Source organism: Apus apus, chromosome 17 (genome assembly GCF_020740795.1).
Source record: "Apus apus isolate bApuApu2 chromosome 17, bApuApu2.pri.cur, whole genome shotgun sequence".
Classification (NCBI taxonomy): Eukaryota; Metazoa; Chordata; class Aves; order Apodiformes; family Apodidae; genus Apus; species Apus apus.
This window is the reverse complement of record NC_067298.1, coordinates 6,777,563-6,908,720: the sequence shown is the minus strand read 5'-3', so window position 1 is coordinate 6,908,720 and position 131,158 is coordinate 6,777,563. Positions and strand designations below refer to the sequence as shown.

At 40.1% G+C, this 131,158-nt stretch overlaps 5 protein-coding genes across 26 annotated transcripts; 2 read left to right on the top strand and 3 right to left on the bottom strand.

Annotated features, from left to right (window-relative positions):
* Positions 1-9,782: 9,782 nt before the first annotated feature.
* Positions 9,783-18,644, bottom strand: UTP18 (UTP18 small subunit processome component). 2 transcript variants are annotated; one of them, XM_051634948.1, is made up of 14 exons: positions 18,328-18,644; positions 18,117-18,244; positions 17,925-18,020; positions 17,222-17,301; positions 16,894-16,979; positions 16,225-16,350; positions 15,201-15,375; positions 14,753-14,853; positions 13,846-13,936; positions 13,468-13,591; positions 12,428-12,602; positions 11,665-11,807; positions 10,586-10,643; positions 9,783-9,940 (listed from the first exon to the last, which is right to left on the bottom strand). In XM_051634948.1, exons 1-13 carry the CDS (start codon positions 18,631-18,633, stop codon positions 10,619-10,621), a joined length of 1,656 nt encoding a protein of 551 aa, XP_051490908.1. In that variant the 5' UTR covers positions 18,634-18,644; the 3' UTR covers positions 9,783-9,940; positions 10,586-10,618. The 2 variants fall into 2 exon arrangements, with proteins under 2 accessions (XP_051490908.1, XP_051490910.1); XM_051634950.1 differs by lacking the exons at positions 9,783-9,940; positions 10,586-10,643; positions 11,665-11,807; positions 12,428-12,602 and adding an exon at positions 12,610-13,128.
* A 527-nt stretch (positions 18,645-19,171) lies between these two features.
* MBTD1 (mbt domain containing 1) lies at positions 19,172-51,841 on the top strand. Of its 12 annotated transcripts, XM_051634942.1 has the most exons (19): positions 19,172-19,364; positions 21,098-21,144; positions 21,468-21,656; positions 25,769-25,904; positions 26,189-26,390; positions 27,508-27,647; positions 28,480-28,594; positions 28,686-28,771; positions 34,191-34,308; positions 34,855-34,989; positions 35,468-35,556; positions 36,854-37,088; positions 38,360-38,415; positions 38,691-38,795; positions 39,605-39,752; positions 42,306-42,388; positions 42,695-42,929; positions 43,553-43,630; positions 47,859-51,841. In XM_051634942.1, the coding sequence occupies exons 5-19, from the start codon at positions 26,237-26,239 to the stop codon at positions 47,975-47,977; spliced, it is 1,896 nt and encodes a 631-aa protein (XP_051490902.1). In that variant the 5' UTR covers positions 19,172-19,364; positions 21,098-21,144; positions 21,468-21,656; positions 25,769-25,904; positions 26,189-26,236; the 3' UTR covers positions 47,978-51,841. The 12 variants fall into 12 exon arrangements, with proteins under 12 accessions (XP_051490902.1, XP_051490903.1, XP_051490900.1 ...); XM_051634943.1 differs by lacking the exon at positions 25,769-25,904; XM_051634940.1 differs by having other exon boundaries at positions 25,769-26,390.
* A 518-nt stretch (positions 51,842-52,359) lies between these two features.
* On the bottom strand, positions 52,360-55,054 carry LOC127391807 (nucleoside diphosphate kinase). The gene is made up of 5 exons (XM_051634959.1): positions 54,818-55,054; positions 54,297-54,429; positions 53,627-53,728; positions 53,012-53,124; positions 52,360-52,609 (listed from the first exon to the last, which is right to left on the bottom strand). The coding sequence occupies exons 2-5, from the start codon at positions 54,423-54,425 to the stop codon at positions 52,492-52,494; spliced, it is 462 nt and encodes a 153-aa protein (XP_051490919.1). The 5' UTR covers positions 54,426-54,429; positions 54,818-55,054; the 3' UTR covers positions 52,360-52,491.
* A 1,808-nt stretch (positions 55,055-56,862) lies between these two features.
* On the bottom strand, positions 56,863-63,488 carry LOC127391805 (nucleoside diphosphate kinase A-like). Of its 4 annotated transcripts, none has more exons than XM_051634953.1 (5): positions 60,407-63,484; positions 59,141-59,273; positions 58,513-58,614; positions 57,682-57,794; positions 56,863-57,347 (listed from the first exon to the last, which is right to left on the bottom strand). In XM_051634953.1, exons 1-5 carry the CDS (start codon positions 60,769-60,771, stop codon positions 57,230-57,232), a joined length of 831 nt encoding a protein of 276 aa, XP_051490913.1. In that variant the 5' UTR covers positions 60,772-63,484; the 3' UTR covers positions 56,863-57,229. The 4 variants fall into 4 exon arrangements, with proteins under 4 accessions (XP_051490913.1, XP_051490915.1, XP_051490916.1 ...); XM_051634955.1 differs by lacking the exon at positions 60,407-63,484 and adding an exon at positions 60,337-60,399; XM_051634956.1 differs by lacking the exon at positions 60,407-63,484 and adding an exon at positions 60,002-60,124.
* A 267-nt stretch (positions 63,489-63,755) lies between these two features.
* On the top strand, positions 63,756-125,206 carry SPAG9 (sperm associated antigen 9). 7 transcript variants are annotated; one of them, XM_051634625.1, is made up of 30 exons: positions 63,756-64,204; positions 70,607-70,727; positions 81,541-81,611; positions 90,055-90,149; positions 94,861-95,017; positions 97,195-97,405; positions 97,926-98,025; positions 99,094-99,215; positions 102,301-102,358; positions 102,930-103,082; positions 103,170-103,221; positions 103,511-103,641; positions 104,858-104,914; positions 105,758-105,931; positions 106,618-106,747; positions 107,014-107,106; positions 107,397-107,564; positions 108,342-108,513; positions 109,576-109,803; positions 110,624-110,819; positions 110,930-111,052; positions 111,529-111,609; positions 112,117-112,184; positions 113,388-113,536; positions 114,650-114,821; positions 115,791-115,904; positions 117,628-117,666; positions 118,533-118,709; positions 119,708-119,845; positions 121,535-125,206. In XM_051634625.1, exons 1-30 carry the CDS (start codon positions 63,899-63,901, stop codon positions 121,648-121,650), a joined length of 3,972 nt encoding a protein of 1,323 aa, XP_051490585.1. In that variant the 5' UTR covers positions 63,756-63,898; the 3' UTR covers positions 121,651-125,206. The 7 variants fall into 7 exon arrangements, with proteins under 7 accessions (XP_051490585.1, XP_051490586.1, XP_051490588.1 ...); XM_051634626.1 differs by having other exon boundaries at positions 63,757-64,204; positions 94,864-95,017; XM_051634629.1 differs by lacking the exon at positions 63,756-64,204 and adding an exon at positions 77,642-77,720 and having other exon boundaries at positions 70,619-70,727.
* Positions 125,207-131,158: the final 5,952 nt, after the last annotated feature.

The following is a 131,158-nucleotide window of genomic DNA, read 5'->3' as shown; positions in this document are numbered from 1 at the left end:
CCAATGGCTTATTTTGCAGACGCAAATGAGTCAGCATCAAGTGGTGATTATCTTCTGTCTAGCACCTAGAAACTGCCTTTGAGAACTAAAAATGTTTGGAGCCCATACCTTACCTCTTGAGCCAGTGTTGGGCTACCTGCCCTTCCTCAGCAGGTCTAGTTCAGCAAGAAACTCACACTTCACAAGTCTGGAAAAGTTGCAGACCAGTACTTGGAGAAACATTCCAGCTTTATGGTGCTTCTCTCTCCCAAATAGAGATACATATAAATTAATTAGGTACCACTGAAGTGCTGCTAGCTGAATATTCAAATAAAACATCTGCTTTTCACTGCCCGTTTGTGCTGAGGAGCACGTTGTGGTGTCAGGTTATTGTAATGTCAGGTTATTGCAGTTTGTATGCTAGCCATGTACAAAAACAATTACTTTCAAATGAAGCTGACATCATTTGCCCTCCTGTACTGGAGCTGTTCATCAGATGTCTTACCTCTGCCACGTATCACTTGATTCTCTCTGAATTAATCTGCTGGGTCATGAAACCTGCTCATTTTAATTTTTTAGAAGATTGATACTTCTTTTTAACCCTCTGCAATACTCTTCAAATGACTTTAGAGTCTTACTCTCAGCCAACCAGCAGAATGGATTAAATTATCACCTCAGAATAAAAAACAAAGTTGGAGAAACTAAATATAATTTTGCAAAAATATAACCTTGCACAAGTTTTTGAAGAAGAAAACATCCTCTTTCTTTGTGCTTGCCTACAGCAAAGGGACTCTTGTTTATGGCTGGACTTGCAGTTGCCATCTTAATACACAGTAAAAATATACAAGGGAAATTAATCAGGCCTTACTTAGAAGCTGAAAATGGATTTATGTACATGTACACATAAACAAGATATGTCCCAGGTAAAACAGAAGACAGAAAATAAAAGAGAAAAAGAACAAATCTAACCATGGAACCAGTGCCTTGAATACCTTCCTTTTCCCAGCTGCACTGGTGGTGCATGCTGAGGTCTCCCACCTGTTCCACAAAGGGTACACCACTCCTGCTCTCCCTTATCTATGTCACCATTACAAAATGAAATTTTGCTTGAATACTGGAGAAGTCTGAGGGCAGCACTAGTACATACATGCATGCCTGGGACTACATTTAGGACTTTAAAAATTCCAAGGTTTTTCCCATCACTAGAACTGCTGCAAAGGAACGTTAGTCTTCTGTCTAGAGGAAGAGTCTGCTCAGTCTTTTTTCCCCCCTTTTCATCAGCAATGATTTCCCCTTTTCAGCAGCAATGAGGTTATTAAAGATTTACTTCTTCAAGCTCCAGTCCCAGGTTACAATTAACAGCTTGAGCCAGGGGAGCTTTTCAAAAGCTATAAATTTCACACAGAGTGCAGCAACTTACTCTTTGCCTTTATCCCACTTAGGCTAGTTATATTAAAAAGAAGGTAGTGAGGTTGGAAAGCAAAAAAGCAAGGGGGGGAAAATAGAATTTAACACAATGAAAAGGATTTAGCCCTGAAAATGAGTTTTCTCCAACAGTTATCAGAATCAGGAAGGGCAGAGCCAGCACCTCATAGTAGAGCTGCTAGACCAGGGAAGTCCAACAGCCGTACAGGGAGCTGCAGACCAGAACAGCTCACACAGTCAACCAAACACAGCTGTGGGGAGAGTATGTCAGAGGAGAGCCCCAGATAGGACTGAAAAGGTGAGGCTATGTGCTCTCATGGTGGTCAAGAAAACTGTACCATAGGAGAAATTCTGGCACATGGCCCAATAACTACTTCACCCCGCTCCCCTGTCTTTAATCTGCTATTTCATTTAGTCACAGAAAGATTTACCAGAATGAGAACCTTCTGCCTGAGGACACATGGGGAGGGGGGTAAAATATTACAACATATCAGAGCTGTGTGCTTTTACATACCACTAGACTAGGAGAACATATAAGAGATTTAAAGTTTGTTTTGAACTTTAAAGAACATCCTGTTCCCTTGGGTAACAGAGTTCAGCCAAGAGAAGGCTTATCCACACCAACTCCTCTGCATATGGTTCTTCTGAGTAGGAGCATCAGGAGGATCTTTTATAAAAGCTTGTTGTCCTTCCCCCTCTCCGAAATATTCCAACACATTTACCCACAAAAACACGAAGCTTTTTGCAGAGCTAGTACAAGTTTTTTTTTTCCTGACAAAATAAGAGACCTTTTTTCATGCTTAAAAATCACCCATTGCTCTTTTAGTTTTAGAGGCAACTTATCAAGAAAAATACTGCCAAACAGAGTACCAAGAAGTGTACCCAAGCATTAGTGACAAATCTGTCCAGCCTTTGTGAGGGACATAACCCCCCCACAGCCTGCTCTACCCTTAAACTAGCAAGGGGAGGTGGTAAGCAACATTGGGCAACCTTGTCAGCATAATTAACAGAAACGTATCTAACATAGTTAAAATTTACTACACATCAAGACCTGGCAGTAATTTCACGCACACCAAGAGCAGCTGAATGGATTTATACACAGAAAGCAGAATATGATAACTTAGAGCAGGAACACATCCCTTGTGCTCCCTTCCCACCACACATGTTCATGCAGCACTTCTGTTTCCTTATCCTTCCTAGCCTTAAAACTCATATTGCTAAGCACACTGCAGACAAAAAGGGCTAAGAACAGGCTGCAGGTCCCTCAGGATAACTGGCCACATGTAGAGTCACCAGGTTTAACACATGAAACATGATAAAATACCCTGGCACAGATAGACTCAAAGTAGAACTAATTAAGTCAGTAATTTCAGGGACTCTCAACTTAAAAAACTGAGGACTGGTGAATTTCCTAGTCACAGCAATACATGAACACTCTTTTGTTTATTTTTGTTAGTGTAGATTAAATATAAACAGATGTTACGTGAGAATATACTGTGGAAAGCAGATCCCAGAATAGCTGAAGTGACAAAGGAGCACAGCTGCTGCTCCTTGCTCTATAAACTGGCAACCTACAGTACCCTGGTGAACCAAAACCACCAAGGAGGAGCTGAAAATTATGGGGGAAAAAAACCCTAGGAAACAGGGAAGCAGTCTCCTGTCCTGGCAGGAACTCCTTTGGCCTGCATTCCCACAGCTTTCCTGTTACAAATCTATGAATACAAAGAGATTTTTCAGAAGAGGGATCCTGCCTCAGTCCCTCCCACAGCAGATAGTTTCTGCAACAATACTAATAACACTATAGGCCAGATAAGTCACCACGTTTAGATTAACCCATTTGTGCCTAGAGATTTCAAAAAAAAGCTCTTTAAATTCCCTTGGGGAACACCCTTCTCCAGAACTCAGTTATTATCAAAGTAACAAAACTAAAACTGCAAGAGAAACAACTGGTCAGAGCCACTGCCTGCACCCCCAGCCACTTACCAGCATCACACAAGCAAACCAACAAGCAAAGCTTTGATCTCTAGGACAAGGACTCAGGGAAGGATTCTATCATAAAGAAACTCTTACCTGCATTCCACGAATTCAGCTACGCCTTGATCCGACGTGACTTGGTCCATGCAGAGAAGTTGTAGCCTGTTCTGGGCCTGCTCAAGTAGAGCCCCACACTGCACAGCTGCCCCACCACACCCCAGCACAGGCCCATCCAATTAGCCTGATGACCTGCCTCGTTAATCAGTTCAGCCAGGCCTTGCACCTGGCACAAACCCATCTGTGCTGCCATTTGTATAATACCCTGGGTGGTCACATTTCTTAGTACATGTAAAAGACAGTTTTCAGCCAGTAGAGTGAAAGACCTGGCACTGTAACTAAAAAACCGACTAAATTGAAGAAACATGTACCTGCTCCTTCAGCGTTCTGTGGGAACGAGGCCCAGCCTTGTGATTTTCATAGAATCATTTTACTTGAGAAAGTTTCTTTCTTTGAAGGGGCTTGCTGAATCTATGCTTCATTTGCAAGGCTTGGAGGTGAGTCACTGATATGAAGTAGGTCTCCAGTACTAAAGCCCATGACAATTCCACTCAGTGAGGGGAGGAAGAGCAGGAATGAAGCCCAGGCCCTCTGTAACAGCCCGTGATGCGGCTTCTCCTGCCGCCTGCAGCCGGGTGCAGGTGTTCAGCATCTCAACAATCAAGGGTTTCTGCACCCTGAGACCATGAACCCATAAACCCCATCAATGATGCTTACAAATGCTATGATACCACCCTGTGCAGGGACTAGCATTTGGTATTTATGAATTCTTAAGTAACTTTGCCTTATAAAGTTAATGAAGTATACATTAGTAGCTGGAGTGTATAAATTCCTTCACTTTTATCACCACAACATATATATGTCTATAAAATCATTACCATAAAAACGTACTAAATTCAATCTTTGCAAGTTTTCTTCCCTAAACCTTCTTACTATGCTCTGAAGATCTGGGATCTCTGGAAGAGGCACAGTCACGTACATAGTAAAATGTATCTGTGTGATACCACCATGTGCTTCACAGAAACTTGTGTTCTGGCTGTGTCCTTGAGAGCAAAGGATCATTTGCTATCAAAATGCAGGAAAACTATGAGGGGAGAAAACTAATGAAGCAATGACATACTCATCAGGAACATAATCTAACTGTGAAGCAGCCCCATTAAAAATACTGGCTAACTTTTCACAGACTTAAAACTGTTAAGTGTTAACAGCAATTACGTGCCTCATATTTTTCAATTAATAGTGCTGACTGAGCTGGTGACTTACTGTAATCTTTTTTTCTAGGGTCTTCTCCAAGCCTGCCTGAAAGCAAGGAAGAGGTTCCTGGAGGACAGATTGGGGAAAAGGCAGGAAAGCTCAGGAGAGAAAGAGTACCTTGGGAATTTTGGGTCTCCCTAAATCAGCAGATGAGACCAGCCATAGACCTCACTGCTTTTACTGAAGTAATAAGCTGGACCTATAAAAAAAAACCACACTAGACCTGTGCATCACTCATTAGCCAGACTGCTAAAATACTGATTACCAGAGATACCTGCTGCCTGAAACTCTTGCAACCTGTAAGAAGGGGAAAAAGTAAGATTCCCTTCCTCCCGAGCATCTTCTGCACATTTTAACACGAGTGGCTGAGCATTAACCTTCTCCCTGTCCCACCAGCACTCCTGGAGCCTCCTTGCATAGAAAAGCATTCAAGTAACATCCCTTTGTATCCAACCAGGATAACAGAAGCTCTTTCACAGCAAGAATGACGGCTACTTGTCCTTCCTGAGCCATGTGAGGGGCACTTGGCTGGGCTGCTGGGGCAGGGATTCCCCTTCTCCCAGAGCCCTCCAGCAGAAATGTGTTTATTACTCCTTAACAGTTAGGAAAATCTTTCAGAGCTGGGAAAACAGAATACCAGAGACCTGACCTGTTCATTAATTTATCCTATGTGCTTCACCTTCATTTGTTCTTGGCAATGTTTCCCGTAAGCACACACAGGTTTCTGAGCTGAAAACAGCCTGAAAATGTTGGATTTACTCTACGCAACTAAAATACCAAATCAGCTACGCCAGCTTCAGAGACCCATATCCTTTCAGAGCTCAACACCCACTTGTTTATTATTCTATTTAGAAAATCTTACATGGTACTCTGATTTTTCTCCCTCTGGGAAGAATCAGCATATGGCAAACAAAGGAGTAAAGCATTAAATGCATTCAAGTGAAGTTCTGTTCCACTGTTTTAGTTGCTCTGAGGTGAAGACATGATTTGCTGGAGGATATATTCAAAACAAATCAGGGAGTTACTGTGGCTGTTTATTTTAAAGGTATGCCCAAAAATCAGTTTCCAGAGGTATCTTTCAGCTTCTTTCAGGATATAGGTAGGACTATATCGAATGTACTGCATCATTCAGTGTGCTGTAATGAGACATTTGTTTATTAAGACACCCTGAGTTCAGATAAGCAACAAAGCATCAATTATTTCACCAAGAGATACAATGCTGAGTGCATGCCACTGAAGTTTCTCAATTTGTCATTTGAGTCTTGTGTAGTGCAGTCTGTAGAAACCATCACAGATTAGAACTCCAGAGACAGTTTCTTCTAAACTTTGCTAACTGCTGGGTCATCTTTCTATTATGTCACATCCCCAAAATATCAGACCTACCCCTACTGTCACTGGAAATCACTTTATTGACAAGAAATCAAAGAGATAATATAAAAGGCAGTCTCCTCCAGGCTTTGTGTAAAAATTTACTTCTCAGGGATCTAGGGGTGGGGTTTAAATAAAGCCTTTAAGAGAGACTGAAGGGTGTCTCTCATACAGAGTGAAAACAGATGGTAACCAAAAGAGTTCAGGACATTAGACCAAGTTCAGAGTGCAGAAGCAGCTCTGGCATTATTAGCCATGCAGACAGCAGGGTATTTAAGTTTATTATAAAGGTGGTTCTTTTCACATTACTCCAACTACAGCCAACTTTATGGCATCTGGTTTGTTCCACAAGCCCCTCTCCCATTCCACACCACTCAACTACATCTTCATCTGTATCCAAAAGAGCCACAGGAACCTATGAATTTTTGTGCAAGATTACAATTTCTTTAATAATCTGCAAGATAAGTATCTTTGCAGAAACCTGCCAAAGATGGCAGGTTAGTTGGAAATACTGCAACGAATGTCAGTTCCCACAAAACTGGTATTCTTCAAAAAATCTAAATAGCGTATTCATCAGCAGAGTCACTTGTAAGTATCCAGAAAAGAACAGATTGGAGAATGAATGAAACACTAAGTATCATTCAGGAACTGCGAGCCAGTAAAAAAAAGAAATAGCAGGAGTGCTGGCAAGAACAGAACAAGGCATAGTTTTCAATGAGACAAGCTAATTTAGTGTTTGAAAAAAAGCAACAGTAAAATCAAGAAACTAAGCTGAAGTTCCCAGTTTTGTCTCAGCATGTAATTCATTTCACCTCTGTATCTTTCCCCCATCCATGAGATAAGCCTATTATTACTTACTATGCATGATTCCTTGCCTTTAATAAAGCCCTTCTGGATTGTCGAATTGAAGGGGTGGAGTAACAGATTATTACAATCAGAGAATACATTTTTCCACCTTTTAGTCCTGCAGGGCTTTAGGACTGTTTGGAGTTACCAAGTGAAGACTATCCAGTGGACACTGTACCTATAAGTACAAATTGCTATTATGTTAAGCACAATAGGGTAAGATACCTTCCAAAAAGCTCTGTATCCTCCTCCTAGATCTTACAAACTGCAGCCAAAAAAAGTGATTTAGAGGATGACTAGAGGCCTTAAAATACTTTGAAAAACATGCTAAGGAGAAAAAAACAACTTCTTTTCAAGGCACACAGTGACTGCCACATCCACTAGATGGGTTTCACCACTACATCTAAAGAGGAGAATATCATGTGCTGTCTGGAGCATTTGGAAAATGTAACTTTCCAAATAATTTTAAGGGCAGCAATCCTAGATATTGAATGAAACACTGGAGAAAAGAATTATTCACTCCTTTAAGAATTTCCCAAACCACCTGGAACTACGAACACAGCTCTCAAACAGGAGGGTCAAACAGCAGATTCCAGACAGACTTAGCAGCAAACCAAATAATCTTTTAACTATCCAGTGTTACTCTAACATCTAGTTCTGTGTTGCTTTTTTTTTCTTGGAGGTTTTTCTTTCTAAGCACTACTCAGACTAATTCTCTTTAGCTTGCAAAATCTGACAAGATCACAGCCTGAAGGGGAAAGGCTGCAGTGATAAATATTTAATGGGCTACATCAATAAAATTTATTTTGCCAAGGAGAATGGAAGGAGAGGAAAAGCAGAGAAATAATTCATTAAAAGAACTGCAGCTTAGCAATGCCAAAAAAAAAAGAAAAAAGCCATGCTAGGGAAAAAGGAATTAAACACAAAGGTTTTAAATAGGTCAGAAGCTTAAGTACTTGACACATTGCAAACTAACAAAGAGCTAGGTTTTTCCAGAATGAAAGTACAGTTACATCTATACTTAACAGCAACTCATTACATGGAAAATAAATATCCCTGGCCACACTAGTAACAGTTTCAACTTCTTGCAACACCATCCAACCTTTAAGACCTGCTTAGGACATGAAAGTGTTACTGCTCAAAACCCATTAAGAAATTCAACAAGCACCTTGAAGTTTCCTTCAATTCTCAAAGCAAAAGTCTTCCCTATTTTATATTTGATGGGGCAGTAAGTTACATTTTCCAGAAGAGAAAAAATCAACAGCAAGGATTAAAGAATTTAGTATCAATCTTGAACAATCTTGTACTGCAGTGCTCCCCATAACTGAGCATAGAGCTTAATATTTGCAACTTGTATCACAGAATTTGCAAAAGGAAATGTTTCATCTCTCCTTCCCTCCAACACTGCAAATCACTTACAGTGATACAAGAGTATCCAGCACCTCAGTACATCTTACACCACCTTTTCCCATTTATTGTCTTCGAATCTGGACCTCTTGCAACCAGAAGTCAGCAGGATGGGCAAGGAAGAACATCAGAAGCAGTTGTGTTTATACAAACTAAACAAGTGCAGGAACCCACTAATCCTAGATCTGCTAATGATTTCCTATATGGCTTTGAATCTCTGGGTATGGGATTATTTATTTTTTTTTAATGGATAAAGTGGAGACTGAAATACTATGAAAAGAGGGGAACAGTCTCAGGACAAGCAGATGAAATGGTATTAAAATATTTCACAGCTACTTCAGTGGGATCTGGTAAAAGACAATATATTTAAAACCCTACCTTTCTAGAAGTCTTTTCTTTAAAGTTATTTAATAGCTTTGTGGGTGAAGTACTTAAACCTCCTTAATGGTGAAATATAGATATGATGAAAGAAGATTAATTTTGTCAATAACCAAAAAAAGTGATTAAGTGCTGCCCTCTAGTGAAGTCAAACTAGTTTCAGCAGCCAGATTTCAAATCAAGTTCTCATCTTGCAATGAATCACTGGCAAAGACATTTTAAAAACCCATCACCTCAAAAAAACAAAACAAAAATCCTATTTTTTTAAACAGTATGACAAGAATTTAGCAGCAGGCTAGTATATTTAAAATTTTTGTCAGGGTTCTAGAATTAGCTCTTTGTGATAATCAAGAGTATCTTTTTTGTAATGCCACTTTCACTGAAGGCTTAATGACTTCACTACTGGTTACTGGAGCACCTTGACTTTTGCTGTTACTTTTCAAAAGGCTCTCTCGTGAAGTGGACAGATATATTAGTCACAATTCTTTTAAATTATTTTTTGGCTGATCCATAGGCACCTTTTTTTCATGTGTTTAAAAAGAAAGAGGTGCCCACTTCAGGAGCAGAGCAATTAGAGATGCAGTATTTGGCCTCAGATGAAGAATCAGCAACAAGAGCTGTAAAGGTAGTCCTTGCTGGATGATCCTAATGGTACCAGAATTTCACAAATTATACTTTGCTTTCCAAAAAGACAGGGGTGGGGTCTTAAGAATTCAAACCACATTACATGCTGTTGTTTTGTGACCCATAGGAGGCAGAAGGCACAATTATGGGTGGTGTTTCTCCCTTTTTGGGTCAGACTGTCTTAAGCTACAGCTGGCCCATTACATTGGCCTGAACTACAACTGCTGCATCAAGAGGATTTCAGGTCAATTTGCTCCTCCAGTCACTGAAACACTGTTTCCCACCCAGCCTCAGATGAATGGCTGATGGAAAAGCTCGAGCTAAACACAAGGAGCAGACATTACAGTTTACAAAACCTCATGTTTTCTGTTTCAGCACCAGGATACTTCATACACTCATTTAAGTATTTCTTGAATGCCAGCCATTGAGATCAACTTAAGTCAATTGCTTATACAAAACACTGGACAAAGTTAAAACAACTTCCCTGGAAACTTACCAGGTTCATTTATTAAGGAACAACATTCAAAACCACAAATGTTATATTAATATTTTTCAACTTCCATATAAAATAAAAAAACCCAAACTTGTTTGATTTTGTCAGCGTACTTGCATCTGCAGGTTACAACACCTGGGGAAAGATCAGTACAGAGAATTTTGTTAGTATCTTCCAAACATTTAGCCAACACAAAATTTCATGAGCTTAACATGCAGAAGATGTATCTGCTTCCAGTCTGAACAAGTTTAGCTTCCAATCATTAACACATTCTGGGTCAAAAGTAACTACTGTATTACTGTCAAGGCCAAAGACCTCTCTATTTTCCCAAAAATAGGTTAAGCTGTACAATAAAATCACATCTGCACACAAGCTACACCATTACTTCAGTAATTTATGCCATCTAAATTTGATATTATGCACACTTGTGTGGGCTCACTTATATAACTTCATAACAGGATAAAGTATCTGGCAGCCTACAGCTGTTTCTAACACTGCCTCTGAGTTTGATTTAAATATATTCAGTATTTTAGACAACAGGACTGAGCAATTTAGTTCAACTACCAACTCCCTGTAAGAGCATTATTTTAAGAAAAGCTGAGACTGACAAGGTAAGCCTGACTTATGTGCATCATGTGGGGCCTTCTACATGAGCCATCCAGACAGAGGAGTTTCAGATCACACAGTATTAAGAACTGTTGCCTTCTATAAAGAGGTGAAGGTAGCAAAATGAAATTAAGGCTCCTCAGACAATGTTAACAGTTTTAGTGCTACTTTTACCTGTTACTGGTCCATTTTCCTCTGTATCTTCCTTTAAAAATCTGAATAATGTTTCAACCTGAAGGAAAAAAAAATTGAGACAGATCTAAAAATTTTCAGTAAACTGTTAAGTGAACAACACAAAGAAGCAACAACTATTCAGTATTGTAACACTGAGTATTCCTGGCTAATCTGAAACACAGATGTAGCAAAAGATAGCAAACACCCACATATTAGATTTAGCTGAGGTGGCATTATAATATGCAATTCAAGTTCTAACAAAGGACAAATTATAGAAGTTATCCAGAGTTTTACAGACTTGCTTGGGAGTCTTTTTGTAAACTGTTTGTCAGAGTTTGTAGATCTCACCTTTAAAGTATCACATAAAGTTACTTAGTTTTAAAAAGAGAAATATTCCTGCTCTGAGTTATTACCCTTCCCCTTACCTGTGACCACACCAGCACAAAAAAACCCCACCATAACAACTCTACCTTCTTACAAAAAGGCTGAAGTTAAGCTTATGGTAATCAGGCATCAATCACCGAGTTCAAGTTCCACATTAAAACTAGGATTTTAGAACCTAATTGTCAGCTGGCAAGGGAATACAATTCTTCTTGTGTCCTCCCAATAAACCATGAAATCTTGCTACATGCACTAGCCAGCAAAAGCCTTCAAAGATCCCTGAGCCTGAGCACTGATCACAGGATGACAGAATGTTTGTGGCTGGAAGGGACTCCTGGAGGTCCAATCTACCCTGCTCAAAGCAGGGCCACCCAGAGACAGCTGCCCTGGACCAGGCTTTTGAATATCTCCAAGGATGAAGTCTCCACAACCTGAGCAACCTGTGTCAGTGTTCTGTCACCCTCCCTAAACAGATGCCTTTACAAGGAGAACAAACCCATACCAGATATACAGGTTAACACTGAAGCACAGATCTTTCAATCCGCTGAACTCCTTTTTTAATGAGGTTATCTACTCTATTACATCATCACATGGAATTTGGATCATGAAGTCAAACTCTACCATTTACCAGTCATCTGCCCCATCTTATGCAATATAAACGTGTTACCTGGAATTAATGAACCTAACTTAGTACCTACCTAAATAACAAAGCTTTGCCCTTGTTATTTCCTACAGAGAAAAAACCACTTCTGGGAGAAAAGTCCATAGATTGAGCAAGATAAATCTGTTTTCTTCTGAAGACTGGGAAGTTGGAGAATACAGTATATGAAGGGATGTGCACCTGTTGAGAAACAGCTTGTTAGTTATATCAATTAGGAAAAAGCCACTAGATTCAAATTAAAGTACAAATTTAAAATGGAAAATCAACGTTAAGTTCTAATGTTCAGGTATATTCCTAGACCACTCTATATATGAGTCCTACTGGAGAAAAGGTGCAGGGAACACACTACAAAGACAGTTATTGCAACTTACTTCTAAGTAACTAAACAGTAAAAATAGGTTTCCAAACCCTCAGATTGATCCCGTAGTTCCACTGCTGGCCAGAATTCTGGTAAGACTGGCAACATTTTGAAGGAATTAGGGAAAAAACCACACAGTAAAACCACTACAGTTAACAGCTGGTGAAAATTCACAATTGCTGCTGAGTTGTATCTACTGATATAACTGAAGTGAATTTCTAAATAGGTAAAATAAAAGGTAAACTAGACCGGAAGATGTTACTTTCAGAACTACTTCCCTGAAGAAAAAAATTATTTCCTTATAAATGTAGAGTATCTTGTACACATCCTGACTTGCTCGGTCTCACAAATTTTGCAATATACATATCTGCTCAGTATGAGTTTTAAGATGTCAGCAGGAACAGAGAAACAAAAAAGCCTGTACCAAAGAAAGTGAATTTACCAATTTGACAGCTTCATCCATTTCACGGGAAGCCACTGCCAAAATCTCCGTGGTGGGATTGAAGGTCACACATGTAGCAGAGGTAACTAGGTTCATTATGGCCTTAACTGGTTTAGGATGGTTTTCTTTGAGACAGACATCAGTAGTATATAAATTCACAACTCCAGAACTTGAACTGAAAAAAGAAAGTAAGAATGACTACACCAAGTAGTAACATCTACAGTACATATGACCTTGTTATCTATAGCCACCATTCCACTAAAAATGTCATTTCCAGTTATTTACTGAAGCTTGTTACAGATCTTTGTTTGGAGATTGATTTTGTTTTAGAGTTTTAAACAGTATTAGGAGGGGTTTGTTTGGGAATTTTTATTTATACAAAAAGAGACACACTTCACTGTGGAGAGCCTTGACAAACCCATCTCTAATGTAAAAGGAATTCAAAGCAATGAGAGCTTGGTATCAAAAGATTCTGAAATAGTTTCAAGCTTTGATTCTTAATACCATGTAGAGTAAATCCACTTTCAAATCCTCTTCTACAGCGAGCTAAGAAAATGCATACTGTACTAGCCTCATTTAAAAGAACCAAAACACTAGCTCAACTTGCATCTCAGCAAGAAGACTTGGAGAAACCTTTCAAGCTTGTGGCTTTGACTTGAGGCATCTTTTCAAATGCTAGCATGCTATCTTCAGGAGCCAAACTAGGAATATAGGAAAGAATGAGAAAGAAGAAAGACTATGAATTGACACTTGTACTACAGAATTTGTAATTTCAGTCAGTATGATTTCAAAATTAACTGCTAAACCCTTGTATGGCAAATGTAATATATCAGGAGCAACACTGATACTAACCACTTTATGCTATTTTAGATACATGTGGATGAAATTAAATTATTGTCATAAAACAGACAATATTAACCTATTCACCTCTATTAAAACCCAACTTATTCCATGTTCCTACTCTCTCACCAGCCACCAGTAAGTTTACTGAAGAGCTTCAAAATGTGACAGGAAGAAGCTGTCAAATCCAAGTCACTTACCCACATGCCACATATTGGTTATTTCTTGAAACAGCAATGCACTTTCCTTCCAAAGAACCTTCATCTTCAAATTTGTGTAGACACTTCCTGCTTCTCACATCCCAGATGAAAACTTCACCTTCCTCTGGTTACAGAATAAAGTAGATTATAGAAACCATTTATACAGAACACACTGTTCTATTTTGTTAAAATAAACTTCATTAGATGACAATTATTACCTCATCCACAACTAACTCCATTCTTTAATGATTGATCACTCAGCTGTATTTTTAGGCCATATACTGGCAAACAGACTTTTAATTATCTTTGTAAGACAATTACTTATAAAAATGTATGCAATGTAAATGGAATTATGATTAGTGCTGTTAGAATACTTACTTGAATAGCTATATATTTTACTGCTGTCTGGAGTGAAAGCAGATGCAGTGCATCTTCCATTTACCTTCATAGTGCTAATCAGTTCCTTGGTCTATAGGATAAAGAACAACAATGGTGACAATGATTCTGCCAAAAATCTGTAGGAAAGTTGTTTCCATACTCCTGTCCCACAAAAACCTTAAGTTGCTACACTGGCATCACAGGGTGTCAGGACATCAACATTTTCAGTGCCTACAGAGCAGAGCACAAGCCAATGCTCAGGAGTTCATGACCAATTTATTATTGCACAGCTACAGCTAAGCTCAATAAACACTCATTTGGTCCCTTGCTGAAGGGCTCCCATTATATAAAGGAACTGAACTTTCTTTTTAGAAAGTTTTTTTTTCCTACTAAATGTTTAAAATAAATGCAGCTGCCATCATATGGCATTTTAAAATTTTCACTGAAAAAATTCTGTATGCTTTATGAATCACAGCAGATGGCATGATTCATGGGCACAGCACACCAGCAAGCTATTCCCAAAAAAGCAGTCCTAGATCTCCTCCACCCTCAGATGCCCATTTCCATGCTGAGGCCACTCCTGAAGCCATTCCTTTTGCCAGCATGTGTTCACATTACCAGCCAAAGTCCGTGATCTATTATTTTTTCCAGTGACAGCTGTAAAACCCCTGAAACTGCCCTTAGCTCCACCAGTCCCAAGAAGAGCTGCAGAGCCAGATACCCCAAAATAATTCTCTAAAGCTACAGGGAAATTGATTCAGCAGCTCATTTCTGAAGGCTGGAACAGCATGTGTCATACTTTTGTTTCAGCTGAAAGCTAGATTCCTTTTCAGGCTAAATATAAGCAGATTCTAAAGGGAAAAGGAACCAAGACACTCAAGCTACATGAACCATGAAGGAAAACTACCTTCATTGACAGCAAGTGAAGGTAACCTGAAGTTCCAGTTAGAAGCATAAATGATCCATCTGGAGAGAGTTCGAAGCTTCTGAGAAATCTTTCCTCTACACCTTTAAAAAGAGATTCAGAAGTCCAAATTAGCATAACCTATTTTTTTTCCTCAGCATTCAGAGGTCTGATGAATAACACATGACTCCACTTAATTTTTCATTTCTGCAATACACTGTCACTATAAAGCTACAACTCAACCTTCTTCATGTGTGACAAAACTAACTTTTAGCAACCCAAACTAAAGCTAAAGTTTACTCAACTAAAAATCCCTGAAGACAAGTTTAAAAAGGCAAGTTAAACAAAGATTCACAATTCACTGCATTTCCTTTTAAAGCACATCCCTATGGCACCTGTATTTGGGACAGCTTCAACGATGCCCAGACACTTACAGCACTATAAAACATACCTCTTACTTTCTGTACAGGAATAATCCTTCCACTCATCATGTCATACACAAAGAACATCCTATGGTGAGTACCAGTGGCTATAACTTGTTCTCCATCAACACTGAAACAAGCCTTATAAATTGGAAAACTCTCTAAATAGATGCTCTGTATTCTTGGATTTCTTATACCATCAACCTTCAAAAAGAAAAAACATTATCATGTTAAGGAACATATTAAATACTTTTACATAGAAAATCATTAGCAACTAGGCAGCACAGGAGACTTAAACAGCAAAAGGTTCACCAGTTTGAAGCATTAATCTCTTCCTCTGGGTCCTGGCTCCTCAGCCTATGTCATCAGGCACTCCCAGCCTTCCTGGATATACTTCACCTCTTACCCTTCCTTGTCTTGCTCCCTGCTTTGTTCAGATATTCACTTCTATTGTGCTTTTCTAAACGGAAACATGTCCTGCAGCCCTGTGGAAGTGCCAAATTTGACTTGTGTCTTTGACCATTTCACTGATACTGGGATACATTGTCAAAGTTCCTAACCAGAGTTACGATCTTAAGTTTTCAGCGGAGCAGGGCAGGAGTGTCCCAGGATGAGCAGCTTCCAGCTGCAGTACAATCTCTCCACCTCCAAAATTATTTGACTGCAATATTACAATTTTCAATGCCAGTGGACTGCTCTCCACACTACAGGCCTTACAAACAACTTCAGGAAATAAAACAATAATCTTAATACTCCTCTAAACTGCAAACCTTAAAAGCAAACACTTAAATACAAACCTTCAACTAAAAAGTCTGATACAACTAAGTTTCCCTGTATTTTGTAAGTGGTTGGTATGAAGCCTCAGATGGAAATTTCTGCCAAGATGCCTTCAATCAAGCAAATTCCATTGTAACCACAGACATTACAACCCCCTGTGGGCACCCCAGCACTGGGAGAGAGAAGAAGTCTGTCATTCTAAGCTATCTCAGGTATGTTTATAAAAAAGATTACATATTAGTGACCATTTACACAGTATAGACTGAAAGTCTTCACCTGAAAGAGTGACACAGATCGATCCTGCCCAGCAGTCATGACCACTTGAGCAGAGGGATGAAACTGCACAGTTGCCAGTTTGCCTTCAGCAAAACGTTCCTGATTAGCAGGCAAGCAGGTTGACATCTAGAGCAAAGAGAGAGCATTTAAAACAAAACAGAACTTCTGTATTCTTGCTTATGCTGATGAACAGACAATTTACTTGCTCTTCACTCTGCAAGAGCAAGATCTCAAACCTTAAGATGAACTTTCAGACAGCATGACAAGCAAAACGTACAGTGAGTTTGGCAAGTGGCTCCAATGCAGCAGAGCAGACATACAATGAGCTAAGTAGCCTTTCTACTGACTTTGAAATTAACAGTCTAGGTAAGACTAGTGGCATTCTGACTCAACTGAAATAGCTGTAGAGGAGACAGTGTAAGAAAGTCTCATTTAATACATACAAGATGGTACATTAGACTACGTAAAATAACTCTTATGTTAGACCATATATCTACATTTATTGTTTCATCCTTTCATGATGTGATCTATCCAACTGCTGGCTCTCTAGTTTCCCGTTACAGGAAAAAAAAGAAATGCATGAGATCATTAATTATACTGCCCAAAAAGCAACAAAGCCTTCAAAGTGTGCATATGGGTCAAACTGAGGTGGAAAGAGCTTGCCTTTACCTTCAGAATTCCTCTTGGCAGGGACTCTGAGGTGGATATGTAATTGCCAGTCCTGCAGAGCAGATCATCATCTTCATCAGTGTCACCTAATTAAGACAAAGCACATTAAGAAGACTAATTCCCTAAACACTCCCACAATTAAAGCCTACAAATTCCTCACAGAAGCAAGCTAAATCAAAGCACCCTGAAGCATGGAAGGCACAAAGCTGACATATCCAGTATATTATCACACTACTGAAACTGAGAAAACATAAAAAAATATTCTTTTCTATGAAGATGAATAGGGAACCACAGAAAAGCTTATCTGAATAGTAAAGGATCTACTTACTATCACTTGCAGTCTTTTTGGATTTCTTCTGGTTTTCTAAATCAGCCCAGGCAGGAACTCCTCCCATAGCTCGCTGAAACCTAGGAAGAGCAGGGTGAAGAGTGAGGAGGAAGAAAGCTTCCTTGAGACAGTAACTTTCTTCCACACTTTAAGTACTTACAAGACATAGAATCTAGCAAGGCTACTTGCCCTCAGAACACTAGGCAAGCTTTTAAAGTTTTCCCTCAGCTGTGTTTTGCTGACTTTTTAAATGTGAAACTAACCCAAAACTGATACTAAACAGGAAAGCACAGTTCTTTGGAGCCACCCAAGCCAATACTAAGACAACCCAAATACATCTAAAGCTCTTCTTTGCTATCTGACCGTGTTCACATTTCAGTGCATTCTTAAAACACTGCATCTTCCATCATCCTATTTACAAAGCCAGGTAGCACTATAAAAACGTTTGATATAACTCCCTAGCAGACAAATTAACCTATGCACCTCTACTGAAAGAATTATTAAACATCTCAGCCTATACAGTGTTCATACACTTTTTATTTACTATTCTTAGCATTATTTTGGGTTTTAAACTACTGAAAATACTGAAAAAGCACTAGCTTTAAACAGGCCAGGTGAATGGTGCAAGTAAAGTGACTTTGAATGTCACGTAAATTTATCTTATCTGATTAAAGTCAGCAACAAAAAGATGAATGAAACTCACTGTTCCTCAAGTCTTCTCTTTAGTTTTTTCTTAGTAAGTGTCTTCTCAGCATCACTTTTCATGAAATCTTTCCTGTACCTATGGGTCATATCAACACTAGAGGGAAAAAGCAGACAGAAAGCGATGACCATTCACGCTGAAGACACACTCCTAAGCCTGACACGTAACTCCTACCAGCAAACTTGAACTTACTCTTCCTCAGCTTCATCATCTTCATCCACCCAGGCCGGCTTTTTCGACACGAACTTCCCTTTCGCCTCATTTTCTACTTCCAAACCGCTGGAGTCTTTCTGGAGAACGTCCCTCTCTGCAGCGTTAAGCTGAAAAAAAACCCCGAACAGACCAGTTTTCAGCCACGGATGGGCGCAGGGAGCGCGACCGACACGGCGGGGCCGGGCCCTACCCGCGGGGGGCTGGCCAGGCACTGCAGCAGCTCGTCCTCCTCCACGTCGAGGCTCTCCCCGAACACCAGCTCCTCCAGCTCCCGCTCGGCGCCCGAGGCGCGGCTGATCGCCTCCAAGTGCCGGGCGCGCCGGGCCGCCTCCTCCGCCGCCTGCTTCCGGGCCGCCCGCTTAGCCGCCGCTGCCTCCGCCGCTTGCACGGGCGGCTGCGGCTGCTTCACAGCCTTCCCGTGCCCGCTCGGTGCCCTCATGCTTCTCCTCCTCCTCCCGGCCGCCCCGGGGCCCGGCCGCGCCGCCCCCGCCCGCATCGCGCCCCCGCGGCCGGAACCGGAACGTGTGCCCGCGTGACACCGCCTTATATGGCTTCCGTCGCCCCGCCCCCCAGCTGTGATAGGCTGACACCGCTGCCTCTCCTCTACCCACGTGATCCAGCCGCGCGCCTCGACCTCAAGGCGCTGTCACGTGGCCTCCTTTCTTTGCCTTCCCCCCCACCCCGCGCTGCACGTGACGCTGCCCGCGGCCGGGCCGCTCCATTGCGCGCCCACGGGGGGGGGGAGAAGGGGGGGCGGTACCGCCTCCTCTGACAACAACCGCCCCTCATCCGCAGCCCCGCGGCCGTCCCGCGCCTGCCGCCATCCATCGGGAGGCAAAACGAGCCACGGCGGAGCTGCTTTATCCCCCCCAGCTTCTGCCCTGCCCCCGAACTCCCCCTCCCCGTTTCCGAATGGTTTCCCCCAGGGGGGGTACGGCGAGCGAGGAAGCCCCAAAGAGCTGGGAGCCCAATGAGGGCGCGCGGGGGGCCGGGCGCCGCGCCTGCGCACGGGCGCTATGCTAATGTTGTTGATGTTCCGGCGCAGGGAGTTGGGCTCCTTTCTCCGGCTGAGGGAGAGGCTGAACTTTCCAGGCCGCCTCCTGCCCCGCCGGGCCCGGCCCCTCGCAGGGGGAGGTGGCAGGCGGAGGGGGCCGAGCCGAGGGGAGGGGGCAGAGGCAGCGGGCGTCTCCTGCCCATGAGGGCCTGATGGAAAACACAAAGGACCTGGTGAGTAGCGCAGCCCGGGGGAGGCGGCAGCGGCTGCGGGGGCTGCCTCGCTGAGGGGGGCGAGCGGGACCCCCGGCGCCTGAGGGGAGCGGCGAGGGGGCTGCCTTCGGGGGAGGGAGGCAGGCGGTGGGGTTGGGGGGCTGAGGGGCTGAGCGACCCCCGCTTGGTGCCGGGGGCGGCGGCAGCAGCAGCTGTGGGAGGGGAGCAGCCCCGGCCCCCTCCGGCTTTTGTGGGGGCGGAGAGGGGGGGGTGGGGGCGGCTCGGTGGGGGGAAAGGGGGACACCCCGAGCCGGGGGGCTCCGCCGGGCCGGCCCCCCGCCGGCTGAGGAGCGGGGCTGGCTGCTTTCTGCGGGCGGCTGCGGCGGAAAGTTTATTGCGGGCGGCTCTGTGGAGCTGAGCGGTCCCGCGGAACGGGGGGAGCCTGAGGCGGAAGGGACCCCCCTGGGGCTTTTGGGGGGGTGGGTTCCGGGGGGGGTCCCGGGGCTGGGGGCAGCGCTGCCCGGGCTGTCAGCGCGGGGCTGCGGCACGTGGAGGCGGCGGCGGCCGCTCCCCCTTTGTTGTGATCCCCGGAGCGCTCCCCTCGGCCTCCGCGGGGGGCTGGGGTTTTTTGTTTGGCTTCGTGGGTTTGTTGTGTTTGGTGTTTTTTTTTTTTTCCTCCTTCCTTCCTGGCTTTTCTCCTCCTTCCTGCCGGCAGTCAGGATCAGGAGTAAAAAGTTCCAGATTATCTCGTTCTGAGCGATACAGGCGTACCCGGCTGCGCTTCTCTCAGTGGTTCACTGAAGTGCAGGTTTTTTTCAGCAACTTCCTCTTGTAGTTAAAGCCTTTAAGGTTTGGTTTTCCAGTCGTGCCCATTTTAAGTGCTGTAGATTATTCCTGAACGTTAGCACTTCAAAAGTTCAGGATTCTTTGCATCCAGTTCCTCCCCTCTGTATAGTTTTTATGACTGTTTATATTGTGACTTTGTTCTTAACGTGAGGAGCAGTAAACCAGTGAAACCAGTTTCACTTTCAGGCTGTTGCTGGAAATGTTTTAAAGTGTAGCAATTTCTCTCCAGTGTGGCTTAAAAAAAACCCAAAAAAACCAACAACATAAAAATCCTACTGCAAAGCATATGTTGACTATGGTAGAAACGACTGCGTGTGTGAAGTAGTCATTCATTTGAAAATAAGGATTTCAATGTGGGTGGCAGCCCTTGTGATGTTTCAAGTCTAAAACCAGTTAAAACTGCAAGCTGCAGGGTAGTCTTCTCTTTTTTTAAATTAAGATTATTCTGAAGGTTTGAAAACCTTGCAGTTATTTGTTGTGCTTGTTTATAACAGCCCTTGTAAGGAATTAAAGGCTCTGGAAGAGTCTAATCTGGAACATCAAATGGGAGCTGAACCAATTTCTTTTAAAAAGCAATCAAACTTGGTAGCTTAGTAGTCTTTACTGGTTGCTTCTGCTTAGGGATCATTTTAAGGAAGTGTGTAATGTAAGCTGTTGGAAAACACAGCAGAGGTATAAACTCCCCTATGTGGAAGTTGCTGTTTATGCCACAATAATAGTTCAGGTGTTCTGGAGTGTGTGTAGGCTTGAGCATGTGCAAAAAGATTGTAGACTGAAAGTAAGAATTCTCTTCACTGTGGTTCCCTAAAGAGCTAGATGACTGGAGCAGTAATGAAAATACGTACAAAAGTTCCCCCTCATTGGCTTTCATTTCTCTTACCTTCCAAAATTTTATTTAATTTTGCAAGGCTTTGATACCTCCTGCAAACTGCTACTGCATACCTTCATTTCTCAGGTAAGTTGGTACACTGGGCATGTGTGATGTTTTGCTGAATCTGGCTCTGAGCACATGGAATGAATTCAGGTGTTGAAGACTTTATTTTTGGGTTGGTGTTGTTTTGGCTTTTACATTTAAGTTTGGGTTTTTTTTAATGGTAACAGGGTGTTTTAAGTTAAATATTTGCCTCTTCCAAATATTCTTTTGTAAGGGCTTTGTGGAAACATAAGGGAGTTTGTAACAGATTTTCAGTTTTTTCAAAACTCAGATATTTCACATATTAATCATCACACACCCCCCTCCAAAATTGCCTGCTAATTTGATATATTTTTTTATGAAAGAGTCTCCCCTCTTGTGTGAAACCCCCTGGGGAAGAGGCTATGGACAAAACCATTGGCAAACAGCAGAAACTGGCTTCAGACAAAATGCTGTCATACATAGCAAGTGAAGAGACAGGAAAAAACATTTCTGTAATTTTCCAGCAGAGATTTTACTTATTATAAGAGTGGAAGGCACATTTCCAGATAGAGGTGAGTTGCTTATATAAAAAAAAGTAAGTTTGGTTGGTTCTGATTTCCAGGAATCCCAAGATGTTTAGCTTTGGGGTTGTTGTTTTTTTTGTTTGTTTGTTTGTTTTTAATGAAAGCTGAAAGTGTGTTTTCTTTAAATCTGTACCACATTTGAATTTTCTTTTTTTGTCATGCTATGAAGCACAAATAGACCTCAGTCCCACAGGGGCAAGCCAGTATTACTACAGTAAATTATTTTGGCTAGCTTACATTTGGAAGAGCTGTAATAAATTAGTTCCATCATTTCCTTAATGCTAACATGCAGAGCTAAAACTAAGCTTGTAACATAAAACATTAATGAACATTTGAAAACAAAAGCTGTGCATCAAATGTAATACCAACTTGGCAGTATGCTGTGGGAAAGGCACGATCTGTTAAGGATATATGATTAAAGTAAATGTGTCTTATCACAGACCCTTGGCTTGAAGGTTGTGGTGACCTCGTTGTTGACCTTGGCCTCAAATACCATCTGTCCATACTTCTGTCATGTTTCTGGGGTTAGATCTGTGTGTGTAAAGTGATGCCTATCGCTTTAGGTGCTGGTAGGCCTTTGTTAAGCTACAGCTGTTGTACTCAAAGCTCTAAATTGCTGCCTTTCTGAATTCAAGCACCAGATTGATTCATTTGTAGCAACAAGCAGTTTGAGAGATTTTAAAGCATTTCTGTGGTTGGGTTGGATCATCCACTTTTGGCCAGGGTGTGCTGGTTGGGAGGCAATGAGTTTTGTTACTTAGTAATGGGGCATTTTCTGTAGCAAATTCTCTCCTTGAGAACACTTTCTCCTAAATTTTGCCAACACTTGAGCAGTCAAAACACTAAAGCAATTTCCTGCGTAAGTATTTGATGTCTAATTAACAATAAACTTTTTGCATTTTGGCCACGCATTGTTCACCCTTTGTGACCAAAGAGTAGTTATTATGTTCAGAGAATGGATGCTGTAATGACCTGACCAAATCCTAGTGTGTGTGTATATAGTAGCATATGTTGAGGGAGTGAGAAACTAGTTATTTTTCATATTTGTTTAAGAGTTGCCTTCCTGCTTTTAGGAAAACCGGTTTCCTTAACTATATTCTTTAATCGTACCATTTGTCTTGTGTAATAGTTAATGAAGAGTATTTCTTAAAAATACATTGTTGCCAAGAATTCACAGGGAGGAGAGGAAGAACAGGAAAGTGGATGTTGGACAGAAGAAGAAAGCAGTTCTTAGGAGTTCCTTTCTCCACCCATCCCCTTCAATAAAGAAAAGTATGCAAGAAACCCCCCAAGCAAATAGTAGTGCAGGCTTATTCTGCAGTCTTGCTTACCCTACACTTTGTGTTGCTCTGTCTAAAAGTCTTCCCAGTTGAGGAACCAGTAATCCCATTAGGAAAATAAGCCTTAAGCAGTATTGCTAAAACTTTGTCCTGTTCTTTGTGCATTGCTTCTGCTTCATGTTCTAGTAGACTCTCAGAGATGGAGTTTGCAAAAGAGTAGGACCTCTAAGTTCTGCAGGAAGGGTTATCAGAAATTTCACATGTTCTTCATTTGTTTCTACAAATATGTTTCAACGTGGGTTGAAAAGAACCTTAGTGGTGTTTATTATCAAACTCGTAATGTTTTGATCTACTTTAGCAGAATTCCAGCATAGGTGTTTGCAAATCATCTTCCCTTATTTCTGTGCACAAAGTACCTTGTATTTTATTGTTGCAGAACTGTGCTTTTTCCCAGCCTCACAAAACATATTTTGAGCAACTTACCCAGAATAATAACTATACATGAACATCCAGATAATAACTGTAAGTGAACATTAAGAGTGTCCTGCATTAATTATCTGGAAAATGTGATCATCTTTTGGAAAAAGCTTGGATAGAAGTGTTCCATAACATCTTTCCATATAGAAAATGTTTTCTTTCTCATCTGTGGATATTTTGGCAAAGAGGGCTTGGCAGTTATTGAGGTTCTAAATGTATGTGATGCAAAAGAAGAACAAAAAAATAAGAGGCAACTGTGCTGTTGTGGTATCTGCAATTGTAATCCTGCACCATGCTTCAACTTGCCTGGAGCAGCCTGTCTTCCTTTGTATGCCACTGCTCTTTCATCCTGCCTCCCACCTCCCATTTCTTCCTTCACCTTCCCTGGGAGTCAGCTGCACCTCTCTTCCTTCTGAGCTGCTATAGCATTTCCAACCTCTGCCAGCAGATACTGGGCAAAGCGGAACTGCCATGTGGGTCTAGAGTTTTCCAGGCTGGAAGTGAAAAGGGATTTCCCAAGACTACCTTGTACTGCAGCCTCCACTAAAGGGTTGAAGTCCTTTATGTGGGATGTGGCCCTAATCTTTGAGTGAAATCAGATCAGCTGATGTATGGAGGATGAGTGAAGGAGAAAGGAGATCCTGCCTGTGGGCTCTGAACCACCACTAATATCTGTCCATAATACTGGAAGGAATTATGGTGGTGTGGTGTTACTGTTGTGGATGGTTGATATAGTATTGCGTTTTATTTCTTGGTGGAGTCTGTGGTAAAGGAAAGTTAAACATTGTGAGATATTAAAGAGTTCATGAAATCTTAAGGAATATGATTAGTCTTCATGTTCTGATCTGTAAATTACTGGCACTGTTCACAGAACACTGTATCCATGGCAACGTTGTGCTCAACTTCTGCCTTATCTACACACACGTGCATACACAAACAAGTAACTGCTCTTGCATGTTGTTGGCTACTAGCATCAGGAATAGTGTGCAGGTGAGACTTGTCACCAGTGCAGGTCAGGACTAGGTTTAGTTCTGCCATGGCTCAGTTTTTCCTCTCATGATTGTGACCATTACCCTGGCTACTTCAGGCAGATGTCAAGTCCTTCAAGGAGTTGTCAAGTGATGCCCTATCTTAAGTTTTTATTTGTTTAAACAGAGTTTCAAATGAGCAATGTGTACATAATTAATGTACCACTGCCTTTTTTTTATTGTTTGTTTGTTGTTGGTTTTTTTTCAGAGCTACTTTAACTGTTTTAAGTTTGTTTACTTTATCCCATAAGCTTTTGTGCTTACTGGTTTTTGTTTAGGTTTATTTTATAAGATGCTAGGACTGGGTCAGCATGGAAATCAGTTTTCCTTTTTAACTGTAAGGAAATCCTGCCATAATAGGATTTAGTCAGATTGCAAAGAAGAATAGAGAATATTATAATAAAGGGATAACGTCGCAGAAAAAGGCGCAGATGAAATCCCACAATAAAGATGTCCAGGCATATACTCTCTAGGAAAGGGATTTGGGAAATTACTGTGATGAAATCTTAAAGCTATTAATCCAAATGCAGTATAAGAAAGAAAAGATCACGTTATTATTTTTCTGTCTACTATGACTTTTAAGTAAAATCAGGTCTTGGAAAAGGAAGTAGAGGCAAAGGCTTGCTTATTATTTTTGTTTCTGTTTTCCTGGCTGTGCTTCAGTCTCCTAACTTGTGTTTCTTTTTTAGAATTTGTCCTCTCTTTATCTGTTATTTCCTCTCAAACTTAAATACTGTTATGGATCAATGGAAATACTTAGAAAATTTTGAATTTTTTTTTGCTTAGTGAGGGCAGCTCATGTAGCACTAGTCTTGTTTCAGTAGAGTTTTTACAGATATTAATAAACTGAAAATTGTCACTGTATTAAAATGCATCTATTGGATGTGCATCAGCAAAAATCATCAGCTAATCTATTTTTTACACCTCTTTAATATATTCTCTGGAGATTGCCTGTTATTTGTTCTTCAAAATTGCGTGGTTTTATTAGCTCTCAGATTTTTAGTTTTAGAAAAAAATATTATGTAACAAGTTTTCTTATATGACAGTGGCAAATTAGTCACCTTTCTATCTTTCTGAATTTATACAGACCCTATTGCCATAGTAACTGAGCTCTTTATAATTGTTAATGTATTAATCCTCAGAACATCCCTGTGAGGCAGAGAGGTATTCCTGCCTCACACGTGAGAAACTGACTCATAGGGAAGCTGAGTGATTTGTCAATAACCCCACATGCCAATGAGAGCAGAGAGATACTCTCATTTTTGTTCCTGTGGAATAAGTGCCCTCTTGGTTGAACTGTCTTTTCTCTGCCCAGCTTTCTCAAATGAATGAATGTTAGTGAAATTGGCTGCAGCTATCTGGAATGTGCTCGTTTGCCTCTAAGATCTGTGTGACTGTCATTCTTCAGCGTATCAGGATTAACGAACTCTGAAGATACCAAGAAAAGAAGGGTATGGATACTACTGTGTATTCTCAGTGGATCATCAGATTTTTCTTCCTGTATATCATGATACCAAAAGTTGTCAAGTTTTGACTCTACTAATACTGATTTAATTGGCAATTTGTGGTTTCTACCTCTATATTCATAGAGCAGTTTATTAGTACATGTACTTTTGAAGGCTGACTTTGACCTTTGAAACTTCTTAAGCTTGACTTTGAAATATTTGCATTGAGAATGCTCTGCTATTCCTTGGGGTTTTTGTTGTTGGTTATTTTATTTTTTTTAAATTTTTAGACAGAACATACTTCACGACCGGAAAGGAAAAGACGTGATTCATTCGGGATGTTTGACGGTTATGATAGTTGTAGTGAGGACACGAGCAGCAGCTCCAGTTCAGAAGAGAGTGAAGAGGAGGTTGCTCCTTTGCCCTCCAGTCTCCCAATTATAAAGAACAATGGGCAGGTCTATACTTACCCAGATGGCAAATCTGGCATGGGTAAGTATGTGGTGCAGGAGTACAAAGAGTTGGATATTTGTTTTTCAGCTTGTGCTGTGAGTTGAGGGTCCTGATTGAAAATGGACCAAAGCAGCTGAGGGCTTGGGGTTTGATTATCTGGGGGAGAGAGGGGAATTGTTTGGGTTTTGCTAAGCAGAAATAAGAGACTTTGAATCCTCCTGTCAGGAAAGAAATGGTGTGGGAACATCTGCAGTCCCATCAAATTTGTGTTGTGTGTATATGTTCATGCATGTGTGTGTTCTGATTTACATTGCTTTTATTCTTTGAGCTTTGAGGAAAGTGTTGGTGTGTTCTCTGTACACTTGGGCTTTTATTCTCTCTACCGTTTCATAATATATTAAAATATATTTGTTGTTGCACTAGGAAAAGTTGATTACTGTTACTATATCACATCTGTCAGTGTATACCTGTTCACTATCTGTGAGCCTGAGTATACTAGAAAAAATAAAAGAAGGTTGCTTTTATTATTGAGGAAAAATATTTTAGCCAAAATAGTTAGTGATTAGTAGAGTTCTCTCTAGGTAGAATCTTGGCATGTTGTTATTGGCATAAGTTGATCACAAACTCTTATTCATCATGGAACAACTTGGGTGATGCTGTCAACCTCTTAAGCACATGATTGCAGTTAGAAGAACATGTTAGCGGGCTGGGGTACTCTGGATATGCTAATTTATGATTCAGAAAAGAGATCTAGCTTTATTTTAGGTTGGAACTATTAAATTCATAGAGGAAATAAAGACTGGCAGGCCCAGCTTCAGAGCAGACATTTCCTTGAGAGGCATGAGAACATAGAAATCTGCTGTAGCTGACTTAGCTGGGTCATTCAGTTCTGCCAGTGGTAAAATGAACTGAGAGCAGAAGGGAGGGACCCTTTCCCCAGTGACCCTGAGGTTCTTTGTGTTTTGCTGACATTGTGGTGGTGGAGTTTGGAGTTCTTTTACGTTATCATTCCATGCGATTCTCTTCAGGGTCAAACCCTAAGAAACAGTTTGGTAGTGCCATCTGTAGAACCTTCCGTATGTTGTCTTTATTCTAGTTTTTTTATTGAGTTCTTTATTATGCTCTTAGCATTTGCCCTTTCCTCTCCCCTGATAAGCTACATGCGAGATGTGTGGAATGGTTGGTGTCCGTGACGCTTTTTACTCTAAAACGAAGCGCTTCTGCAGCGTGTCGTGCTCGAGAAGCTACTCATCCAACTCCAAGAAGGCCAGCATTCTGGCCAGACTTCAGGTAGCGGTACAGACACCCATTTTCTTTCTATACTTGTTATAGTCTGTGTTTGTAAAGCATGTGTGTTTGTAAAACTTGCATGATGTGTTTTAAATTAAGTCCCATTTTTTAACACATTAAAATTTTCACAAGGGATACTGTAAACCAAAACTCTCTATCAGTCAGCAACAAATTACTTTGCTCAGCAGAGGAAATTCCAGAGAATACTGACTCCTCTTTTAATTTCTACTGCAGTGGCCCTTCTGCAAGAAAAAGATCAGGAAAAATCTTCACTCTACATATGTAGTGACTAGAAATTCCATGCCTCTCATACCCAAGATACTTTCTGGCTTTAAAGAGCAGAAAGGTTTATTTAGCATTGTTGTGTTTTGGATTTGAGGGTTTTCTTAGCTATATAGACTTGCAAAGTGAGTTTTAGTTTGTTTACCTAAAGCATTAATCAAACAATCATGAAGTTGTTTGTAATATTCAAGAAAAGAGAAATCAGGAATTATCATTATTTCTCAAGTTAATTGCAACAAATGTCAAGAAATTGCATTGATATAAATTAGATTAAAAGTTCTTCCTTCTGACCTGCTTTTAAAACATCTTTTTTCAGGTAAACAACAGTGAATCTGTAATGCTGTTCAAGTTGGAATAATAGTACAAAAGTCATCTTTTGGACATGCTTTGCTACTGGTTTTCAAATTTTGTAATATTATATGTAGTTTTGTAATACTTAGTCAACTGCCATTCTGTGTTGTTCTAATTTTAGTTAAACACACCATATACTACAGACCTGTAGAAAGTTCCTGATGGTAGTTTGAAGATTTTATTTACTTAGCTGTTTTTGTTTTAGGGTAAACCTCCAACAAAGAAGGCTAAAGTTCTACAAAAACAACCCTTAGTGGCTAAATTAGCAGCATATGCTCAGTACCAAGCAACTTTACAAAACCAGGCAAAGACTAAAGCAGGTAATAGTGTGAAAACAGCTGAAACAAATTCTTGGCAATAGAAGTTTTGTGACTTGTTAGCAACTTCCTAAATAAAATAACTTTGTCTTAGCAGCTGTCCCTGTGGAAGGTTTCAGCTGGGGGAACTACATCAATAGCAATAGCTTTACAGCAGCTCCTGTCACCTGTTTTAAGCATGTAAGTATTTTTCAATATGTGCTGTCTCCTCTTGTGTGTGTGACAGAATCCATGTTAAGTCTTGAATTCATATTTGCAAAACATTTGTGTCCAAATATGTTTCATGGCCTCAGACTATGAAACTTGTCATAGAATGTTACTTTTTAGAGATGTATGTTTGGTTTTATCTGTTCTTTAAAGCCCTTCTGAACACTCGTCAGTTAATCTCATCATACATGTTCTCATAAAGGAAGAAGAAAGTGAAAGGAGGGGTCTTAAACACTGAAGTTCTTTTTCTCACGTTCAAACTGCACAATCACCAAATGCATTACAGAATGTCAAAGTACCCAGGACATGCACTGGTAAAAAAGTTACAAAAGGCTTTTTAGACTGTCAGGATTGCTTGCTTATGTCAAACTGATCTTGTGGATACATATTTGGATTTGGGATTTTATTTTTCCTTAGTCACTCTTCTCCCTGTCAGTCATGCTGCCAGGAGGTGTAGAAATAAAGGAAAATGAAGATTTTTAATAAAGGTTTGTTTCCTTTGTATTAGAGTAAAAATTCCAAACAATAAGTCCTCAGTTATTATAGAATGTTATTAAGGGATGAGGAAAATGTTTAGTGGTATGTTTGTGTTTATTAAATTCCAATTATTAGACCTTGTTTAAAATATTGTCAGGACTTTCTACTAAGTAAAAGCTTTCTGATTAAGTTTGGGTTTTGTTGTTTGTTTGTTTGTTTTTTCATTTGTGAAGCTGAAATGTTCCATCTTCTTACAGAAGTTTTCTTTTACTCAAAATTATCTCATGAAAATTGCAATCGAAACAAATATTTTGTTTCGTGGAAGTTGTCCATAAGGGAGAAGAGACACATTTTCTGTCCAGATCTGGAATTCCTGCTGAGTCCTGTCAACTGATAAATCAGTAGGAGCTGAGGGCTCTTGGCAGTTGGCACTTTATGAATAGCACCCTTTATGCTCAGGAGCCTTAACTGTTGCCCCAACAGAGCCTTGCATTAGTATAGCTTCATGAAGTTGTATTGAATTCCATGTGCTTAAATGAGCATGTTTGCACTTTGCTTTCACAGTTTTGTACATTCTACAATAAGTAATTTCCTGAGTACATATCAAAGGGTATTGTGTGATAGTGTGGGCTGTGCTATTATAACAACAAACACTTCATGGTGTATGGTGTCCCTAATTAGGATACAGCTACAATGATTAGGTCACTTCTAAATTATGCTTTAATGTGCCATATTAAAAGGAGTTTATATCTTCCTTTCTTACTGCTTCATTATGTTGAATGAGAACAGATGCAACACTAATCTTCACATTTTACCTTGAAAATTTCCACAAGCTACATGGCAACAGTGCTACTAAGCCTGAATGTTGTTTCTTTTCTGTCCCTGCTTTCCCTTTTTTATACAAGTAAAACACAACTCCTGCACTCTCCTTTGGAGAGTTCCACTTCTTTGGTGGACATTAGTTAGTGTTCAAGGGTGTGATTTGCATTTAGTTTTACTGTAACTATGTATTGAAAAATATATGATATAAACCTGTAAGAATCTGAAAACACATCAATGCTCTCATTAGAGCCTTCTCTCTCTCCCCCACTCTCTGTTGATAATTAAAAGAAACAATACTCATTTTGTTTCTCTGGAAAGATTGTTGCTGTTTTCTGTGAACTGTATTGCTTTGATTTGTAGAAGTTTGTGTTACTTTGTATCTGTTTACCATCCATATTATGGATTCCATGCACATGTTGTGTGTGTCCACCAGATTGAACATACAAAGCTTGCTCTGTTCAAAACAAAAGTTCTGAATTGACCATGACATATCTACCCTTCAATTTGTTATTAGATAAATTATGTATCTGGTTGTATGGGGTGTATCTGTATGGATATTTGATAGGGAACACTGGGATCAACATTAAAGAAAATTTAAAGGAATTATAAGGTGTGACATTTGGTTTATTGACAATTTTTTTAATAACCTGGCCTACTCCTGTATTTCAAGTGTGATATAATTTTCCCAGATCAGTTATTTTTGCCTGGGGAGATATTTCCTCTTGAATTTAAAACTGTTACATTTTAGAATGAAAACATTTAAATCTCTTAAGTTCTCTCTCTTTGTATGAGAAGAATTAATTGCAGTCTTTTGATGCCCTTAATGTGTCTTTTGTACTTGCTTGTTACCTTCATTGCAGACTTAGTGTTGAGTAACACTAATGAAATTCACTTGAAATTGCAGCTCTGACCACTTGATATATCAGTAAAATCCAGTAGAGAAGCTGTCTTGGTTTGTGTCATACAGGGACCCTGTGACAAAGCCAGAATTGCAGTTTGGGCACCTTGCAGCTTTTTTTTCCTCTGTCAAACGGTGTTAATCAGACACACAGCAGTGACTGATGCGAGGTGTGATTTCTTAATTAAGTGTTTTTAATATTGCCTTATAGTTTAGTAGCATACAGTCTGCTCATTGCCAACCTGTATTCCAGTTTCATTTTCTTATAAACAGTTTTTACTTTTTTCTCTGTTGTTTTTATTAACTCAAACCATTCTTAGAGATGAAAGCAAATACAGTGGTTGGAGTGGCTTGTCAATACTACTTAATGTGCAATTAATAGCAATTATTCTTTTCCACTCTGTTGCTAGTGAGGTGCACATTTTCAGAATTTAAGAATTTTTCAGTCTATCTTCCAGCTGAATTTTATTCTGAGCTGAAGTATTTTCATTCTCTTCGTTTCTTTTGTTATTAAAATAAGTTTGCTCTAAGGTAGCAATTGCAGGTTTTTACACTAGGTGGCAGGAATTAGCTTTGAACTTTTAAACAATTCACACATGATCTTCTCTGGCATTTCCTTTGTGGGGTACTGCTCACGCACAAGATGTCAGCTTAGTATCTTTATGCTTCAGGAAGTGGTAGCATCACTTTCCCATTAGAATCCTGATCCGAGTTTCAAATCTGAAATCATGGCAATGTTGGTGCCATCCAAAACCTTTTGAAGACAATAACTAAACACAGAAGATCTTTGCTCAGCTGGGCACGTGGGGATACCTGGTCTGCAGGTGCTCGTGTCAAACAGCACCTTCCTGATTGCAACTTACCTTGCAGAGAAGGCAGCTGCTGCACACAGATAAACCCTCCCAGGTCATCTCCCGGAGCAGGAAGCCATGAACCAGATCTTCCGTGTTTGGGAGTGACATGAAGTGGATCTCTTCATCATGAGTCTGAAAGGTAAATTTGTTCTTACCTGTAAATGATGGTTCTGCTAGTTCGCACTACGCCAATCCAGACTTGAGTTACCCTTCCAGCCAGCAGATTAATAAGACTTAACAGTGCTTTGTGAGTTTTTCAAAGCACTGTGCAAACATTGATTGGTTAATCAGATGAAGACAGAGACAACATGAAGGGAGATGGCTGGTATAGCCCTGGTTTATCCTGTCTTCCTCCCTTAAGAATATTCATAATGAGTGATAAAGGAGAAGATGGCACAGTATGCCAGGTATACTGGAAGCCATTGCTTCAGGATAGTAGTGGTATCTGGCACTTCAGTAGTCATGCTACATAGGATGGCTCCTTTTTCTGAAGGGTGAGCCATATGGATTGGTGTAGGAGAACTAGCAGAACCAATATTTTCACAGACAAGGACAAATTTAACTTTCTGCTATTTCCCTCTATACCAATCCACATTTTAGAAATACAAATTTGTGATGTTTCCATTACTGGTTGATGTGAGAAGTGCTTTGATACACTTTTCTCTCTGCATCAACTGAATAGATGAGCAGACAGTAAAATACATTTTGGTTAAATGCAGCTAGATTGTGAAATTATTCAGCACTGCTGAATGTTTGGCCTCATCTGTATCTCTATACAAGGCAACAAGATATATATGCCATTTGAAAAGTTTATTTCCCTGATTCAATTCAAAAAGCTCTACATGTCATTTAGAGATGATAGTGAAAGTATAATAGGACTTGATTAAGTAGCTGTTTTTGCCTATTTTTTGTGTGAAAATAAGCCCTCATCTTTCAAATTGTTTTTCTCTCTGTCTGCCAGATGACAGAAAAGAGCTCTGCAGTTTAGACTGGTGTAGATGGGACATAGCAGAACATGAAGAGACCAGGGTACAAGAATAAGAAACTGGCATAACTGATTTTTCCTTTAGTAGTTAACACTAGTTTTGCATTAACTAGCTACTAGTGAAGTGTATCCCTTTTTAAAAGAAGTTTGGCTTTTAGTGCTGCTAGTTGGCTATTGCTGATTGCCAGCAAAATTCCAGTGTCATGTTTTCAAATAATTCAGAATTAATCCAACTTTCTTGTGGCCATCAGCCAAAACTCTGTGAAGTTTAGGGCCATTCCCACTGAGCTGTTAAGTTCTCCGTGTTTGCAAAGACCCTTGGACCTGAGACAGGCTTAGAATACTGTCTGCCCTCAGTGGTACAGAACCAGAGGACTCCTTTGATTGTCCCTGAGGTATCTGGATATTCTCTGAACTGATTAGATTTTATGTTTCTCGGAACAACTTAGAATTTATATGACTCTTCTAAAAAACCCAAATCCAAATCTTTTCCTTCATGGTGGTGTCTAGTTTAAACTAGACTGAGTAATTTTCTGGTGTTTTTTACCAATATCATCTCAGGGGAGTTTGCTTTGAAGGTTTTGGATTCTTCAGCACTGTGCTTTTCTGATACCTCTACAATACCATCTTTGGTTGCTCTGTTCAACAAAACATTCTTTTGAGATAGCAAACTAAGTGTAATTTTTATCTCGTTTCCCCAACTTCTTACTAGTTCATCAAGTTTGTGTTCCTTTCTGGCTTTCATTACGTGCCCCTTGGCCTTCTTTTCTTTCTGCTTACTTGATAGAAAGATTGCTTGCTGGTGATATGAAAACCTGTGAACCAGTGGATGATAAACGCCACCATAATGTAACTGTCAGGATAGATTCAAGAAATAGCTTTTAGACATTTTTTCAGGAGTATTTCTGATTTACAGAACGTAAAGTCTGATGTCTGTGGTACAGGTATGAATTCGAAGTACTATAATTTTTTTGCAAGTTGAATTACAGAGGAATTACACCATTCTCACTAAAATGAGTAGCTTGCACCCAGTTGAAACACAGTAGAATAAAGACGACCTGTGAGTATCTGCAATTTGTGCTTTTGCTTTACAGATTTTTAAGCTTGGAATCCTACAGTTTTTGCAGATAAATATGCATTAATCATTGTATACAATTACAATACCACACATCAGGTTCAAATCAAAACCAAACCAGGTTTTCCTAAAACAACTGTTTTCTAAATACACGCCAGTGTCTTATCTTGTACATCGATTGTTTTGTCTTTTTCAGTCACTTGTAAAACACTAATATAACAAAGCAAAATTACTTTTTGTGGTGAACTGGTGACTTTCTCACCCCTACATTTGAATTATAGGCACCTATGGGGACATGCTGGGGTGATATCTCAGAAGGAGTGCGAGTGGAGGTTCCAAACACTGACTGCAGCCTACCTACCAAAGTCTTCTGGATAGCTGGAATTGTAAAATTAGCAGGTGAATATATTTTAGTTGAAATTATTAAATTGTCTGAAAGGCTCAATGGGCACCTGGTTAGTAGAATGTTGACACTGTTTATGTTATCAGAGCTGTCAGAGTGGGGTTTTTTATGTTGCCTAAGAGTACAGTAAGAATAGTGCAGAATGAGGATATAGGAAATTGTTTAATACCAATAACTAAGCCTTGTTATACAAATCACTTGGTGAAAAGTTAAAAATTCAAGGTCATATAGCTAAGATAGAAAAATCAGATACTGTAGGTAATTAATTTTGTCCTTCTGCATATGTAACTTCTAAGGGTTTATAGTTCAAGAGTTTTAATCAAAAATGGACTTACGTGATGGCACATGCATGTTCATCAGTGTCATCCACCCTGTGCATTAATAACATGCAGAGCTGTGCCATAAGAATAACATTCTGTACAAATTGTATTCTAGAAAATCCAATGTAATACTTTGTGACTGGTAAAGAACTGCTAATACATATTTGATGGTCTTGTTTAATTTTTGTCTTTTTTTTTTTAATGGGACTGCTTTCTTTTCAGGCTACAATGCTCTGCTGAGATACGAAGGCTTTGAAAACGATTCAAGTCTTGACTTCTGGTGCAATGTTTGTGGGTCTGACATCCACCCAGTTGGTTGGTGTGCAACCAGTGGGAAGCCACTAGTCCCTCCTCGAAGTATGTAAATAGTAGCCTTACTGATTGATATTAAAGTGTCTTTTTATTAAACTATGTTTATGGTCCAGATATCAGTCTTTTTTTTTTTTTTTTTTTTACTGTAACAAATCTTTTAGCAGTTATGAATTTTAACTTTTGGAAAACTAAGTACTTGACTGACGCTGAAAGTGTTTCTTGGAGTAGCCCATCTGATGCAACTTAAAGTTTTTAAGATCAAGGTGGAAGCAGTTAGCTGATCAGTGAAGTGAATATGCACTGATTTTATTTATCTTTTGTTATTAAATTCTTTGCCCTGACATACCCTTAGACTTAATCTTGGGAAGCATTCATTCTCTAAAGAGTTTTTTGTCATTATTGTCATCCAGGCCTTTTAACAGTCATCTGGGATTTCTTCTTTACATATTCCAGACTCTAATATTGTCTCTAATGGACACAATAAAAAATCAGTGGCTTATTTTTTCCCCTTCATTTGCAACAGCCATCCAACACAAATACACAAACTGGAAAGCTTTTCTAGTGAAACGACTTACTGGTGCCAAAACACTTCCTCCTGACTTTTCTCAGAAGGTAAGGCTGATGCAATATCAATGATTTACTATAAACAAAAATGCAGCTCAGTGTGAAGAACTGAACTATTTTACTGTGGCACATTGTCTTCTTTTATAGTTAAGAAGATACATTAGTTTCTTCCCTTAAATACAGTTTTCCTTGAAATCTCTGTTCTCCATTTATGTCCACACTTGTCAGCATGTATTTGGAAAACTCTTTCCTCTATCAGAAACAAATTGTCTGTAAAGATTCATTAGTCTATTTTAATTTTTTAAAATACCCTAATTATATAAAAAAAAAGCTAATAAGCTTCCCTGTGATGCATAAGAAAAATGAAAACTTCTTTTTCTAGTTTGGAAATTATTTTTATCATGCACTATTTCAAGAAACTGAGCAAAATGTGTTAATGTACCACATACCTAGATGCAGTAAAGTACATGCTTGTAAATGTTAGTATTTTTCACCTGTTCTGGACTAGATTTTTTGCTGTCTTTAAGTGTGTAGTATATTGTGCTCTGAGTTTACTTACTAATATTGCGAGATGGTGCAAAGGTTTCAGTAGGAATATGAGATTTCTTTGTTGTATTATGCTGCATTTAGTATTTTTTTTTAAAGCAAACAAAAAAACTTTCTGCAGTTCTTCATTTCTATTTTAAAAATAAGTCAGTTGGAAGCCAAATTAAATTGGCAAGATCTCTTTACTTTGAGGAGGTTTTAATGGAAATGGCAAGTGACAGATACTGAATTTTAAACAATTTATTGTCACAAGGCAGAATAATACCTATTTCCATATTCTACCTTTCTTTTTGGTGTATTGTGAAGAAATACATTGGTGAGTGGCCAGCTTTAGTTATGTTGCAGGGGTTTTTCCATGCCTTTTACAATCAAGTATTTTAATCCTACTTTTAATACTGTATTTTGAGTGGATGGCAGTAGAAAAAAAAAAAAACACAAACACAAAACAATCTGTTTTGGTTTTAGTCAAAATTACTTCTCAAGAAAATGTTATCTGTTGTTAACAACTGAACAAGTTTTCATTAAATCAGGGGAAAATTCCTGTAGCCTATGTTAGAATTGTGTTAGGGGCTGTACTTGGTATGATTAAAGGATTGTAGGATCTATTCTACTTAGTTTTCTGAAACATTTCATTTTTTTCCCCCATGTAGAATGAAATAATTTGTGTATTTTTGCAGGTTGATTAACAAGTGCTCGAATTAAAAGTGCATTGTTACTGGGCTTTAATGGCAGAAGAAAGATGACTCAAGAAAACCAGAGTATATTCTTAGAGAGTGTGTTTTTCCCTTGTTCCTTTAAGGTGTCTGAGAGTATGCAGTATCCCTTCAAAACTTCCATGAGAGTAGAAGTTGTTGACAAAACCCACCTCTGTCGGACAAGGGTAGCAGTGGTGGAAAGTGTCATTGGGGGACGGTTAAGATTGGTGTATGAAGAAAGTGAAGACAAAAGTGATGACTTCTGGTGCCATATGTACAGTCCACTCATTCACCATATTGGTTGGTCTCGAAGTATAGGACACAGATTCAAAAGATCTGGTAAGCTGCTTGAGTTTGAGAGTTGCCTCCGTGGGCCGCACTGACTTGGATTAGTCTGACTTCAGCAGTACCTCCCATTACACAAGTAATAAAACTAGCTTGAATAATTTTTACAAATCTGTAATGCAGCCCAGGGGTTTTGCCAACTATATTACATTCAGCATTTTCAGTTAAAAGTATAATTAGTGTCTTTTGCAGCGTTGGAAAAGCCAAAATAAGTTTTAAGTTGATTTGTATTATGTCAGTATCTAGAAGGATTCAACAGTGAACAGTGGGTGACAAACTGTCTAGGAAGGAAAACCTCAAACTGCAACATGCAAGCATGGTGAATGTAATTTCTCATGCTCATACCTGGAATTACACAGTCCTGCTCTACCAGCTCCTAGTTTCTTCATATTTGTCTGTTTTGTACAATACAACATGGACAAGTATCCTGTTATATACTGATGTATTTTTTTACTTGCAAGTTTAAGACTCTTTAGTTTTATCTTGCAAGATTTACATGTTTTAGAGGGCATGAGCTGATAGGCACAGAAGATGAACTGACAGTCTAGTAGATGCTGCACTTTTAAGGCCCTTGTTATCTAAAATACAAAAATGTTTGTAATTTGAAGTATTTAACGTTTCTAATTATAAAAAAGTAAATTTAAAATATTTCTCTGCTAGTGTCCCTTGTCAGAAACAGAATTTCTGTAAAAACATTCCACAAAGCATCCTTTCAGGAAAACCTTCAGTTTCCCTAGTGCTTAAACTTTCACTGAAACAACTGATAATTAAGAGTCGTTAGGTAAATTAAGAACAGTGCTGCTTCCTAGAAATTATGCCTCTAAAAGAGTTCCAGGGATTCCCCTGGGAAAGTAGTATTTAACAGTTGGCTAAAATCAGCTATATATAAGGATTTAAAGTGATTGTGTATAATTATATCAAAAACATATAACTAATTTCCTGTTGTAACAGTAACAAAGTAGTTTAGTGGCCAGTTTTGTGCAAAAGCTTCTGTGTGTGTTTGTATCAATTTTGTGAGACAAGCAAGTGGTCTTGTAATATTGATACTGTTTTTTTCCATAAGTGAGACTGTGTTACAGAGGTACTGTGGGTAGAAGTCAATAGGGAAAATAGATGAATTATGTTATCCAGATTTTTGTGGTAGTCTTATAAACTGTGAGCTTCCTACACTGATGATTACCTGGTACTAGTAAACATATTCAAAAAAGATACTGCCTACTCTGTTAACAAAACTTCTGAATAAAATGTGCTGTTATTCCTTGTAGACATTACAAAGAAACAGGATGGACATTTTGATGCACCCCCACATTTATTTGTGAAGGTGAGTTTGCTGGCAAGAACACTGTGTTCTTAGAGTTGATTGAGGACCTTTAGTTCCCAGTCTTTTTAAAGAAGACCTGAAACTGTATTTAAGTCCTGGAGGTACGTTCCCAGCACAAACATTACTGCTTTTCATTCAAACACTTGCCTAACTTGACCTGCCTGAGAGAGATGATAGAACAGGTATTTCAATCTGTTGCTTTGATGGTGTGGGCATAGGTTTTGTTCCAGGCTTACTAAATTCTTAGCTTGTGGTGCTGTTGTGTGATTCTTTAGGTAAAAGAGGTTGATGCAGCTGGAGAATGGTTTAAAGAAGGAATGAAATTGGAAGCTATAGACCCCTTAAACCTCTCAGCAATATGTGTAGCAACTATTAGAAAGGTAAGAATATAAATGTGTCTTTTAGATGGGGTTCCTTTTTTTCACTCATCTTTATTCAGATTTGAAACAAGCTCAAAACCAAAATAAATGCAGTTCATTCACACAGGGAATTTTTATGGAATATATTCAACTGCTATGAAAAGGAATACATCTGCAAGTTTTTTTGCTTCAATCTCTGGAAATTCAGCCTTACCTTTCAATAGAATATAGTGTGTTTGTGAGATCAATTTGCAGGACAATCTTCTGCTAATGATACCAAATTTTTTGCAACTGTTCAAAAGGAAATCTCATCTTCCTTACTTGGAGAAGTCTAGAAAGACATTGTAAGGATGTGCTTTTTCCCTAGCTTAATTGAAAGGGATCCCATCTATGTGACATCTGTTTTAGAAGAGGAAGGAAATGTAAGAAGTAGCTTAGCAGAACTGCATAACCTTACCAGTGAGGAGTGTGGTTCTGAGTCTTTTTTCTTACTTATGGTGGACAGAATATCATACCAACTAAACAGTAGACAATTATATAGTTCTAGAAGTAGAACTGAAGTTCACAAGAAAAGTAACTAGAGATCAGAAAAAGGAAATGTTCATCTCATAAGTTTGCAGTTAACAAGGGTACATTGCAAAATATTACAAGATCTTGGAGGCAGGTATGAATTGGGGTTCTTTTGGTTTGTTATAATTGAATGTCCTTCTAAGTGTACTGCCATTATTATTGAGTTACTTTTCACTCTTTTGATACATGGCATGCTTTCTTTCTAGCCTTATCACAGAGTTAAAGGTATTTAATGTAAAATTTTGTTTTTCTTTACAAAGGTTTTAGCAGATGGCTATCTTATGATTGGGATTGATGGCTCAGAAGCAGCAGATGGGTCTGATTGGTTTTGTTACCATGCCACTTCCCCTTCTATTTTCCCTGTTGGTTTCTGTGAAATTAACATGATTGAACTAACTCCACCCAGAGGTACATATAGCATTCTGACCACATTTTATTTTGAATAATTTTCAGTGATATTGTATGTGCCATATGCTTTGTTTCTTAATTCAGTCTACAAAATTCATGTCACTTTTTAGGACTTTCAAATCTGAAACAAATATAACAGTGTAACTTGAAAGCAATTTAAACCAGAGATATCAAACTTTTCATTCAGAAAAAAGTCAGAATGAACATCTGATTGTTTATCTGGCTACAATAAAATGTTTTTGGTGTCAGAAATTGATAGCCACTAGTTGAGCAGTATATCCTAAAAGTGAATGACAAGTATGCTAGTCACTAAAAGGACTATTCAGAATATGTCATTGGCTTGGGACATCCTGGCCACCAAAAGGATTAACAAACACTGTGAAGAATCTCAGACTTGGACTAATTCCCATCAATACCAGTTAAATTTTTGAAGAATATGCAGAAACCTGAGCTTTGAGGAAGCAGCCATTAGAGCTGTATGCTGCATAGTCCCTTCTGTGAGAAAAAGCTACCTGTCCCCTAGCACATGTTACTACAGAAGACATGGCCTTCATTTTCCTTTTTATTATCTTGGTCTAGGAACTGATGAGGATTGTAACTAGCTGTGTAACAGCAGATAGTAGTGGTTTTCCGTGGGGTTTTTTCTCCCTTCTCGTTCTTGCAGGCTTCTACTGGTATTTATTGAATTATTTTTCTAGGTAGTAACTGCCAAGACAGTGTACTGCAACATGAAGAAAACAATTTAATGTAATTTTCATTATTGCACACAAATGAACCTGTCATCTTTGAGTATGTGAAAAGTGCAGTTGGACAGAATTACTGTTATTTTTCACACAGCTCATTTAGTGAATATCTTGCCTAGAAATTCATGGCTGTAATCACCCCTCAGAAAAGTGGTGCAAGGAAATGTTTTTGTGGGAAGAAAAAGCATGCATATAATTAGATATCAATTTAGAAATAAATACATTAAATTGATGATACAGAACAGGAAAAAAAAAATCCCTTCTATAATGAAACTTCTCTTCAAATACTACTTACATGATAGTGTGTGAATTTTCTTGTCAGCACACTTGATACTTCCATGTTTTTTGTATCATGGCAACCTTATTCTTTATCTACATGTATATTTTCCCTTCAGTTGAAGTTTTTCATAAGTCCTGTATCACATGTGCAATGATCTAAAAGTCATTTGAAAGAGGAATTAACAGGAGTAAAATACAGCGTGTAATGCACACTAGCATTTTTAATAGGATCAAAGTGATCCAAGCTTCTTAGCTCTTAGAGATGCATTTTGTTTTCCAAATTACAGGCTTGAAAAAGGACAGTTTCCTAATTCTGTGTGCTCTAGCAAGGACCACGTGCACGTCTCGTGTGTGTGTGTGGTGAGAAGTTAAAGGACTTGTGTGCAAATACAGTGGTCTAGCCAGAGGAACTGCATTTTGAAGGAAAGCATTAATATTCAAAACCAATACATTACTACCCTTAACAATTGTTAGCCACCCAGCCACCTCTGCTCATGCAGATACTTCCATATCTAACGAGAGTAATCTTTTCTAAATTACAATTAGCAGTGTAGGTAACTTCAATAAGCTGCTGTGAAGTCATTGGACTCCATAAACTCATTCCTTCTGAGCATCTTCATCTCTTGCTGCAGTTACTAGAATATGAAGATGCTGAAACACTTTAAAGATTGGGATTGCATTTTGGGCTGTGACTTTTAGCTGCCTGAGGAGTCTGGCTCTACAGTGCTGAGCTGTAACTTGCTGGGAGCTCTCTGCTCCCACTAAAATGACATCCAGCTGTGTCCTGTAGCTTCCTGTGCCATGCCCACTGCACTGTGATTTTTTTCAGAATGTCTCTCACTACATAGTGCCACAAAGAAATCTTGTAAACTGTTGTTGCTCCACCTAGAATTTGAGAATTATTGGTATAAGCAGTTGTAGAAGTTGCCCAAAGTGGGAAAACAGTCCTGCACGTTTTATGCATACTCAGTAGATGAACAAGAGGAAGATATATCTGAGTGATTATTTTCTTCCCTTCATAATAGCTTTTAAGATTGGAGGGAAAACATTCCTGTAATTTTCCCTATTAGTGCTATTTTTAGCCTTATTTAAGTTTTAAAATATCCATGCTTGTTCATACCACTCTGTTCCTAACAATTCAAGTGTTTCAATGGTGGAGCTCTTTCCCCCCAGGAAAGATACTGGATGTGCTTAATTGCATGATCAGTTCTGGGTTATCTGTGGGCAGCATTGTAGAGATCAAGGATGTACGTGGACAGAAAGCTTCAAGTAAGAGCAATTAATCTTAACATGAAATGACACTTTCTGTGTTATCCAGAGGTTTACTCATCATCCTTGTTACACACGGGCAGTGTCCAGGGTCCTGTCTTGTTCCTTAGACCAAAGCTCAGAGAGTGGAAGTTTCTGATGTTAATGTTTTGCTTCTTTATTGTCTTTTTAGCTGTAACACAGTGCCAATATGGTATTTTTGTTGTGTTCTTATGCATGAAGTTTGCAGCTGATGTATGAAAATGTTGTTTAAAATTCACAGGTTATGCAAAACTCCCTTTTAAATGGTTTGACTACCTCAGGGAAACTGACTCAATAGCAGCACCTGTAAAGCTCTTCAATAAGGTAATAAACATTATACATGGGTATTTAAACTGGAATTAGTATTATTTTTAAATTTCTGTCTGCACAGTCCATGGAATTGACCTGTTTCAATAAATATATATTTTTAAAGGCAAAAGAGACATTTGAGTAGGTTAAGCTTCAATATATTTGAAATGCTAAGGAAAAACAGAGAGAGGAAACTTCATCCATTTATATTTAGTATTTTCGTACATTAAGTTGACTGAAATATTTGCCTCAATGCTGTGCTTAAGCCATCTTAATTAGCTTGTTTACTGATGTTTCCCTTGTTTGTCTTTGCTTTCCCAGGAAGTTCCAAACCACGGGTTTCATGTTGGAATGAAACTGGAGGCTGTTGATCTGATGGAACCTCGCCTGGTCTGTGTGGCCACAGTAACTCGCATTATCCATCGGCTTCTGAGGATACACTTTGATGGGTGGGAAGATGAATATGATCAGTGGGTGGATTGTGAGTCCCCAGACCTCTACCCAGTGGGATGGTGTCAGCTAACTGGGTATCAACTACAGCCTCCAGCGCCACAATGTGAGTTCCTGGTTTGTATATAATGTAACAGTTCCTTTCTGGTCCTTGCTCACGGGAGGTGATATTCCTAACTTTGTCCTTTGCAAGTCAGGTCACCAGGTATAGCAAAAACAGAAGTAATTTTTGCTAGTATCTAGACGTGTACATAGTCCTAATCTCTTCCACCTTGACTTTTGAAGTACTTTTGGGTGTTTCTGTGGCTACTGACTGCATTTAATGCCAGAAGATGTTTATTTGATCTAAGGAAAAAAACTTGTTACTAGTCAGTTTTGGATAATACTACTGTGAATTCATGTTGCTTTAAGATTGCAAATATCATATGCTTTACACACTGAATTTGATAGAACTCACGTGCATAGTTATTTGTGTGCAGGAGCACTTATGTAAGAAGCTTGTATTTCATTTGGTGCATCAAAATTTGTCTTCTCAAGTCAAGTTATACAGTAATATTTCATAAATGCATTTTGACAACTGTTAGTAACTTAATGGGAGAGTTTTCCCACACTGAAGATATTCTGCTTTTGTTCAGTCCCTGAGGAGATACTCTGTAACTGTGTAGCAGCTTTGACACATTCAAAAGTGTTTCTCCAAAACACTAATTTTGAGTTCTTAATTTTTTGCAGCATCAAGAGATAGCCAGTCAAGTTCATCAAAGCAGAAGAAAAAAGCTAAATCGCAACAGTACAAAGGACATAAGAAAAGTGGGTGACAAAGTATTGTTTGCACTTTCTCTACTGTTCAAAAAGTTTGTGGTCTCTCCCTAATTCCTTTTTCTATTTGGAAATGTTTGTGTGTAACCAGGTGTCGTGCTTAAAGGTGCAGTATGCCATAAAAGGAACCTTTTTGTTCACAATAATCATTTCTTAGAACTTGCAACAGGGTTGGTGTTGCTAATGATCTATATGAATTGTAGGTGGACAACTTTAACCATTTTTTAGTATTCAGACATTGTTTTAATTAAATAATACATTGACTATCTATTTTCTCAGTAACTTGACAATTTTGTAAGGCAGTTACATCTTGAGCCAGGAGCAGTAGCAACATGAGAGCTATTGTACAAGAAATCTATGTGCAGGAGATAAGAACATAGGATGGGCCTTTAGTCTTAAGTGCTACACATTTTTAAATTACATTTAACTCAAAATTTTACAGTGTCTTTGTTATTTTAAAGAACCAAATACATCTGGAGGGGGAGGTTTTTTTCTGCCACATAAGAAAAAATAGATTGTCTTGATAGAAGTAGATGGTCTAGTTCCAGGCAGCCTATATATGTATATTACATTTGGAGTATCAAATCATGATGCTGACTCATTCTCTTGGTGTTTTCTTGGAACCAGTGGAGAGCTGAAGCAAGGGCCAGTGTTTTACACTGCAGACATATGTCCTGGTAGGACAGCCTGGCAGACAATCCAATCAGCAGTTCTGTTGATGCTGGAATTTATTAGTCTGCAAACTTGACTAACAATCTTTAACAGTCCTCAATGTGACATTAGGAGAGTTTTTATTATGTTAAATACTCTTCTAAGCAGGAACACCAGGCCTTTCTTACCAGTTAAATCTGTATCATCTTGACTTCAGTTGTGTTTCCAGGGAATTTGTTGCTCAGAGACTTGAGTTCATCCAAGTATAAAGCTAAAATAAGGCATGATCCCTGATAGTTTTCCCTTCTCTATTAAAAACTCACTTTGAAACATAGAGGCTCTTGGAATCCAAACTATGCTGTTCTGTGTTGGTGATGTGTAGCTGCTTTGCTGCTCAAGTGTGTTTCCAGATGATGAATCCTTATGTAGTCTGTAACTTCTGGGCAGGCTTATCTTCCTAACCATCAGTCAGTTCGGTGACTTCACTATTACTGGCAATTCTATTGTCAGATTTCCAAAAGGCAGTGTGGATTTCTAAGGCCTATCATGTGCCTTTGGCCACTGATCCTAGATAAAGGAATAGAAATGGGAGGAAAGTATTGGCAAAGGGAAAGATTTCATAAAAATCAGGCCTTCAGTGGTGAGGGGAAAGCCCTCTAGGTGAGTCTCTGGCTCATTGTAAAGTCTGCTTAAGTGGACCCATTGCTAGGTTGAGTTGTGTAGTGTGAAGTAACTGTCCCTAAGAAAACTCTTACATAAAGCCTAGAGCAGGGTACTGGAGACAGATGCTGATCTATTTTTAAATAATTCAGTTTCAACCAGAATAACTGTCTGTTTTTTTGTCTTTGGTGCAAGTTCTTGCAACCTCAGGCCTTGCACTGTCTCCTTTCTGCTGTTTGGGGAACTAAACACTGAAATTCAGATCTCGTTCAGAATCTTGCAGCAGTGTTTTTTAAATAGAATTTAGGTACAGAAAACTGCTGGTTTGCTAATATCTGGAGAAAGTTGTGACTGCTGTTGCCTTAAGCTAGGAAAAGATGGCCTTGTCCTTAATTAACTTTGTGTAGGACCTGTTCTTGGATGATTCTGGACTGTCTGAGCATATTTTGCTTAGCAGGCTATGCTACACCATCCTGCTCCTTACTTCATCACACCTAATACCTCTGCAAAAGTTTATTGATCTGTCTCTTATAGTGTGACACAAGCACTGGAAAGAAAATTCCCTTCATCTCTTGCCATAGGAAGGAGATTTGTTCTAGTGGAATTGGTTCTTAATTTCTCACTAACCTGAAGTAAATGTAGGCTTCTGTTCTGGGCTGTTTTTTACTCAATACTAAGAAATCTGTTAATCATCAGAAGGAGATTAAAGAACAAGGTCATGAGAAGTTAGAGTTGGCTGCGTCCTACAAATTTATTCTTAATAGGTTATGGCAACAGAAGTGCTGAGTCACAGGAAATAATACTAAGAAAATGTTTTCTGTAGCCTTTTATTTTTCACCATTTGTAAATAAAAATAAATAGTCTTATTTTGATAAGGATTTCAGTCATATAACTGTATAATGCAGCAGTAATGCTTTCATGGTAATGTAACCACAGCTGGTTAAAAAGAAACTTTATCTTCATTAAGCTAGATTATTTTTAGCACAGAGAGGTGTTACTTCCACCTTTTTCTCATATGTGCTTGCAGAACTCTCCAGTCTGAGTCATTCTGCTGAGTATAATGGTGCAGATTTCTACTGCAGTATTTTATCTCCTTGCTGAGTCCACTGAGAAGCAAGTAGCATGTGTTCAGTGTGAAGTAGAACTGATCACACAGTGAGCTCTGTAAGACTACAGACACTTACTTGTATAACCAGCTGAGCTAACAGTCACTTAGCACTGAATTGCAATAACTTAACAAGCATTCCATCAGCCATGATGTTTTTATTTCTCACCAAAAAAAAAGAGTATGGTAGGAGAATATAAGAGATCTTATTTTAGGACAATTTCTTAATCCATAAAAACAAGTAAATTTGGAGCTGGGAATACAGCTGTTGTTTTTTTGTCCCCTTTCTTTAAAATCTGCAGTGGGCAACATAATGTTAATTTCCCCTTATGTCACTGTGACTTACAGGTAGTTCCTGAGCACAAGTGTAGTCATGAAGACAGAAAAATTTAATACCACCTTGTTACCCTGAAAAAGAAAGCACAAAAGCATGTAGAGGCTGATCATAATACAGATGTTTCCTGGGCTTCTTGTAAGCACCATTTGATACTGTTGGGAAAGCCTTAAACATTTGTTTTGGTGTGAACACCAAAGTAATAAATGAGATCATTTTCTTAAACCCTTTACTATGTCATTGGCTTATTTTAAATGGGAAAACTGTCCAAAATGGGGGCAGAAGTTAAGTAGCATCCTACCTGGCCTAGTCTGCAATAAAGATGGTATTTTTTCTTAGGCTTATTATGTTTCTGTGCAAGCAGCTTGTCATGTTGACAGTAAACCCATTCACTAGCATTTGAATTGTAAATATATGCTTATTTTACAGTTTTATTTTTAGTTTTCTACTTTTATTAAGAATTTTTGTAGCTGTCATGTGTTCTGTGTGCATGCAAAATACCAGATGGACTGAATTATGCCTTGGTCCTTCTGATTGGTTTCTCCCATTCTCAGCCAGCAGCTCCATCATTGCTGCTTGTTTTTTATTCAAAGCCAGGAAGATAAGGTTGCATTTGCTGGATAGTTACTGTGTTACCTCTTAATTTCTCATTGCAAGTGTTAAGGTTTTTATTTAGCACAAGAGTTTGTTTAAACATGGGAGATGACATAGAAAAATAATAAAAGAATAATCTAATTGTTTGTAACTTATCGTAAGGCTACTCACAGCAACAGGTTATAAAGGTTATTTTTCCTTTTTCTGCATATTTCTGCATTTCAGGATACATTGATATGCATATAAACTCTGCATTCAGTAGCTCAAAGCTTTAATACTCATTCATTTGGTCATAGAGAATAATTTATTATTGTATAATCAACCCTTTTATGTGAGTACTGCACCTTTAATGAAAGTCTTTGCATATTATATTTTCAGTGTTCATTGTGCTCATATTGATAATTATCACTGTTCATTAATGAAACTGGAAAAGTAATTGACTTTATTGCTATTCATAACATCTTGTTTTCTCTCAGATCTCATTTCTATTTTCTTTTTACAAAAGAGAGAGCATTTAACACTACAAGAAAGATGCTTTGTTTGAATGAAAAGGATCTTCTGGGATCTTAAAATTTTAATGATGTCTTGGGAAATCTTTGTCAGTGTTTTTCTGTGTCTCACATGGATGTTTTGCAGTAATTGGGCTAAGTAAAGTTCAAATATGTTAATTATGGAGCATAACTTAAGGTTAAATTTATGGTCAGAAAGCATCTGCTCTCTGTGGAATATTGAATATTAAAACACAACTCACTAAAATACAGAATATAAGAAAAGAAGAAATCTGGGATCTGTTGCCAATATAAATAATAAGTAAGTTTAAGGCAAAGTAGTACTTCTAGTTTTACAGATCTTTAATGTTCAACTTTTATTTTTAGTGACTTCATTGCAGCTGAAGGAGGAGTTGCTAGATGGAGAAGAGTACAGCTTCCTTCAAGGAGCATCTGATCAGGAAAGCAATGGATCTGCCAGTTACTACATCAAACAAGAACCATAAGGCAGCTCAGAAAAGTGAGGAGCAGAGTATTGGTGATAGGAAAAGAGCCTTTCTCCAAGACTGACTGATTTTGTTCCCACTTTGATGGTACAGTTCAGGTGACTGTACCTGGGGCACTTTGCTAACTGTAGATGAGTTAGACTCAGTTCAGAATTTTTTGGAAGGGCGGGGAAACTATTTTAGTGAAAAAGATTTTTCAATTTATTAAAAACAAAAATGGACACTTTTGTGTTGTATTTGAAGCTTTTGAAAGAATTTTGTAATATTTTCAAGTTCAGATTTATTGTTCATTGTTAACAAGAACTGAAATTCTAATTTTTTGGTAAGATTAAAGTTTAACTATAGCATGATTGTGGGAAGTGGTGGGAGGAAGATATAGTTGCAAATACAAATGAACTGTCATAACAAATGAACCTTTTTGGTACTAGTTGGGAGACGTTGACTCTTGTGAACTGCACTGGTCACTCCTCTGTTTTGTTTTGTTATTGTGAAAATAAGGCATTTGAGCCGTAATTTAGAGGCAGAAATTGTATGTGGAAGATAGTCCTGTAAAGCTCTACTCAGTGAGTAGCCCCAGTTGCAATGGAGCCATCACCTGAGGAGGATTTTAACTTTTCAAGATGTTTTTATTTAGCTTAAAATACTTTTTATATAAGATTTAAAAAAAAAAACCCACAAAAAAAAAGGTTCCTTGGGGTCTGATTGAGTGCCCATTGGTATCAGTAGCCTTGTCTCCATTGACTGCAGTGGGCATTGGATTGGGACTATGAAGCTCTTGTCTGTACGTGAATGTCTGTAGTCTTGGAATTCTTCAGCAAACGTTTACAGAGCCCTATGCCAAACTGGAACTTCAGAATATTCCCTCATTTGGAAGATTAGTTGTAGCTGTCAATTTAGACTGAAGAAGAGACTTAGGTGGACAGTAACTCAGGCCTCCCTTGGTAGTAGGAAGAGACTTCTAAGTAGTCTTCTGATTTTTCTTTCCCTTCAGAAAGACCTAGATGTTTCCTTGCCATCTTAAATATTTACTTTTGAACATTCAAAACCAATGTTCCACATGGTTTCAGGTGAGCTAAAAGGAGCCATACGTTGTGAATTTAAAAAAGAGGAATTCAGTTCTGCACAGCCTGCAATATTCTTTTCATGCTGCAATAGTGTAATATGGAAGTTGAGACTTGAGAACAGTGTAAATCATGTACTGTCTACTATCTGATTCATAAACTGGATTTGCTTATTGCCCGGAATCCTTGTGTCTCCAAATATCCTTTTGGCCTCACCTGCTTAACTGTCCAGATTTTTTTAAAGGCAGAAGTCATGTAAAAAGGTGAAAATGACTTACCAGTAAAACAGGAAGTATTTTAGCATCTTAGTAATTTGGATTTTATCTTTCCATATTTTTAAACTTTGTACATTTTTGTAAGTTATGTCATTCATGGAGTTGATTAGTAAAACGGTTCGTCAGCTCTGCAGAGCTGTGACTGGAAAAATGTGCATCAAGAGCTTTAGCTTTTACCAGTAAGGTTCATTAACTAAACTCTCAGGAATTAACTGCGTATGTTCTATAAGTGCTTCTGGGTCTTAGCCAGTCCCCTTCAGAGCAGTACAGTGATCATCTGACCATGAATTAGGGCTTAAAAAAATTAAAATTAGTAACATCTGTGTTCCTACAGCCTAAGAAATGTTATAAGGATATCAACCCACAGAGCCCTAGGAGACAATTTTTGTATATTGTTGTTTGAGCTAAAAAAAAAAAAATAGTGCATAGAAAGTTGAAAACCAGCAATTTGATTATTTTCTGAAATCTTGCTCTATCTTTGGGTACATAGTATTGGTAATATGCACAGGTTTACCTCATTCTATGCAAGAGGGGTTAACTATGTAAAGTTTTGTATTTACTACTGGAAGTAAAAAATGTCCTGTATAGTGTAGGAATGTCTGGAATTCTTTTCTCCCTTACTGGTGACATTTTCTTAAATAATGACCCCTTTTTACCAACAGCTTCTTATGTTGACAGAATCTGGTTATCAGATTATAAATATCTGTAACTTCAGGTGGTAAAGACATTTTAGCTCTCTAAAACAGCCACAAAAAAGACTCTGTCAGACTTGGTAGACATCAAATAACCTCTCAGATTCTGACCCACCCGTGACACTTATTTTGAACAGCCTGGATTGGAGGTGTAGTATTAGAGACCATTTGAGCTTTGATTACTTTTCCTTGTGTTCTTCACTTAACCTGCTGTAATTTCCAGCTCTGCAAGCATTGATTTTGGTTGGTAAGTATATCACTGTTGACTTTTTTTTTTTAATGCCACAACTTGCAGATTGTCCCAGTCATCCAAAACCAGGTCAGCGCAATCTTTATTGCTTCTCTCATCAGTAGTTTCTGACTACAGTAGAAAAATTGTTGCATTCATTTGTGTTTCATAATGTGAAAAATGAGGCTGGTAATGAGCAAGGTATATTGCCAAGTCGCTAAACCTTGGGCTTTTGTGTATGGCCCAGGCTCTTACCTGACTTCTGAGTTACAGTCTTTTGAAAGTCAAGAGGGAAAATCAGTGGCTTAGGTTGAACACACATCCTGTGCTGGAGAAATGCAAGACTCAGATTTGAAGTCTCAGTGTTTATAATGTTCTTTAAAAATAGGTATTTTATGCATTAAACACTAAACTACATGAGTTGACTTGCATTCTCCAGCTACTCGTGTGGCTTCCGCAGGAGCTGTGTGCTGAGACCAGTGGGTGAAATCTCTTTTGTGTTTCTGAATTGACTATTGCACAACTTAGGTCTATTTTTAAGTACAGTGAAATCTGTGCTAAGCAAACCACATGAAGAACTAAGTGAAGTCATTTGCTTAGGAGACTTTAAGGAGCAAAATTCCACCAGGCATTTACAGAATGGTCTCCTCAAAGAGTGGGTGTTTTCTGCTGACCGTGGTATCCTTCGTATAGGCTTCACTGCCTTTGTGAAACTTTTGTTAGAACGTGGCTCTAGGTCTTTTTACCTCTCCACACTAAGCCATGTTACTTGACTAAAAGAGCAGCAAAGTGTTGGACATCTGACATCTTCAGTGGGGTCAAGCTCATTTCAGAATTTGGCATAGCAGGTTTTACAACCGTAGGGTAGCACAAGTTCCGTACTTTACTTTGCAGCTACTCCTCTTCTTGCTAAAAATCTTTCTGCTGTTCTTTGATTTTATGTTAAATACAGCTCTTTAACCTTTTCCTTGCTGCATCTGAGGGAAGCTAAAGCAGTTATCAATTCCTTGTTCTACGGATACTAACACGGGTTTCAGTGTTTGTTTGTTTTTTTTATTGTTGTTGTTTTATGTGATGTGAATACCCTCTCCTGTCAATATTTGTACGATGGTGCTAATATATTTGGTAACAATCCTTTATGGGGAAGGGATTTTAAAAAACTGTGATTTAAACTGAATTTTTCTTCCTTTTAATTTTCGTATTTAAAACAAAGCCACAGCCGTTTATACAAGAAAGGCATCAGCTTTGGCTCCTGGGAAAAACGTTGGGGTGGGAATCAGAATTAAACAAATAGGGTTTTTACATCATTTCTGTATGTATTTGATATATAAGATCAATATCTGTACAAATTTAATCTTTTATTTTCTTGGTAATTTGTGTGGTTGATGAGAGAGTATTTAAAGCTTTCTCATGCAATGTACATAACCAAGTGAAAAAATGCTTTTGGAGAAATTAATGTTACTTTCATTTTTACGAGACTGCAGATTTCCAGCATGGATGTGAAAAGCATTAAAATTATAACTTTGTGTACAAGATGAAAATAATTCACTAAATTTGCCTTTTTTTACACAAAATAAAAATTATAAAAAGCCTTTTTTTTTCCTGAAGAGTGGTTGTTTTGTTTAAAAGGCACATGCTTAAATTGATTCCAGCTTGTTCCTTCCTTAAGAAAATGCCAACTAAACTACCCACGGTCTGTGAAGCCATTAATGTTTTAAGTAACTGGGTATGTTACTGAGCACCAATAAAGCATGAGAGCCTCCAAGCACAAAGTAATATGAGATGATGGCATTAGATAAGAAGAGCACTTGGCCTTGTATTTCAGTTGGTATTAATAGTTGTGTAGGGAGAGAAATTCTGTCCGGGGTAGCGCCACATGCTCATTCTAGTTCAGGTCTGCTACCTGGGAAGGAGGCTCAGCATCCCCTCAGCTGTCCCTCTGCAAGTTGCCTTGGCACAGCCGCTGGAGTATGTTTCAGTGGCCTGCAAAGCAACTTTGTAATGAAAAGAAGCCACCCAATTCTTTTTTTTTTTGATATACTGGTCCAGGGACATTTGTGTTAACCATTCCTTCTACAAGAAGAAAATACTGAATACCCAAGTGAAGGGAATGCACCACAAGCAATTACTTCATATCATCCATTTATTTAACAGTGCTGAAAAATGACTAAGATAACCGTGGTGATAATTGCTCCCAGGTCAATAGCTGGAATGAGATGATATGTTTAGAAGGCACAAATCCTTGTGGAAACTCATTTCACTCATAGATCCAATCATGTGCACAAGACTTGAAGTCAATGAGCTCAGCAGGTTTGAACCACAGGTTGATCTCCTTCTGCGCGCTTTCCACGGAGTCACTGCCATGGATGATGTTCCTGGGGAAAGAGACGGACCTTGTTTCATATAAAAACACTCGCAGCAATACAGTAATTCTCTATGCAAAAATTTGGATGAAGCATCTAGAGCTGCATGACTACTCCAGGTGAGGTGTTCAAATACCCTACTGTAGGAGCTAATTAAGCCGAGCAGGGGGACTAGGGCTACTTGACTACAACAACCACTGATTCTGCCTGGTCTTACATGAAGCTCTGATGAGGAGCTGGGTGTCAAAAAAAGTCAAGTTTTGCACCAAACCATTTTTTTAGGTAGCAGTTATGGATTGTGACCTGCAAATAAAATACCACCAGACTAGCATTATCTACCAACTTTGACTTAGAGTAAAAGACTAGCAACATTGAGGTTTTTAATCTCTACTGATATAAAGGCTGGGCACAAACCTTCCTACTTGAATACAGAAGTCACCACGGATAGTACCAGGCTTAGAGTCTGCAGGGTTTGTCTCCCCTAGCATTACTCTCCCAGTTTTAACCACATTGAGTCCTTCCCATACCTTAAGGAGAAAAAGAGAAACAAATCCTATTAATTCATGCTTACACAAAATACCACATTAGTCTTGAATAGTAACTTACACTTTGTAAAGAAACAAGGGCTCTTCCACCACAAAAATTAACCTGGCCCAGATTGTTTCTTAGGCATGTAAAGACCAAGGGGAAAAAAAAACCACAACAGTACATACACTGGAAGTCCTTAGAAATCACTCTAGTAAAAGGGGTATTTGACCAAGCCTCAGACCTTTTTAGCCCAAAACAAAAGATTATTTGATGCAGTAGACTGGCTTTCAGGATTTTTGCTTAATCAATGCTAAGCATTTTAATATGCATTTTATATGTGCACACTTTTCTTCTTGTTAATAATTTCCTGATTGTCTTAATTTTGGTTTTCTTTTGCCACTATCAGAAATGGGTGGTCTGAAGAAGTGTTTCTGTAAATAATTTAGCGTGAAACAAAGACACTCCAGATAGGCTTAAAGGAAAAGCAAGCCACTCACTCACCATGGCCACAACAGGTCCAGAGCTCATGTACTTAACCAAATGAGGAAAGAAAGGTCGGTCTTTCAGGTCAATGTAATGTTGTTTGAGAAGGTCTTCAGAGGCCTTTAAAAGGACAGATGTAACATTAAGTAGCACTGTCAAAATATACCACAAAAGGTGTTACAAGTGTCAAACTACAGCACTGGTGACTGGACTCTGATATTACTAGCAGTTCCTGCAATGCTGCTGTGGGTTTCAGTGACAGTTCCCAACGCAGAATCAAAGGAGCTCACAATGCACCAACTGTCTTTGTGTCAGCGTTAGGAGCTGTCAGTCACTGCTCAGCATTATGGCAGTCCCCTGCTACCAGCTGAACGCGTTATGTCTGGATGATGTGACTTGATACAACCTTTCGGTCAAGGTCATTTCGGCTCAATCAATTAGTCTGCAATTAAGCCATCTGAGCAAGTTTTGTTTCTTTGGGAAACGGCAGAGATGCAAGGTTTGGGCTTGACAAGGCCGGGCCTGCCGTGAGATGCAGTGCTTCCCGCTGGCGCGCCAACTCAGCATCCCATTCCCGTTCTGATGCCGGAAAAGCCAGGCAGGAAGATCTCTTTACGGAAGTACCTATTCCAGCAGGTGAGGGGGAAGCCTTTAGGGCAGGGCCGGTTCCCCGGGCGCGGAGCTTTACCTGCACGAACTTCATGCCCACCAGCCGGAAGCCCTTCTGCTCGAACCGCTTGATGATCTTTCCCACCAGCCCCCGCTGGACCCCATCGGGCTTGATGGCGATGAAGGTGCGCTCGGAGTTGGAAGGCATGGCGCTGGGGGCAGAGGGGCGGGCAGGGCTGAGCCCGGGCCCCGCCGCCCCCCGGCCGCGCCTCAAGGTCGGCGGCAGCCGCTGCCCGCCCCGCCATGGCGGCCGCCCCGCCCGGGCCCACGTGGCACCGGGCTGGCCTGTTCTTCCCCCGGGCCCAGCGGCGCGGGGTCCTGCCGCGCTCAGCCCGCCGGGCCCCGCTCCCGGTGCCCCGCTCCCGGCCCCCCGCTCCCGGGCCCCCGCTCCCCGCCCGCCCCGCCGGCCGAGGCCAGGCCCGCAGGCGCCCGGGGACGGAGCGGCCGCTCCGCCATCAGGCGACCGCCCGTAGCGCGGCCCGCAGCCCCTCGGCCTCACCGAGCGGACCGAACGCCGCGGGGACCCGGCCGCCGCCTCACCTCGCCGGCTCCCCCGCCGCCGCTGCCACCCGCACCGCAGCCGCCGAAGGAAGAGGAGGAGGAGGAGGAGGCGGGCGGCCGCCAGATCCCCCGCCCTGCGCAGAGGAGGAGCCGCCCGCCTTGCGGCGCTTGGGGGCGGGCCGGGGGGGGCTGGGGGCTCGCTTGGCCAGCCCGGGCTGCGGCGGGGCCGGTTCGGCCGGCGGGCGGTTGCGGTTCCGCTCCCGCAGCGCCCGGCCCAGCTGCCGCCGCTCCCTGGCAGCCCGCCCGGCGCTGCTGGCCCCGCTGCGGCCGCACCTGCCGCCCTCCCCTCCGCCAAAGCCGCCTTGGAGGGTCATTCGTTTTCAGTTGCAACAGCGGGGGGTTAACTCGAGCAGCCCAGTCGTCACTCCCAGCTGCGTGAGAGGACATCGCTCCCAGAGAAGAGCTGCGGGGCCGCTTACCGTCTGTAAGCGCGGGGAACGCGGCTTTTGATGAATATGCAGAGTGTCAAAACGCAGGTGTAAAACTCCACAATTCCTTCACAACGAGAATTAGGAAGAGAAAATACTTGTTTATTATGTTTACTACTTGGTACTTTGCTAATTTACAAAACACGTGTTATCTTCCGGAGCAAGTGATAAACCATCACTGCAACTCTTCATGCCACAGAAACAGCCTTTGCAGTATTTCTGCAGTCTCCTCGTGGTGGGTCACTTAGAAAAGGGAAACTGAACGTGCTCAGTCAGACATCTCAGATGTCCAGTACTGAGTTTCTTCAGAGAGATGCCAGACTTCACCTCTTCTCAGTCTCAACACATAAGAAATACTAATCAGTAGCTTTCTGACAACACCCACACCTCCAGATAACCCAAATTTCTCTGTTTTGTAGCAAGCAAATCAAGAAAAATAAACTTCAAGTAGTCCTTCAAGCAAAAACAGCACCAGGAGACTACTCATCACATGCACAGGTTTGTCATATATTCCCTTTTCTCTAACAACCTTTAATTATTTGTCTTCTATAACTGAATATTTTCAGAAGAGAAGCTAACAACCTCACCTAAGTTTGGTAGTTAGGGAATTTGTTCTCTTTCCTTATATTCGTTAATCAGTCCTGAGACAACAAAAGCCAACATCATGAGAAAGCCCTTTTTTTTCCCCACTTCTGAAACAGCAAATACTGTTTTATTTTGCACCGTCTCTGTTTAGGAGTTAGATATCTTCATAAAGTATCATAAGCATTGAATTCAGAATTCAATGCACAGTTTATTATTTAAAAGAAGAACTCCCTAGAGGAAAAAAATCTAGGATTTTGAGCAACTAAATGTCATGAAACCCCTGTTTTTAATAGATGAAATGTTGCAGGTCAATACATAATATTGACCCAAACACATTTCTTGTTCCTCCTCCAGTGGAGCTAGGGAGTATTTCTTGCTAAAAATCTCTGCAAGAGGCTGAAAGTTTTCTCAGATAGAACAGACAACTCTACTGAAACACACTGAGCATTACTAGGACTGTATTTCTCTACATGATTAAATAAATTTTTAAAATGATCCTAAAGTCACTTCTGAAATATCTTATCCAAGAACAGCTTGATTTGTAATTCCATCTAGTAAGGACAGACCACAACAGAGAACACAGTTACATTACCAGCTGTTCAGCCAGGGAAGCAAACACCACAGTTGCTCCGTGCAGCTCCGGGCTGCTGCAGACAAGTGGCTGAAGGTAGATTTCCCTTGTCCATCCTCACATTAATCTTCTTTTCACATAAAAGGGCATTTCAAAAAGCCTGGCCTATTAACCCTTCCTTAAAATGCTAAATAAATCCTGGGGGGGGGGAAAGGCAAGTTGAAATGGTGTCAATCTCGAGGAAAGGTCCCATTTCAATGGGCTCTGTGTGCAGGCACAGCATCTGCTGCACAGACATCAGCCTTTTTCTGCAGCCCTTTCGGGCAGGGGGATTCACTTGATGTCACCTTCAGTCCTCAACATTTGGGCACACTGTCGATTTACTTGCATACCACCAGCTCTCCCCTAACATTTTAACAAAATTAATCATTGACACTAAGTCATTTGCAAATTTATTCACCAAATAAGTTTTACCGTTGTGGGTTTTTTTTCTATTTACCAAAATATCCTCTTTTACTACAGAGTTTTTCAGGAAAATATATGTATTCTGTATCATTAACAATTAATGGTTTACTTTAGTCTCATACCTCTCACCCTCAGGAGCAGCTTTTTTTAAGTACAATTCCATCTCTAGCTTGACAGCTTTTTAACCAAAGCAGCAGCAAACACTGGCTATGTTTATTATCCACAACAGAGCAATCTCACAGATCTCTGAGACAGGTTTCTATCAGTTCACATGATGGGAAATAGCTAGAGACTAGCAGGTGTTAATAGACAGGAAGGATATTAAAAGGTATAGGCTCAGTTTTAGCCATAGATCCATTCATGAGCACAGCTTCTGTAATCAACCAGTTCTTCAGGAGTGAACCACAAATTGATCTCCGTCTCAGCACTTTCTACAGAATCACTTCCATGAATGATGTTCCTAGGAAAAGAAGAGGTGGATACAGAAGTAATATAATCCTCAAACTCAAAGCAAAGCAACCTTCCTTTTTTGAAGTGGTTCCTGTTATGTAGAGAAGTTGTAGTAAATGTAAAGTAGTAATAGGCACAGAGTACACAGCCCCTGCTTTGCTCATCATTTTGTCAGTGGGGAAGACCACAACTTGACTTCCATCTTTAGATAAAATTGCATAGGAATAGGAAATGGCAACTCCATGCATCAGATAGAGAAGAATGGAACACAGTTCCTACACGTATCATGACATGCCACTGGACATTTGGTGTCTTTAGATTATATCAATAGTTTTAAAATATACCTTCCAACTTGAATGCAGAAGTCACCACGAATAGTGCCAGGCTTTGAATCAAATGGATTAGTTTCCCCCAGCATCACTCTTCCAGTCTTAATCACATTAAGGCCTTCCCACACCTTACAAAAAATAAAATCCATTGAGGTTATTAAATCTTAGCAGTAGATAAGGTAGCAAGAGTTAATCATACCTTCCAGAATTACTCAGTGCTGCACATCATGGCACAAATCACCATCTGATTATTGCTAGTAGCAAGACATATTTTATCTCCAATTTTTCTGTCAGATTCTTGAAGCATCTGTGCCCTTCCGCACAATACCTCTCCTCATGAAGGATGGGAAGAGAACAGTTGTCAATCTCCATCTGGTTAACAGCCTTACAAAGCTGTCTGCTCACTGAAGATCTAGACCTCCAGCTCAACTATATGGCAGATACACTATCAAGGAAAAACAGAGAAAATCCCTTCTAATGAAGTTAGACTGAAAAATCTTTTCAACGTTATTATAGTTTAGGAGTATAGTAAAAATATTCCACCATCATTTTGCAGCATGCTTAATACATGGCGTTTCAGAGTAGGGTTTTGTGCAGGTTTAGTGTTTCTGAAGGTCCCTTTACTCCTACCCTCTTTCTTAACATAGTGACTCAAAGGAGAGAAAGATTATGAAAAAATAAAGAAAACAGGGTTAACAGTACATCTTCCCAATTACAGTATTTCAATCTAGGTTTTAAAATCCTTTGAAAAGTGAACTAGAATTCAATAGGGAGCACAGTCTTACTGCAGGTAAGCCAATTAAACAGTACATTTTTCTTAGCCAAGCTTCACTTCTAAGAACTCACCATAGCTACAACAGGTCCCGAGTGCATGTACTGCACCAGGCCGTCATAGAACGGCCGGTCCTTCAGGTCAATGTAGTGTTCCCTCAGAAGGTCCTCAGAGGCCTGCATTAAAAAGCCAACCAACCAACAAAAGCTTACTGTAAGAACTTAAGAGCATACTGAAATCACATAGATTAACCACAGAGCACTATTAATCCCGAAACTTGCACGCACTTGAAAATTCAGCATTTCTAGCATCTTCCTAGAAGTACTTTCGTTTGATATGAATTTAGACTGTTTGCTTTAACCACAGCTGAACTTAGAAAAGCATCTTTCGCTAGCATAGACAGCTTATGTGACCTGTTATTTCTTGAAGATATTCAGAGATGTTTCTTAGGTATAGGATATACCTAGAAGAAAAATTCTCTTCAGACCAAGGACTTCAAGTTACTAAAATTAACATGATTAACATGTCTAAAGCATTTAGCCAGAGCTGGGAACTGGAACTTTTCCAAAATATTCAAAGACTTCTCAAAAGTTCAGGTTTAATCGTTCTGGAGACTAGAGCTGTCAGTACAGCCTGCCACTCTTATTTTAAGGCTGCACTTCAGGTGAAAAAGGAGAGATCCACAAAGTGAGGAAAGCTTACGTGTATAAATTTCATGGCCACCAGTTTGAATCCCTTCTGTTCAAACCTCTTGATGATCTCTCCCACCAGTCCCCGCTGGACTCCGTCGGGCTTGATGGCGATGAAGGTGCGCTCCGAGATGGAGGCCATTGTCCTGAGGAGGGGGGATGAAAGTCCTTATTCCAGGACTGACAGGCAAGTGCAATCACAGCTCTGCATCGCGTGCAGTGTCAGCTGTTATTATAATTAAATCACATCTGAAGGTCATCAACTCATGATCTGATCTGATGAATCAATCACCGTCTGTGGGTTTTCACAAGCGCAATACAGCACCAAGTTTAAAACAGGGTGCCACAAATGGAAACAATAAGCAAATACTAAAAGCAGAAAAGCTCTAAGTGGAACGGAGGGTAAAGACTGTCACAGACACACCTCAAAGTGCAGCACGGGAGGCTGCTCCCTGCAATTTAGGGTGAAGTAGGCTGAATAAACCCATATGCATAATTTTCACCTGTAAACCAATATTACCGCGGGTTTGTTGCTTTTTGTTTTGTTTTGTTTTGTAAGGTTGTTTTGCTGCAAGCGCGTGTCTGTGCGTGCCGGTGTCTGTGTGTACGGGTAGGTACGGCCGCACACACGCCCCACACGCCAGGGCAGCCCTCCCGGGGAGCACGTCACCGGGCACCGCGGGATGCAGAGCCGCCGTCGCTCCGGAAACAAGAGAAAAGCGCTGAACCGGGTTCAGCCCCTGCCCGCGGTGCGGTGAGGCGGGCGGGCGCAGGGAGGCCCTTCCCTCCGCCCCGCGCAGCCGGGGAGTCCCCGGTGCCAGGAGACCCCCTCGCCCAGCCCGCAGCTCCCACAGCAGCCCCGTTTCCCCCTCACCTGCTGGCGGTCCCGCTGGCTCTGCGGGCCCGTGGCCGCGGCCGCCCCGGCCAAGCCGCGGCTTAGCCCCGAGCCGCCCCCGCGGGGCGCCCGGTTGCCATGGCGACGGCGCGGCGGCCTCCCGCCTGCAGGGGGCGCCGGGCCCGGCGCTGCCGCCCGCGGGTGCCTCCGTCCCAGTCCCCCCCGCCGGGGTCACCCCCGCCGTGTTGGGGCTCCCCCGCCCCGGGACCCCTCCGGCAGAGTCAGCCCGCACCCTCACTCCTCATCCGCTAATGGGATTTGGGTCCCTGCTCCCTTTCCATCCCCCGCTGGCGGCCCCGGCCTGCTCGCCCGACCTCCCGCCTCGTTCTGTCATCTTCAAGTTTCCTCTTTTTATTTCCTTTGAGAAACGTGAAGATAAAACACCTGGACTCCCGAGTCCTTGCATCTGCAACACGTCCTGCTGAGAGGAAATCCGTGCCTGTCCTGCCTTTGTTTCTGAAACTGGGATGAACTTCCTGGGTTCTATTCCCTGGCTCTTCTTGAAGCCAAAATAACTTGGATTTCACTTCCCTCTGGGCAGGACTCAGCAGCTGCTGCTGAACAGGAGTAAGCTCAGCTTTTTGATAGCATGATTTTCCTGCCTTAGGACCCCATTTCTTCGCTACAATCTTGTCACACATCCATGTCTGACTTCTAGTTCTGGTAGGAGAATCTGACATAAACACCTGCTCAAACAACCTGCTCACTAGTATCCAAAGGTCTTTTTTTTTTTTCCCAGGTATGATCATACTATGATGTACTAATTTTTCCAAGGTGTCTGATTTAATGAAAGATGTTTTCTTAAAAAAACACAGCACTGTACATTCTAGCAAGTCCCCCTCTAACTTATTTTGGACTTAGAATTTCTGCGTATTCTCCTAATAATGTCAATCCACTATACTCTGTTGTTTCAAAACACATTAAAGATGTTTCATACCACTAAAATAAACTCTAATGCTGTAGCCCTTCCGCATTAAGTCAAAATAGTACTTAATTTTAAAAAGGTCTCTAGAAACAGGATGTTTAGAAAAATACTCACATAAAAGCAGCAAAAGGACATCTATTTATAGCCTTGCTAAAACTGTCATTTAATGATTACAGCTTAGCCCTTGCCATAAGGTGGGCAAGCACTGTCTGCAGCTTTACCATAGTGCTGGGTGATCTTTGCCAAGTCTTTTAACCTCATTAAATAAGGGTCATCTTTGTCACTTTTGAGATTAATCCATGATTAGCAGAGCACATTGTGCATTATATAGCCATGAACCACCACAGAAGCACATTTCCTTGTTATTTTTAATGTATAAATGAGCAGATTTTCAGCTAGTTGAAAATTCTACCAAAATTACCAGATTACATTGAAAATTACACTTTTACCTACAATGCAAAGAAGTCATCAGTTTAGACAAATCATTTCCTAAAAATTGACTGATCATGGGGAGAGGAAGACCAGCAAAGTCTTCAATGACTGAAGTATAATTACTGAGCTCAAGTCGTTTAGCCATTACTTAAACCCAGCAGAGATTTTTAACACAGACCTAAGGCAAAAGACTGTCAAAGTCTCCAAACTCCAGGAGAACTTAAAACACACCTCCTAGATTTGTCATGTTGGCCACAGCTTTATAATGACCTCAGCTAACAGCCTTTCCCTGTAGCATTCAGAACATTTGGGGAGCTCCCATGGGGACTTGTGTTTCGTGATGTGCACCTCCCGCTTCTTATAACCAGGCTTGTAAGCCCCACATGGATTTTTGCTCCTGGCTATACTGCTCCCCACTAAGCTAAGTATTGCTAACATTCATCTGGTTTTAGCCTAATTTCTGTTGCACTTTAAGATATGCAGCACCACAGAATTAAGCTTTTACAAGACTTTCTTCCTCTGGGTCAAGTCCCAGTTAAACTCTTCTGACCCCACACTGATTCAAGGGCTAATTTTCTTCCCTGGTAAATTGCAAATCAATTTACTTTCAAATAAACTGTTATTTCTAGGGATAGGGAATATAATTTCTCTTATTACCTAGAAAACTAATTTATTTTTCAGGCAGTTCCTTCCCCAAGAGTATGAATGGCATTTTACTTGAGTAGTTACCACAGCCAGCCACTGCCTACAAGCTACAAAGACAATGATGCTACCAGGTTTCTTTGTGCTGCTTCACAGGCTTGATTAGTTTACTAAATTGACAGGTCATCAAGGTCCCTTAATCTCCTGGCAAGCAACTAGGATATAATTCCATATGTTGTTCTGTTTTTAATCCATCCTTGAGTTTCTAGTCTCACACTGACTGCAAGGGGCACATCACAATATGTGATCACAATGGAAAGACTGTAAATAAGATACATTTTTACACCACTTAAAATTTGGCTCCCAGGTAATTTTTCTGTTGTCTTTTTACATACTTCTTTTATCCATGTTAGAAACCCCCAGGGGACTAGAAATCAAGCAGAAGCACAAATGGCTCTCTTCTACCTGTCCTCTGCAGTCTGACTGCAACTCCAGTGGCCACAGCCTGCCTGTTCAGTCATGGACTCACTCCAGCTGTGCAAGCAAACTACATCCATCAATTCTGCTAATAGAAACAGGATAAAAATAGCCTACCCTGAGGGACCCTTCCCTTAAAGGCTGTCAGCAGACACCTTGACCCATTTTTGTCATCTGTCAGAAGGAACATCTTCTGAGCTAATGTATTTGTGCATTTAGCCACATATGATGGCAAAAACCATCAGACTCTGCATAGAAAAAGTGAACTCTGCTGTAATTCAAGATGACTGGTATTTTTATCCTCACAATAACCTGCAGTTGTTTAGAGCTGCCCTCACATTATGCAGTGTTACACATGAATAATGTGGCGAGGCCTAGGTTGAAAGTCCCCTGCAGTTACACACAGCCTGCCAACCTTGGCCTGAGAGCAGAAGGGAGCTGCCTCTCAGCTGTGGCTGTTTGCAGTCTTCCTACAAGATTTATTCAAGCTCAGTAAAAAAAACCCACACGTCAATAACCACCACTTCAGCGCCTCAGACTGAGGTGGGTGGGAGACAACGTATGACCTAAAGGGAGAGAGAGATTCTGAAAGGCAGCTTCCCTCCTGCCTCAAGATTGTGATCTGTGGCAGGCAGCAGACACAAAGGGTAAGTTTTTCTGAGTGGACAAGTGCTAAAGAGAAATATGGATTTAAAAAGAAGTACTTTCATAGGGATCATTTCCAAATCACTGCCAGGAGAACTCCGCTTGAGGAGCTTGCCTCTGCGGGAGCAAGAAATAAACAATACCGCTTTCATCTGAACTGTCAGCATTTCCTTAAATCTCCCGTTCAAAGCGATGAAGATTTACTGCGCAGTCCCCCCCGGGCTCCTGCCCCGCCGGAGGCCGCGTCCGCGGGCCGGTGGGTCCCCGCAGGCCTGGGCGCCGGAGCTCAGCCTTCTCCAGCTCCGCAGCCCCCCGGCCGGCTCTCCGCCACGGCCTCAACCTCTTCCTGGAAGCGAGTACCCTGCCCGAGGGCCCCGCAGCCTCCGCCACCACTACCGGGCGCCTCGGCTTCTGCTCCGGTATCCCCCAACGTGTCGCGGACACCCGGGGCGAGGAAGGGCGGGCACCCGCCACCTCCGCACCTGCCACCTCCGCACCTGCCACCGCACCCGCTACCTCCGCACCCACCGCCCCGCCCCGTCCCGCCCCGCCAGGCCCCGCCCCCCCGTGACGCGGCGGCCCCGCCCCGGCGCGGCGGGTGAGGTCAGTGCCGCGCGCCAGGGCCGCTCTCCGCCCCCGCCCCGCTCGCCCGGGCTGCAGGCAGGCCCCGCCGCAGAGCCAGGAGCAGGCGCCGGGCCGCGCTGAGCTGCTGCCGCCCCGCCGGGCCCCGAGAGGGAAGGCGCTCGCCGGCAGCCATGGAGCTGGCGGACGGCGTGGTGTACCAGGAGGACCCCGGCGGCCCCGGCCCCGCCATGATGTCGGAGCGGGTGTCGGGGCTGGCGGGCTCCATCTACCGCGAGTTCGAGCGGCTCATCGGGCGCTACGACGAGGAGGTGGTGGCCGAGCTGATGCCGCTGGTGGTGGCGGTCTTGGAGAACCTGGACTCGGTGTGCGCCCACAGCCAGGAGACCAGCGTGGAGCTGGAGCTGCTGCGGGACGACAACGAGCAGCTCCTCACGCAGTACGAGCGGGAGAAGGCGCTGCGCAAGCAGGCCGAGGAGGTGAGGGCGGGCGCCGGGCCCGGGGGCTGAGGCGGGAGCGGAGCCGGTGGAGGGCGGGGGCCCGTTCCCGAGGCGGGCGGCGGCTCCGGGCTTCCTCCGTGGAGGCGGGGGGACTTCCTGCTCTCGGCGGCAGCCGGGCCGCCTCCCCCGGGGGCGGGGTGCTTGCGGCAGCGGGGCCGGGGGTGCCCGGGGCTGGCTCCTGCGGTTCCCATGCGAGGAGGCCCCGGGGTGGTGGTGGTGGGGAGGGGGCTCCTGTCTCAGGGGTTGGGTGACACCGGGTGACGAGTTCAGGTCGCGACGTGTTTCTGGGAGGGCGGGAGGCCGGGGCCGCTCCGCTGACACGGCCTCCGGCGCCTCGGAGGAGCCGGTACCCGCCGCTCTGGGCAGCGCCGTGCGGCCGGTGAAGGCGGCCCGTGGCAGGGCTCTGTGGCTTGTGCCCACCCGTCCTCTCCTCGGCGTGGCTCTTCCTGGAGGACTCTTCAATAACTCCCCGAAGCGCTGGTCTTCCAGTCAGCAGGTCCACAGAAGACAAGCGGCACTGCTGTGCAGAGCACATGCGGAACCGCGGACTGTCTGCTCTGCTTCCTTTCCCGCTGGGTTTTCTCGGCAGCGGGAGGTGGATTGACCGTTTCAGATCAGTTATAAAGAGTATTTACAAAAAATAGCGAGAATGCATTGCAAAAAATATGGCAATATGTGCTGTCTAGACTGAAGGTCTCAGAGTTAGTGTGTAAAAGCTGCAGGTGGTGCATCCTGTCCAGTGACATCTCCTCTGACTTTGGATGTTACTACAAAAATTGAAATAAAAATACTTAAGCATAAATAAGCATGTGAGGCATTGTTTTCTGCAGGATTATAAAGCAATACAATAGAAAGCAGCTCTGTAGGATAATTTCCTCCAGCCCATTGTCATCCAAACTCCTGTAGGAAATTGGATTGACAGCATTATCTGTAACAGAACAAGCCTTCTTATAAGTCTATTTCCAGACTCTGTGTTCTGTGCTTATCTCTGTGGTTGTGCTTACCCTCTAAATTGTCCAAAAATCTTACGAATCATGATACTGATGGCAAAGGCAATATTGACAGCGAAAACTTGATTTGAAAAACATTAGCCCTGTGCAAATATTTGTGTACATTATGGCAATAAGTGATCAAATAATGTTGTCTGCAGATTGTACCAGTACTTTGTTAGTTTGTTTCCAAGTAGTGTGGTTTGAACAGTGTCCTCCCAGCTTCTGGACCAGCAGAGCCTTCATCCTCTTGGTTGAGCGTGTAGTTTGTTTGACAGTGCTTTAGGGACTATGTCTGGGGACTGTTGCTGTAAAAACCTAATCACTAGTTATGACACAAGCTGCACTTAACAGGCTTTTTTAGAAAATGTTTTTATTAAGAGAGTAAGAGCCTGATAAATATTTCCTGGACTGACTCATGGAGAAATCAATCAGGCTTAAACACAGGCAGCACTTGTCAGTTTGAAAAAAGCAGGCCTTGGGCAGCAGAGTAGAAACCGTAACAGTACAATGAAATAGAATACGGCGTTAATTGTGGTGCTGTGGCTCTTCAGGAGCTGCACATTCTCAGGTTGGTAGTGTACTTCACTGCCATCTCCATTTCTTTGTCTCATGATAAATTAACTTGAGGGGACAAGCATTCTGCAGCCTAAAAACTAGTACTCATGCTGCAGGACAGCTTGCTGATGCTTTTCAAAGTGCAGTTAGACCCAAGACTGTCCTTCCATTGGAAGTGCAAAGGACATCTTTTCGTTGTGTGCTGAGGCCAGGTATGCTGCGCATATGTGAAAATGTCTGGCATACCTAAAGCATGCCATGATCATGTGTGTTATTCAGGCTTGACTGTTGCAACCATTTTGTTTTAAATGTAGAGATAATCTGATGGGTGTGGTATGGTTGAAACAAAAGGAGGGAACATGAATATGGCACTGTTTTTCTTGGACAACAAGTTATTGGCTTGGTGTGTTTCTTTCCTTTCTCTGTGGAGGTTGTTTGTGTTATTTGATAGCAAAATGGAGAGTTTAGACCTGCTAAGTTCTATATTCTGTGTCATCTGTTTTGATTGTCCTGAAGCATTAACAGACCTTCCTTGACTTTCTGCTTGCTGCTGTAGGAATTTTTATTTGCAGTAGTATCTTGATGAATAATAATAGCTTACTATTTGAATAGGAATCTCCTTACACCATTGTCCTAATTTGCCCCCTTTATTTCCTACGCTTCAGAAGTGTTACTAAAGAAACATCTTGAAAGCTATTGCCTTTGGACTTCTGTTAGAGTGACTTGGGAAAAAATAAAATTATTTCATAGTTCTGGGCCTAGTTCTCAGTCCTGTAGGTAACAGTTGTGATCTTTTTTGTTGCTTTGAAGTCACTTGTCTGACTTTTAACATGATACGTTCTGTGATAGAGCTGAAGAGAGAGAGGAACCAGCTCTTCTGCTGTTCTGCTTACAGTTCTGCATAACTTATCTTCCCACTTAGTGACTCTTAGGCAGTGTGCCCTGTCACAAAGAAGTGGGAGAGAGGAAGAAGGATTTGGGGTTCTGCTATTTTATACACCAGGAAGTTTTACTTCTGTAGAAGTGTACTGCTCCATACCTGCAGGTGTGTGGCAGAAGGGCTTTTGTGTGGAGTTGGAAACAGGATAAAAATCTTCTCCCTTTAGCCGTGTCAATGTTCAATACGTGGTTGCTACTTTTGCAACCATGAAAAAGGGTTTGCCACCATGAGAATTAGTTTTAAGTGTGAACTTGGTGGCTGCCTTTTCTTACTGTTCCTGGAGTTAACTTTCTTCCTTAGGATTGTATTTTAAATAAACACTTGGCAGTAACAGTTTAAGTATTTTTTCATGTACACAAAAACCTTGCTAAAACAGTGTACAATTGACTCTGTTTTCAGTTACATATCTTTTTATCTGTCCCAAGTCCAGCTGAGCTGGCTTCGTAGTTAACTTTACCACCTCCAGGAGGAACAAGCCATTGGCTGAAAAGCTGTTGTCATTGCAATAGAAGTTACTGAAGATTATGTCATAGGGTAATAAAGGCTGACAAGTAGGTGGAACCCTGACATCAGATATGCTTCATATTGCACCTGGATTGTGTGATGGGGAAACAAAATAAAAGGGAAACAGATGATGACATAAATATAGGAAGAAATATTTCATTTGGCTAGTACTGTATTAGTGAGTAAATGGTGATATGCACCAGGCAGGGCTCCATATGTGTGTGCTGTGCTCCTTCATTGTGTAGTCTGAGTTCATGTTTATTGCAATGATTATTGCTGTAAACTCTAAGTAGATTTAAAATTGATTACATAAAGACTTCTGAAATGTATTTCTGAAGTACTTTTTCATATTTCCTATTGTAGTTCTTTAAGAACAGGTTAGACAAATGTCTGTCTGAAATGGCATGGTTGATACTGCCTGGAGAAAATGGGAAGGATTAAATGGGAGTTGCCAAACATAGTTTATGGAGGTATCACAGGCTTGGGTTTCAGTGGCAGGCACATGCAGAAGGAGGCATGCATCATATCCTGTGCTTACACCTCATTAAATAAGAATCAAAATTAGGGTCCAGACATCAACACTGAACATCAGGGCCTTGAAACAAGATGACCTTTTCAGGACTATTCTGGCCATATCTTCTGTAATCTTGCAGTATTTGGTCTGAGTGCTCTAAAGATGTGCTGATGTCCTTCAGCTGGTTCTTTAAAAACAGACAAACGAAAAAAGAACCAAAAAATCTCACTTCCTGATAGACTTGTAAGATGCGGCTTTATGGCCTAGACAGGTTGTCACTTAACATGAGGAAAGATAGATTTTTGTCTGCCTTGTAACCAGTATCTTGGGTTGAAGTAAGAGAATGTCTAGTATCCATATATTCAGTGGCTAACATGTTCCTACATATGCAGCTGCATTTATGTTAATCAGTGCAGAGTCCTTTAATATGTGTCTCAGCCTATCCTTGACTGCTGTGGTGGTTTATCTGACTAGTCCTTCCATCATAGTCATACAGGCTTAGTCAGGATGAGATGATCAGTTTCCTGGGGCTCTGCCTGTGTTAATACCATCACCAGAAGGAGAGATGAAACAAGATAGAAACATTCAAAGCCTAAAGGACTCAATCCATTACTTGATCTGGTTTAGTTTTCAGCAGAGGAAGACAAGTTACCTGGCACTAATTTATTAAAATGCCTTGAAAGAGATATAAATTAAATTCTTACTTTAACAAAATGAAGGTAAACTACTGTTAAGATAACAAAGCCATTTGACTTTAATACAAAACTAGTTTTAATGCTTGCAGCTGAAGAACTTGAGAGGAAATACAAAATATCTATCTTTAGTTTCATGAGTAACAATGACATTGATGGCTCTGAACGGGTGTTTATTCAACAGTATAATTGTCACTGGCCTTCTGCAAGTCTTGAGACACATCTGACTTTGGGAAACCATCAGAGAAGCAACTAAACAAAGATGTTACAGTTTCATAATTCTTTCATGTTTTTTCATGTTTAATTTAACAAACCATGTTTTTCTTCAGCCCCAGTGCCAAACTTGTGTCAAACTTTGAAGCCCTTTTAAATTGGGAGTCTCGTAAGAATATGCCAGACGTGACTTGGATCATTAATATAAAAGTGGCAGAACTCTTGTATCACTTATAATGAAAGAGACATGAGGCAAGTTTAAAGTTTGAGTTTTTCAGTATTACATTGACAAATTAATATTTCCGATCTTTGTGGTGAGAGGGTAGAAAGACTTTTGTACATCTGCTTCAGAAGCAGGAGAACTCATTTTAAATCACTGCACCCGAAGCGGTGCTACCTGGGCCGCTTCAGTTGGTTCTCAATTGTTTCATGATTTAGCTTCAGGCACAGTCATATGAACACCATGCCTAGTCCTGTGATAGCCATGGAGATCTCATGTGAAAGGAGCTCTTGTTCCACTTCACAGATTTGGATGCATTTCCATTTGAAGTAATTTTAAAGCAAAACTTCTGATGACATGACTAAACTGAAGCTCTTCTCATAGGGCTGAGAGTTTCTGCTTTTGGGAAAGCTGTAAAACACATTGGCTAAAACTTCATAGTAGATTAGCAAAAAATTTTTCACAGGAGTGGTTAGACACTGGAATAGGCTGCCCAGGGAGGTGGTTGAGTCACCATCACTGGATGTGTTTAAGGGTTGTTAGGATGTGGTGTTGCTGGATGCGGTTTAGGGAAGAACTTTGTAGAGTAGGATGATGGTTGGACTCGGGGATCCCAAGGGGCTTTGCCAACCTGAATAGTTCTATGATTATTAAAAGTTGTGAGCATTTGAAATATTTTTCCCACTATGTTTTCCTAGCATTACATAGGAAAAAAAAATATATTCAAATCAATGATAACATAAATATTTTTCATTTTACTGTCTCCCCTTTCTCTTAGCTTCCATGTGGTACCCAGCTGCAGCTTGTTTTCTGATCCTTCAGTTATCTTGGATGTTTGGGGTTTTAGTTTTTTCTGCAAAGGCTTTGTTCAGGTGGGCTTTCCCTCTCTGTACAATGAGCCCTCTGCCTGACTTGTGTTTGTGGCCTTGCCTTCTCCCTGCAATGCAGAATTGACCAAAGACATCTTTGGTTATTCGAAGTATTCTTTGTGCTACCAGTACCCACTACATTTCTTAATTTTTTGGTTAAGATAAATAGCAGTTTTAAAAGCGTAATTTTTAGCTTTAATGATGAAGTATTAACTTGAATGTTACAAAATGTGAACACTGATATAGATACATTAGTGAACTCCAGAACACTCAGACACAAAGTTGATAAACCAAGGCAGCAGAAGAGGTGGTGATCAGCCCGAGTGCAGAGTGCCCATAAATAGTTTTCTATGCAGCTGGCAGATTGTAGGAGGTGGCTATTAAATATTTGATGAAGCTTTAGCATTTTATAACCTATCAAATGGTAACAGAAATTGTGTGAAATAAAACCTTATAATGTTGGTTGGCGTTATTGTTGCCATGTCCCTACTGCAGTGTCTGTACCTCTGTGGCTCACAGGTGAAGATACAATTGAGTCAAATCTAAAAACACCAGGGTTTTCTGTATTCACATGTAGTGTTGGCAGGCAACTGCATAAAGCTGGGAAAGAATGAAATAATTCATATTAATGTTAGTCCCAACCAGGCTTCTCTGAAGTAGTTGGCACTTACTTGATAGTGATTATACAGAGCAACCAGGGTGACATACTTGACTGATGGACACTGGACTAAAATAGTCAGTGTCCTTCATCCTTACATGTGAACTGTACATCTGTTGAGAGAAACAACTTTGCTCAGGCTGTTAAAAAAAATATCTGTAATTAATTGTTAAAAAAATCTGTAAGTAATTGTCGAGTCTAACTTCACTTTATTTTTTGTTTAGAAATTCATTGAGTTTGAGGATTCTCAAGAACAAGAGAAAAAGGACTTACAGACCAGGGTGGAAGCTTTAGAATCACAAACTCGGCAGCTTGAACTAAAAGCAAAAAACTATGCTGATCAAAGTAAGTAAAATATATTGCACTCCCTTTAAGTGACATTAGTGCATTTTAAATTTCATTAGTAAAATGAGAGTACATGTGCTAAATATCTGTGCTATCCAGTTCCTGTATTTTCACAGACAACTGGGTTTTACTCTTGTGCAAATGTATTTTCTTCAGAATTAAGGCAAACAAACTAGATACAAGCTTGTGACTCTTGATCTGATTAATCTGTTGTTCTGTTCCTACTTGTTGTTTTGTTTTCCTTTTAGACCATCTTATTTTCATGTTTAGCAACTTTTTCAGGAGATATTCAGAACTTATTCCCTTGTTAGTGATCATAAAATAAGCTAACTTTCTTGCCATGAATCTGTTGCCTGTGATAAAAGTAAATGTAATCTTCAGGTTTAGAAGTACTACTGGGATGAAAATCCCATTGATACTGATTCTTACTAGCTTTTGTATAATTTCTGCTCAATTATTTATTTCTGTGAGGTATTTAGGTTTTACAGGAAGAGAGTTTAGGAAAAAACTCTTGAACTTTTAGAGATGTTCTATGTAATTTATGAAAACTTGTGTAAGTTTTGGAAAAAAATAACAATGACCAATTTTCCTGAAATACTGAAATTCACATTACAATGTGAATATATTGTAGCTTAGACATTCTCCTGGGCTGCTTGTTATTGAGGGTACATAGCCAATGAATTCCATCACTAGTTTTTCTGCTTCTGGTTTAGTAAAGGGTAGGGGAGAAAAAAATACTCAAACCCACAGAGATCTTCTCTTGTTTCATCTCCCCCACCTCACAGTCTTAAACTGAAGATGAAAGACCTGTGCTGCTAATGATGGATTGATTTAATTTTTTTTGCTGTGAGTCTGTTAAAAATGTAGCAAAGGTTATGAGTTTTGTTTTCAATTAAACATTTCAGCACAATGGAGAAATAATTATCAATATGAATGAATGTGAACATTTTGTCAAGCTTCTAAGCTAACTTCTATTGATGTAAGATGAGCATTAGTCCAGGTTAGTTAATATACAGCTTTTATTGCAGGGCGAGACAGAAATGTAAAGTAAGGCTGTATCAAGCCTGATGAGTTTGAGATAAGATCAGTTTCTAAGAGCAGAGTGCCAGTTGTCAACATAGCCTCTTTTCACTCTTCTTTCTTCCTTTATTTCTGCTTGGCTGCCTTTCCTGCCCATAACACAACAAGTCACAGCTCTCTTTTTCAACTTAAGGTGTCATAATCTTCATGTGAATTTTAATTTTCGGTGGCATGAGTAAGTCTGTATAGCAGAATAGAAGTATTAGTGCTCTGGTGTTAAGCTAAGTGTAGGTGGCATGGCAGAGCTGAATTTTTCTGGAATTTGAATGGTTTTGAATGCTGTTGGCAAATCTTGGTGGCCTGCAGTTGTTTAGGTCCAGTGCAGTTAAAATATTCTCACATTCTATACAGACAGTGGTAGAGGAATACTTCAAGAAGTCTTTTCTACTGAAAACAAGGATGATTGTAGAGGCTTGTTTCAGAAATGCTGCAGTTCTTGTGAATGGAAGTGTCTGTGTTTAAAAGCAGCAGAAGAGGGGAAAAGAAAACACTGGAGCAAGAGTTGAGTGGTCTGTTTTGGTAACAAAGGGCACTGTTTCCAGAAGGCCTGTGCTCTAAATCCACAGCCCAAACAACTTGGTAATGGGAGACCCTGTATTCTGACAACAGGATTATGGTGTCAAGATTGCATCATGTCATATATGCCATTACTTTTTCTGTTAATACAATTAAAAGCACAAAGTAGTTGCTCAAAAAAGAAAAATCATTTGAATTCCTGGCAATGTAAGTGGCAGCACACCTGGCTGTATGAAACACCATTTTAGTATTGGTTTAGGAATCTGCTCTTGTTATAATTTTTTTGCCTTGAATATTAAGTCGCCAAATATATGTTTGAATTGAAACTTGTAATTACATGATGTGTATGTATATATATTTATGTGTGTATTATAATAATGAAAGTGTTTGCATGAGAAACTCAATTGTTCCCATAAAACCACTGATGCTTGGGTAGAACTTTTTTAGTAAGAAATAGTGTTGTTGAAAAGAGTTATAATAACAACAAAGTTCTGGTAATCTTTTTATTGGAGAAAAACCTCTTGTGGTGGCAAAAAGTGTAACTTTGGAGCAACAATAGGGCTGTGTTGTATACTGAATTTTTTTATTATTTGAGTGGCTAAGTTGTCTGGGACAACATGAGTGTTACAAAGATTTGACATGCTGCTGATGCAAAGCAGGATCAAAGGAGACACAAGCACAATTGTTGAACACCTAATGAATATTATACAAGTGAGCTGGTTTCTTTTGAGCTCTAAATTTCTAGGGTATGGAAGCTGCACACATCCTAGAAGCAGTCTAACTACTACACTGCCTTGTTTTCTGCTTTATAGGCAATGCAATTTATATCTCCTGCTTCTTTTAGACTACTTCATGGGCTGTATGCTTTTTCCTCAAATTAGCAAGGCCTGAAAGAACAAGTTTTGTCCATTTAAAAGTTTCTACACTTGAAAATCATCCAATCTGGTCATTTAGTGAAGACTAGTTAGCTTGGAAAGAGGGCAGCTCTTAGGTTACATGGTATATTTCAGCATGATTTTGTGTGCTTAATTTTTAAACATGCCTGCTCAGCACAGTTGCTGAGAAGTCGTAGTTTTACGATGTCCTGAATTGTGCTTGGTTTTGCTGTCTTAGCAACCATCACACTAAAAAAAAAATAAATTCTTTCTTTACACTTGAATTCATCGTGGGGGGTTATATTCGTAGCCACATATTCAACCAGCTAGGTTGGTATGAATCTGCTGATTGAAATTAAAGAAGTTAAATAAGAAGTTTATTTTGTCAACTGTTTGTGAAGTTTGTGGGCCACTGACTTTTCCCTGGGTTACAAATCTAAGCAGTTGCTGTCAGCTGCCTCTAAGGTGGGTGAACTACCATGCTGTGCTCTTTCATAGGAGGAAACAAAAGGAGAGGTGACAGTATGACCTGGTGGCACTGCTGGGAGGTTGTGAGCCACCATTGATGATGAAATCCTGACTTCAGGAGCAGATGCGCATTGAGTTACTATCCTAGGGTGATGTACAGCACTCAGTCCTGCTGTGTGGTAGGTTGTGGTGGTTGCCTAGGTCTGGTTTGCTGGCAAAAATTTGGCAACATGTTGCCAACAATTTGGCATATGTTGGTAAACGCTGCTTAAAGAAGAGCAGAGATGGAAGGATTTGTGACTTCTCTTTTGAGTGAAGGAATGTGATGCAGTGGTGTGGCTCTCTGGCCCTCTCTTGTGTCTCATTTTGCACTGCTGCTCTTCCCTGTAACTTGCCATGGTTTGCCTGTGCTGCTGTGTGTTGATTGTCAGCATTTTCCTCTGCAGGGAACAGAGGAAAGGCAGCACCATGTTCTCAGGGGCTTGGGGCTTGTAGAAGTTAAAACAAATTAAATGTCACAAAGTTCCTGCAGATTTCTCTAGGGATTATGTTGGTACAGGTGGAGTTTTTAGCTCTTGCTGTCAATCTTTAGCAAAACTGGGTGTGAGCTGATGTCTTTTTTTGGCTTTATGACTTGACTAGACTTTCATGGATTTTTTTTTTTCTCAACAGCAGAGGGCACCTCTGAATATTGTGGAGGTGTACCAAGCATGGAAATGCCAGGTTTTTAAAAAATAAAAGGTTAATACTTAAATTCTTTCCCTTCTCTTCCACTTCAATGATGTGTCTGAGGCATACACTAGTCCTTGATATTAAACATTTCTTAAAGGAGCTAGAGTATAAATGACTTTCACATTATTTTAAGAATTTGTGATGAGGCTCCTGGCTTGCTTATATTAGTTTGCAGCATTAAAATGTTTACAACTTCAACCTTGAATCTGGAAGACTAAGCTCTTTGGGCTGATGAAGACTTGCACTAGCAGCGTGCAGCTGGCTTGTCCAGCAACCTCCACAGGCACATGATGCTGCTTTGGGTTCTGCTTCGTCTCCAGTTACCAAAGGGATCAGTGCCCTTCAGTGCTCACGTGGTGTGCCTCTGAATCCTGTGGGGGCTCAAGAGGTTTAGTTTACTTGCCTTGTTTGCCTCCCTCTTTGGGAATGTCAGTTCTTTTTGTGTATGGCAGGCTGTGAGTTAATTACTTTTTTTTTGGAGTAAAAGACAATTGTAGTTTGTTTCGACTCACTACAGGAACGGAACAGCTTTGGAGTATGCTGTCTGGAGGAATTGCTCTCAGAGTAATTTATTTTATGAGACAATCTGAAAAAAACATGCTGTCTGGGTGGCTGAAGTGCTTGCCTTCTGATGGAGGTGGTAGGCTGTGGGAGTTGATAGATTTGGTTCTTTTTCTGCATCTGCCTAGTGCTGAAGTACAGTAACCAAGGCATCATACTGCATTTGACAGAGCAGCCAAAGCACAGATATATTTCCATACCTTGTAAGTTTACAAAATGTTAGCTTTGTCATTTATGCTCAATATAGATTATATTTGGGGAAAACTACATATGTAAAAAAACAAACAAGCAAACAGCAAACCACCAAAAAAACATCCCCACAACAACAAAGCAAACAAAAACAAACCCAGAAAGACTCTTGGTCTTCAGAGCTGAAAATGTTGTGCTGCAACTGTTTTATTTCCCACATCAGATGACATCTCACAGCAACTGATACTGCTTGCTGTAGGTTTTATTTGGGATATGAGACAAACGTTTTGGCAGCTGACCTAAAAACATGCAGGTTTGTTTTCCTTGGAAGCTGAACAGAACTCTCTAGAACACTATCTTCAAGAGAAAATGCAAGACCAAGTTCTGTTGTGGAACTTCTGCAGATATTAAATTACTTGGTATTTTATTTTCATTTGAGCTCACCAGATAGTTGCACTACTGTAATATACATCAAGAGGTTGTCTATCTGGGAGTACAATCTGAAGGAATCCAATACTCTGAGATCCACCTGCACAGAGCTGCAGCAGCAATTTAACACCAACTTGTCTACTTAACAAGGAGACTCTTAATACGAACTTTCAGCTTTGAAGCTTAACATTGTTTTGAGATTTGACTTGTGTATCTGTGCACATGATTAAATGAATATGAAATACATCTGTCAGTAATGCAATTTCTAAGTATGGCTCAACTGCAATGTTTATTCTAAGGAATACAAGGGAGCTTTTCAGTTGTTCCTTGAAGAAAAGTTGAGGTTTGTTTGGTGCAAGTTTGGATTGTTCCTGCTTATTTTTTGTAGACTGAAAACAGCAGAACTGATCTTATTTCCAGCAAAGAAGGAATAGAACAGCTTGACTTCTTGTATTTCTTGATAAACAAATTTGGAGCTTACTGTTTAGTACTTTTTTGTCAGTGAAGCTGTTTCTCATCTACATTACTTTGTTTACAAGGCAGATGTCCCAACTGCCCTTCCCTACACTGCCTCATGTATCACTTATTAAACTTGAAGGATCTTTCTATAAGGAGAAGTGTGAGCATCAAAGTGTACTGGAAAGGAAGGCTTGCTTTCTGAATAAAGTATTTCTCAGTCACTTTCCTGACTGCCTGCTATTGTGAAGTTACAAACGTCCCTGGTGTTTGTGTTGTGCTGTGGCAATCTAGTGCGAGCAGCCCACTAGATGGAGCAACGGGTACAGTTAGCTCCGGAGACTGCACCGACTCATGCTACAAGGCTGGAGGCTAAAATAAAATGGAGTAGAAAATTAGAGCAGTGATTGGCCTGCTTTAAACTTGTCTATAAATATACCTGAACAAAGGTGGTGAGAGGAGGTTGAAATCTGCTAGCATATAATTAACTGCTCATGTACTTTTTCAAATGATGAGAGAATTGTGCTAGTGGTTTAGGTGCTGGAGTTTGATTATAATAATTCTGTTGCTGTAGATCTTCCTGCAATGAAGAAAATGGCTTTAAATGGCTTTTATAATAATACATTGCTGAGATGTCACTGGTTTTAAAAACAAATCCAGTCTGATGTAGCTTCTGTGTTCATGCTGGCTTCAGGTTGGATTTTCTCAAAAAGTTACTTGCTTCAGTTGTCAAATGTGTAAATGAAGCATCCCACTGTTTTCAAAACAGTCAATCAATCAAAACTTTTCTCAGTGAAACACTATTTTGGCCATAGACTAAGCTAGAAGTTGGTGCTACATCCAAGGGATTTTAACTTGATTTTGGTTAGAAGTTGGCTTGCCTGAATCCTTGTTCATTTGAATTTCAACCTGTGTGAGGGATCTCCTGGCATATGGTTGTCCTTATATTAAGTTGTTGTAGCAGAATATTTAAGGAGATTTTTTTTTTTTAAGTTTTACATGAGGTTTTTGGTGATAAATTAGAGTGTTTTTGTGGGTCTGAGACATAGTGGATACTTGAACACTACAGAAGCATCAGGGATAAGACAATGCAGCTGTATGTGTTGATATTTGCTGTCAAAAGAGCATTCTTGACACCTACATTACCTTCATAATTTCAAGTGTCCTGCTTTTTAAACTGAGAACTGTAGTTCACAGTGGTAAGAGCTACTTAAAGTTGTCAGTCTTGACAACACTTTTCTGTGCTGCTAATTCCCAGGCCTTATCACTTTCAGGTTAAATACTTGTGTGATAGCTTCAGTCCCTGTTTTAATCCATGGTTGATGTGTCTGATCTTTAGCAACTACTTAAGAGGTCTTAGCGTCCTCCTGATCATGGGATTGATTTTGCTTGATCTATATCTTAACTTTGGTGTGAGACCTGCTTCTTAAGAATGGAGCTAGATGAAAGCTGTCTAGGGAGAACTGATAGTCTTGGTGCTAGGAAAGGTTGGTTAATAAGCTGGACCTCTGTCCTTGCTTGTGAGCAGGAACTTGTAATTCCTCTTGAAGGCATTGTACTGGTTGGATTTGGCGTTCTAGCAGGTCTGTTTCTCTTTCTCCCCTTCAGGCTTATCAGCAGTTTGAGGCAGAGGACAACATACAGATGGAGGGTGTTCCAAACTTGGTAAAGCCATCAGACTTGGGAGGTAAGCTCTGATTTTTGAACAGGCAGGGTGGGCAGCTTTGCTGCCTAATTCTTCATAATGCCGTGAGGAGACAAACCCCAGAGGCTTCTTTCTAGTTTGCTGTAACATTTAATCTATTTTTAGGCTTGATTGGTTTGATTTGAGAGAACTTTGATTAGGATTAGTACCTCAGGTCATTGAATGTGCTAGGATATTGATAGTGCTGGAGAAGGTTGCAGGTAGACCTTGGGTATGAGTTTGTGGTGTGTTGTCCTAGTGAAATGCGTTCTTATTAACCTAAAAATATTTGCATTTTATGCTCATATCATACTGGAAGACCTTTAGAATTTTTCAAGGCAGACTGGGAATCATGAATAGTGAAACTTTTTTGTTGTGTATATTTTGCTCATGTAATATATGACACAATGTAATCTTGCCATGTCATATCTTCCATGATGTAACAAGGATGTAATGCCTTTATGAAGACACAGGATGACACAGACAATGCATATTTTGCTCTTAGGATGTATGCAGTCAAACTCATTTTATCTATCTGCCCACTGAGCATTTGACATCTTAGTGGAAAAACCTCTTAGACTGAAATACCAGAGGAGCTTTTTGTGTTGTTGCTGAAGTCAAATGGGTGGGAACCATGTCCGGTTGCCCCTTTGCAGACCCAGCGTGTGCCAGGCAGTGCCAGGGTCAGCTCTGTTCCTCTTGGGGAGGATGTTATCAGGGTGGCTCCAGACTTCCACTCTTTTGTGTGCTGGTGGAGGAAAATGGAACTGGCAATGATTTGCTTTTCAGTGTGCTTCTGTGTGCCAGTGGAAGGTGTTTTTTCTGTCTCCTATTTCATTGCTGTTTGTTTCCTGTTACTCCTGATGGGAATGTACCTTTAATAGTGACTTCATAAGTTTCTCCAGGGTTTTGGGACCAAAACCTGGAGGTTGTCCTCAAAATTTTTCTGGCTGTTCTTCAGGTATCTTCTGTGTTCAAATCTGTGGTGATCTCTGCTCCTCAGGAAATACCTGATCTCCTTGACAATACTTAATTGGATAAGAAAAGCATGTTCTGTGGGTTTACCTTGGATGGGAGGCATGTTTTGGATAGTGTAGATTTCTGGTGATATGTGTCATCCTGCTGGTATTGGAAGGTCCTGTTTTGAGGACTGGTAATGTGGTGTCTGTTTGAGAGTATACACATTTAGTGTACATCTGCTTGTGACTGAATCTTCCAGCTATAGGACTGTAACATGTTACACAGCTGGAACTGAGTTCCAGAAATGCTGAATGTCAATTATATCATCTTCTAGGGCCTTCATTTTTTTTAAACCTTCATGTGTAGCAAAAATAATTATCAGATTTAATGAAGATATCCTCCTGACTATGCAGTACCCATATCTATGTACATTTGTCTTCTATGACTTAGGGAACTATTTAAAACTGGGCCATAGAAGGAGAAAATAGTGTGCTTTGTTATGGAAACTTAACTGTGATGGAAATGTTTGTTGTATCTATAAGTGGGAAGCACTTCTGTGGATTTCATGAAGGTAGGTTATGAACAGCTATGAAGAAGGATGTTTGTAAGACCTGGTGTGACATAGTCATCAAATGCACCGTGTTGAGTATTTTTGCCGGTATCCACCAGCTAAAATTAATCTCTAGCAGCCAGTGTTGGCTGCCCTGTCTGGACAGGAGTGTGCTGCACAACACTAGGATGCATTGCCATGGTTTCTCTGCAGGTTCCTGGTGAGGCCACATTGAATCAGGACCTCAGCATCCCGCAGGAGGCAGCAGCAGTTCCCAGGAGGCAGCGTGGGAGTGGGGCTGTGGCAGAGCCCACCTCCCTGCCTGCTTGGACACTGTTTCCAGGGCAGGGCACACGCTTCACCAAGCACGAAGCTAATTAGTCATGCATTTTGCACTCACTGACTTCCAGGCTATTTGCCTGTCCTAGAGCAGGTTTAGCACAGCGGAAGGGTTACCAAGCCCTTGGTGTGCAGGGGAGGGAGAGGGCAACTGGGTGCTATGAAGCCAAGGTTGGAGATGGTGGATTCAGAAGTGAGTGCAGCCGCCGCTGGATGGGGTGTGGGGAGCTGAACTGCTGAGCTCTGCCTTTTAGCTGCAGACTGGCTGCTGCTAAGATGTCTCTGAGGTCAAGTGTTGTAAAATGTAATTATTTCTGACTAAAATGGCAGTCTAAGATAGTGGATATAATCAGTTTTGTCATGTTAAGCTTTGTAACTATAAATTCTGACACTTGTTTCTGTAGACACTTAACACAGGCTTCCGTATAATCTTGCTATAAATGGTTGAGGAGACTTAAAACATCTATCACCTAAAATAATAAACTAAATTCTTTCATTCATTAGATATCTTGTCCTGCATTGCCTCTCAAAAATACTTATATGTATTGTGCTGTAAAATATCTTATGTATGTTGTGCTGTAAACACTTTTACATCACTTACTGCTGTTTGGCCCAAAGAGCTTTTGTTCAGCTTTATAACAGTGTGGAAACAAACACGTTCCATCTTGCATTAGTATAAATAAAATTCAGTTTGATGCTTTTGGTCAGATATTTACAGAGAAGGTTGTGTCAAGGAACTTAATCTTCTTAAAAGAGCAAGACTAGAAGCTAAGAATGCTTACACAGATTGGAGTGAGTAGACAATTAGGTATTTTGGTTCCAGCATTTGACTCTGGCAAATATATTTTTAATTGAAATGTACTTATGATAAAATAATTATGCCACAATACAGATACATGGAGCAAAAAGAGATGGTATATTGACAATTAATTTTCAGAAGACCCAGTTGTCAATATGAAAATGTGCAAGTGGCAAAGAAGATGCTGGCATTTGTCTTCAGATAATGTGTTTGGCAGTGAGTCTCTGGAGACAAATAACTACAAATTTAAAGGTTCCCAAGAGTATTTAAACATGGCAAGTGGCACAAGAAAGCTCAGTTATGGAGTTTTAAACACATGCTTATGTCGCATAAATACTGTGCTCAAAAATACCTAAACAAAAAGACAGAATTCACATCTAAGCAGCAACAAATATTTTCTGTTTGAATGGAAAAAATAAGCTGTGTTAAGGAAGTTCTTTTAATGCAAATCATTGCACAGGGATATCCTGATTTGTTCCTGCTTCTCTCTTCTTAATATGAACTTACTGTCTAAAGTTCTACTAAATCTGCTAGATGCATCTTCAGTTTCTTGGAATACCTACAGAAATATTCATGTGTTTGGTTTTTTTATGTGAATCTATTGCCATAATACTCAGTGGAGTAGGAGTCAGTGTCATCAGAAGTCTTAGTTTATGTACCACAACATATGACTTGAAGCTGTTTTAAGAAATACCTTGTTTATGTTTGTCCTAGTTAAACAGATCTGGAGAGTGTGTGGTTATGTTCTAGGAAGCCAATGCAGAGCCATAATTGGAGCTCAACTCTTGTCTGAGATTGATTCTAGCTACATGATGTGGCTTCTGCCTCTTCGTAGTTTCAATGTGGTCATGTGAAACAGTCTGAATTGGTGTGAGCAGTAAGCTGTCCCTGAGCATAAAAATCTCCTCTCACTGAGCTAAGCAGTCAGCTAGGGAAAATAGTACTTGGACTTTTTATGAGAACTACCAAGTGTTAAGATGGTGCTGCTGCTGATGTACTTGGAAAGCTCAAGCACTCAGAGTTTAAAAACCCAAGAAACAACTTTTTATCATGCTCTTTGCTATTTACTACTAAGAATGTTCTCATCTCTAATCTGGTTGCCTAGTCCTGTGCAAGTGAGTTTAATTTACTAGAACTCTGAATTAAATTTTAATTCAAATTTTTTCTTCTTCCAGTTAGCAGACTTGAGGAGAGGGAGGCAGAGCTCAAGAAAGAATACAATGCACTTCATTCAAGACATACAGAGGTAGGTCATTATGCCAAATTGAATTCTGGGTATCTGTAGAAATGTAGATCTATTGAAAGCCTTGTGTTGTGAGCTGTTGGGAAAATGATTGGATGTTTTGGTTTATTCACTGATTTTTGGATGTTTGTGTTGCTAATGTTTGTTGGAACTAGGCTTTATTTGGCTCTGTAGTTTTTCTTAGTTACCTATTAGTGTATATTTCTTCATGTTAGTTTGATCACAAGTTTGTCAATTTAGCAGCTTTGTCAAATATTCAGAAGGTTTAAAAAACAGGAGTTTGCTTTTTCATATTTCAAAAGCCATTCTTCAAAGCACACTAACAAACTTCAAATAAATAGAAAAGAAATTGCAATTTCATTACTATTTCTAGCAGTTTTCTGTATTGGTTTTACTTGTACTGTTGAAGGAGGAAAAATATCTTCAAAAACCGGCCTTCTACTGAGATTCATCATTAAAAGAAGTGCCTGCCATACTTACTAATAGCTATTGAAAACAGTATTTGCTCTAATGGAGATGAGACAAGTTTGACTTTGTGTGTTTGATAAAGAAGAGCCACACTTCTAAAGCTGGTTCTAGGAAATAAGGGGGCTTGCAGTGCTTTGATTTTTAGTAGCAGGTTGTCTTTCCCATCCAGGTGTGTTTATTGACTAACTAGCATATTTCAGTGAGGAAAACACAAGATTCTCTGAATAACTCTAATCTGAAATCCCAGAACCTGGTTCTTCTTATTCTGATTGCTTTGCCTTTGTTTGAAAGGTCAGCTGTTTATAGAGCATCACTAACAAAGAGGGGAATGCAGTGCTGACTGTCCCTAATTCAAAAGACCAGTTGTGTGGAAAGGGAAAGCCAATACAGATGTTGGATTTGGTTACCTTTCATACTTCTTTAGCCATCTTAAGATGAGTATGTTATACTGACAACAGCTGGAAGTGGCTTGGAATAACAACCAGCATGTATCTCATTAGTATTGTGTGACAAGACTTATGCAGCTCTTAAATAAAAATATGTATGTATTTACTGAAATTGAAATGTATTGAAGATCATGTTTGTTACTAAAAAGTTGCTTTAGGATGCTGCATCTGGTGAAAACTGGAAATTTTAAGTAAAAGGAGAAGTGACAAAACAGTGCTGCCTACTTAAGTTTTACATCCTTTTGAATTGGAAGTACTTCAGAGTACTGTGTGCTTGCAGAGCTTTGGTTTGTTTTGGTTGGAACCCACTGGTACTGTCACAATAAAAATGGCACAGGTTTCTACTGAATCCTCTTTTGCAGAGTTCAAGATAAGTAAATGTATTGGGCACCATTAATTCAATTAAATGCTAATGAAATGTTCTGAATATCTTTTTACGTAGGTTTTGCTCCAAAATGGACAACAACCTCTGCTGGTTTGATTCCAATTTATTAAATGCTTTTAACTCTTAAATTCACTTTCTCTGGTGTAGGGAGAGGTGTTTCCTTGGGCTTTATTGCTACTGAGGTGACTAAGTCCTTTCTTCATAAGGGAACAAGTTCTAATGCAACATGGTATATTCATACTTACATGCTCCTAAAATCAGGTCTCATGTTTTCTGTGCCCCTTTCTTTCAGCATGTTTACCTCCTTTCTTTGTTTCCCAGTCTAAGCATTTTTTTCCCAGCTGTCTCCCATTATGATATATAGCTTCTAAACCAAAAGAATTTTACCTTAGGTTATTTCTGGTTTTGTCCATGAAGATTTTGATCTGTCTTATGGAGGCAAGTATGTGTACACTTTATTAGAGGTACCCAAAATTCTCAGGCCATCAGCTGGCAGGTGCTGAAATACAACAGTATATTCCAGATAGGACATGGAGACTTGATAGGGTAGTAGGTTTATGGGTTGCAAAAGCTCAGCTCTGGGCTGGGGAATAAGGGCAAAGAATAGCTACCAGGAGTGTGATTGTTTGTAAAAGGTTGGGAGCTTTTGAACATCTGTGTGACTAACCCCAGGAAGTTAAATAGATACTCCTTATCTTCATTTGCAAGGACATTTTTAAGCACAATTTGAGACCATTGTGAATCTTACAGAGTATGAACTTCCTGATGCCACTCAGTCATAGGCTGTCTCAAGTCAGCCTTTTAATGCTGGAACCTGGTGTGTGTTTAAGATGCAGGGACTGAAATCTTTGGGAACTGAAAATGACTGTCTGATAATAGTGCCCATCTTCCTGCTTTATGATTTCCTGCTTCCCTTTGTCCCAAAAAATCCTAGTGGTTTATGACTGTGTAGTAGTTTTTAAGGCAAGGTATTTGGCAAATATCCAACCTACTTTAAGCATTTAGTTATCAAGTTTATTGGCTTAAATACTTATCACAATACTTGTGATAAGTATCCCAATACTTGTTTCTGAGACCTTTTGTACTTTCCTGTTTTTCTAGGAGGGAGTGTGTTTTTTCTTCTAAATCAGCTTCACTATTGTCTTTACCTATGAATTGTTTTTCATCCAATTGACCAAATAATGAACAGAGCATCAGGAAGATACTTATCTTTCTTAGCTCTAAGGTGTTGACAGTGATTACTTTGACAGATGTCCTGTTAAAGATGTGACTTGACTGCATTTTCTGCAGTCTTAATTTCTAGCTATTTTTCTCTCTTCTGCCTTTGTTTTCTTCTCTCCATTCCACCTCTTATTCTTTAATTCACAGCTTAGGATTTCAGACTTGGATGTCATTCTCTTCCAACTCTTGACTTTGCTGAGGCTCTGTAACCATGTTGTCTTTCAGCACTAACTCAACCTGCCTGGTATCTTTGCTGGAGATCACTGCCCATCCAGCTGGCTGGCTCAGTAACTTGGGGGAATTTCACCTAAACAGTTTCAGTCAACATGGACCAAGACTTACTGAAACTGATTAAGCAATGGGAAGTTGGAGGAGAACTGAATCCCTCACCTGCAGTGTGTTGTGTGAGTGCTTCTTGGAGCTCAGCCTGCCAGAGACAGGGCTCTGCATTGCAGCTCCAGGGCACCAGCCTGCCCTAGCAACAAGGTGTCTTTGCAGCAGCAGAGACAGCAGGGCTGCCTTGATTTGTTAAAGCTCTGGGAAAAGACTTTAGCCTTCTTCACCCTTCTGTTAAATTAGCTTCTCTTTTTCTTGCTATTCTCTGTAGAGTGGGAGATGAGCTAATGAGTGTGAGTGAAATATATCCTGTTAAGCTTCCTCCTTTGGTAAATCTGTGCTTGAGCTAACTAGCTTGATTTTTAAATGGATTAGGTATGATAACCTGAGCAGTTGAGTTGGCAGATTGGAAGGTGGAATTTAGCTGGGCTTTTATAGCAGGTAGTGAAGAGAATGTATGAATGCAGCCTGAACATGTTCTTAAATACATGTTGTGATCCCCTGTGTATTTAACATCCTCTGGTCCCTTGTCTGTCTTCAGCTTTCAGCATTTTGATCTTGTGCTGGTCTTTCTCTATTTCAGTGTGCAGAACAGATGAGCAGTAAAGCAGCATGCTTGAGTTTGTGCATTTGAATTTATAGAGCTTAACTATGCCAAGTCTCATTCCCATCTTTCTCTGGCTCTTAAGACTAGATACAGGAAGTCATTATACAGCCACAAGGACAGGGTGCTAGAATCTTGAGTCTCAAATACTGTGCTATTTCATAGAACACTTACTTGTTGTAGTGCCTATATAAAAGCAGTCCTGACTTCTATACATACCTCCTGGTGCTTTCTCACAGAGATGATGCACTGCTACTAGTGACTCTTTCAGAGCAAACCACCTGAGTAGGAGGTAGTCTGTCTCACTTTCTCTGCATTGTTAATGGGGCACAGTTCATAACTATGGCAGTGGCTTTGTAAAGGCTGTGCTGAGGGCTGTTTCATGTGTATTACTCAGTTGGGAAACTTGAGGCAAAACAGTACTACTGCATCTACTGGAGAGTTGACTAACCTGAGGCACAGATTTCTGCACAGAAATCTGCATAGATTTCCAAATGAAAACTTTGTTTAAAGGAAGTGACTATTTTTGTTCTTGGGGAAACACAAGGCTAAGATGGTTCAATATCTCTTTCTCTGACACACAGAATATGGGCTTGGTTTAATGAAGCATAATTGGGCCATTGAAGTTTCTCTGTGTTTTGCGCTGATACAATGTGACAGAACAGTGAGCCTGTCTCTGGCATTGGGAATGGACTTTGTCAGGTTCATTTGTATAAACAGATATGCCCAGCAAGTCTGTCTGTAGGGAAACAGGATGAGAAGGCTAAGTGGAGAGGTCTAGTTACAGTTGTGGCTAAGCATGGATACCAGTTGTAGAGTTTTCCAGATGAGACTTGAGATAACTATTCAAGCAAGTGGTTTTTCTAAGGCCTTATGCTAAGCTTTAACAGCTTGATGTATAAAGCCTGGATTTAACATCCTTCTGTACTAATGTAGCTGCCAGCAACATCATCTTACATGTGGATAAAGATCCATCAGACTCACCAGTGGGAATAATGCTTTTACTTAGGTGACAGGCTCATCACAAATCCTTAAAGGTAAAACGTAGTTACATGGAAGTATGTTTAGGACTTTTGTACTGAATCAAGGAGATTCTAGAAATGTCTGTTACCTTAATACATCTAAATTATGTGGGACACAGAAAGATCTATATATACACAGTTGATTGCACATTCCCAAAGGGAGGAGCCACTTGTACTCAGCCTGATTGGATCTGCAGGATGAACAGTGAGGGCTGTAGCACACAGCCTGGTCTGACAGCATAAGAATTATTAAACCCTGTCCTGGGGGAGTTAAAGCATTGACACAAAAAGGAAGGAGGAGTGAAAGAGAGAGGAAGGTGTAAAGGAGATGCTCTCAACCTGGTTAAGCAAAAGGTGCAGGTAACAATAACCACAACATGATGTATACACATTTGTTTGTTACAAGGAAAGGATCAAGCCTGTATACATTGGGAATGGCTGTATTTGTAAGGGTAGGAATAGACACTAGTGACAGGATGGTCATTGGTTTGCACTGAATGCTGAAGCATAAGTTGTAGAAAAACCTATAACACTTTGTACAGTTGTAGAACTTGTCACGTGCTGTATGAGGAAACCAATCTGAGTATTTTTTGAGGTGGAAAGATGTGGCATTGCTGTCACTTGCATTCAAAGGGCATGACTTCAATGTTCTTGCTGTAATGTCTTCAAAAGCTTGTTCTAGTCAGTTTTTAGACGTGTGCCCTAAAATGAGGTAACACATGAATTTTGAAATGGGATAATTCTTTCAAGTTCTGAGTATATCTTTAATCCCCTTAGCTAATGGTAATTGAACAATTATTTAATCAGAACAATGCTGAAGTGGTCAGTATCTTTGCTTGGAACAACTGGTGATATAAAATACTTGGGGACTTTGGGGCAGTAAGGCAAGCTGTCAGTAGTAAAAGGTTATGGATGATTAAATATTGATTGCAGCTCTTACCGAAGAGAAGGGGAGTAGATGCAGTTCTTTATGTATCATCTGTCCTTCATGGTAACTTCAGTAATAATTGTGATGTGTAGAGAGCAATTAAATCCTTTAAAGTCTATTTTTAAACTGTTTGTAGTTTTTTTTTTCCCTCTGGCTAGCTGAGTAATCTCAAAACTTTAGCAAAACTTTTTAATCGGACTTTGAATGCTGAGAATTTTAGTGCATTAATTCATTATCCTTGAAGTGCCATCGTGATAGAAAAAAGTCTTTACTGAAACTCAAAGTAATTTAGATTGAAGAGATCTCTGGAGGTCATCTGTTTAACTCCCAGAGGTTTTGGATGGAGTCTTCAAAATTTTATTGCAGATGAGCAGTTACAGTGAGCCAGCTTCCCTATAAGCTACAGTATTTAATTTATAATTTGAAACTTTTAACTGATTTCTACTGTCTCATGACTTAACAGCACCAGCTGTGTAGTCCCCCTGTCCCATGGGTAGGGAAGGAGAGTGAGAAACTTTGCTCCTTTTTGACAATGTTCCCGTGTTGTCAACTTTTAACTTTGGGACCCTGGATTGAGACAGAGTGTGGACTTTGTGGTGGTACCACTGTTTTTGTGATTGTTGGGACACCAGAGGCATGTATAGCCAATGGAGAAACTTCCATACAACACTGCACATGATGCACATGTTTGGTTTTTCATCTTATTTTTGTCTTCCTAGAGCTTACACACTTTATGCTGAATATGGGACCTAGAGATTTGCTTATTTTCAACATAATTTTCATCTGCAGAACAATTCTAAAGTACATAGTCCTTTAAATTGACCTGCCCTCTAGGCTGTCTGTGTCAGTAATAAATATGATGAGATTTCAGTAAAAAGAATAGGCTGAAGGGAGGGAGGAAAGTAGGTTAAACCATGTACTTTGTAAAACGTGGAAGTTATGTGGGGTTTACTGGCCCTGCTATTTTTTTCCCATGCCTTAGCTGCTCCCTGGAAAGTGACTAGTTACCCAGCTTCTGTTCACTAACCAAAAAGCACCACATATTCTGATTAAAATTTTGCTTCAAGAAGCAAATCTATGTGCTGCAAATGGAAGTGTTTGCAGGCAGGTCAGCTTCTGTTCAGCAGTATCTCCCTCCCATGATGAGAGAGCACATGAATAGAATACAGAATGGTCTAATGTGCATTTCAGAGTTGTGTTGTTTTTTTTCCTGGAATTTCTAAATTAATTTGGATTATAATAAACTTGTCTTGTAAAACTATGCACAGGAACCATTCGAACACCTAATTTTGGTTGCTTGGTAGAAACAGAAAAACCAAGAAATGTGGATGGTTGAAGGTGGAGCTTTTCAATTATTTTAATTGCTTCTGGATATGAGCAAGCATGAAAAAAATTCAGAAAGTAAATGTGATAGTCCTCATAAAATGCTCTTTATGTCCCTTTGGAGGATAAATTTTGTAAGCTTGTGACAGCAGTCAAAGTACATTATATAATGTTTCTCTAAAAATAACAAGTTGGGTGTTTGTTTTTTTTTTCTGAATTACATTAGTTCAGGTGAATGGTGGGAAAACCAGGATCTGTTACCAGTATTTACCATGTAAGTTACTGATGTGTAGAGTATACATAAATTGGGCTGTTTTAAGCCAGTTCACTGTACCAAAAAAATCTCAGACTGAGAGATATTAATATCTAGCTAATGCTGGCAAGTGGTGTTTGTGGAGAGGCTGGTATGAGCTGGAGTTGGTAGCATGTGAAGGTCAGACTCACCAGCCTCGGACACACGAGCCCTGACTTGGAAGTAACACAGATGTAGGTTTCCAGGTCCTGCTGAATTCAGTCCTAATGTATGCAGCTGCCCCCAAAATAAAAGGTTTTGTAATATTGGTTGTACAAATTCCTGTTAGTAACACTATTCTAAAAACATGTGTATGCCATTTCTAGAATAGTGGAAGAAATTACAGTTTCACAGAATAGGTTGGGGTTTTTTTTCTAGAGGAAGCCTAATGAGATGTGACCTAAATATGTCTCAGGAAAAAAGTGTGCTGAATCCTTCTGCAGTACACCTGTGATTTCCTTCTTTCTTTTTTTCCTGTTCCAAGTGCCCTGTTCATCTTTGAATGTGAGTGCAGGAGTGCTAAAAATACCAAACGTCATGTAGGCTTCTCTTCAGGGCTTCCTATTTTTCATTTCAAAGACATGAGTCCAAATTGACCTTTTGGAGTGATGCAATGTTACCTGTTACTTCTTCGCATGTAACTGATCTCCTGGATCAGTTACATCCCAGCAACATCAGCCTTTGGCCTGTTTGTATCAGGGTTCATTAAATAAGTCATGACTGCAGGAGTTAGTATGTTGGTCTGTAACTGTCTCTCTGGAAAGAAAGGGCAAGGAACAAAGCTGCTCTTGAGTGCTAAAAATCCACAGGCACACGGTCCTTTATATGAGATGTCAGTCTAGATAATTTAAACCCAAAGCTTTCTGTATTCTCTATAAGTAAGCTTAAATTTATTTGGATGTTTGAATTACAAAGAGAAGAGATGCTGACTTTGTGTTTCTGTCTATGGCAATAATCTGATTCTTAGTCTGTGAATTCATTGTTTAATATTTGAGGTGCATATTGTCTGACCTTTCCAGTTCTTTGCAGTTAGGCTATAGTGAAATGTCATGGAGTAAATTGTAATAGCTGTCAGACACAGAGGTCCTAAACAGCCTGTTAAATGCATTTGAATGTGGCACTTCAGTTCAAAACTGTTGTTTGTAATATCATATGCACTTTGTGTGCCCTTAGGATGTTTCTTGTGCATGAATGCACAAGTTTTCCAATTCTTTTATTTACTGTGGGCTTCTCTTCTGGTTTGTGGTTTTACACACTAATTTTGCTTCTTCCTTTATCTATTTCTTTAGTGTTTCTGAATGCTTTTGCTATTTGTATCATTACAGGGAAGATTATATTGTATTGGCCGAGAATTAAGCAGTTGTAGTAAAAGTAAATGCTATTAAATATTCCTTGCTGTTTCTTTTGTCATTTTTAAACAGATGATTCACAATTACATGGAGCACTTGGAAAGAACTAAACTTCATCAGCTAACAGGGGGCGATCAGCTAGAATCCACAACACACAGTAGAATTAGGTAAGCTATTTATTATGCTCTCACCCTGAAATGAAAGAAAAAAATAATCCATTCATTTGTGTTTGCAAGACTTTGTTCTTTAATCCTACAACAACAGTTCGGCTGAATCAGAAAGATTTGTTGTATGATTGGAATGCAGTAAGAGAATAGTGTAGAAATCAGTAGAAAGAGGCTTTTGCTTTTGTGCTGCTAAATGTTGAGATGTACTTTGTGCAGTAGCCTCAAACAATTTCAGCTTTTTTGAGCGTTTGCGTTTGTGTAGGCAGGGAAAATGTCAGCACCTGTCCCAAAACAGTCAGTCTCTTGCCCTGGCTCTGTGTACAGGCCGATGAAGGTGTGTACCAAGGCGTCCATTTGTTCTGAGGGCTCGACGGGAATATATTATGCTGATTTAGAAGCTTTCTAGCCTATGAACTCTGCGTGGAAGGAGGGGAGAGTAACTCCAGGCTGGCTGTGTCTCTGCGTTGCTGCATAGATGCTGCGAGGAGCGCGGCGGCTCCGGCGCGAGGGGGAGGAGAGCGGTGATGTCATTGCTCTGGAGCTGCTGCAGAAGAGTGGAAAGCTGCTGCTGATGGCATTGTTTTTGTGGCAGCGGCTGAATGACAGACATTGCCTACAAAGATACACCCTCGGCCCCTCTGTAGCCTTCTTGGTTCCAGCGTTTCACCATGCCAGCACAGAGCCATGAATCCTGGATGCATGCTGCTATTTGTGTTTGGCTTCGTTGGCGGGGCGGTGGTCATTAACTCGGCGATCTTGGTGTCTCTCTCTGTTTTGCTGCTTGTGCACTTTTCTATTTCTACTGGTGTGCCAGCTCTGACGCAGAACCTCCCAAGGATACTCAGGTACTCTGACCTACTGAACCTTGGCTTCGTGTGCTCTTTCTTTTTCTATGCTTTCTCTTTTCAAACAGAAAGAGCAAGGATAAATTAGGAATGTAAATCATCTAAATTTAAAATGCTCTTTAAATTTCGTTGCCTTTTATTTAAGCAAGTACAAGGTCAGTTTATCTGGGTTTTTTGGGAAAGCTGTTGCACTCGTTTATTGTAAGTTGCAAGAAAAGCTGTGATGAAAATGCTGTAGCTAAAGCTTATGTTCAGTGTATTGTCAGGTACTTGGCTGATCTTGTGTAGCCATGAATGTATGCTGTCTGGGGCCTCCTATGATTAAATTGCACTTTCTTTTTTAATTAAGAGTTCTGTAAGATCAGTTAACTTAGATCTGCTCAAAAACACAGTAATTAGTCGATTACATTATTAAAACAAACAAACAAACTTGGTTATTGGTTGGTGGGGAGAAAAAAACGTTTCATTATTTAGAGCTCTTGCAGCCTATTCACTATTGTTCAGCCAAATGTTATCCTCTCTTTTTCTGTAGTTGTATGGCAAGCTGCCAAGTCTGTGTCCCCCCACTCAAGTTATGTTCTGTGTGTCCTACTTGCATGGAGCAGTAGCAGCCATGCCTTGCAATATTGTAACAAAAAATAATCTTGACACATTGTTTTCATTACACACAGAAAACAGCTGGAAAAAGTTGTAAAATGTAGCTTTCTGACCAGACAACTTGACATATTTTAGCTGTGATTGTAAATTTAATAGTAAACTTTATTCAAAATAGTGTTCTCTGGAAAAACTCTGACTTTTTCTTAATACAGTGCTGTGGTGTTATGCTTTTCACACGGGTCTCTGAACCCTGGAGGGTTGTTCCAAATGTCTAAAGCCAATCAATAGATATAAATAGATTAAAAAATATCAGTTATCAGTAATGGATAATAAAAGTCTATGAATATTGAAATATGAAGAAATAAAACAAATTTAAATTGTAACTTTCTATAGACTGATCTGGTTGGTGAGGCTGTGCTTTTTTACAAGGGGGGGAAGAAACCCAAATGTAATATCCCCCAACTCTAAAGAAACAAAGCAAAATACTGAATTTCATGTTCAGTAACTTCTATGACATTTTCAGAGGGTTTAAGAAATTGGGTTGTTTGTTGTTGGGTTGGTTTTTTTTTTATAATGTGCTTTTGCTCCTCTGGAGAATATTTAATGGATAAGATTTAATATTTGAGGGATTTGAGGAAGCTATGCTTTTTCCCTCCCCTAGTAATTTCAGGAATTGGAACTCAGTTCTTTAGTCTTATTCATTTTAAAAAAAGATAAAAATAAAAGATGAAGGAATCTAATAGAAGAACAACTGTTTGTATTGTTAAATACTGGTAGGATTGTAAAACAAAGCATCTGGTTGCTTATCCTAAAGGTTCCATTGAATGCTTCAATACCTCATTTCAGAATATTAGTTCAGGGTTTTAAAACACGTGTCTGCCCTGTGCTTACTGTTGTATTTTCAGGTATTTCTTGGACCTTGGAGGAGTAGAAGGGATTTTTTGCTTTCCAGTCAGCAGCCAGTGAAACAAGTTGAAATTGCTTCAGCCTATTAAGATAATTTCTCTTAATGCAGACATGCCTAGAATAGCCTTCCTTTCCAAAATAAGCACCCTTTTCAACCTTCGTTCATTGTCTTGTCTGGCAATGCACCTGAACTGTGTTTTAGCACATCAAAATGGCTTCATTATAAAACGTAGTCAGAACTATTCTGTGAAAAAGCAAATGTCAGTTTAGAATTTTTCTTTGGTACCCATTTTGTTGAAATTCTCTGAAGACTGCAAAGAAGATAAGCTTTGTGGCATGTCCTGCAAGTAAGCAAATTTGTCTGCTCTGAACCGCTGCTCCAGGAGGCAGTTTCCAAGGCAAAGGGCCCTGCACAATGCAGCCTTTATCACCCCTTGCTTTTCCTCTGAAGGGCAGCTTTTATCTTTTTTTTTTTTTGTTGCTGGACTTCTTAACCAATGAAATGGTTTTAGTCTGTCTTTTAACATAATGTAAGCTTCTGTGGGGTGTCTTTTGTTCCCTCCACACATCAGGGTTGTGGGAAATCTAAGGAAAAGCAGAACCTGTTACAATAGTGGGAATTGTTGGTATAAATTCTGTTTAGTTCTGTGGCTGTTTTTCAGGGAAGACTTTTGAATACAGTTTGCAGATGCTGACACAGTATCTGATGCTTTTTAATTTGTAACCCTGACTGATTTTGTTTTACTTGCTTTGTTGCCTCTTCTTACATTAACAATGTAACTTGGCATAATATTGGTGAAAGACCAAAATACATGCAATGTGAGAATTATTTGCAAAGATTTTTGTGGCAGGAAGCATCTTTGTACACCTGTACTGGAAAGGCTTATGCGAAGTAAAATTGTTTACTATTTGAACATTGGTTTCTTTGGTGATATAAAATTTACTAGAAAGAGTTACTGCTTAATTGCTAAATGCAATCCCTTCTTGATTACCTTTTCTTCTAAGTAAACAAAACCAAAATCAAACAACCCCAAACAATTTATAAAAGTGCTTAGCTATTGCTTTTGCTTTTCAACATTCCCTTTCCTATTTTTTTTGCATATGACTTACATGCAGATACTACTTCTGCTCAGAAGTCTGCCTAGGTTGTGTTGAATTTGTGAAAAGCCTTGTAAAAGAAAAGTATATGTGGTTGTGATTTGACTTTTTTTATAATGCTAAACTGTGGGGTCTCTATAATAGTTGGTCTGCCTGGTCTCTGCAGCAGTACCTACAAGCAGTGCTTTCTCAAAATAAACGTTTTCTGCCATTACTTGTGCATACTTACCTTCTGTCTTTAGTATACTTAAAGTTGTGCTAGTTGATTACAGTAGTTTTTTTTCTCTATTTCATTGTTCTGACTGAACAAATACTTTGCTTTATCTCAGTTCTATGCCTGGCTGATAATTTTCCTTTTCAGGGCTGGCTGCAACGTCCTATGCATTGTGTTCTACACATTGGTTTTGTCTCTTGCTAGCAGGAAGACTTCATCTTTTTGTTCGCTGATCGCACTACTTGACAGCAAGATTGACTTGGGGATTTTATTATTTTTTTTTCATATGAAGCTTTGGCACTTCCAAACATGGTTTGCCACAGAGATGTAATAAAGACAGCAGAGATAGTGAAGAGTTGGAATGAAGTCAGTCACCTTACTGGCACCAGCTTTTGTGTAGGTTTAGGGAGCAGTAGAGTTGTACTGCTCTTAGTTAAAACTATGCAATGTTTGACTGGGCTAATTTTAACAGCAGTGATTCCTTGGTGCCTTTTTTTCCCCCAGTTACACAAATCCATGTAATTCTTGTGATATTCATAAGAAAAATACCATAAATTTTGAGAGGAGTTGGACTTCAGGCTGATTGTTCACAACATTCCCAAACGCTTCAGTTAACATTCCCAGTAGTAGTTGGCTGTTGTAGAAGTTATGTGGTACTGTATCTTGCAAAGAAAAAAAAGCTCAAAGTGCTATTTTTTAGGAGTGGTTGCTGAAGACTGTAATTTAATCAGAACTAAGGAAACATTTTAATCTTATACTCCTGTGCGTGCTCCACTTTTGTGAGACTTGTTTACTGTAGGTTAGCTTTGGTGCAATCAATAACAGCTGCCTAAAGCCATGAGAGACTATTTGCAATTAAAAAATGTGAGATGAGTAATTGTTAGGAGCTGTAATACAAGCTGTGTATGCTGCATTGTATATTTAATAGAGCATAATGTATGGATGTTTGAACCCCTGATTTTACCACTTCCCTGCTGATCGCAGGGGCGTACAGGAAAACAAATGGTGTGACATCTGAACTGACTGATGAAACCTGTCTCTCTCTTTCAAGCAGAAAGGAGCGTCCAATATCACTGGGCATCTTCCCGTTGCCCGCAGGAGATGCAATACTTACACCTGAGGCTCAGAGGGAAGCTGGGGAAACGCCTGCCTCAGAGCACTGGAAATTCCCTGAGCTAAGCCAGCCACGCTCCCACACAAGCCTAAAGGTGGGTGCTCAGCTTGGCTGCCTTGTTTGTTAGGAGAAACTCCCATAAAGAAGTTAAAGATCCTTAGTGAGGAGAAAAGGCAAATTGAAGGAAGGAAGGAAAACCCTAAATCATGTTTGCGTAAGCCAAGTATATTGCTTACTCACCTGAAACCTGAGGAAACTTATTTACTGGGAGAAGCAGAGTTGGGGGTTACATTTTCCGAATGGGTGATACTGCAGGCTAGTTCTCCTCTTATTCGCAAGAGTAAAGACCTTTTCCCCAAGGTCAGTCCCTTGTTCTTTACACATTAGATATGTAACTAGACAGTGTAAACAGGTCTGCTAGTTTAATATCCTTTTTGAAGGAAATCTTCGGTTACTACACAGGCAATACTCAGTACTCTACCTACTATCAGACGTATAGTGTCAGTATACCACAGAGCTGGGAATGACTAACTTTCCTAAATTAGCCTGTGATGATAATTTCCCTTACATGTAGCTTGGCTGTAATTCCTGCAATTGTTCTGTGTTCCACTAGTGAGAGGTTTGCACAGAACAAGCTGCAGAAAGAGAAAAAGGGAGGAGTGATGTTGGAGTGTGATGAAGCTGGCAGTCAGGACCAGCACAGCAGGAGAAGGGCTCCATGGGGTGAAGAACTCCAGGATGTGTAAAGTCTCCCTGAGTCTGTGTCAATGGTGTTTTTTTGGAAGACTACAGATATACTGTTTCTGCTGAGGGGAATTGCCTCCTAAGTGAACTCAGTAACTGGCAGGGCAATATTATACTGATAAGAGTTAAAAAAAACTATCCAGACATAATTAGAACCCAGACTTTTGGGTTTTTATTGCCTAGAGGTCATACAGAAATAAGGAAAGTGCCTGTAATGGTTCATTGTAAATGTGTCAAAGCACCAACAGGAGCTTGGATCTAAAATGTGCCATTCACTCTCTTCTGCTTATTTCTGCAAAGCATTATATATGGGCTACTCATTCTTCAGATATAATAATCTAATTTTTAAACTTACCTTTCTTTTTTTAGAAGAAGGCTTTTGGCAACATTGCCAAAAAAGCAAATTTGCTAAGTGACACAGCACTGACTTTTGAAATGCTTAGGCTTTGAGATATTTTGATCAATTAATTGTCACTGAATGAAATTGCATTTCATTTTCATTAGTTCTAGAACAAACATTCACTGTAATTTAATCAGTATAGATTCCAAGAGTTAGCTAAAAAAAAAAATAAAATAGCAAGATAATCAAGTCAGAAATGTAAAATAGATGAGATTATTTGAATTTGCTTTAAGGAAAAGACGACTCTCTTGCTCTTTCAAGCTGTTTCTCTTGAGCTTTGTGTGTGAAAGTCAGTGATCAGTCTGTGCTGCAGCAGTTGGTGGATGCTTTTGGCATACAAAGATGTAGTAACATTTGAACAGAGCCAGCAGCTCTGTTGAGGTTTTATTCCCTGTTTTTGTGAGCTCTGGATTCCTGTAGTAATGGGTGGCTGCACATCTGGTTCTTGATACAGTGTCACTGGGATGTAAACTGTGCCAGGAATCAGCTTTTCAGAAGGAGCTGTTTACTGGTGTTCCATAGTTGATCTGAAATCTAAGCAGACAAGTACTCACTGCAGTTCAGTGTCTCATTCCCAGTGTCATCCAGAGCTTACAGTTCAGACTGGAAAGTGCCTAAAAACAGTTGGAGTGAAATGCTTGTAAATACTACACTTCTGTATCAGTTAAATGCATATTCTGCATCAGTGCTTCAGTGTCTACTTTTTAAGAAGATGTTTGAAAATACCATGTGTATTTTGAGCAATTAAAAATTTTAGAACAGCTTTGGGAAGATTCAGCAGCTCATTGTGCAGCTCAAAGGGTTATTTATATGGGAATGCTGCCTGTTGTCTGGGAGATTAGCCATAACTTTAGGGTGCTTTTCTATTATAATTATCAACTGAGATAAAACATTAGTATTAAAAATAGGGGCATGTTTTATGTAGCTTCAGTCCTTAACAGAATTGAAACAGCCATGGTCTAGAATTTGGCTTAAAAATCTATTCTTTCCATTCCTGTTTCTTTGTATTTGCATATTCTTCAGTAAAACACCGACATTTTGGTGTTTGTAGTGTAGTTTATAGGCCTGACTCTTCTAATAATCTTTAAATTTGCCTTCATTTTCTAAATCATAACATTCAATTCTAGGATGAGCTCTCTGATGTTAGCCAAGCAGGCTCAAAATCTACTACTCCAGCTTCCACAGCTGCTTCAGATGCACATGTACTGCCTGCTGAAACTCCTCAAAAGGAAGATGTTGAAGGGCTTGCCAAGGACTCAGACATGCCCAATGAGAAGCTGGACGTAGGCAAGAATATTGAAGTACAAGTAGCTCAAGAGACAAGAAATGTGTCCACTGGTGAGCTGCTTTTAACTTTTTAGTGTACAATTACTATTGAAATCATATTTAATCTGTTAGGAGTCAATTGTGCCACAAAGGAGGCAAGTATTTTTACTCAGGATTTTTACGAGTACAGAATATTGGTGAGAGATAGAAGTCTGGTTTTTATTGGTGGCTTTAATCCTTATTTTTCTAGAATCAGAATAATTTATGACATTTCCTTATGAACAGCAGGAGTGGCACTCATCTAGACATAAGAAGTCATGAGATGTCAGACATCTGCTTGGCTTTTTGAGTGCAGAAATAGTGGGAAATAAGTACCATAGGATAACTTCAGTTACATTCAGGACAGACTTAGAAATTCCAATGTTTGCACTAGAGTATAAAAATCCATGGGTCCTCTAATTGAGTTACCTTGATAAGTCTTTGAAGAGAAGTCTACAAACTTAGTGGTTGGCTAATAACAGCTAGATGTAGATAATGTCATACATCCCAGAGATTCTTGTTTTATGATGACATGCCACTTGCTTTTCCCTAGGTGGAAATGAAAATGAAGAAAAATCTGAAGTTCAGGCAATCATTGAGTCAACTCCAGAGTTGGATATGGATAAAGATCTCAGTGGATATAAGGGTTCCAGGTAAGTTGTGTGTTGTGATTTGAGTAGAAAGACCAGTTTTAGAAGGTACTGGGTTTGTGACTTGTTCAGAAATTTTACCAGACTGAGATAATATATTACACAGTGAGTCTCCTGCTTCTTTGATCTAATTTCCCCAAATTCTTCAGGAGGTTTTAGGTGTAACAGCAGTTCTTCATTCTGTTGCTATACCTGATGAATATTCAGGGTATTTCATATTAGAGCAGACTTACGAAGGCCTAAATATGCATCTCAGATTTCAAGCAAAGGGTCTATACCAGAAGGCCTTGTGTCCATAGATCAAGCTTTAAGGGTACTAGCATTTTCCAAGCTGGGCTGTGGTGTTTTTACCCCATGTCTTTAGAAGTCTGGATTTATGACTCACTTTGTAAATGTTACAGCATTTCTTGATCAGATTCTGATGGTGGAAGCCCAGTGTTGACAGAATGCTGTAGCCTGAGTTTGCTTCCTTGCAGGTTTTTGTTTGTGAAGGATTTTGTTTCTTTTAAAATATGTAAACCCCCATAAAAAATAAACAAGTGGTGTTTTAGTAGTGACAGGAGTTCCTGATTTTTTTAGGCAAGCCCTGAACAATTTGTGGTCTGTGTGTTTCATTCTTGTGAGGAGATAGAAAAAAATAACCCTGTGTAGTGAATGTTCATGTCATATGATTTTTGGGTGAAAGAATACCCTTTTCTGGCCAGAGGAACAATTTGATCTCTGACTATTTGGTTCTCTTGTTAATTAAATGACTCCCTGTTTGGCTGAGCTGTCTGTTCTTTAGGCATCTGGGCTAAGTCCTTGTGGGGCTGAATTTCTACATGCCAAAACCTGATATGCTTTAATTTATTAAAATTCTGACCAGCTCAGCATCAGCAGCTACCTTGAGTTTTGGATCTTTGAAAACAGAATCTAGGACTCCAAGTAACTGAGAGTTGCTTAGAATTTTACTACTTCTTTTTATTTTGGGGGGAGTGGGTAACAAATGAGCTACTGGTAAAAACACAAAGAAAACTTTAATGTGGGAATGTTTTCTTTCTGCTTTATGTCTTGTTTTAATGCCTTGAATAGCACTCCTACCAAAGGCATAGAGAACAAAGCATTTGACCGTAATACAGAGTCACTCTTTGAAGAGCTGTCATCTGCTGGGTCTGGCCTAATTGGAGACGTGGATGAAGGTGCAGATTTACTGGGTAAGAAAGGTTATTTAAAGAGGAATTTTCCTTGTTAGTGGAGTGCTTAATTATCCTTCCTGGGTTTACTGTTAGGATTCATTTGCATTAAGATCCTTTGAATATCATCCTAAGGTGGTCATTGGAATTCAAAAAACAGGAGCAGGTGTTTGTTCTTTCTTTCAATATAATGTTATCAGCCTTCATTTTTGGGGACCCTTCTTAGGCTATTCTGTATTTCAGTTTTCCCTGTGTATTCTCTGGGACAAGGATTTTTATCTCAAACAAAGATTTCTATCTTGAACTAGTTTGAGGTAGTTTAATTCAGATTATGCCTAATCTATAATGGTCTGGCTTTATCCCCTCTCTGTGGAATTTAACTTGCAAGAGAATTGCAGCAAAGTGAAATTGCAGCAAAATTTGAATATCAAACCATTAATTGACAGGAGAGGGGAACTCGCATTTCTTTTCCCTCTAAGCAGCTTGCTGCTCCTTTGTGCTAACTGAACAAAATGTTAAGTTTTGGGAATATGAGTCGATGAGGAGTGAAAAGATCATTAAAAGAAGGATCTTTTTATAAACAACATAAGATGTTTTTGGCCATATCAGTGTTCAGGCCTCATTTTGAAATAATGAAAGCAGGTACTATGGAATGTATAAAATGCAGATGCAACTCTTGTGTGTTTTAGGAATGGGTTGTATACAGAAAATCAGCAGTTTGCTTCTGTTGTTTGACCATGCAGAACTGCAGATTGTTAGTAGTAGTATTTAGAACTGTTCTTTGTGCACTCTGGATTTCTGATTGTCCAGTGTTCCACTAGGAACTTATTTTACATCAAGTAGGTGACAGTTCTGCATAGTGTTACTGACTAGGAGTAACGGGCTGATCTCCAGTCTTTATTGTGACACTCTGCTGCTTTCAATCCTGAGCAGTGAGGACCACTACATCCTTGCTGGAACAGGCTGTATCCAAAACTCTTGCATTGTGTTATCACAGGGACAACTAATGACATGTTCTGCATCCAAAAGTACAGATACTGGAGGAGTATTAACACATAACAACTTCCATTCCTTCACGATGTAATAAAGTGTTTAAAGAAATTAAAGTACTGTCAGGACTTCCTGATGATAGATGCTCTGTTTTCCATGGGCAAAAATAATACACTTTTTAGTATAACGTGTCAAAAAATTGTCACTGACTTCATTACCATTTTCTGTAAAACTGCTGCTAGAAACACCCATGTGTGCAAAATGAACACATTGCTATAACTGTGTTTGTTATGCAGAATGTGTTGGTCTAGAAGTTTCACTATATAATCATCATATCACTTTGAGCACAACCATGGTCCAGATTACTCTGTGTTACTTAAAAGCCACATCTGCATCCAGGATAGTAGGTGTATTTCAAGCATTTGGATCTGTTCTATGTGAACATTAGACTTTAGTTTGGAGTTCTGTAAAAGTAGTTAATTGGGATTCTCTAATCTGTTTTCTCTTGGGCTGCATACCCAGGGGAATATTCTGGTGTGTATGCTTCTTTTTAAAAAAAATTCTTTGAAATATGTTGCTTCTACAGTTAGGTGTTCTTGGCTGCTGCTCTCATAAAATACATTCTCTGCATTTTTTCCCTGCTTGGTAACATGATTTTTTTTTAATTTTTTTTTGCCTTTGCTCTCTTGGCTTTCTAGTTTTTGTTCTTGCATGATGAAGGATCCTGAAACCTGTTAGAAGTGATCCTACACACTTATCTGTGCATACTGAAAACAGATAATAAGCAATAGTCACTTGAATAAAACCTCTTGATGACTAATGTAGGGGATTTCTTTAGCTACTGGTAAAGCAACAACAGCTGGTCTAAATTCCTTCACTATAAAATGTTCTTTACTTTTAATCCAAAACCCAGTGAAAAATTCCAAAAGAGGGAATTTTGACTTGCATGTGTATTTTTAGATACCTGTTTTTATTATCCAAATACCTTTTAAGTCTTTTGTTACTAAAGTTGCTTAGAAGATTGTGTTCATAGAGTATTTTTAAAGGCCCTCCCCATTAAGATATCTTGTTCATTAGCCATCTTAATATTGAATTAGCATGATTTCTCCCATTATCAGTATGGTAATTATTTTACTGTGCAAGGGGTAAAATAATTATGCCTGAAAGTTTATTTTTAAAACCTTGCAAATTTTAATATTTTAGGCATGAAAACAATAGGGTGAGAAATTACTTCCCAGATAATTAAGTAATATTGCAGTAGTTACATGAAGAGCTAACTTCACTTTTTTCCCTTGTAGCATATTAGTTTTAAACTTCGACTGCATGGCTTAGCATTTCTTCCAAGTACTGTGCTTCTAAATTATTTCACAGAACATTAGATGGGCTTTTGTTAAATTACTTACTTTATAAGAGGTCTAGCCAGTAGGAATAGTTGTGGCCAATTTAACTTTTTTAACATCTTTTGCATAAATCCTGCTTCTAATCGCACCACTTTCCACTTCAGATTTTTTGTGATGGCTTTGTTTTAATTCACTCTTACTTCATCAGTCTAAATATTTTATTATTCTTCACTCATACTACACCTTACATGAAATATTTCTTGTTCTTGTTTTTGCTCTACATGGAATGCATGGGCTTTAAAGACCATAATTTCTTTGGTAAGGTATCATTTGCTCTGGGGAAATCTTCAGGGCTTTTGCAATCTGAGCTTTATATTTCAGCATGTCTTGTGTCTGTAACTGGTAACTTGTGTTCCTAACATGGTATAAAAAGCAGTTGAGTGTTTTAAACTAACCTTTTTGTGGACTAATACTTCCCCAGTAAGTCCATGCTTGCTTTTTGACTTGGTGGCACTGTGAGCTCTTCAAAATATGTAAAATAGGTGGAGGACTAGCCTGTGGTTGGCTAGGGCTGCCTTTAGGCTTTAATTGCAGACAGATTGGGCAGAAGGTGGAGGGGAGTAGGAGGTAGGTCCTGAAACTTGAGGTAGCTCACAGGTTTTCTGACAAGTTTGTTATACTTAAAATTCAGCTGGTTTTAGACAATGGCAAAACATAAGTTTGGTAAAACCATCTATTTTATCTGCTAATCTCATGTGTTTGTTTTCTTTGGAAAGGAATGGGTCGTGAGGTTGAAAACCTTATTTTGGAAAACACTCAGCTGTTGGAGACAAAGTAAGTGAGAATGTGTATCTAAAAAGTACTGCTCTGTTACCATGTTTATATCTTTACACATAGAAAGTTGAATTAATGCAAATGTGCTTTCAGTTCTAATAGTAGTGATGGTGTAAGTATTTTGAATTTGTATGTATATTTGGTTAAATACGTAGTAGCTTAATTGGTATTCTTCTAGAAATTAGGCACCTTAGAAGCAAAAGCTGCTTTTATTCCTTGTAAGGCTACAAAAAATGCAGTGCTGTGTCCTCATGAGATCAGCTCCCTGCCTTTTTTTGTTAGAAGCACAGTTGTAACTGCAGGAGCTAGTGCACTGGAGCACTGTCAGGGAACTTAACCTGTAGACAAACTTAGGATTTGCCAGTGCTTTTTTCTAATGCAGGAGTGTGAATGTGTTTTGAGTGTGTGAGGTTTGGAGGGAGAGAGAGGGTTTGATCTGTTTCAGAAAGGTTTATCTCTTTTACAGACGTTCTATGTAAGACTTGTAGATCTTCAAGAATAAAATCAGGCTGTAGCTAAGCTATAAGACCATAGTCATCCTCGTAATGGTGTATTTTTAATGTTTATCTAGAAATGCACTGAATGTAGTGAAGAATGATTTGATAGCAAAGGTGGATGAATTGACCTGTGAAAAGGATGTACTACAAGGTGAATTAGAGGCTGTAAAACAAGCAAAACAAAAGCTTGAAGAGAAGAACAAGGAACTGGAAGAAGAGCTGAGAAAGTAAGTTTAATTCCATGGTTGTGAAAAAGAAAGGAAAAAAAATCCCACTGTGGTATCTTACACAACTATTTTTTATTTTGTATTTAGAGCTCGTGCAGAAGCAGAGGAAGCAAGACAGAAAGCTAAAGAGGATGATGATGTAGGTGTATCTGTGTGTGTATTTTTGTTTGTACAATCCACAATGGGACATTAGAAGCTCCCATGTGTTAAAGTGAGTGCTACTAAACTTTACTGCTTAGTAAGTAGTGCTTATGCTGCATACAAACGATGGGAGGAGAGGAAGAGAAAATTAAGTTAGTTTTACAAAGCCCCGGATGAATTGAAATCTGGAATTGTTCCCTACACTGACCCTTATCAGAAGGCAGAGGCTTGACTCTGCAAGGCTCTACTGTGCATCTTTGTCCTATGTTTGCTGTTTGTGTGCTCAGAGTGATGTCCCCACTGCTCAGCGGAAGCGCTTTACTCGTGTTGAAATGGCCCGGGTCCTGATGGAGAGAAACCAGTATAAAGAGAGGCTGATGGAGCTTCAGGAAGCTGTCCGATGGACAGAGATGATAAGGTAAAAGACTCTTAAAAATCTTTGATAAAGCTCCACGGATTTTACAAGATTTTGACTTCTAGCTGCAGGGAGATCTGGTCAGTAGTTTGAGGCATTAATTGCCCTTCTGCTTGTGTCCCTGCATGCCCGTGAATAAGTTTGTTTTAAAGTTCTGTGCATACAATTTTCTCATCAAAATGCATCCTTGGTGAGACCTCAGTGAAGATGTTACTTTGTATGATGTGAAATAAGCATCCCTTGAAGAAATCTGTGTATTTTGGAACACTTACAAAACTTGGTAATTGTAAATAGCATTAATTTGGTGGGCAGGAAAAGCTACTGTGTGTATGCATGCACATGCCTTAAAGCAGTGGGCCCACTTGTCAGCTGAGATGTTGCAACAGGAAGAACATCCAGTCGGCAGATTGAGAATAATCCGTAGGCAAGGACTTGGGTCGTTCAGGAGAAAACATTATTTAACAAACCATGCACAGTTTTACAATTGAAGCAGTGAAAATGGTGATCTGGTCTAATTTGCATCCTGAACATTGAGTTGTCTGGAAGATTTGATTTTTAAAAATAAGTCTTCTGCCTCAAGCCCTCCAGCCGTGTCACTGTCCAGCGGTCCTGATGTCACTTGGTGCCACCTGCCGGTCAGGTCTAGCAGTGGCACTTCATTGTCTCCATTATCCTTAATAGTTCTGAGCCATTTTGACTTTGTGAGAGGAAAAATACAGATTGCCAAGCAGACTGGCTTGCTTTTCTGTAGCGATTTCTCCTGTAGAAATCCGGCCCTGTATCTGTTAATACATCTATAGCTTCAATAATGAGCACTTCATCATTTATTTACTAATGTGGTGAAGAAATAAAGTAAAAGGCAGTACTTAAGATATTAAAAAAAGCAGGAAGCAGAATAATTTGAAATAGTTTGCGGATTTTTTCTACTTGTTTCTCTTACAAAGTGTTGGGCAGATTTTGTCTCTTCTGTCTGAAAAGCACTCACCAGTTGTTTGTGATGCAAATAAAGATTCACGGTGTTTATAATGTTCAGTTTATCTAGTGAGAACTTTAATATTGTGCTCAGATCAGAAGAGAAGTAGCAATGGGAAGAAATGGGCTTTGATATTTTTGATGTGGTATCCTGTTTTTTTAAATAAAAGTTACACACTGTTCCCTTCCTTTCCTTTTCTTTTTTAATTAATGCTTACTCAGTAAACTTGGAATTTATTTCTTGCAGAGCATCAAGAGAAAATCCAGCCATGCAGGAAAAGAAGAGATCAAGCATTTGGCAGTTGTAAGTATTGAAACACAACTCGCTGGCAAAAATAAATAAAAGACCCTAACCAATTAGCTGGTACATTCTTGTGTGTTAGCTAATTATTCTTTGGCAGATGAAGGTGTCTTAACTGTTCTCCTCTTGTTACCAGCATGTCAGCTCGGTAAGGCTGTTCTTGAAGACAAAATGTATCGTAAGCTGCATCACAGGGTGAATGGCTGTGCACTTTGTGACCTTAAATGCCAAAGTGCTCTAACTTTTTTTTCTAGCTGAATGTGCACCAAGACTCTTCTTCTGAACGTTTTTCTGGATTCTTTATGATAAAACTAGAAACATTAATAGCTCGTGTGGATTGTGTTTATTTTGTCTTCCTTTTACTCTACAAAGTGTGGCTTCCTGGTTGTTCAATTTTCCTTCCTAACTTCAAGACTTTTTCAATCCATAACTGTTATTCACAGCAAGATTTTTCTCAAATAATCCTTCTGATGTTGTGATTTGCTGAGAACTGTTTTAGTTTATATAATGGTGGGATTTTTAAACTGGTCTGTGCATCATAAAACTGCCTCCCAGGTTTGATGTTTGCATCCTAATTTTGTTGGTTCCCTGTAGATGTTCATTCAAGATGAAGATCCCATTACATTTGATAAACAAATGGGATAATAATTCTTTTAAGAATTTTTCTTAATGGCATGAGTTTGTGCTTTAAGAGCTGCTGAGTGTGAGTAGCTGCTGTTGTGTTGGGCTCAGTTGCTTAGTTTAACTGTCTCAAACAGGCTAGCACATACAGTGTTTGTATAGCCTGCATAGTCAAATTTGCATGTATTTTACAAATCTTAACTCTCATCTTTGTTTTTCTTCTAGTTTTAGCAGGCTCTTCAGTTCATCTAGCAGTACAGCTAAGAAACCAGAACCTCCTGTAAATGTTAAATATAATGCTCCAACCTCACATATTACTCCATCAGTGAAGAAAAGAAGCAGCACCTTATCTCAATTGCCTAGTGACAAATCTAAAGCCTTTGAATTCCTCAGTGACGAGTAAGACTTTTTGGTTTTATAGTACTGGATATGTTCTATCAAGTGTTTATTCTTAATCCTCTGAGGTCCATAGCATTGCTGCTGAGTGAAGTACAATGTTTTCCTGAAGTGAATGTTGATACATAAAAATCAACAGAGTGTGGAATGAGATGCACAGCAGTGGAGGAATATTCCGGGTTGCATTTCTGGGCAGTGGTATTGTGCTTGGCAAATATCACTGCTTCTCTTTGAGTGCATTTAGGCACAGGAGGCAGCACTTGTATACACAAGTGTTTTAGCTAAGCAATAACTGTCCAGATACTGTCACTTTAAGTTCAATGGAAAAATAGAACAGCATGAGTCAGACTAACAATTACCTATAATTATTTTTTTTCTCCTGTGCTTCTTTTTTGGCAATATAACCTTTTAGTTCACAATTTTAAAGGGTCTAGTAGAGGTACATAACCCAAGTTCATTTTGTTTAAGGATACTGACAATAGACTTCCTGCTTTGGCCTCTGTTTCACAGGTCCCTTAGAAACAGCCCCCACAAAACCTGTTGTTCTTTAGTTGCTGTGTGAAAATTAACAATCTCTTTGGTAATCCAACACTTCCCCTGATGTCTGTTGAATTTAATAGCAACTCCCATTACACAGAGAATTCTAAAGAGCATAAATAACAGATTCTTTAATAACTATTTGTCCCTAGAACTGAAGCCAGTTTAGCCTCACGCAGAGAGCAGAAAAGAGAGCAGTATCGCCAAGTGAAAGCACATGTTCAGAAGGAGGATGGTAGAGTGCAAGCATTTGGCTGGAGTCTACCTCAGAAGTACAAGCAGGTATTATGTTTATGTTTTCTAATGCAGTGGTAGCAACTTCTTATTTTGTGAAATTTGAACAGAATATAATTTCACAGCTTGGGTTTTGAGTGATTCCTGTGGGGTTTTTTGTTGGACTTTTGAAGTTAGAAGGATCATTCTAAGGAAAGCCACAAAGCAAAACTATTAGTTGTTTAACAAGGTCTGATCAACTGAGTCCAAAAACTGTAAAGCTCTTTTAAAGGGGAAAGCTTTTCTGGTGGTTTATTTTTTTTTTCCTTGCCTAGGTGGCAAATGGTGGGCAGGGTGAAAATAAGATGAAGAACTTGCCTGTACCTGTTTACCTGAGACCTTTAGATGAGAAGGATACCTCTATGAAGGTAGGATATTGGTGGTGATGATACAGAGACCTGGACAACCTGTATTGGACAACCTTGAATATATTTAATAAAGAAAATAATTGAGTCTAAACTAAAAAATGTGTATTTTTAAAGCACAGGTGAATCAGAATTTAAGCTTCAGTGGAAATGTACATAATTTAATATTAATGAATTCCTTAAATAGCTGCAGATTTATAATAATTCTAGTATTTAGCATATTTAACAATGAGAGTATCTTTTTTGTTTTGTTTTATTTAACACTTAAGTGAAGTATTCCTTTTTCTTTCAAGCTGTGGTGTGCTGTAGGGGTAAACCTCTCAGGAGGGAAAACACGAGATGGTGGGTCCGTGGTTGGTGCTAGTGTATTCTACAATGATGTGACTGGTGTGGACACAGATGGCCACAAGCAGCAAACAGGATCTCAAAGTAGCTTAGATAAACTAGACCAAGAGCTCAAGGTAAGATCCCTGTAAGACATGTTGAATAGTTTATATCATTAAAGATCTTTACTGTGTTTCTTTATTAGTAATAGGTTTTGTAATCGGGCTTATTGGTAACAAATAGGTTTTTCTTCAATAGTCATCAACCCAAGATATTTGGGTTGTTAAATCCAATTCCAAAAATGCTCTGATTCTTCCCTGTGTGCCAGCTTGTTGTCAGATCTGAGGAGCAAATCAGTTTTACATCAGAATGATGCACTGCTTATACCAGTGCTGCCCACTTTAAAAATTTTAGTGACAGAAATCTTTGTGTTCTGACTGCATTTAAAAGTAGTTTTGTTAAGTGTCTGTGCCATGGTTTAGAGATGTATTAGTCTTCATGTTTTCATGAAGAAACAATTAATGGCATTCATATTAAGAGCATAAAAACAAAAGCTTAATTTTTAAGTGCTTTGGGACATAACATTAATTAGTGGCAATACTCAGAATGGTTGCTGGCATATAAATAATATTCTTACGTGGTTTTATACTTGTCTAACTGTATAATTGTGCAATATAATTATTTTCTATGGTTTTCTACACAAACAAGACATATAAGAGGTTTTTATGTTCCAAATATATACAGAACAAGCAAATACACATAACTTTACAATGGCATTAAAGATATTTAACTTTTCACCTATATTTATCTATATTTCTGTAGCTGATAACGTAAGAACATATGAGATCAGATGTGATTTTTCTATTCTAGTCCCCCTACCTGTTGTTCACTTCTGTTCTGCCTTTATTCTCCAGGACCAGCAGAAGGAGCTGAAGCATCAGGAAGAGTTATCCAGTCTAGTTTGGATCTGTACTAGTACACATTCTGCTACAAAAGTTATCATTATTGATGCTAATCAACCAGGAAATATTCTGGACAGCTTCATTGTTTGCAATTCTCATGTGCTTTGTATTGCTAGTGTACCAGGTAAAGATTTGGGATGTTTTTGCTGATGCTTTATCTTATTCAGATTTTCTTAGTGTGATAAAATGTCACTGTAACACAGCAAGAAAAAGTGCTTAGTTGGAGAGAAAGCTGTTGGATTTCTGCTCTACTGTTGCACTCTTGAGCTGCTCTTGACCTAAATTAACTCAAAGGTAGAGAGATGTCAGTAGCAGGAACAACTGTTTTGTCTGATGTATTATAAATTGTGCATCAGTGCAAAAGTTTTATGGAACTGTGAACATCACAAAAGAAAAACAGGTTGGCTTTTTAGACCTCTTCAACCTCTTGAAGATAAGTAGTAAGTCTTGGAGCTTCCTATGGAGGGAATCAGTGTTACAGTGAGTGTTTGTGGAGAGTGCACTGAGGGAAGTTTAATAGGAGGATGTTGTGATTCTGGAGGAGAACTGATTGTGCTTTTAGATGTCTTGTTTCTTGGCTTACACTTACAGAAGTCTGTAGCACTAGTTCTAGTGAAGTCCTTTTGTTTAATAAACTTGGAAGAAGAATCTTTCTAGTGAAATCCAAGATTTTGCTCCACTGTAAACATCTTTAACTTGTAAAATCAAACCAGCATAAAATATAGTAAAAAATGCTAAATTTAGGAAACCAATATTAATATTTTATATCCTTAAAGTATTTGAGAGGGTTGTATGAGATAAAACAGTTTTTCTGTAGAACAAAGGATGTATTGCAGTTAAACTATTCATAAATAGGTAGATAGGTATCCCTGCATGTATGTACTGTTATGAAAACTAATTTTAATTGGAAATTTATTTGAAATAGAAATAAACTAGTTGGAAAACTCTGCAGATTGAAATATGGTGTATGACATACAGATGTGTAGGTATTGCTTTTGCATTCTGCACTTTGTGATAACATCTTTAAAGTCTGCTGATGCTGTTAAAATAAGCTTGTTAGTTGGGTGACTGCATGTTGAATCTCAGTTGCTGGAGAATTAACTTGGTTTGAAATTTAGTTTGTTATTAGATAAAGAGCGATTCACCTTTATCTCCACAAGAAACACATGAGTTTAATCTCTTTCAGGAGCAAGGGAAACAGACTATCCTGCAGGAGAAGAAGGGTCTCAAGAAGCAGATCCCAGTCAAGTGGACAAGTCTTCTCTGTGTGGAAGTATGACCAGCAACAGCTCTGCAGAAACCGACAGCCTGCTCGGAGGAATCACAGTGGTGGGCTGCACTGCAGAGGGTGTTACAGGAGCACCTGTAGCTCCTGATGCAAATGGTGGCTCACCAATGGCAGATAAACAGTCAGGTATGAAAATCTTCCCAGCATGCCAGGGCTGAGCAAACACCGTTAGGTGTAACTGGGAACTGAATGGTGCAATATTAAATGCAATAGCTTGTCTGGAAGTGATGATAGCATAAAATGAGTGCTCTGTGGGAAATGGCCTATAAATCTGATGTAGAGTATAATTGTAGCTGAGAGCTTTGTGGAAGTGATAATAAGTGGATATAGACAATTGCTTCTTTCAAATACTTTTGAGAGAACTCTATCTTGTGCCATGGTTTAATGAGAGCTTTTAAGTTATTCACTATTTGAAATGCAGATCTTGCTGACAGATAAGTAGACATGCCTTATGCCTTTATGTCTTAAATCTTGTAAAGCCTTAAAGGAGATGTAAGTGAAGCTGTCTGCTTTGCAGCCATTCTTAATATTTTCTATCACAAAAATTTTCTTCAGAGCTGTATGGTGAAATGATTGTTAATGGGTATGTGGTTGTTAGATTTGAATACTGTTTATTGTCTTATGGCATATAATGCTGTTGTCAAAGCTGTATTTTTTAATGGATTTAATTTCACTGATATTTTTGTTAAAGGCTTAAAGGGCAATCTGTGCCATCAGTCACTGTGGTGGTACTTAAAGTGCATTTGACATTTGTTGATACCCAAGCTTTAGTAGGTTGCACTGTGTTTCTGATCCACCTAGTTTTTTTTAAATAGATGAAGATCCGGATTGTGACTGTCTGGTTATTACAGCTATTCACTGAAGTTTTAAGTATCAAGTTCTGGCCCTTTTAAACAACTGAAAATTTTCTTGCAGTTGTTACATTTTCAGGTCTTTTGTTCTGTAGATTCTGCAACTGAAAGTAATTCAGTAGATGAGAACATTCCAACAGCAGAGGAGGCAACAGAAGCAACAGAAGTCAATGCAGGGACAGGAGAAGACACAGCTGATATTGCACAAACTGGAGTCTACACAGAGCACGTCTTTACAGATCCCCTGGGAGTGCAGAATACAACAGAGGCATCTCCAGTGTACCAGCCCAGGTACATACCTCATACCTCCTGCAATATATTTTTATAGGAAAGCATAGGTTATAAGCTAAGTAATCCATGCACTTTATTCCATGTGTTTTACCTGTTTTATTATTTTTTAGCACTGAGTCAGAGTTATATAAAGACGTTGCAGTTTTGCCGAATGAGCAAGATCTAGTGAGAGAAGAAGCCCAGAAAATGAGTAGCCTTTTGCCAACCATGTGGCTTGGAGCACAGAATGGATGGTAAGAGAATGCCAATCTGGTTAAAATATTTGAAAACAATATTTTAAACTTGGTTCTTTAGCAAGAAAAACTTAAGGGAGCCTAAACTTTTTATGCTTTGCTACATTTAGGCATTCCAAAAGTCAAAGAAAGGATTGTAGGTGATTAGCAAGCTCATTTTGGCAGGTAATGTTTTTATCTGTGAAAGTTGTTTGAGCTTTGTTTTTTTTTTTTAGTGAAAGAAGTTGTTATGGTCTGATAATTCCATAACTTCCAATACTTTGTTATTCTAGAAGAATACATTACCCTTTTAACTGCAAATTTAGACATTAGAAAAACCTTTCTGCTGCTCCTTTAGTTGGTTCTTTCAGTCTATATGTAGTTTTCAGTGAACAACGAAAACCCATTTTCCCCATGTGGATTTCAACTATAGGGTTTTTTTCCTGTCTGCTGGACCTTTCCTAGTGCTTTTAATCCATCCTGATTTGTCTTTGCAGCCTGTATGTTCATTCGTCAGTGGCCCAGTGGAGGAAATGTGTTCATGCCATTAAACTTAAAGATTCTATTCTCAGTATTGTGTAAGTCCTGAAAGAATGTCATGTAAATTATAATTAACTTCTGTTAAAATTACTTGCAAAGTAGTTTTCTATTTCCTCCTCAGATATTGGGAATGTCAGTTGCCATAAATGCATGCATGAGGGGCAGTGGAAATTGTTTGGAAAGTAAGGAAAATAAAAGGAATCTTTTGATAGTATGTCAGTAGTATCTATGGAAAATATTACAGCTCAAATGATGAGCTGTAGCTGTGTATTTGGTGTTCTTGGTAGCTGGATACTCAAAACAGCTTAGGCTGTTATCCTTGATATTTTCCTCAGGCATTGGAGATACATTTTAAGCTTTCTGAACTGAATTTTGACTTGTTACTGTCCCTTCCCTTGAGCTGTATTGTAGAAATCAAAACGTGAGGGTTAATGCAAACATAAAAAAATAAGCTGAAATATAACTGTTTATAACTTATTCTAAATTTGCATTTTGAGAAATGCAGTCTAATGGTATATACTCTCATTCCTCCTTTCTTTTCCCAGACATGTGAAAGGAATAGTATTAGTTGCACTAGCTGATGGAACACTAGCAATATTTCACCGAGGAGTTGGTAAGCATTCTATTAGATCTTGAAACCAGTGAAGTTGTAGCAGTATTTAGGAAATAATTGTGCCATTTATAGTGTTTTGAAAGTGTATGTTCCTTTTTGGAATATGGCCTGTTAGAGGGTGCCTTCAACAATCTTTCTAGTATTTCAGTTGCAGTTTCAAGTACCCTTTTTGCGCTGTCCTGGTGCATTCCTGCAGTTTTTTTCTTACTCAGAAGAGAACAGAATATGTCTGAGCTAAATAGTGAAAAGCTGGTGATAAAGTACACTTTGATCATAATCTCTTTTGCTTTTGCATTGTGCTCAGTAGTCATGTTTTCTGTTACTAGTGTTAATAATTGTCTGTCCTCCAATGAGAATTTTGCAAGGATCCCTTCAGAGTTTATGACTGAATCACTCCTGGACGAGCTACATTCTTCAGCCTCCAGACCTGGAAGGGAAGATCTTACTTTGAGTAACTGAAACTTGTCTGTTGGCTTGTTTCCACAGACTCTATTAGTTTCTTCTTTTGCTTGTGGAGTTTAAAATCCCTGTGCTCAGCATTTAGAAGAATTAAAGAAGTTGCACAGCACTAGTGCAAATATTGGGAAAGGCACATCTGGCATGAAGTTTTTTAGTGTTCTTTCTTGTTTGTTTGTTTTAAACTCAAACACTGACCATGCTTAAGGATCTCAAGTAAATGTCAGTGATGTTCTGTGGCTTAGCTCAGTCAACAAAAGAATTCAACTTGGTGCTGAATGACTAAATTTAGTATGCTTTTAGTGGATTTATGTGCCACTCTTAAGACCTTAACAATCCTGATGCACTGGCCAATGTTTCTATGTTCAGTCAAGCAGCATGTGCCTAGCACTGTGTGGGTAGTTGCTTATTGCAATGTATACTGATGCCTAGCCAAGTAAAGCATTTAGCACTAGGGAACTTGCTATTTTTAAAAATGTTTTGATGTGCTTTGAACATAGTCAAGGTACAACCTTATTAAATAAAAACAACGTAGCACTTGGGATGTTGGTAGTTAGTTGTGTTTTTTTCAGTGAAGATCCTAACCAAAATTTTGTATTGACTTACCCAGATGATTACAGTGCTTTTAAAAATTAGACTGTTAAGATATTTGCCTGTACTTTTAAAGTATTTTTTTAAATTCACATTTAAATGTGAAATGCTTTCTTTTGTGTGTTTGTGGGTTTTTTTTCCCTTCTGTTTTTAAAGATGGTCAGTGGGATTTGACAAATTATCACCTCCTAGACCTGGGCCGGCCGCATCATTCCATAAGATGCATGACAGTGGTACATGACAAAGTCTGGTGTGGCTACAGGAACAAAATCTATGTTGTTCAACCAAAGGCTATGAAAATAGAGGCAAGTTAAAATGGTGTTCAAAGCAATTAAATGTTATGTTGTAATGCCATCTCATGCTACTGCTCAAACTCCAGAGTTACTCCAGAGAATGGTTATTTGTTCATCAGCACAGAAACAAGCAGCCAAGCAAATTTGTCCTGAGAAATGCTATTACATTTTCTGAACATGTTATCATTATTTTGGAAGATTTTTAAGCCATTATGAGACCATTATCATTTATTGAAACCAGTTTTGGGGGAGCTTTGGTTCTCCACTTCTTGCTGACCAGGAACTGGAAAGTATCCTTGTGCAGAGCTTGTGAGGGTAGTTCCCAGCTGGTTCTCCACATGCATGTCTCCTTATGTTCTCCACCCCCCTGTAACCTTCTCTATAGAAGGTTAAGTCTTTGCATACTTTAGAGATTTGTGTTAATCTTGAATGTGCTCTCCCTCCAGTTATAGAATAGTTTGTTTACACAAGTTTTATAAACTGATGTTTCTGCAGTGTTGTATATGTGCATGACATCTCAAGAACAGGAAGTGGCCAAGGTTCCTGAAGGCCATTAGGCAGTGCTAGATTCTGCTAATTGGCCTGAGACATGGGCCAGAACTTTCAAGGGTGATTGCACTTCATTAATGGTCTCTTTTTGTGAAGACTATATATATGGAAAAATGGAAATGAGCAAAGTCGTACAACAGTGAAATTAATTGTTTTGCCAGTGTTTGTTTTGCACAGGTGAGTTTATATGCCTGGGCAAGGCTTGACAGAACCAGGAAGAAAACTTTTAGGGCATATGTGTCATGTGCTGTGACTGGAGGGCCTCACACTAAGAAGGTTCTGTGTTAAAAGGGGGACAGAAGCCAGAGTGGGCTGGGATATGGTATGTAAATGAAGATACAGTAGGAAACTGTGGCTTTGAGATCATCCTCTAGGGAAGGGAATCAGTGCTTTTACTTCACCAGCACCATAAGGTGATTGTAACTAAAATAAACTACATCTTCTTGTGATCTTGCAAATCCACGTCATAGATGATTTAAGAAAACGGGCAGTATTGACACTGTAAGAGTAACAGAGAAGTCTGTCTTACCTCTGTCCTGTGTTTCATCTTCTAATTTAAAACCCAATCTTTTGTAGAAGTCATTTGATGCACACCCAAGAAAAGAGAGCCAAGTGAGACAGCTGGCTTGGGTGGGTGATGGGGTATGGGTGTCTATACGTTTGGACTCCACCCTGCGTCTCTATCATGCGCACACGTATCAGCATCTGCAAGATGTGGACATTGAACCTTATGTAAGCAAAATGCTAGGTAAGTTGATAAGCAAAACTGTTGTGTTCTTAAACACCTTGCTGTCTGAAGCTTTCTTTTCCTGTTGTGGATGAGGCAGTTCTGACTGCAAACTAGGGAGAAGGGTGGGTGGAAGGCTAATTAAAATCCAGGAATCTGGAAGTAGAAGTTTGAGTCAGTCTGTAAAACTTGATGAGGATGATAGGTCTTCTGATACAGTCCCTTGAGCCTGCCTGATGTCTAAGGTGTCCCTAAAAACTCAGAACTAATGAGTAACATGGTGGTTGGGTTGGGCAGGCATCAAGAGAAACACTAAAATCTTTCTTGTTTTACCATACTGGTGCCTTTTTAAAAAAATCTAAGAGTGGGAAGGATCCGTTACAGGTCAGGAAAAATTGCCTGTTTTTCAAGAAAATACAAATGCCAAATAGCTAATTTTTACTGCTACTGAAGCTAATAAGACTTCTGATTTGTTTCATTAAAGTTTATATAGAGCAGTTTGACCACCTACATGTCATGACAAATACAGGTAATTGGGCTATGAGAAATCTTCACAAGTAACTACTGTGCCGTTGGATTCAGCTGGCCAGCTGCCTTCTGCTCCCCTCATAGTGCTATGGATCAGAAATTAATTTAATGGAAGAGAAACCATTATCTTACATCTGTAAACTCAGCATTTTGCTTTGTTGTTTGAAAAGCTGCCCTGCTGCTGTGAGCCCCCCCAAATTTTATTGTGCAGCTTTAGGGGGCTGTTATGCCTTTTGTGCTTTCTCACTGTTCACATTATATAGGTCCACAACTTAATTAAGAGTGTTACAGCCTTTTAGGTTAACTTTCCAAGTTAAATGTGCCCCTCTGCATTGTTTCTGTGTGAAGTGGGAGGGAATTACCTGTCCGCATGATTTGGGAGTTGGATTTAAGATTATCTTGTTATAGAACTAAAATTTTTCTTGCTCATAATTTTTGTTGAAAAGCATCTTTTGTTTTTAGGTACTGGTAAACTGGGATTCTCATTTGTGAGAATCACAGCTCTTATGGTGTCTTGTAATCGTTTATGGGTAGGAACAGGAAATGGTGTCATCATCTCCATTCCATTAACAGAAAGTAAGTAAAATGTAAATGAATAGCACTGTGCAATATACTGTAGACACAAAAAGAGAACATAAAACATCATTCAGGTGCTTGCTAATGGGTAGAAAGCTTTACTGCCAGGTCTGAATCTTCCACATTTTAAGATTGGGCCTATTTGATGCTCAGCACCTCATCTGTGTAAATGGCTGAAATTGCTCTGAGCTAAAAATCTCCAAAATCTCCTGTACTTCAATTTGAGCTGAGTTGCTTTGGCTTGAGTGAGAGACACTGAAATCTTAGAAGTGTTATGAGCAGCATTTATAGAAGTTTCTGCTTGTGAGAGATGGCTCTAATTTTCTCTAATGTTATTTTTTATTGCCATATGATCACCAAAATAGATCTTTGTTTAATTTGAGCAAGTTGGTATTGTTGGAAGTACAATTCAATCAGCTTTAGTTCTTGAGAAGTCATCACAAATCTGGTATAAAGGACTGGGACAACAGTAGTTCTGGCTGCTTTAAGGGATGTGTTCAAAGTTACAACATTTGCAAACACATTTTACAAATAGAGCACTAACTTCTAGGTGAAATTCCAGTAATGCAAATCCAGGTGTCTGCTTAATAACAGATCCCAAACTCTTGTCATAGCCTGGAATTATTTGGGAGTGGGAGGGGAAGCATTCAGACATGGGCAGTTTAAGTTTGGTAGAAAGGATCAGTTGAGGGCAAACCAAACATGTAAAGCTTGGGAAGAATCTGTGTGTAAACTGATTGCAGTTAAAACAACAACAAAAAAAACCCAACACTTGTGCCTAAGTCTAATGTTAAAACACTTGGACAGAAGTTTCAGAAAATAAAATACAGCACTTTGATAGCCCTGATTGTACTGTTACATAGCAAATAGCACAGTCTGACAGGTGAAATTTAATAGTAAAACCTCTTCATGTTGTACCTGCTTTGTTGAACAGCACATACATGTGGACTTTCTCATACTGTTCCATTACATTGTCCATCCATTCAGTAAATGCCTTTTTTTTTGCATTGCATGAGTGTCCTAGGAAGGACAAACTTCCTGTCATGAGTTTGAAATAGTTTGAGTCATGCTTTCAAAAACTAGAGCTCTTAATTTGCGTCAAGCTTAATTTAATGTTTCCGAAGGAATTTCCTTTAAAACAGTAGTGAACATGAAACCAATTCCTATTAAAGCTATTCACTTTAACTTCAGTTTTGTTAGTTGTTTGTGAATTGGGGACAGCTGTTTGTCGGTGGCCCAAGAGCAGGTTGGAGGACCCTTGTTACAAATAGTCATGGTTTTCAAAAACAGCCACATCCTTGCATAAGCAGGTATATATCTCAAATCCCTGGGTCTCAATAGCAAGACACCTTCCTGATCTGCAGATGATGTTTCCAAAGGGCACCTGAAAATATGAGTTGTTCTCTGTTGTTTTGGTAGCCTCCTGCCAATGAAAGAGAGAGAGGGGAAACGTTGCAACTCAATAATAAACTTTATAGCTATAAAGCACATGAAAGTGGCAGTGCTTTCCCTGTCCATTTTGTACTGGAACTTTTATAATAAGCTGCTATTCTTTGTGACTTTTTAAATAATCTCCTGTAATCATATATTTACTGTTTTTAGGAGCTAAAATTTTAAGCTCTACCTTATCAAAAACCAAAAGAGAAGAGTGGTGGGTTCTCATTAATCCTTCTCCTCTACTGTCATACCTATCCACTTCCCCTTTCCTCCTTTCTCACTTTAGCTGTAATCCTCCACCAGGGACGTTTACTGGGGCTGAGGGGTAAGTGCAGATCCTGAACAAAAATCTATTTTCAGGCTTCTAATAGCCACTTTGAGGCTGTTTCCCACTCCTTATAGATTTACCCTTTGTATGTTCCTACATGTTTTTCCACTTGCAGTTACTGCATCGCAGCAGTTTTATGTTTGCTAAACATGGCCACCAATCTGCTCAGCAGTTTAGTGTATCATCCTGTGTTGCAGCTGAACTTTCATACAGACTTTGTTTTTCTTCCAGCCAATGTGACACCATATCTTATAACTTTGTCATTAATCCACATCATTTACTGTCTTGTTACAAATCACTGTTTCTTTCACTACTTTTGACAGTCTTTGAAATGGAGATGGCTTGTATGTCTAGCATGAGCATTTCTCTGTTTTAATGGATTTAAAAACTTCTCAGTAAAAACTAGATGTAGAATTACAATAGGGTAGCTCCTTCATGCCCACAGGTGGCTATTTTTAGAGAATTTTTGCTGGCAAGGGGACACCCTGTGATTAGTTGGAATGAAACTGTCTTTTAATTACATGTTTAAGTACATTGAATTTGCTCATACTGAAACACATAGAGGTACTTATTTTCTATGAAAGATACAGTCCTTTCACAATTTTTTTCCAAAAGTAGGACATAAAAATCTGGTGTTTATGCTAGACTAATAGGAGTCCTGCTCCATTTTCTGATGTACTTAAAATAACGAAGCATGCGATCTTTTTTCTTTCCAGCTCTGTCTTGAATTGGCATTGCTGCCCTCCTGTTTCATTTTTATCTAAGTTGGCTTTAGCTTTTAGATGGTACCATAAGGTTTCTTAACAAATAACCATTTCTGTACTTGATATTTTCAAGTAGAAAACGCTTCTCTTCTTTTACAGCTAACAAAGCAGCAGCAGGCTCTGGAAACCGTCCGGGAAGTGTAATACGTGTATATGGTGATGAAAACAGTGACAAAGTGACTCCTGGAACATTCATACCCTACTGTTCAATGGCACATGCACAGCTCTGCTTCCATGGGCACCGTGATGCTGTCAAATTCTTTGTTGCAGTACCTGGTGAGGTTTTCTTCATCAGATGAAGTTTCTTTTCCACCTTCATTTGCTTCGTTAATCATAGTGTTCAGGCAAAGATAGCAAGTGTATGAAATCATCTACTCAGAAATAATTTCTTGTGTTTTATTTACAATACTTGTCTGATTCCTAAGTGCAGTATTGTTTAACGGGAGGAAAAGGGTTTGGTCACAAAGAACGAAGTTCTTTGCTTCCAACTTTTCTGTGTAAACATGAGGAAAACCTTTTTCACTGTGTGGGTGACAGATCACTGGAACAGGCTGCCCAGAGAGTTTGTGAAGTCTCCTTCTCTGGGGACACTCAAAACCCACCTGGAAGTGTTCCTATGTGACCTACTCTTGGGGATCCTGCTCGGTTGAGGCGGGGAACTAGATGGTCTTTCAGGGTCCCTTCCAGCCCCTGACATTCTGTGATCTGGGAAGAAAGTACTGTGATAAGACAGTACTTGCCTATTAAGAGGGCAGTCAACTGCTAATTGATGGAAGGTTTGACTTAAGGGCCTGACATCCTGCAAGAAGGTTGAGCTTCTAAGGGAGAAGCTCCCAAAGGAAAGACTCTTCAGATGAAAAAGCTAAGAGTTTTCTGGAAGCTGCAGTGCTGGCTGAAAACCCCTGTCTGTGTGCAACTTGTGTGCTGCAAGTGAATGACAGGAGTTTGTTTAATGGACTGACATGAGCTGAGTCATTTCAGTTGTGTGTCTGAAAGTCTTTCAATGTTTCAGTGCCATTCCCTAAATCTGCACGCCTGTGTTGTGAAGCTTACCAAGAGGCAGTTGATTCTCTGATTTCCATGGATCTGACCTGAACAGATACTTTATCTCTTCAGAGAGATTAAATTAGAGCAAAGCTTTCTGTCCCTTCCTGGATACTGGACTCCAAAACGAAGCTAAATCATTAGGCATTAAGTATGTCATCCAGTGACCAAACACAGGTAGTATTATTTTATGAGATGTGACATAAAAATGTATTCTGTTTTTAATCCAGGTCAGGTTGTCTGCCCGCAGAGTAGTGGTGGAACAGAGCTAACAGCTGATAAACCAGCCCAAGAGTCCTTCAACCAGTCTCCCTTAAAATCCATGTTGGTGATAAGTGGTGGAGAAGGATATATTGACTTCAGAATGGGTAAGAAAACCAAGCTTAAAATCAGTTGTCACTTCTAAATACTGAAATACTGCTTTGGAGCCATGTACCACCTTGCTGTTCATGCTTTGTCTTACTTTGACAGATTAGTCTTTTATTTCAAACTGCTGGAAAACATGTCATTAGTTACTTACATATGCAGGCTAACTATAAAAAAGTCATGTGTTATGTGAGGAACACTCAAACCAAAATTTACTCGTTTTTGACTGAAAAGGGAAAAAGCAGCTCACTGTTATCTTTGCATGCCCTTCTTATTTTAATCACTGCTTTTCTTGGATACCACTGCTGCATGATCTAGGCCACAAAAGATGTCTTGTGTAAACTTTTTTCTTTAATTGAAGCTTCTGTGGTTCTATGCTTAGAATCTGCAGCTGGGGACCCTGACAAAAAGAGCATTAAAGGGGGTCATAACTCTTAGGCCTGGTTTTGACCTTTTGCCTAAATCTTTTTCTAGTGTTTTTCAAAAACAAACAACAACAAAAAACCAGCAAACCCACAAAAGCCACTACAATGAAAAACCTGAGAAGGCCGGCCCAAATTCTGTCATCCCATTAGTCAATGACAAACCAGTTCCTGCTGGTCATGCCAGTGGAGCTGTGCAGGAGGCAGGGCTTGAGGCAGTTCTGTGCCACACTGCAGTGAGTATTAAAAAATCTGCTTGTTCCAAGCAAGCTGGTATTGCCACATACTAAATGTGTGTTTTGCTGTTCCCATGGCGTGATGCAAAGCCATGAACTTCAGTGCCAGTCCTGTAGCTGCATGAGCTCAGCTCTGACCACATCAGGGCAGCAAACTGGCTTGAGAGCAAGTTCAGGTTTTGTGTGTTTAATTCCTCAGACCTTCTGCTTAGCAGTCTAACCAGAATCCAGCCAAACTGTGACTTGGAACCTTTCTGAAGTTGTAGGTCAGCTCCCATTTAATCTGCTTAACCTGCTGTTCTTCTGTCCCACAAGCCTGCCTCTGCAGTTCTGTTTATTACTGCCTACATGCAGTGCTGTCCAGTGGTTAGTCTGCCACCTTTGATCCATGTCAGCTTGTGTCACCAGGAGTTCAGACACAGTTGAAAAACTGCTTAGCTCTTTTGAAGAGCAGTAACAGACAATAGGCTTAAAGGCTTGTGCCACTGTGCAGAGTTGTGATAAGCTAGGATGGCTGGAACAGGGGGAAAGAAGGGGAAAGGTGCATTATATACATGGATTGTCTCACATTATATACATACATTGTCTCACTTGTTCTCAGTGACTGCTCTTCTTTCCAGAGCACTTCATCTGGTTTATGTGTTTATGGCAGCACAGCTTCTCATAGCTTAACCATTTCCATTCTGCCTGGGAGGGATTGCAAGTTTGCAGATTAGGTTGTTGCTTTTCTGCCATAAAGAACTACAAGTAATGAAATGTGTAAAATATGGAGACTGAAAGTACAGTTAATTTGGGTGGCTAGAACTGAAGAATATGAGCACCAGAATACTGGACCCTGAAATAATTATGCAAGAGTCTTTCAGTTTGTAATGCATATATTCACAATATTGCATATAGTTTTATACGAATGTATGGCAACTACTATAATTTGTAGTGTTTTTCTTGTAAAAATACTAGATTTCACTCATCTTGCTGCATTTGGTGTTAATACTGGTTTTTACTGCCTGCCTGAATCAAAGCTGTTGTTTTTCAGGTGATGAAGGTGGAGAATCTGAGCTCCTTGGAGAAGCTCTACAACTTGAACCTTCTGTAGCCAAAGCTGAGAGGAGTCACTTGATAGTGTGGCAAGTAATGTGTGGCAGTGAGTGAGCCTGTAGGATGCAGCTGGAGACCTTAAAGAAAAAAAAAAGGCAAAAAAAAAAAAGCTTCTGCATGTTATTTTATTTTGTGAAACCTGTTTCACTACATGATGTTGAAGCATTTCTTTGCTGTTTAACTTTATATTGCAGATCTGTCATACCTTGAACTATACAGGAATTAGCTTGTGCTGTTTTACATGGAACAGTATAAATGAAATCAGATCTTCAAACTGGTCTGCACACAATAGTAAGCAGCTGAGACATTAATTTTACTGTACCACAGCAATCTAATGTAGTTCACTTCTTTGGTAGTCTCACTTGAGTTCAGCTTTATTGCAGCTGAACTTCATGTCACTGTTTAGTGCATTGAGTAAAACAGCAAAGTTATTCCCGGGGTATTAAAAAATGGACAAATTATAAGATGGATTATTAAGACTCATCCAAAAATTCAGTGAGGGCTAAAACAAACTGTACATTTCAGCTTTTGTTTTCAAACCTGGTATATCTTGCTTACATAATGTAAATGGTTTAATTTCTGGGGGGGGAAAGAGTATTGTATAGGAATTAAGATGATGATATTTAAATAAAATCACATGTTTTCACTATTAAACCTTAAAGTTTGACAACTGCTGCCCTCAAAACCAGCAAATTTGAGCATAGTGTTTTCCCATTCCCCTGACATGGAACAACTCGGTTTCCAAAGGGTATTTTTAGGATGATTTGAATTTGAAAATAACTGTAAGATTATTGAACAGGGGATATGTTTTGTTCTTTTCGTGTCTTAACTCCTTCTGTCCTAAGCACTAGAATGATCTTCTCTGCCTAGCTGGTCAAACTCATGAGGCACTACTTGTGTGAAGGTTAGAGACCTCAATTAGAGCATGAGAAAAGACTGAGAGTGTACAGGAAAAACACATTCTGCCCAAGTGAGATTGTAAAGGAACTTTAGTGCCAGATAATTAGTTACAAAGTGTATTTTTTTGTAGTTGCATACCCCAATTTAGTAAAAAAAAGAGGAAAAAAAAGAAAAAGTTTAGCAACAATGTTAGCAGGTAACACTAAGATTGAGTAAATTACTGAAAGTCAGGAGACTCTAATATTAGGCTGACATTCTGTCTGCTCACCATCTATTTTTTTAACCATAAGTGTGAGTTGAAGACTGTCTCCCTTTTACATTGAATTTCCTACATGAGCATCAGACCTAAGTTCATTGCTTTCTGATTTCTGTACTTCAGAATATTTTTAAAACCCAGATGTGTTCTTTCATTTAGTCTCTGGAAAGTAAAAGTTTTGAAGGGGTTTTAATAAACATCCAGCATTTGCCCCCCAAAAGGCTGGGACTGTTCTGTTCAGATTAGCAGAGAAATTTAGTAACTTGGTTATGTGAGAGAACTGAACAGTTTCAGAGGAGTAAATATAGAAACACTTTTTTAAAACTGCCTAAACATTTTTATGCAATAGGAGCAGTTCTGGTCTATCAGGCAAACATGTGTTTATATATTTTCTTAATTTTTTTAAATGAACACATTTAGCTGAGGTCTATTGTGTAAATATATATTTAGGCAGCTTTTTCAAATGCATATCATAGCTGATAAACCAGAAAAACTCCATTCAGGTCTATTGGTTAGATTTCTATGTATAAATACTTTTTAAGCGACATATTTTGTACACAGCTGTTCCTCTCGTAAATATGTATTTAGGACATGAACTATGTAGTAAAGTTCCTTATTAAAGATGTCTAATATCTTGGTAGTATTTTTCTCTTCAGAATGCCAAAAGTGATGAGAGCATGTTGTTCATAATTTGCTTTCCAAATTCATCTCGAATGTCACACTTAAAAGTACTTTGGCTTAAATATCAAGTCTGGGAGCTTTTTAAAAATTACATAAATACAGTAAACAGACTAAACACTCTTAGATCTATTTAAAACTTACATAGACATGTTTGCTGAACCTGAAGCACATCTGAATTAACTTATCAGATTGGATGTCTAAGAAAAATGCTGTCTAAACTTTTACTGTTGTGCAGAATCTTCACTGTGAGTGGTGCAGTTTCTTTGCTTCTCCTGCCATTTCCTTAAATCTACTTGTTTTTCTCTTTGGAAAACACAACTCTCCAAATCTTTTACTCACTGTTCGATTGTCACATTCTCATGTTCTCAGAAAAAAAAAACACGCACAATTCTGTTCCTTGGTTCTTGTGTAGCATTTTACTTGTAATTAGTGAAGAACTGTTTTTCTCTGGGTGGCTTTACTGCTACCAAATAGAGCAGTTCAATCTGGCAAGTGTGTACCTGGTCTTTTGCCAAGTGTATCTGGTCCATCGTGCCATTTCTGTCACCTCAGTGGGCCAACTTTTGCAAATTTTTTAGAGAATGATAGTTTCTGTCCAAAAGTGGAAGAGTTTTCAAGAAAACAATAGGTTGACTATGTGCCACTGTGGGTGTAGATAAAAGGCATGTGCACTTCTCTGTATTTCTCGTTTTAAAACTTTATCCCCTGTCCCAAAGTACAGTAGATGAAATGGTCGCTATTGTCACCACAGTGCACTGGGATTTATAAACTCTACTGCAGGTTTCTCTGGATGGTGAATAAAGCAGGTAAAACCCCAGGCCCTGAGGTGACAATACACCCCTCCAAACCCGCCTCAAGGATGTGTTTATGCACACAGTCATGTGATTAAAGCATCATATAAATAGGAGCTAACCTCTTGATAGCTACAGCTTGTTAATAGTTTGGAAACATTTCGAGCACAAAATATGCAGCACATTACTTGCCTGGGTAAGGGTTTTTGCATGGTGAAGGTGAAACGCGTTGTGTAAGCTGCTGCATTGTCCATTTCTTGTCGAGGTCTTCCTGGATCAGATAGAGCTGGCAGAGCATAGACACTTTATCATAGGCTGCCTTAGCAACAAACAAATGTTAAATCTGTTTTATTATACTAACTGTTCTAAAGAACGTGTGTCTTTTAAAATGCTGTGTAACTGAATATTTATTTCCATGTGAGTATTATAAAAGTTACCAAAGGATTAAACCTGACTTAGCACTCTTGTAAGTGACCCTGTGGAGACAGGGTCTTGTGAAGGCCCTGCTCTGTAAAAGGAGACACAGTCAACTCCAGTAACGGTTCTTTAGGGAAATTCCATGTTTTTTCTAACAGGGTTATGCCATATTGTAACAACCTATGTTGCACCTCAAAGCATTTTTCTATACACTAAATGTCTCTCCCGCCCTCTAACAAGATTAAGTTTCCTTTATTAATTTTGTTGATGCACATTTCTCAATCTTTTAAACATATATTTTAAACATTTTATGGTCTGTAATTTTTGAAAGTTTTGTCTGTTGGACACTTTAAGCTGAATTTTACTTGCCTCTGTAATCCAAGATGGATACTACAGCATTAAACTTGCTGTCTGTTCAAACCTGAGGCTTCTTTTCTGTGAGCGGAAAAGCTCATATAGCAGTGTAGTTATTTCAGTATTTATTTCTATTATTGAATCCATGGGGTTCAGAATGTAACTTTGTACATGAAATATATATAAATATGTATATGAAACATGCATTGGATTGGTGTGTTCTTTGTAGTCTCTTGTGAAGTTCAAAGGTTTTTGATGCTACCAGGAGGTGTAATAATTGAGTATTTTACAGTAGCAGCCAAATACTGCCACCATAAATACAGGTAGTAATATATTTGAGTCAGCCCACAACTGGTGTCATCCTGCTATCTCATACTGGGCCTAAACAACCACTGAAGAAAAACTCTGTTCCCAGCCTGGCTCCCAAATGATGACATGGTGTCTTCACCTCTGACATGGCCCACAACCCTGCTGATCCATAGGATGAGAATCTGGAGGGGATCTGCTTAATTGCAGCTCAGATGAAATGGGCATTGGCACTGGAATGTATTTTTTTCAAGCTTTCTTAACACCTTACCCAAGATTCATCTAAGCTCATGTACATGTTGGCTACTTGACCACACAGCAAAGGAAGTGGTGTGTTTATAAGGCAGAAGAATGAGAACTTGGTGACAATTTATTTCTACTCCAGAAACAGGACACTCAGCTAGAACCAGGTGTTAATTTTTTCGTAGCTCATCTGCCACTTTCTAACCACATGAATCCCATTAATTTATCTTCATTAGAATGTAACAAGTGGCCATGCCACTGAAAATATTTGGTTAACCTTTGTTATAAAGGATGGGGGTGGTCTCCTCCTTGTAGGATGAAAACATTGTCCCCTGGTGTGTTGGGGGCACCATGCCCCCCGTCCCCTGCCTCCCCTGTGTGGCTGTGCAAGCACCTGTTACTCTTCCCCCCAACACTACTGAAGTGTCCACCCAAAGCTGTTGCTTTTGAACACCTCTGGGATGAAAATACTTTATATTTGCACATGCAAAACTAGGAATCATCCTGAAAACCGTCCTGTGACCAGTGTTGTACCAACTTGAAATTTTATCCTGGTGCTTAAAAATAAATAAATAAAATGGTTTGTACTCATTTACTGGGGTTTTGTCACAAGATTTTTGCCTCTCCAGAGCAGATGTACTGAGACATGTCCCTCTCCTCAACAGTGTTTATCCTTGGGATGTGTCCATTCACATGCACGTCACATCACTGCACTGTGCTAAGTCAGTGTGTGTACATGTTAAATAGGGAGAAGAGTCATAAATCTTCACTCTGGAAATGTTTAAGCTCTTCTGGCACCCCTAACAGCCCCTCAGGTCTGTAGGTAAGTAATTTAATTCTTGAGATAATGTATGGAGAGAGAAGTGCAAATAGACTAGTGAACTGGGTTAAGTTGTTACAATTTATATTTGGAGACTGAAGTTTTAAGACATTGTAAATATCAAGACCCTTCTGTTAAGAACATGTTGATAACAGGAGAAGCACTCACTGTTTCTGTAGCAACTTTTAAAACGTTTTCTCAGTTGTATCAGTCTGGTACAGATAGTAAAAATGTTTCAATGTGAATCCTCCTTACTGGAAAATACGTGTTTACTGGAAATTAAATCTCAATGTTATTGAAAGAGATTGTGATGCTTTCTGGTTCTCTACAATGGAATAGCAAACCAAAGTGAGGGGTTATTTTTGCCCCCCTCCCCCTTTTTTTCTCATCCTGCACTCTGTGTGAAAGCTGTTTGAGCAGTAGTCTGTAAATGTTATTTAGGATAGTGATGCTCTCTGAGGCACAAGTACCCCAAAACCTACTGTTAAAGAAGCTTTGAGGGGGTCTTGGCTTTGGACCACACTCCCAATTCGTGGTGTGGCGTTTGGGGCTGGTGGTAATTCTGCACGACTGTAGTTCACTATCTAAAAAGCGATTTTGAGGTGACAAACCCAGGTGTGAGAATTGTGTTTTCCTGCTCGGTAAAGCGATGGAGAGAAGGGAGCGGATGAGAAGGGGCCGCTGCCTGGGGTCGCGAGCAGGACGGACCCCGCCGGGGCTCCGGCACAACACGAGGGGGAGCTCTGAGCGTGCGAGAGAGGGAAACCAGCCTGGCGTGTGCTGCTCTCCTGCCTTCCCCTCAGCATCCACCTCTCAGGTTTCCTCTTAACAGCTCTTCAGGGTGAAGCTGCTGTGTCAGCGGTCAGAGACGGGGAAGTGGAATGGGCGTTTGAGCAGGGAAGGGTTCAGGAGCTGCCTCTCCTCTGCCTTCACCTCTGCGGCGGTTAAGCCGCATTCTGGGGATTTTTCTACCTCTGGTACAACCCCAGCTAAGAGGGGTTGGAGGTGGCTCCTCCAGAGCTAGGACCCCTTCAGCCCATTGCACCAAATGCTGAGAAAAAGGAAAGAAATTTTTTTTTTAAAAAAAGATGGTGCTGAGCAGCCTCTGTGCCTGAGCCAGGGCTGAGCAGCCACTTTGCAGCATCCCTCTGCTTGCTGCTTCTCCAGCTGCAGCGAAGTCCTGCTCCAGTTTGCAGGTGGGACACTAATGACCCCCTTAGTTTGTTCCTTGGTGCAGAGCAGCACTTTGAAAGCTGCACACAAGCAGCAGCTCTGGCTGCAGTGGTGAGGGGGCTGGTGCTCCTCTGACCTGGCCATGACCTTCCCCTTTCCTCTTCTGCCCCTGACACCAAGGGCACTGGGACATGCAGGTGGGTTCTGCAGTGAAAGCGAGGGTTGCTGCCACCACCTGCTGCTGCTGCCACCTCTGCACAAACTGGCACGGTGCCCAGGGACTCCTGCTTTGTAGCCTGTCTCCGGTCTGGAGCTTAAATGAGGGGAAAAAGGAAAAACAAACAAACCCCATGTTGGGAGCCTTCCCAGGCTCCACTTCTGCTTTTCACTCCCACCCTTCAGTGCACAGGGCTGAGATGAGCAGCCACATGCCCACCTCTGGACCCACGTGGTGGTGGTGCCAGGACTTCCTTATGGTGTCATCCTTACACTTGTCTCATGGCCTGTCTTGCAGACACAGTTCTTGGAGTCTCCTTTTAAAATCGAAGTAGGCTGATGCATGCTGTGAGTTTAAGGGAAAAAGGTCTGGTGGGTGCTGCACTGGGTCAGAGCACATGTCCTGGTGGCCTGTGATGGTGGCCTGGAGGAAAGAGCAGGAATGGGACAGAGCTGCAGACCACCCCGCAGCCTGCTTTGCCTTCAGGCTTGAAGACATCTTCCACTTTGTGGCACCAGCTGGACTGATGGAGAATGGGGCAGTTCTCTGCATCTCAGCAGAAATTAAAAGCAGGAAAACAGAGAGCTTGTTGATTTGCAAAGGTGGCTGGAATACTTCTGGATGCTCCTCTAGATGTGGTAAATACTGAGAATGAGATAAAGCTTTAAGTTTCTTTCACCACTTACTTTTCTTCTGCCACTGTCACAGGGATGTGGGTTCTGTGCCCAGCTCTGTCCCTGCTCCCTTGAGGCAGTGGTTTCTGCTCCCCAGGATGGGAGAGACACAATCTCTGGGGATGAGAAGCACATGGATAAGGTGTGAAGAGTTTTGATCTTTCAGGCCAGACCTGGCAGCAGTTTGGGGTGTGTAATTGCACTGGGAAATGGTGCTAAATGCTGATGGGGAGGCTGAATCCAAGAGAGAAAAGATGCTGTGGACTTTTCTGGCTGCTAATTGAGGTGTTCAGTGAGGAAACAGAAGGATGTGTGCGTGGGCAAGGAAAATTGAATTCTTGTCAAAATTGCCCCAAAGGTAATGAAAATCCCTGAAATAAGAGAGAGGTGAATTGTGCAGCAGCCACAAAACCATCTGAGTCCAGTTGACTCACTTGCAAATAAACATTGTGTGGGTGCTCACTAGCAAAAGAAAAAAAAGCTCTCCTGCCCTTTGCAGATGTGCCTGCCTCTCATTCCTCCTGGGAAGGAAGGAAAGAAGGAAGTAAGGAAGCTGCAGCCAGGGTGCCTGTCCCCAGCCAGACCTTGGAGGTGCAGGGGGAGCAGGGGCAGCCCCAGCTGCGACGCTGCAGACTCGGAGCAGCAGACACGAGGTACCTGTCCCTGCCCTGCTGCAGGGGCTGGGGTTCTCCAGGGGTGGGAAGAGAAACCCAGAAAGGGTAACAGCATTTTTAAAAGTTGTTTTTCAGCCAAATCTCTGAACTTTTCAGGGTGCTCGGAAGATCATTTCACCATAGCAACCCACATCTGCAACAGAGCCCAAAAATGTCAACTTTGGGCCAAAGCCACAGATGAACTGCTCCAGTGAGCTGTGAATGGAGAGGTGGGCATGTAGCCTGTGCAAGGTGAGGTGGGGCTTGTACCATGATCCCTGCAGGACTGATCCTCCAGGGAAAAGTTATGGCTTTTCAAACCTTTCCAGTCTGGGCTTGCTGCAGTCCTGCTTTGCAAGAGGGTCAGGGCTTTGATGCTCAAAAACTAGACAGCATCAGGAAGGCAAAATACTTGGGTATTGCAACTTGTAACTGGCTCATTCTTATAAAAGTGAGTAATTGTAACTGCTGTGGGACTTGTTGGAGAGGCCAGAGGTATCCAAGCCCCTTGTGTGGTGGCACTGGAGAGGGAAGGAGAGGTGGCTCATCACCATAGTGGGTCCCCAGAGGAGACCAGCGCAGTCAGCCTTGCCCTGGACCTGCCCTCACCAGTCATTCAGCCTGGGAATTAATCAATGGGGTCAGAAACAGTAAAAAAGGCAGCATGGAGGAAACTTTGAGGAATGAAGAGACTTTAACAAAGCTCTGCCTGAGCCAGCAGCAGTGCTCTGGGCTGACAGCAGCACTTGAGTGTTCAAAGTGTTCCAGTTTTGTGAGCTGGGTTTTGCAAGCTCCTTAAGGTGTGATCTTAAACGAGACAAAGGAAGTAAAAGTAAATCAGAGTAGGTCTTAACGAGTGTTTTCACTGCACTTGCTGGTGCAGGCTCCCTGAGAGCAGCTCCTGCAGCTTGGCTGTGCACCCCTCTCCCAGCAGCTCCTGGATATAATGGGAATATGGCAGTGGTCTTGTGCCCAAAGGGGTGACAGTGGCCACGGGCTGGCATCTGCCTGTTCCTCCCTGGTCTTTACCCACCCACGGAAGGGCTGGCTCATCCCCTGGGATGTCCTGCACCTCCATGGTGGGGGAAGAGAAGGAACGTGGTGGTCCCCTAGGCAGGGTGGAGGGGGGTAATGTCCCAAGGGTGCCTGGCACCAGGCAGCCAGGGGACCATCCCTGCAGCTGCTGTTTAGGGTGGTGGCATGTCAGGAGCCCAGGACACACTCTCTTGGCTGGTAAACCTGTGTGAGTTTCCTACTGCTGGAGAGGCACTTGCTGAATGCCCAAAGACACTTGAGCAGTTAATTATGACCTGTAGCTCTGACAGATCATATGCCCACTATTTTTAGCTCCCTCACTGCTGGTGCAAGCCCCAGATCTACCTCTTTTCAGTCTTTTCTTTTCAACTTCTTACTGCTGTTTCTTAAACTTGTCCCAGGCACCAGGTGGGCAGCAGCTGGGGAAGTATTTTTGTCTTGTCAAGGCAAGTGGGACAGCTCCGAGGGCTCGGGGGAGCTGGAGCCCCGCCGGGGCTGTGGGGGCTCAAATCCCAAATCCCAGGCCCATCTCGGGCAGCCCCCACTCCCTTCCAGCTGCTCCGGCTTGGCTTTGCCCCTCCTGCTGGAAGCCGAGACAACAGAGGGTCTGTCTTGGCTGTTTCCAAGCATGGCTGAGGGTACAGAAATGGGGTGTCATGTGGGATGTCGGGTGTTGTTTTGGGGTCTGCACAGCTGAGGCTGTGCCTGGCAAGCACCGGCTGCTCCTGGTGAGGGAAGTTCGGCCCTGCTGGGAACGCAGCTGCGGTGGGTCCGGCTGCCACCGGCCCAGCAGGAGCGTGCAGAGTCGAGGGAGCAGGAGGGTGACAAGGGCACCAGTGGGAGAAGAGCTCCGAGTCCCTCCCCTGTCCCTCCCCGCTCCCACCGGGGAGGCCGGTGCTGCGTCACCCTCCCTTGGCACCGGGGCCTCTGGCAGGGACACCTCGAGCTGGATGGGACGGGAGGAGGAAACCTGACCCTGGGGACAGCAGAGCTGGGAAAGGAAAACCCCATCGCTCCTGGCTGCTGACGGGGGGTACGGAAA

Excerpts from the sequence above, each read along its gene's own strand:
- UTP18 (XM_051634948.1), bottom strand. The coding sequence starts at position 18,633 with ATGCGGGCGGGGGCGGCGCGGCCGGGCCCCGGGGCGGCCGGGAGGAGG. Across the intron at positions 15,376-16,224 it reads GATCTGTGTCACTCTTTCAG|GTTGATGGTATAAGAAATCC; the intron begins GTGAAGACTTTC and ends TTCTTTTTGAAG. Across the intron at positions 11,808-12,427 it reads TGGATGAAGCTGTCAAATTG|GTGCACATCCCTTCATATAC; the intron begins GTAAATTCACTT and ends GTTTCTCAACAG.
- MBTD1 (XM_051634934.1), top strand. The coding sequence starts at position 19,344 with ATGGAAAACACAAAGGACCTG. Across the intron at positions 38,796-39,604 it reads GTGTAGCAACTATTAGAAAG|GTTTTAGCAGATGGCTATCT; the intron begins GTAAGAATATAA and ends TTCTTTACAAAG. Across the intron at positions 42,930-43,552 it reads ACAGCCTCCAGCGCCACAAT|CATCAAGAGATAGCCAGTCA; the intron begins GTGAGTTCCTGG and ends AATTTTTTGCAG.
- LOC127391807 (XM_051634959.1), bottom strand. The coding sequence starts at position 54,425 with ATGCCTTCCAACTCCGAGCGCACCTTCATCGCCATCAAGCCCGATGGG. Across the intron at positions 53,729-54,296 it reads TGGGCATGAAGTTCGTGCAG|GCCTCTGAAGACCTTCTCAA; the intron begins GTAAAGCTCCGC and ends GTCCTTTTAAAG. Across the intron at positions 52,610-53,011 it reads TTCTGTATTCAAGTAGGAAG|GAACATCATCCATGGCAGTG; the intron begins GTTTGTGCCCAG and ends CTCTTTCCCCAG.
- LOC127391805 (XM_051634953.1), bottom strand. The coding sequence starts at position 60,771 with ATGATCATACCTGGGAAAAAAAAAAAAGACCTTTGGATACTAGTGAGC. Across the intron at positions 59,274-60,406 it reads GCAAGGACTCGGGAGTCCAG|GACAATGGCCTCCATCTCGG; the intron begins GTGTTTTATCTT and ends CCCCCTCCTCAG. Across the intron at positions 58,615-59,140 it reads TGGCCATGAAATTTATACAC|GCCTCTGAGGACCTTCTGAG; the intron begins GTAAGCTTTCCT and ends TTTTTAATGCAG.
- SPAG9 (XM_051634625.1), top strand. The coding sequence starts at position 63,899 with ATGGAGCTGGCGGACGGCGTGGTGTACCAGGAGGACCCCGGCGGCCCC. Across the intron at positions 70,728-81,540 it reads AAAAAACTATGCTGATCAAA|TTAGCAGACTTGAGGAGAGG; the intron begins GTAAGTAAAATA and ends TTCTTCTTCCAG. Across the intron at positions 108,514-109,575 it reads TTGTATTGCTAGTGTACCAG|GAGCAAGGGAAACAGACTAT; the intron begins GTAAAGATTTGG and ends AATCTCTTTCAG.